The sequence below is a fragment of the Rhamphochromis sp. 'chilingali' genome (genome assembly GCF_963969265.1).
Source record: "Rhamphochromis sp. 'chilingali' genome assembly, chromosome: 3".
NCBI classification, from domain to species: domain Eukaryota; kingdom Metazoa; phylum Chordata; class Actinopteri; order Cichliformes; family Cichlidae; genus Rhamphochromis; species Rhamphochromis sp. 'chilingali'.
In genome coordinates, this window is record NC_137931.1 from 28,651,721 (window position 1) to 28,795,899 (window position 144,179).

At 40.6% G+C, this 144,179-nt stretch overlaps 5 protein-coding genes and 1 long non-coding RNA gene across 7 annotated transcripts; 3 read left to right on the top strand and 3 right to left on the bottom strand.

Annotated features, from left to right (window-relative positions):
- Window positions 1-10,741: 10,741 nt before the first annotated feature.
- LOC308393655 (adhesion G-protein coupled receptor G7-like) lies at window positions 10,742-33,777 on the bottom strand (the record flags this gene model as incomplete). The annotated part of the gene is made up of 15 exons (XM_080877611.1): window positions 10,742-14,639; window positions 18,833-18,989; window positions 19,345-19,503; window positions 25,201-25,282; window positions 25,597-25,955; window positions 26,257-26,369; window positions 28,847-28,999; window positions 29,496-29,686; window positions 29,882-29,995; window positions 30,454-30,602; window positions 31,214-31,302; window positions 31,393-31,533; window positions 31,707-31,816; window positions 31,897-32,001; window positions 32,571-33,777. Coding segments are annotated over 15 exons (3,339 nt in total), but the record flags the coding sequence as incomplete, so codon positions are not given.
- On the bottom strand, window positions 19,560-24,995 carry LOC308393656. Its single transcript, XR_013971019.1, has 2 exons — window positions 24,544-24,995; window positions 19,560-20,787 (listed from the first exon to the last, which is right to left on the bottom strand). It is a non-coding gene; the product is annotated as an uncharacterized lncRNA (long non-coding RNA).
- Window positions 33,778-38,832: 5,055 nt separating the features above from the next.
- ftcd (formimidoyltransferase cyclodeaminase) lies at window positions 38,833-52,870 on the top strand. The gene is made up of 14 exons (XM_080878027.1): window positions 38,833-38,963; window positions 40,497-40,680; window positions 40,755-40,883; window positions 42,659-42,747; window positions 42,954-43,133; window positions 43,435-43,572; window positions 45,471-45,602; window positions 45,686-45,747; window positions 51,279-51,405; window positions 51,484-51,645; window positions 51,800-51,843; window positions 52,085-52,223; window positions 52,460-52,555; window positions 52,639-52,870. Exons 1-14 carry the CDS (start codon window positions 38,910-38,912, stop codon window positions 52,720-52,722), a joined length of 1,620 nt encoding a protein of 539 aa, XP_080734153.1. The 5' UTR covers window positions 38,833-38,909; the 3' UTR covers window positions 52,723-52,870.
- Window positions 52,871-57,778: 4,908 nt separating this feature from the next.
- Window positions 57,779-73,422, top strand: cdk15 (cyclin-dependent kinase 15). 2 transcript variants are annotated; one of them, XM_080877620.1, is made up of 14 exons: window positions 57,779-58,055; window positions 61,325-61,694; window positions 64,072-64,209; window positions 64,296-64,390; window positions 65,422-65,501; window positions 65,639-65,733; window positions 66,237-66,299; window positions 66,408-66,531; window positions 69,962-70,082; window positions 70,154-70,247; window positions 70,361-70,424; window positions 72,192-72,240; window positions 72,418-72,560; window positions 72,758-73,422. In XM_080877620.1, exons 2-14 carry the CDS (start codon window positions 61,512-61,514, stop codon window positions 72,868-72,870), a joined length of 1,362 nt encoding a protein of 453 aa, XP_080733746.1. In that variant the 5' UTR covers window positions 57,779-58,055; window positions 61,325-61,511; the 3' UTR covers window positions 72,871-73,422. The 2 variants fall into 2 exon arrangements, with proteins under 2 accessions (XP_080733746.1, XP_080733747.1); XM_080877621.1 differs by having other exon boundaries at window positions 66,240-66,299.
- A 19,345-nt stretch (window positions 73,423-92,767) lies between these two features.
- On the top strand, window positions 92,768-97,887 carry LOC308394378 (frizzled-7-A-like). Its single transcript, XM_080878683.1, has 2 exons — window positions 92,768-94,868; window positions 95,011-97,887. The coding sequence occupies exon 1, from the start codon at window positions 93,155-93,157 to the stop codon at window positions 94,814-94,816; it is 1,662 nt and encodes a 553-aa protein (XP_080734809.1). The 5' UTR covers window positions 92,768-93,154; the 3' UTR covers window positions 94,817-94,868; window positions 95,011-97,887.
- A 27,282-nt stretch (window positions 97,888-125,169) lies between these two features.
- On the bottom strand, window positions 125,170-127,184 carry LOC308394101 (putative claudin-24). The gene has a single exon (XM_080878278.1). It carries the CDS (start codon window positions 126,981-126,983, stop codon window positions 126,318-126,320), a length of 666 nt encoding a protein of 221 aa, XP_080734404.1. The 5' UTR covers window positions 126,984-127,184; the 3' UTR covers window positions 125,170-126,317.
- Between the last annotated feature and the right edge of the window lie 16,995 nt (window positions 127,185-144,179).

Below are 144,179 nucleotides of genomic sequence, written 5' to 3' on the forward strand. Positions count from 1 at the left end.
TTCCCGTCTATAATCCTGCAGACGGTATATAACCATCAGGGTCGCTTTGTCAATACACATGTGGGCTGGCCGGGGTCAATGCATGACTCCAGGGTCCTCTGCAGCAGCCCACTGTACCGACAGGTCTGTAACCCTCCCCCAGGGCATTTCATCCTTGCAGATGGAGGGTACCCATGTTTCCAACATCCACTCCCCCTCATCACCCCCTACAAGAGGCCAGTCCACGGTGTGGGAGCCCAGCGCTTCAACGCACATCATTCCAGGGCATGCTCTGTCATAGAGCGTGCTTTTGGAATGATGAAGACGAGGTTCCGTGTCATCTTTCTGCAAGCGCTGGACCTTTGTGCCACATGTACGTCAGTCTAATACAATCATCATTGTTGTTTGTCGAATCATAATGGTAACTGTAGTGTGTAATCTGGCATGTACACTGTGCTTACAAGACAAAACATATGTTGCAGGTCATAACAGCATGTGCCATTTGCATAATATCTGCATTGGTGCTGGTGACATTGTGGCCCCAGATGAGGAGCCCGAGGATGATACCAAAGATGAGGGGGAGACTGGTTTGGAGGCAGTCAGTGGTGCACACTGGCGGGACCAATTCAATTCAATTCAATTCAATTCAATTCAATTCAATTCAATTTTATTTATATAGTGCCAAATCACAACAAAAGTCGCCTCAAGGCACTTTATATTGTACAGTAGATACAGAGAAAAGCCCAACAATCATATGAACCCCTATGAGCAAGCACTTTGGCAACAGTGGGAAGGAAAAACTCCCTTTTAACAGGAAGAAACCTCCGGCAGAACCAGGTTCAGGGAGGGGCGGCCATCTGCTGCGACCGGTTGGGGTGAGAGAAGGAAAACAGGGTAAAAGACATGCTGTGGAAGAGAGACAAAGATTAATAACAGGTATGATTCAGTGCAGAGAGGTCTATTAACACATAGTGAGTGAGAAAGGTGACTGGAAAGGAAAAACTCAATGCATAATGGGAATCCCCGGCAGCCTATGTCTATTGCAGCATAACTAAGGGAGGATTCAGGGTCACCTGGTCCAGCCCTAACTATATGCTTTAGCAAAAAGGAAAGTTTTAAGCCTAATCTTGAAAGTAGAGATAGTGTCTGTCTCCCGAATCCAAACTGGAAGCTGGTTCCACAGAAGAGGGGCCTGAAAACTGAAGGCTCTCCCTCCCATTCTACTTTTAAATACTCTAGGAACAACAAGTAGGCCTGCAGAGCGAGAGCGAAGTGCTCTAATAGGGTGATATGGTACTACAAGGTCATTAAGATAAGATGGGGCCTGATTATTTAAGACCTTGTATGTGAGGAGCAGGATTTTGAATTCAATTCTGGATTTAACAGGAAGCCAATGAAGGGAAGCCAAAACAGGAGAAATATGCTCTCTCTTTCTAGTCCCTGTCAGTACTCTTGCTGCAGCATTTTGGATTAGCTGAAGGCTTTTCAGCGAGTTGTTTGGACATCCTGATAATAATGAATTACAGTAGTCCAGCCTGGAAGTAATAAATGCATGAACTAGTTTTTCAGTGTCACTCTGAGACAGGATATTTCTAACTTTAGAGACGTTGTGCAAGTGGAAGAAAGCAGTCTTACATATTTGTTTAATATGTGCGTTGAAGGACATGTCCTGGTCAAAAATGACTCCAAGGTTCCTCACAGTGTTACTGGAGGCCAAGGTAATGCCATCCAGAGTAAGAATCTGGTTAGACACCATATTTCTAAGACTTTCAGGGCCGAGTACAATAACCTCAGTTTTATCTGAATTAAAAAGCAGAAAGTCTGCGGCCATCCAGGTCTTTATGTCTTTAAGACATTCCTGCAGTTTAACTAATTGGTGTGTGTTATCAGGCTTCATGGATAGAGCTGTGTGTCATATGCATAGCAGTGAACATGTATGCTATGTCTTCTAATGATACTGCCTAGGGAAGCATGTATAGTGTAAACAGAATTGGTCCTAGCACCGAACCCTGTGGAACTCCATAATTAACCTCAGTGTGTGAAGAGGACGCTCCATTTACATGCACAAATTGGAGTCTATTAGATAGATATGATACAAACCACTGCAGTGCAGTACCTGTAACACCTACAGCATGTTCTAATCGCTCTAATAGGATATTATGGTCAACAGTATCGAATACTGCACTAAGGTCTAGCAGGACAAGCACAGAGATGAGTCCACTGTCAGAGGCCATAAGAAGATCATTTGTAACCTTCACTAAAGCTGTTTCTGTGCTGTGATGAGCTCTGAAACCTGACTGAAACTCTTCAAATAAACCATTACTCTGCAGATGATCTGTTTGCTGTTTGACAACTACTCTTTCAAGGATTTTTGATATGAAAGGAAGGTTGGAGATTGGCCTATAACTAGCTAAGACTGCTGGGTGTAGAGATGGCTTTTTGAGTAAAGGTTTAAATACAGTCACCTTGAAGGCCTGTGGTACATAGCCGATTATTAGAGATATGGCAGGACTTCTTTGAGCAGTTTTGTAGGAATGGGGTCTAAAAGACACGTTGATGGTTTGGAGGAAGTAATTATTGAAGTTAACTCAGAAAGATCAATTGGAGAAAAAGAGTCTAACTTAACATCAATGGTACTAAGAGTAGCTGTAGATAATATTACATCTGTTGGATGATTATTGGTAATTTTTTCTCTAATGATTAACATTTTATTTGTGAAGAAGTTCATGAAGTCATTACTAGTTAACGTTAAAGGGATGGTTGGCTCGATAGAGCTCTGACTTTTTGTCAGCCCGGCTACAGTGCTGAAGAGAAACCTGGGGTTGTTCTTATTTTCTTCAACCAGTGACAAATAGTAAGATGTTCTGGCTTTGCAGAGGGCTTTCTTATAAAGCAGCAAACTATTTCTCCAGGCTAAATGATGATCCTCTAAATTTGTGACATGCCATTTCCTCTCCAGCTTAGGAGTCATCTGCTTTAGGCTACTTGTTTGAGAATTATACCACGGAGTCAGGTACTTCTGATTAGAGACCTTAGTTTTCACATGAACTACAGTATCCAGAGTCGTACGTAGTGAGGAGGTGAAATTATTAACAAGATAATTGACCTCTGATGCAGAGGAGGAGCCAGACATTTGAAACACCCGGGGCTTAGCCCTAAAGGGTAGTATGCATGTGGGATTTTTTTTTTTTTTGAGGGGGGGGGGGGGGGGGGGGGGGGGGGGTGTAGAAATGACTGAAAGATTAATAGGCTCTGTTTTGAGTTTTGTTCAAAAAAGAATGACTTCATATAGGGAAATATATATATCACACATGCAGGACACCTTAAACTAGTTTTTTAATTGAGCAGCAAGACAGAACGAAGTCGGGGCTGTATCAAGACACAGGGACTAAACCCCAATTCAACCAGACCCAGAACTGATCCAGAATTAAAACAGGACTACAACAGTTCAAAAGCAGGATTACTGAGGACTTAACCAAGACATAACCACAATCAGAACTAGATGATAGTAGCACTAAAAATCATCATAGACCTGCACTACACTTATTTATTTAATTCTACCAAAGTACAATATTTAGATTGAGAAAAGTTTATATAATTATTTAGCCTTGTTGTGCAAACAAGCCTGCAGAACTTAATAAATATAGAATTTGAAAAATAGCAAACCTAAAAAGAAACACTAGGTACGAGATACATGAGTACCTATGATACAGTGATACTTTTAGTAAGCAACCATTTGACTAACATGTGTGTCTCACCTGCTCTTGTTCATCTCTGTTCTGTCCTCATTCTCCATCTCAATCTCTGCTCCTCTCTCGCCCTCTCTGCTCCTCTCTCTCCCTCTTTGTGCTGACAATCATCAAATATACAGTTGAAACCAGATATTTACAAACTCTTCAGATCAAAACACAAACACTTTTTTAATTGTAACATCAAATCAGACTAAATGTTTATTTTTTTAGATTGATAAATATAAAAACATATTTGTTAACTTTAAGAGTAAAGAGAGAAACTGTCTGTGTTTTTTAATTGCAAATGGCACCAAATTGTATTCAAATTGAGCCACACTTATGGAACTCCACGATTCTTTTCCTGGTGTTTTGGTTGACATCTCTGGATTTTCCCATGTCAAAGAAACAGGCTCTGTGTTTTGCCTTATATGCATCCACAGCTGTGCCACCAATTTACTCACATGGACTCTACTAACCTATCAGAAGCTTCTTCAGCTCAGAATGGAATCGTCTGGAGTTTTCTTATTAATTAACAAACTTAGTGTACATGTACTCCTAAATTTAATGAAAGTGATAAAAAATAGACAGCTCTGTCTCTCTTTATTCTGACATTTAACTAATTCAAAATATATTTCAATATTTATCTAAAACAAAAGTTTACTCTAAATTGATGTTGTACAGTAAAAATGTTTTATGTTTTCTCCCTAAAGTGTATGTAAATATCTGGTTACAAATGTGAATATCCTGCTGTGTACTGAAATCCCTCTTGTTTTGCATAGAAATATACTGAACAACATAGTAAGCATAATATATAAAATAACATTTACCTGAGTTTTTTCTTTGAAAGAACCCTCTAATGTCCATTCTTATATTTCAGTACATAACTGAAACCGAATTAGTCGGGGAGGGTAAGAACTGAAAATATGAAATAAACACACGTAAGCTAAGACTCTCTAAAAAATAGCATTTGTTCGGCTTTTCATTTCGCCATTTGTTGATTCACTTGAAGAGCAAGTAAAATAATATTGGTCAAGTGATCAGTTTCATATCAATCTTTCGTGATGCACCGTCATATTTACATTATTTGTACGGTACGAATGATTTGCTTTGGTACCTGCTCAAACTTAAGCTCTCCTTAGTATGGCTGGCTCCGTCTCTCCAACAGCGCACTCACGGGCAGCAGCTCCCCCCGCCCCCTCGCTCAGTCGCTTAGTGCCTGAGCTTGGATCATACCAATATCAGGGGGGGATTCACGCACAGTCGTAAATTCCCACAGTGTGCACTATGTGCTTCGAATATTGTGTGTACTTTTTGTTTTATACAGTTGTCAGCCAGGCATCTAACTATGAAAAAATTACACTCCAAAATACCCCGGGCTTCTGACAAAACAACCCGGGCTTAAGCCCCGTAAGCCACCCCCACGCTCCGCCCCTGCATTTATGTTTGAATGGCTTTGAATGTTCTTTTTTTGTTGTTCTTTTTATTTGTGATGGGGACAGTATTTCTCATCATGGGGCTGGGCCATCAAGTATATGGGGTTAGAGCTGGGCGATAGAACGATAACGATATGTATCGCGATATAACTTTTACTCGATAGAGAAATTAAGCTATCGCGATAGACCTCGCCGCTCTTGTCCTCTTAAAAAAAAAGAAAAAAAGAAAAAAGGTCAGCCGATCCAAATTCAGTAGCGCAGAGCCGAACCAATCACAGCCGCAGCGTCACGTCGCGTGACTTGTTACGTACAGCACAAGTGCCAAGCCGCACGTGTGTTTGTTTGGGAAGCAGCCAGCGGGTAATGGAGCCAGCGCATAATGGAGGAAATGAGTGTGCCGACTAGAAAAATCAACCGAGCGTGACCGAAGAGAAAACAGATGATGGTTCCAATGCCGGAGAGATTGTCGAACGGAAGAGCCATAGAAGTTCCGTAGTGTGAAGGTATTTCGGCTATTTCAAGTCTGACAAAAAACAGAGTAGCGCGCACTGTAAATTGTACCGAAAGCAAGTCTGGAAATACAATAAACTGGTGCATGCGTCACACTGTGCGCCACGTTATTGTTTCGGTGAAATGAATTTCTACAATACTGTTACTGTTAATTCTACTCTCTGCAGTGTTTAAATGCTTACATATACACACAGTTACTGTCCCTCCACACCAGAGGAGGAGCCAGACATTTGAAACACCCGGGGCTTAGCCCTAAAGGGTAGTATGCATGTGGGATTTTTTTTTTTTTGAGGGGGGGGGGGGGGGGGGGGGGGGGTGTAGAAATGACTGAAAGATTAATAGGCTCTGTTTTGAGTTTTGTTCAAAAAAGAATGACTTCATATAGGGAAATATATATATCACACATGCAGGACACCTTAAACTAGTTTTTTAATTGAGCAGCAAGACAGAACGAAGTCGGGGCTGTATCAAGACACAGGGACTAAACCCCAATTCAACCAGACCCAGAACTGATCCAGAATTAAAACAGGACTACAACAGTTCAAAAGCAGGATTACTGAGGACTTAACCAAGACATAACCACAATCAGAACTAGATGATAGTAGCACTAAAAATCATCATAGACCTGCACTACACTTATTTATTTAATTCTACCAAAGTACAATATTTAGATTGAGAAAAGTTTATATAATTATTTAGCCTTGTTGTGCAAACAAGCCTGCAGAACTTAATAAATATAGAATTTGAAAAATAGCAAACCTAAAAAGAAACACTAGGTACGAGATACATGAGTACCTATGATACAGTGATACTTTTAGTAAGCAACCATTTGACTAACATGTGTGTCTCACCTGCTCTTGTTCATCTCTGTTCTGTCCTCATTCTCCATCTCAATCTCTGCTCCTCTCTCGCCCTCTCTGCTCCTCTCTCTCCCTCTTTGTGCTGACAATCATCAAATATACAGTTGAAACCAGATATTTACAAACTCTTCAGATCAAAACACAAACACTTTTTTAATTGTAACATCAAATCAGACTAAATGTTTATTTTTTTAGATTGATAAATATAAAAACATATGTGTTAACTTTAAGAGTAAAGAGAGAAACTGTCTGTGTTTTTTAATTGCAAATGGCACCAAATTGTATTCAAATTGAGCCACACTTATGGAACTCCACGATTCTTTTCCTGGTGTTTTGGTTGACATCTCTGGATTTTCCCATGTCAAAGAAACAGGCTCTGTGTTTTGCCTTATATGCATCCACAGCTGTGCCACCAATTTACTCACATGGACTCTACTAACCTATCAGAAGCTTCTTCAGCTCAGAATGGAATCGTCTGGAGTTTTCTTATTAATTAACAAACTTAGTGTACATGTACTCCTAAATTTAATGAAAGTGATAAAAAATAGACAGCTCTGTCTCTCTTTATTCTGACATTTAACTAATTCAAAATATATTTCAATATTTATCTAAAACAAAAGTTTACTCTAAATTGATGTTGTACAGTAAAAATGTTTTATGTTTTCTCCCTAAAGTGTATGTAAATATCTGGTTACAAATGTGAATATCCTGCTGTGTACTGAAATCCCTCTTGTTTTGCATAGAAATATACTGAACAACATAGTAAGCATAATATATAAAATAACATTTACCTGAGTTTTTTCTTTGAAAGAACCCTCTAATGTCCATTCTTATATTTCAGTACATAACTGAAACCGAATTAGTCGGGGAGGGTAAGAACTGAAAATATGAAATAAACACACGTAAGCTAAGACTCTCTAAAAAATAGCATTTGTTCGGCTTTTCATTTCGCCATTTGTTGATTCACTTGAAGAGCAAGTAAAATAATATTGGTCAAGTGATCAGTTTCATATCAATCTTTCGTGATGCACCGTCATATTTACATTATTTGTACGGTACGAATGATTTGCTTTGGTACCTGCTCAAACTTAAGCTCTCCTTAGTATGGCTGGCTCCATCTCTCCAACAGCGCACTCACGGGCAGCAGCTGCCCCGCCCCCTCGCTCAGTCGCTTAGTGCCTGAGCTTGGATCATACCAATATCAGGGGGGGATTCACGCACAGTCGTAAATTCCCACAGTGTGCACTATGTGCTTCGAATATTGTGTGTACTTTTTGTTTTATACAGTTGTCAGCCAGGCATCTAACTATGAAAAAATTACACTCCAAAATACCCCGGGCTTCTGACAAAACAACCCGGGCTTAAGCCCCGTAAGCCACCCCCACGCTCCGCCCCTGCTCTGATGGGGTAGTGTTCAGATAGCTGCTCTGCTCTATAAGTATTGAAGATGCTTATCCACCAGTATGTGAATGTGAGAGTGAATGAATAGTGGAATTGTACAGCGCTTTGAGGGCCCCGAAAAGCGCTATATAAATGCAATCCATTATTATTCATTATTATTAAGATGATTACAGTGGGTGGATTATATTCTTAAACTTAGTTACAGCGCTTTCAGAAAGACATCTACTGTGATAAAGTCTACTCTCCACTGCTGTGTAATCAATTATTGTAAATGTAATCAGGAAATGATCAGACAGGAGAGGGTTTTCAGGAAATACTGTTAAATGTTCAGTTTCTATGCCATATGTTAAAACAAGATCTAGAGTGTGATTAAAGTGGTGGGTGGGTTCTTTTACATTTTGAGAGAAACCAATTGAGTCTAATAACAGATTAAATTCCATGTTGAGGCTGTCATTTTTAGCATCTACATGGATGTTAAAATCACCCACAATAATTATTTTATCTGAGCTGAGAAGTAAATCAGAAAAAAAGTCTGAGAAATCAGACAGAAACTCTGTGTAATGCCCAGGTGGACGATATATGATAACAAGTAAGACTGGTTTCTGAGTTTTACAACTGGGGTGGACAAGACTAAGCATCGGGCTTTCAAATGAATTAAAAGTCTGTCTTGGTCTTTCGTTGATTAATAGGCTGGTGTGAAAAATTGCTGCCACACCGCCCCCTCGGCCTGTGCTTCGAGATTTCTGGTAGTTAGAATGACTCGGGGGTGTTGATTCATCTAAACTAACATAATCATCCTGCTGCAACCAGGTTTCTGTAAGGCAGAGTAAATCGATTTGTTGATCAATTATTAAGTCATGTACTAACAGAGACTTGGAGGAAAGAGACCTAATATTTAATAATCCACATTTCACTGTTTTACTCTTTGGTTCAGATGTGGATACTGTATTGTTCCTTCTTTGTGATTTTTTATGTTTAAGTTGTTTGTTGCTGGTTTTTAGTTTGTTTTTTGTCTTTTTGGGAGCTGACACAGTCTCTATGGAGATGGGTTTTCTGGGGGGGTAGCAGAAGGAGAGAAGCTGCAGAGAGGCGTGTAAGACTGCAACTCTGCTTCCTGGTCCCAACTCTGGATAGTCATATTTTGGGGGGTTTAATAAATTTGTCCATATTTCTAGAAATGAGAGCTGCTCCATCCAAAGTGGGATGGATGCCGTCTCTCTTAACAAGACCAGGTTTCCTCCAGAAGGTTTGCCAATTATCTATGAAGCCCACATCGTTTCTGGGACACCACTCAGACAGCCAGCAATTTAAGGAGAACATGCGGCTAAACATGTCACTCCTGGTCTGATTGGGGAGGAGACCAGAGAAAACTACAGAGTCCGACATTGTTTTGGAAAAGTTACACACCGATTCAGTATTGATTTTAGTGACCTCCTCCCGTGTAACCGGGTGTCATTACTGCCGACGTGAATTATGATTTTACTGAATTTACGTTTACCCTTAGCCAGCAGTTTTAAATTTCCTTCAATGTTGCCTGCTCTGGCCCCTGGAAGACAAATGACTATGGTTGCCGGTGTCTCTAGCTTCACATGTCTGAGAACAAAATCACCAATTACCAGAGTTTGACCCCCAGCGGGTGTGTCGCCGAGTGGGGGAAAACGGTTAGACACATGAACGGGATTGTGGTGTACCTGGGGCTTCTGTTTAAGACTATGCTTCCTCCTCACCGTCACCCAGCCGCCCTCTTTCCCCAGCTGCTTGGGGTCTGCCGGGGAACAGCTAGCGGGGCCTACGCTATCTTCGGCTGCAACAGCACTTCAGCAGCACTGCCCGAGACTCCCTGCTCAGCCAAATGTCAGGCCTGGTTAACAATGCCTGTGCATACTGGGACACTCAGGTTAATCCTGGACCACAATGGGCATTTCATTACCAATAATCCTGTTGTGTTTTTCGTTGTACTGTTGTTATTTTCGCAGTTTGGCAAATGCAATAGGTCAGGCCCTCAGAAATTGTTTTATGGAGTTCGTTACAAACATGCAAATACAGTTGGGATGTTACGAATGTCTTTATTTACATAACTTAAATCATCTTGTTTGTACACAACAAAGGTTGGGACGCCAACATAAATAAAGTATGCAAATATGTACATTAGATGTCTGTGAACACGACTCAATCCTTTTTCTGCTCGACATGCTTCTCAAGGACACCTAGCAGCCCGTCCATCCTCTCGGCTCTCTGTTCCTCCATTTGACGTTGCTGTGCCATGTCCTCTTTTATTAGAGCAATGAGTTCATCCTCCCCGTCCCTCTTTCTTTTCGCCACTCGTGCCTCCAGCGGCTCCTCATCCTCCTGCTCTTCCTGGTGAGGAAGTGGGTTGCCCACTACTGCACTGGGCCCTGGTGTGTCCTCCTGGATGGAGGAAATTAGGACTGGAGGCCTGGTAGAGGGCCTCTGTCCTAACACCTCATCCATGGGTCCAAACCAGGGCCATGTTGCAGCAGTGGGCTTCCCACTTGCACTATTGCCTGTCGCTGGATACTTGCACTCCTAAAGGCAGAGTACATCAAAAGTGGCAGTTGGCAAAAACAGCTACAGTACAGGTTTACATAGATGACTTCGCAGTATTCCGTGTGGAGATACATCTGTCAATACCACTGTACATTGTATTTCCTTTTTAGATTCTCCCATTTTCGTTTGGCCTGCACAGGGGAGATTTTCCCTACCAGGTCCATCTTCTCCACGATTGCTCTGACAGACGAAATATGATAGAACATGAAAATAAGGTTATTCCCTGAATGGCATCCACAGCAAAATGTACTAGATTAGGACCGCAGGGCAGACAGTTCACTCTCCCTTGTGCCTCACTGATTGGAAACCTCATACTGTTGCTGTACCTCCAACCCACTGCGGCTGAGTGTTTTGCACCGGTGAACAGGTGCTCATTTTCACGGCGGAGTCGAATGAGTTTGGCCGTCTGCTCCTTGCCGTTGGAATGCAGCAAGACATTGGATTACATTCCTGACCATCTTGCACTTCTGTTTTATCAGTTCCCTATTTTCCGTATGTTCAGCATATTCAGCTGTGTGGGACATACAAACTGAAATGTCAGGTAAAACGATTTATTGTGGGACAGGGGCAGCACTAACTGAGGCCAAACATTTACTTTTTAAGGTTCTAGGTTAAGGTCAGGGGGTTCTCTATCATATTTGACATGGATGGTGTGACAACCTTTGCAAATATGTGATGTCTTGGTGGCTCACGCAGATATTTGGTGTGTACACAGCTACATTCCTGCCTGGAATATGTTGACATTTCAGTTTGTGGCCAGGGAAGGGTAATATTGGTACAATTGATTACACTTGTAGTGGTGATACTTCTATTCATACTGCCTTCTGTCTGGAAAATGATTCACAGATTTGCGGGACTGTGCATTTACGATAATGTGGTTCCAACAGGTGTCACAAGATTCATCTTGGCATTTACTATTCACCAAAGCGTGCGGTCGCTGGATTGGGACACAGCCTCACTCTTCCACTAATGGTCAGTCTCCATCTGGAACTTAAACAAGCACAAAATCAAAATCAAATCAATTTATTTATATAGCACTTTTCACAGGATAAAAACCACAAAGTGCTTCACAGTAATATAAAACAGAAATACATAAAATACATAAATAATAAAACACACAGCACAAATCTAATTAAAAGCCAATCTAAATAAATGAGTCTTAAGCTGCTTTTTAAAAGAATAAATACAATCAAGGCAACGTAATGATGGAGGGAGAGCATTCCACAACCTGGGGGCCACCGCTCTAAAAGATCTATCACCTCTGGTTTTAAAATATGTTCGAGGGACTACCAACAGCCTTTGATTAGATGATCTCAGGCTGCGAGAGGGAGCGTGGGGTTCTAAAAGATCAGAAATGTAAGCAGGGGCATCACAATTCAAAGCTTTAAAAGTCAGTACCAAGATTTTAAAATGAATTCTGAAATGTACTGGAAGCCAGTGTAATGAACGTAACACTGGTGTAATGTGCTCTCTTTTTCGCGTCTTAGTTAAAAGCCTTGCAGCAGCATTCTGGACTAACTGGACACGGTCAAGATTCCTTTTGCTCAAACAAAGAAAAAGGTTGTTACAATAATCTAAGCGAGATGAAATAAAAGCATGAATAACCATTTCCAACTCAGATTTAGACAGCAAAGTTCGCAGTTTGGAGATGTTTCTTAGCAAACAAGACAGAGAACAAACAACGCCACCCTCAGGTGTGGCGAGCAAAAGCAACACACAAAATCATGACCTGGGTCATAACACTTTCTTTGAAATCAGAGCAAAGCTTCAACACCTTCTCTATTTAAGACATTGTGGTGGGTCTGTGGCGCAGCTGTGGGGAGGCAGAGCTCATCACACTTCCCCTGCATTTAAGTCTGTACTGGGTCCTGACTGAAGTTGGTGTATGTGTGGCTGGCAGCTGGAACGCTGCAGCCAAGAATAAAAGTGTTACAAAAGTGGTCATGTCTGACATGCATCGTCTACAGACATCTACTGGAAACTGTGGATAGAGGAAACCCTTGCCCCTGGTGACTGGGACTCTCACAACTAGTGATGGTATGATAAATGCCTGTGAATTTTTTTTCCCACCAAAAGGTAAATCATACAATGCACGATGTACTGACATCCGCTGATCATTTGATATACAGCAGTACTGCTGTGATATGTAAACGTATAAATGTAGCGATTGCAAAATACCCATATGAGGTTCTGTATATATCGTGTCACACTTAAATGTTTCAGATCATCAAAAAATTTAATATTAAACAAAAATAACACAAGTAAACAAAAATCCAGTTTTTAAATGAAGGCATTTATTATTAAGGGCCCTGTATGAAAAAGTGATTGCCCCCTAAACCTAATAACTAGTTGCACCTAATAACTGGTTTTAGAAGCAATAACTGCAATCAAGCATTTGCAATAACTGGCAATGTGTCTTACAGCACCGTGGAGGAATTATTTAAATAAAGTTTTTAGTAATAACTTTAGAAGATTTAGAAATAATTCAGACCTTTTAAAATAAGAATATATAATGCAAAAAAGAATATTTCTGCCATTTCCATTACAGAACACTGAAAAACCTGTTTATGCCAGTGAACTGTTAAATCATGAAGACCACATTAGAGTATAAGAAAGAAAATAAAAAAGACAGCAAACAAAATAACACAAAAAATTATTTAAAGTGGAAATCAGTTTTTAAAGACAACTATGTTCTCCAATTAAGTGTCATTTTTCTGTCACAAAGTTGTTCAATACAAAAATCATATCAAAAACTTCACATTTCATATTAAACCACAAGCTGTTGGATTAGTAGACAACATAACGAAATAACAATACGCCACTAAAGACAAATCTTTTAAAATTAAAATGACAAATTAAAGGCTCAAAACTTCGAGTAGAAATGCAGATTGGCTCCTTTCAAAGTGTTGATAATACTTTTTAGGCTGCAAATCTGAAATTAGTGGACAGCTAAATGTTTTCAGACACAAGCCAAAGCTTAAAATACAAATAACTGTAATTCATTAAAGAAAAAAGTGCAATTTTAAAATTAAAAGGTGTGACATTTCCAACATTTCAAAAGCTTCCAGTACAATTTAAATGATGATAAACATTGTTCTCTGGTAAAATAAAACGTTTATCATTCAGCTCTGCTGTGAACTTTGAAGTCAAAACAAACTAACTGTCACCACCTGGAGGCAGCAATGATCACTGCTTTGTCCAGCTGGGTCACCAGTTTTTAAAAAGACACATTCACCATCATTAATCACTTCAGATCAGTATGAAGAGCTGCTTGGACACCAGCGCAGCACCTTGAATTCATAATGAATACAGAAACAAGAGTTTCTGCTGGACATAAATAACAGCACAAAAACAAACACTAAAAATAACAGTGCATCAGTATTGTACAAAAAGCATGAACAAACCTCAGCACATTTTCAGAGCCTTCAATTTTTGTATTTCTAATTTATAGGTGGAAAGTAAAGAATTGGATAAAATATGAACTTTACCACCTGACAACAAATATTTATTTATGTTGCCTATTTATGTGATGAACAAAACATTGTCTTTTATACAAGATACAGTGAACTTATAGATAGCTGTGAAGGAAAAATGCCAACTTAGGATCATAATTTTGGATAGAAAGTGCGTAGAAGAGCAGTCTTTATAATCTATGTCATCTCTGTCGTCTTTCATGTAGAGAACGAGAGACTGTCAAAGCAGTCAGGAAATCCAACCGCTTCTTCCTCTGATGGCAGAACAGCATGTTGGAAATTCTGGGAAATGCAGTTCAGTCAGTCAAAAATACACTTAAAAAATCAGAAGCTCATCCAGGAGACTTCAGCAATATTCCCAGCTATTAGCTTACACTGAAAAATATGAATTTTCATTGTGATGTATGCATGTAATCCTTGTCAACATGACAAGTTTTTACTGCAAGAGGCTTTTTTGTAAGTCCTCCTCAGGTCCTACAGGGTTTTGCTGGTGGTCATTTCGATGTCACTCAGATCCCTGTAGGTCTCCGATTGGCTCATATTCCAGGTATTCCACTTCTTCCACAGATTGTACTTTGTGTTGTTCAGAGGGATGTTGATTGAGGAAATGTACTGCATGGACCGTGACATGGAGGCTCTGAAGGCCCGTGTTCGAGCTGTGAAGAGGAGGAAAATTTGTAAACCCTAAAAAACAGAAAGGGAAGATGATGGTTACTCTCTTTATTTTTGTAAGTAATGTCATGTTTGATGACATGTTTGACAAATTATTCTTTATAGTTATTAGTAAAGTACCTGAAATTATTTTGCAAGATTTTTCTTATTACTTTGTAAATTCTTGTGTGTTGTGTTTGAATCCTGCAGCTTATCACACATTTGAATTCCATGTGTGAAAACTGCAAATGTCCAGCATTGCACCCCTGATGATCCACCAGGACAAACTCAGCAGTGTGTGAGGAAGAGCCAGCAGCAGCTGACAGATGGAGAGAATAGACAGACTGTTCCCTGTTTGTGAAGGACTGCTAGGAAAGTTTAAAATAACTAATTGTCTGTCCTGAATCAGTCTTATTAGGTAATGATAAAATAATTTTATCATTCAAATGTTTTCAGTGTGGGGGAAAGTACTCAGGGTCTTCAAGTTACACACTATGAAAGGCAGCAACAAGTTTAATATTCAGAAACCTAAAGTATGTATCAGCAGCAGAATGGACCTAAAAAAAAATGTTTGTTTCAGTTCTATGAAGCTTTGAGTATTTTGGATTAGTAGCACTGCTGTGTTTGTTGTATCATATTGCTGTAATTGTTTATATGCTTTATATATTCTGAGGTAAGTTGATCTATAGTGTTACATCATATTCTATAAGGATGTTATGTGTTTGTATACTTTGTGCCCAGTTTGACCCATTTAGCAGAAGTCAGCCTGTTTAAGGCTCTGATATCTATTCTGTATGACTTAAAGCAGTTATGACATGGTCTGATTTTCTCACCCAATAAAGGAATATTTCATATATCAGTCTACTCTTCATTCTATCAGAAACAGTTATCACAGGTCGTACATTTTCTTTTTACACATATATGTAAGGATTCAGACATATTTACTAATGCCAATGTCAGGTTTATATTGTTGATTGTCATTTATGCTTAGAAATATTTAACCAGACCTTAGAGGTGTATAATCGATTGTGTAGTGATAAGATGTGTGATTCTTAGTAGTCTGCAAAGACTTTGTGTGCATTCCAGAGTGTTCTGGCATACACACTCACACCCTAGGGTCATGAGAGATCTTGTATCTTCTCTTACTGATATATGGTACAGCAAACACATCTATATCTGTTTTAGTATAAGTGCCTTTTGTTTAGATGAACTGCTGGACTTCCAGACCAGCAGGGTTAGGGAAGTTGTTTATGTGGTCACATTCTGACCCCCCCCCACACACACACACACACACAGACAGTACTCTTTGTTTACATGTGTACCTATGTAAATGAGCCTATGTATATTCATGTAACCGCAATAAAAGAGCAGCGTTACGAGGGAGCAGACAAGAGCAACTGGGGTCAAGCGAAGGAACGGTGTTTGTCCAGTTGGTCTTTCTTGTATACGAGAAACATAAAGAACTTTGCCTGCTTGTGTCTTGCTTTGCTGTGTAGTAGAATTGTCTTGAACGTTCCAGCGAATAGGTTTATGCTACAAACCTATCAGCCAACATATTAAAAGAACAATATATAATACATCTATATATACACTGTAAAAGATACTTGTCTTTGAGTGAAGATATAAGGTTTTAGGAAATATAAATAACTGCAACTTGAATCTTTACTGAAGCCCAGTATTTGATACAGAGTTCAGGTTCACTGCTGTAATACCTAATAATAATTAATATAATAGTTAATTTAATATTGGCCATATTGTATTTACATTACCAAAGTGAGATGACTTTAGTCTCATGAACAACATTAGCTAATTGTTATTTACTAGCTAATCTTTAAATGACTGTTCAGTACAGAAATGAAGCCCAACAATCATGTTTTACAGTCCTGTGGTCTCAGCCTCAGATACTTATCAAATCAAACAAAGCTCATGTAAAAACAAACAGATGAACAAAAGAAATGTCTCCTTCATTTCTGTCAAACAATGCTGTATGAAACGTTTCCAGCGGTTAGTATCATGGTTGCTAGGCAACCTGAGCAGCGTGACAGAGGCTAGACGGTCCCATTTCACAAGACTGGCACTTCGGGCCTTCTCGGTCTTTGGAGGACCCGGCCCACGAAGACTGCGAAAGGATGCAGATCCTGAATTGGGATACAGCCAAGGACTTGACACTGAGACATGACTGACTGTATATGCAACATGGAACACAGGGAAGACACAGTGACCAAAACTAGGACCTAGAACTACAAATATAACATGAACAGCAAACCACCAAGAAAACCAAAGTCATGAATAACAAATAATCAAGGAATATAACTTAAACAAACACAAAACACTGGGTCACAGACCCAGTACCATGATAGAAATTCCTCCACAAATAGTGACGTACTTGCTGCAGAACAGAAGTTTAAGTCAGGCCATGATTGTTTGAAGATAGGTTGCCTCCCACCAGGCTATCTTTTTAAAATGGTGATGCAATTGGATACCAGAGCTACTTGCAGTCAGTTGTCAACAGCGACTGAAACTCGGGTGTGGCATCCTCTTTAAATGCTGTGGTTACTGAGATGAACCTTTGTTTTTCTTGGCTTTGTCACTAATATAATACTAATAATACCGGTGTACCACAAGGCTGTGTGATGAGCCCTTTCCTCTACTCCCTCTTCACCCACGACTGCAGACCTGCTGATGGTTCCAACACCATCATTAAGTTTGCAGACGACACCACGGTGATTGGCCTCATCAGTGACAACGATGAGGCCGCCTACAGGGAGGAGGTGGATCGTCTGGCTGAGTGGTGCGACAGAAACAACCTGCTGCTTAACACCGAGAAGACCAAGGAGCTCATCGTGGACTACAGGAGGAATGCTGACCCACATCCACCCATCCACATTAAGGGGACGGCTGTGGAGCGTGTGAGCAGCTTCAAGTTCCTGGGAGTCCACATCTCCGAGGATCTCACCTGGACGACCAACTGCTCCAAGCTGATCAAGAAGGCTCACCAGCGCCTCTTCTTCTTGAGGACTCTGAGGAAGAACCACCTGTCCTCAGACATCCTGGTGAACTTCTATCGTTGCACCATCGAGAGCATCCTGACCAACTGTGTAACAGTCTGGTACGGGAACTGCTCTGCCTTGGACCGGAAGGCATTGCAGAGGGTCGTGAAAACTGCCCAGCGCATCGCCGGAGCACCACTTCCTGCCATAAAAGACATCTACAGGAAGCGGTGTCTGAAAAGGGCTGGGAAAATCATCAAAGACCCCAGTCACCCATCACATGGACTCTTCACCCTCCTGCCCTCTGGGAGGTGCCACAGGAGCCTCCGGACTAAGACCACCAGGTACCGGAACAGCTTCTTCCCCACAGCTGTCAGACTCCTGAACTCTGCCTCCTGACATCTGACCCACGTTAAACTCATGGACTGAACATACACACACCCACAATGGACAACTGTACCCTCAAACACACAATAATAACATGGACTGAACCACCACTCACAACCACTAGCACTTTATATAGCCTCTGTAGAAACTATCTACACCCTCACTTATCTTAACTGCACTACTGTATAGCTCTGTGTAAATAATCATTCTGTACATTCGATAATCTTTAATCCTACAACTGTTTACAACTTGCATAGTTCCCATTTCTGTATAGCTGTATATCTCAGATTCTGTAAAGTTATTTATTTCATATTCTGTAGTTTTTCATATTTATATCCTGTCCATATCCTGTACATAGCTTGTACTCACTACAGCCTGTACATACTTATAGTTATAGAATATTCACAACATACTTCAAACCGTGTACATTATAACATACCATAATAGACCCATTTCTGTAATATACTCACATATCTATATTATTGCTAATATATATTGTAATATATCTATATCACTAAAGCACTTCTGGATTGATGCAAACTGCATTTCGTTGCCCTGTACCTGTGCATGTGCAATGACAATAAAGTTGAATTCTAATTCTATTCTATTCTAATATCCTAATATTTGCAAGAGTTACCAGCATTTTCGTACTTTTATTACTACTACTGCTTCAGTTAAAATGTTTCAGTTTTCCTTGTTCCCTTCGATATACCATGAATTAAATATAAAACTTTCAACAATCACCTCCCATTTGTTTTTGTTTTTTTGCATTTTATGTGTTTACCTGAAGTCTGAGAAGCTCATGACACCTTTAATCTCAGTTCTAGAATGAAGTGGAAGGAGTCGTACCTGTGTGGTTGTACAGATGTAGAACAAAATGCTGAAGATCAGGTGTGTTTTTTCTGAACTGAGCAGCACGAAATATCCCAGAGTCCAGGACAGACCGAGTAACACCGCCAGAGATAAACTAATGAGGAACTTCCTGCTTAAAGATGACTTCTTGTTGCTACAGTAAAAACAGAGTTAAAATCCACATGGAAGCTAGTCAGAAAGGATTCTGCATAATCTTTTCATCACATCTGTGAAAATGGAGTGTATGCATTGATACACCTCTCCTGAAGACAAAGATGGAGCATTACTGTTATTGGTTATTAGTGTTATTATTAACAAAAAGAAATAAAGCCATTTTGTTTTGCTCACAGTTAAATTGTGTTCAAAGTTTTTCTTTTTCATTTCTCATTTTTAAATGTTGGTTTTCTTAATATATTTATATCTGAGAATTGCACCTTTTAACAGCCACTTAAATTTGGGTAATTTATTTTTGAAATATTTTTTGAAACAACAGCAGCTTTAGATGTTACCTGGTCAGTCTGGGTTCAACTTTGCATGTAGTCATGGAGGTAATAACCAACAAGACGATGTTGTAAATCAGGATCAGGCCGATTGGAAGAAGGAAAGCCCAAAACATCGGTTTTCCAAAGTTGAACTGTTTGTTCTTATCCAACGCTGCCAGCCAACAACTACAGCGAGAGGAAAAGAACATAAAAAAACACTTTTGTCTACGTGTTGACCAAAATTTTATAAATACTTTATTTACTGAAAATGACATTTTTTTTAGGCAGTGGATGTAATTTCTATGGAGGACCACAAGAGCCACCCTCATCAAAATAAAGAATTCTGTTCTTAATGAACTGTAGAATAAATTCTGCATTTGTAAATTCATTTTTGAACTCCACATTAAAAAACTGATTTTTAAAATGCTTTTTAGAAACTTCATTTCAAAATCCATTTTCGAATTCCAATTTAATACAATTAAGACAATTAATCAATTTCTCAAATAACGTCACTGCCATGAGGTCAAATATCTCTCCTTCATCTTCTCAGTATTAAACTTACAATTTGCTCTGATACTTGGTCCTCTTTTACACATTACAGGACATCAGAGTCCTATTTTGTCATATGAAACAGACTTCAAGCCTCTTGATGTCCTACCTGCCTCACTTTTCATTAGCGTGTTTAATTCCATTAGCCCCTGTATTGTGGATGTGATAAATATTTCTCTCTATACTGGCTCAGTTCCCAGATTCTTTAAACAAGCTGTTGTTGAACCAATATTAAAGAAACCCCACCTGGATCCATCTCTTCCTAACAGTTATAGGCCAATATCCAAATTGCCCTTTGTATCAAAGATTTTAGAAAAAATAGTAGTAGAACAACTTGACTATTTCCTGGATAAAAATGCTGGTTTTCGTAAATTACATTCTACTGAAACGGCTTTACTTAGAGTATCTAGTGATATCTTGATGGAGAGTACAGAGTTCTGGTTCTGTTGGATCTCAGCTCCGCTTTTGATACTGTAGATCACACACACACACACACACACACACACACACACACACACACATATATATATATTTATATGATATGTAGACATATTTTTTTCTAACTTCAGTATGACTGTGGTACATATTACAAAAGAATAAAAACTTTATGTGAATAACTTTACTCCTCTTAAATATAACTCATAAAACAAGTAAAAGTACAAATGTGTAAAAAGTTACAGACTTCCTCAGTAGGTTTACACTCTTTTGGAGTGATTTTAATTGTGTGTTAAAGAAGAAAGAGCCAGTCAGTCATCACTGAGGCAGTTTTTCCTTCATGAAGTCCAGGTGCTGGTTTCCCCGTGTGTGTGTCTGATGCCCCAAAGCTGACTCAGAGCCATAACACCATCCATGACTGCGGTATGGAACAGATGTGGGTGTATCCTCATCTCCCAGAGGAGTCCAAATTGTTATCAAACAGACCTACAGACACAAAAACATTGATACTATAAACAACCAGGCTATCAGCAGTGATTTAACTACTTTAAGACCTCTGTGAAAATAATTTTCACATCATTTACAGTGTATATCACAGAATTCAAGGCCTTTATAAGCACAGAGCATACAGAGAAAAGTACAGGGTGGGCCACCGTAATAAAATGGGAATGGTTGGTGATATTAAAGTCCTGTTTGTGGCACATTACTATATGTGAGGGGGCAAACTCCTCAAGATGGGTGGTGACCATGGTGGCCATTTAGAAGTCGGCCATCTTGGATACAACTTTTGTTTTTTCAATAGGAAGAGGGCCATGTCACACATCAAACTTATTGGTAATGTCACAAGAAAAACAATGGTGTGCTTGGTTTCAAGGTAACTTTATTCTTTCATGAGTTATTTACAAGTTTCTGACCACTTATAAAATGTGGTCAATGTGCTGCCCATTGTGTTTGATTGTCAATGCAACCCTCTTCTCCCACTCTTCACACACTGATAGCAACACCGCAGGAGAAATGCCAGCACAGGCATCCAGTATCCGTAGTTGACCCCAAAGATAAAAGTCTAAGGGGTCAGATTGGGAGACCTTGGGGGCCATTCAACTGGCCCACGATGACCAATCCACTTTCCAGGAAACTGTTCATCTAGGAATGCTCGGACCTGGCACCCATAATGTGGTGGTGCATCATCTTGCTGGAAAAACTCAGGGAACGTGCCAGCTTCAGTGCATAAAGAGGGAAACACATCATCATGCAGCAATTTCAAATATCCAGTGGCCTTGAGGTTTCCATTGATGAAGAATGTACCCCATATACCACACCAAACCATCACTTTTGTTGTTCCAACAGTCTTGGAGGGATCCATCCAATGTGGGTTAGTGTCAGACCAATAGCGGAGGTTTTGTTTGTTAACTTCAATTTTCAAATCAATTCAATTCAATAAAACTTTATTGATCCTGAAGGTTGACCCCGAAGGAAATTGGGTTAAGGCTGCCGACCTTACCCTTCTGACCATACATACATGACACAAACATCACATGGGGAAGACAGGTCAGAGAGGTATAACAATGGAAAATGCACAACATGAGGAAAGATCAGGAGAAAAGAAATAACTCCCCCCAGACTGAGCTCCAACAGGGAGATCAGTTTGAGAACAATAAAAAAACACCTCTGCACATAGCACATGAAAAAAACTCTTAATACACCAAAGAAACACATGAGAAGACACAGGGGTGGGTAAAGGGTGAGAGACAGCCAATGTAGACAGTGCATCCGGGCCTGCAGCATAAGCGCTGGTCTCCTTGATCCACTGTCAGCATCGGAGGGGAATAAGCGTCAAAGGCGTTTGGAGGGGGGAGGGGGGATGAGTGTACATCTGCATGTGTATATATGTCTGTGTGTGTGTGTATGTGTCTAGAGCTGAGACAGTGTCCTTCGCCCTGCCAGGCTAAGTAAACAGTCTTCCAGCCAACCCAGGTAGCCTTGCATAGAATGGGAAGAACAGTCTAAACACAGTCGTTATCAGGGTGTTTTTGTTCAGCTCCAGCCTTGAGACGGCAGCTGGCGCTGAAGGGATATCCACATGTAGTAATGCTGGTTTTTACTTTAGTGCGAACAACTCATGAGAATTTCAAAGCTGTTCTAACAGTCCGACACTGGTCTTTCAAGCTCCCGTTGGAGAGCCGTGAGCTTCTCCATGATGTTATCAAACTTACGCTCCGTGATGTTGTCATTCTTGTGCTCAAAGAGCCGATTCTGAGAACTCATGACCGCAGTGAGCTTCTCCAAGATGTGATCCAATTTGCGCTCAGAGGTCTTATTCTGAGTATTCACGGCAGCCGTAAGCTTCTCCAAGATCTTATCCGTGCTGCACTCAATGAGCCCATTTTGAGAAACTCACGCCTCGTTCCATCGTTTCAATCCCAGCGGAGAGCCTTGTGGGGGTTTAAACAGCCGGTTCCACTTTCTTGATTCTTCGATAAGTCAGGGCCAAGCCAGCTCCGATCAGCAAGAACCCTGTTATCATGCTTCCTAATAGGTAGATATCTTCAGCACTCAGGCTCACCCGAGCCCAAACTTCTCATTGAGAAAAGGGTGTCAATTGCATTCAAGGACCAGTTGATCAAATCCATAATTCCTCTTTTAGGTTTTAGAGAACAGACTGTGAGAGAGTGTTCCAGGGAAAAGTAATACAAAAAACACGAGCCTAGACAAGGACACAAGAGGCTAAGCAGGGAAGCTAAGGGAGAGGAGGAGGAGAGGAGAAAAGTGCGACAGCCTTCGTCAAGAGCAAGTATTACATAAAAGTTTGCCTCATCACTGAACAAAATCTTGTGCGTCAACTGAGGGTCCTGTTCCAATTTTTGTTTTGCCCATTCTGAAAATTCTGTGCACCGATCTGGGTCATCCTCGTTGAGATGCTGCAGTAGCTGTAGTTTGTAAGGGTGCCATTTGTGAGTAGCTAATATCCGACTAATGCCACTCTCCAGTGACATGCGGCAAGTGCTACGCTGTGGGCTCTTGCTGAATGAAGCTAGGACAGCCACTGATGTTTCTTCATTAGTGACAGTTTTGTTGCGTCCACATTTTGGCAAATCCAACACTGAACCAGTTTCACGAAACTTAGCAAGCAGTTTGCTAACTGTAGCATGGGAGATGGGCGGTCTCGTAGGATGTCTTGCATTTAAATCTGCTGCAATGACCCGGTTACTGCTTTCAACAGATATCAACACAATTTTGATCCACTCCTCACGTGTTAACCTCTTCGACATGTCAATGGCTTAGAACAAAGAGAAACTTGTAAATAACTCATGAAAGAATAAAGTTACGTTGAAACCAAGCACACCATTGTTTTTCTTGTGACATTACCAATAAGTTTGATGTGTGACATGGCCCTCTTCCTATTGAAAAAACAAAAGTTGTATCCAAGATGGCCGACTTCTAAATGACCACCATGGTGACCACCCATCTTGAGGAGTTTGCCCCTTCACATATACTAATGTGCCACAAACAGGACTTTAATATCACCAACCATTCCCATTTTATTACGGTGTAGCCATATAAATGGCCCACCCTGTACTCAATCAATTTCATCTTGTGTTTTTCATTATGCATATTTTATTAATAATTACATGTCGTGATCTGCATCTTTACCACACATTTGCCACAGAGGTGTAGATACTGTAGTTGCAGTGAATGCTTAAAGTGTGCTGATTAGAATATACTGGACATTAAATGCTAAGATTCAGCACACTGTGTTAGAGGCTGGGATTTGATGAATTCATCATATATACAACCTTTGATCATCATTTATGTCCAGTTGAGAATGAATCTGTGCACTCACATATTAAATGAACTGAAATCAGTAGTGTGATCTCCAGTTTTGATATAAGGAATGAGAGAACTGACAGCTGTTATTTTAATCAGCCTGTCTTAGTTGTTTTAATTCTAAGTATCATAAAGTAATCTGGTAACATCTGGACTGATGAGTTTACTGTCAGCATTTTAATCGCTAGTTTAAAGGCTGTAGGTCGCAGCTCTAATGCTCTAACACTGTATAAATGTAATAGGGCTCAGTGCTAATAGTCTGAGCTGCTTCAAGCTTTATTTGTGAAGACCACAGCAGCGTAAAAAAAACGTAGCTAGCTTGTACAGCTGCGACGTAAAAGATTCATAAGCTAAGATGACCTTAAAATAACAGGGATACGTGCGGTGATGCTAGCATTAGCCATGTTAGCACGTTACCTTCAACAGGTGGTCAGACTGAGTAAAGAGGCACACAGTCAGAGGTTCAGCTCTCCGTTTCGCTGCAGGGTCCCTTCATTCTTCACATATCCGTGTCGAGCCGAGTGTAAATCCCGAGGCTGAACGGCCTTTGTACAAGCACACACGCCTCTTAGCAGGGCAAAGCTATGAGCAAGAAAAATTCAGGCTGGCAGCCTGTGTCTGTCCAACCAATCAGAGAGCTCCTTACATCTCACGGTGTGGCTAATTTGTATTGCAGCAAGATTTTTAAAATGAAGTTACTAATCCAGTTGCTAATGCAAATGTAAATCCCTGAGCTAATCCGTGAGCGAACAGGAAAGGGAAATGGATTTTGAAATGAGAAGTGGAATTTAAAAAGCATTTTGAAAATAAGTTTTTTAAATTGGAATTCGGAAAAGGTTTTTGAAATGAATTTTTTAAAAAACATTTTAAAAATCAGTTTTCTAATGTGGAATTCAAAAATAAATTTGCAAATGCAGAATTTATTCTACAATTTATTATTCAAGCACAGAATTCTTCATTTTGATGCGCGCGGCTTTTGTGGTCTTCCATAAATTTCACAATATATAAACTATTCTATAATCCAAACTGGGAATTTAGGTCATTGTAGGGTGGAGAATTTCACAGATTACCCACAATTCCTCTTGTCTATATCCCAGCGGATTGTCCACCCTGTAGCTCACCCCCAGTGTGATGACCATGAAACACGCTGGCATTCCTAACAGGACACAACAAATCAAAACAACAGTTTAAGTAAAATGAAATTTAACCTGAGTAGCGTAAGACCGCGGTGATCTGAAAATGATGTGCCGGGGGTTTGCGGATGTAACTGTGTATCACTGCAAAATGTTCAGTTTTTATTTTAATTTTGTTTTAAACTAAAATAAATGATAAGAAGCTCAAGATTTTAGCACAGTGCTGTGTATCTGCATTCCTTAATGTTATGACTTTTTTCCTTCTAATTATACTACTTTAAAGTTCTTCTAAAATATTTCAAATTTGGCATTTTTGTTTTCTTTCTGAATGTCCTACCCCATCCCAGAGTCACACTCAGTGGAGTCCAGTGTGTTGGCAGGCTGCGGCGCATTGACCGGACCAGCAGCACCAGTTGAGTGCTGTATACACTGTTCCACATGAAGGTGGCCATCAGGAGGAAGTGCAGCAGAGCTGCTACAGCCGTACACGAGCCGCGGTCTGGTTCTATGTGTTCATCAGAGTTCAAGATGTTGTTGATCCGATCATCACTCTGCACCTTAGTGTCGTTCTGTCTGCTGGAGTTTTGGACTCCAGAGAGGAAGGTGATGATGAAGGCCAGCAGGCTGAGGTAGATGAACAGCAGAGCCAGCTTTGAATTCAAGTTACTTGGCTGCCCATGAGTATTCCTGAAGAAGCTACAGAGAGAAAAATAACAAAGAAGTTTTAATATCTTTTAAGTTTTGGTATTTCTTAAAGAAAAACACCACAAAAATATATATATAAAAACAGACAGACAGCAATTTTACTACTTTTAGACTTTATAGGTCAAATAAAATAATCAAAGCATTAATGTAAAATGAAAATAACTATTTGTTGCATCCAAGAAAGTTTCAGTTTGTTAAATAACAACTAGAAGTGTTTGGTAAATGTGATGAGAGAATTTTAATGCAGCATAATTAAACATCATTTCTTATCTGTGAAGTAACCCAAACTTACTTTTCTTTAATGTGATAAATGATCGTCACAACCAGACCCAGAATAGAAAGAGAAAGTCCCACAATGGAGATCACACCCAGAGCTTCTGCATACTCGTAGTTCTCTCTGTATGACTGAAAAATAGGATTCAGATTTAAACTCATAAAATATCTGCGATGAGTTAGATTTACATTTTGAGCTATGTCATGACCAAGGTTTAACAAGCTGTTGTTGAGGTTTTTTTGTATGATATATATGACATATATACCTGTATACACTTGACATATACTCACATATATACTATGTAATCATATATACTCATATACACTATATATATATATATATATATATATATATATATATATATATATATATATATATATATATATATATATATATATATATATTTATATATATTTATATATATATACAGTTTTGGGGAGTAACGGAATACATGTACCGCCGTTACGTATTTAAAATACAAAATATGAGTAACTGTATTCCGTTACAGTTACCGTTTAAAAAGGTGGTATTCAGAATACAGTTACTTTGTTGAAATAAATGGATTACACTGCGGTACTTTCCTGTTTCATTTTGTCGCGGGTCAGGACTGTTTGGGTTTTGTTTGACAGCTACGTTCTGTTGTTCCAGGCGGCAGTGTTACGGTTGCCATGGTTACCGGGCGACGCTCTCTCTCTCTCTCTCTGCGACTGTGTGTTTCCTGGGTGAGAGAGCGCCTTTTCGTTTTTGTTGTGCTAAGCTAACAGGCAGAATGCTACAAGCATAGCTCTAAAGAATGTAGCATCATGGGCAGTGTATTCCGTGTAGCAGGGAGAATGGACTGCCATACACGTTAGGGGTCTGTGAGCGCGAGGAGGGAGAAAAAGGGGAGTGGAAAGGTACGAGTTGTCACTGAGGAAAAACGGGAGCTGGAAGCATGTAAATATAATAATAACCACTGCAGCCAAGAAGAGTGCCTGACGAGCCCAGTTGTAAGTAAGCTATGAAGAGTCGACTGTACACCGTGTTCGTGTTTTCCTCCGAAAACAATAAGTTCCGTTGGAGCAGCCTTTCAACGCCTCTCTCTGTCTCTCGCAAGAAAAGTTGACCCACACAACAAAGTAAAGCTATTTTTCAGCTACGAGCCGACAGGGACCCCGCCGTATTAGTCAGAGGTCCCTTTACTACAGTTCGGAGTCGCGGACCTTCAGTAATAGTAATAAATCACACAGCAATAGTACATTCACGTTGTTGTAAAAAGCATGATAATATATTAAGTAATCCAAAGTATTCAGAATACGTTACTGTCATTGAGTAACGTAACGGAATACGTTACAGAATACATTTTGGGGCATGTATTCTGTAATGGAATACATTTTAAAAGTAACCTTCCCAACACTGTATATATATATATATATATATATAACAGCTAAGATACTGCGCAGGACCCTCAAGCTCCCAGGCCTCTGGTAGAGGACCCGAGCTTGAAGTGCTGGGTGTTTTTTTTTTATATATATATACCTATACTGGAGTATTTTATATAATGGAATCACATGTTCGAGATCACAAGACCCACATATTTAAGTCAAATATTATCTCTAATTATATTAATGAAGTTTGTGCCACTTGTTGTATGAACACATGTTGTTCAATACTGTTTGAAAATGTAGTAATTAGGATCAGTAAGTAACCTTTGATTGTGTTAAGGCCAATGGTGACTAGTCCAAACATAGGGTTAATTAAACTTGGCACTGCTAAAGCATGCACCTGGGACCCTTTTTCTCCGTGCTCATCTTTTTTGCTCCACGTTGTGTCCAGCCCTTTCATTACCTATACGGTAAACAAACCTGGCCCCGGTGGGCATGCACCTGGGATTCAGTTTCTCACATCAGCCGCCAGAAGATGAGAAAAACCCTTTCTTAGCATAGATACCAGTTTACTTCTGACAAGTGCACCTGACAAAATTGTCAAATTGATTAACTGTTAGCTGCCGTTTTGCAAACTTTTGGAATCACTTTGGCCATAAAACCGATGAAGGGACACATTTCAAAATGATGGATGTAAGACTGGTGCTTGAAAAGTTATGGGGTAGGGTCAGAAAGGTATGTAACATAAGTGTAAGATTAAAAGAAAGGAGCAAGGTGCAAGTATGATTAACAATGGATTGGAGAAAAGTATCAATAATTGAGATAATATTGACATTTGTAGATTTGATCGGAAATTCCTGCTCCTCCTCCTGCTGTTGGGTGGAAATTTACCAAACAACAGGAGGAGCGGTCACTGATCCTTTGTAAGAGGAGGGTCGATATGCCCCAGACTGCTGCTTTTTTCCTTTTTGTCATTTTGTGTGTTGTTGCTGTTTGTGCTTTAAGACCCTACACCCCAGGGTTTGCTTTGCTTGCTTTCCATGTGTTTTTTTGCTGTAAATGTACTGTTCTGCTCTTCATATGACACTGTTTAATAAACTCTGTTCCAAGAATTCTAGTCTTTTCCAGAGGATCTTTCTGAGTGTTTTGGTTTTAATTGGATCTGAAGGTTATCATATAGGCTTCAAAATTTGCAACCCAACACTGTAACGTCATCTATTGCCCTGAAAAGTTGTGACCCTCACCCAGAGAGCAGCAAAGTTGGTGGTGTGGTTACAGAAACACCTCATGAGTCCATCTGAAGTGTTTCCTTTAGAGCAGCCACTGGTGCTCCAATCCTTCTGACTGTAGTTCCAGAAAACACAAGAGAAGTCGTACAGAGACGTCCCACTTATGTTCTGAAACAGAAATACACAGCCTTACTCAGAAATCCAGAACTCTGATTTACATGTAAACATACAATTTGCTTTCAAAAGCAGATGGTATGTTTCACATTTTTAGAGTTTATAGCACATATGCAGTTCTTTGAAAATAACACAGAACCATTTTAACAATAAAAACACAACTGGTCATAAGTTAGGTATGAATATTTTACTTTGTGATGTGTATATTGGTATTGTTCTATTTTTACACCATTATCACAGCTGCTACAGCTACTGCAAGTTTATTAATTTATCTGTCTCATAAAAAACACCATAAACACTGCTCACTATCTGTGTGCCCTAAACCTGCAGATAAAGGTCAAACATGATACATTGTCAGGTGAGATCACAAGTTATTGAAGGAAAAGCTGTCCAGTGGTCACCATTATCTGAAATCTTGAAGATAAAACTGACTTAAAATAGGTCAACAAATATTAAAATTGACTTTAATTTGAAATGCTGGATTTCTTACTCTTGGCCTGAACATCATCTCCACATGTTGTGGCACCATGTTGGGTTCCTGCCCTCTGACGCTGGCTGACAGGACCCTGATGGTGGCCCGTCGCCTCATGTAGAGTTTTGAACGGAAGAAACGATCGTTCTGATAGAGAACGAAACCCAGAGAGACGTTTGAGTCTGTCTGACGACTTCTGACACCTTTGCCTGACATAAGAGAAAGAAATCCACTGCAGTTGGTAAACTTTTGTGTGGGTGTAACAAGAACTGACAATGTCTGAAATAGAAGTGCTCCATTTTTATTAATAACAAACTAAAACAGCTCTCTTAAATACCTCTTAGTGACACCTTAAGCATCTTAACAAGTTCTGTTGTAAGACTGTGTAAGTCTAGAAAACTCACCTTGAGGGAATCTTACATAAATGAGGGCATCAGCTATGAAACCGTTTTCCACCACAACCTGTGTTGCATTTGTGTTCAGCTGAATTCTCTCAGCTACAAAACTGCCAGATGTCCCTGTAGCAGCAAAAGAAGTGAGCTGTTTGTGATCACATAATAAAAAATGCAGAACCTTACCACTGGATCTTTAATCTTAAAGCTACAAATATTGAAATTGTTCCACTACATCATGATATTCTGAGAGGAGACCTGTGGGTGCCTGTCCATGCAAGAACCTGGACAACTGTGGGGGGAACACAAACAATTCTGTTAACTGTCCCCACTTCAACACAGTTTTACAGTTTAAAGATTCCCTAAAACCACAATATTTCTTGACTTGACGCACACCGGTGGATCTAATATCTATCTGAACAGATATGCCTTGAATGTTAAAAGTTTTATTAGCGTATTTTTATTAGTGTCAAATTTAGTCAAATTTGACCCAAACTGTATGTAAGGGATGAAAAGCAGTAAAATGGGGGAAAAAAATTAAAAAATTGGAGGATTACTTTTCTTTAACACCGTTTCTCACTGACCTCTAAGAGAAGTGAACTGGACTCCCTGAGTGTTTGCAGCAGGGATCTGTGCCGACTGGACCACCAGGTTTGGCTGAACCACCTGAGATTGAGATGCATTGAGACTGAGGCTGAGGTTCACTGAGAGCTGGTCCAGAGTCACCGTCAGCCTGGACATAACAAACAAAAGCAACCACAAAACAGGCTGTCTTACACTCACTGGTCTGTTAGATACATTTACAAAATTGCTCATTAATGAAAGTATCTAATTAGCAAATCACATGGCGGTGACTCAGTACATGCATGCATATAGACATAGTCAAGATGACCATCTTGGATTTCAAACTAATCATTAGAATGGGGACAGGTTGGGACTTTGAATGTAGTTTTTTGGTGTCAAATGCACTGGTCTGAGTATTTTGGAAACTGATGATCTGCTGGGATATTTGCTTAAAACGGGTGTTCTCTTTAAATGTCGAGTTTACAGAAAACAGCCTGAAAAAGGGTTTATGGGTGTGCAACCAAAAAATCTCTAGCAATTGTGCAATGCTATCATGACAATATGGACCAAAATTTGAGGAACATTTCCAGCAAATTGTTGAATCTATGCAGTTCTGAAGTTAAAAGAGCATCAGTCCAACCTGCAACAATCAATGTGTATTTAATGAAGTACCTAGTGAGTATAGTTGCTTTAAACCAGGAAAAGCGGCTAATTTAAGCTAAACACAATTGAAGACGTCATATGAGTTAATAGATTAATATTTTATTCTTAGTACTTCACCCCAGAGTTGTGTTGTTTTCCTCTGTGTCATCTGATACAGTGGTGTTCAGCAGCTGACTGACCGTTGCTACTGCTGCCACTCTGACACTCTGCAACACAAACATGAACCAGGATGCTACAGTCAGTAACTACTGATGCTACAGCAGGGTTTTTTCTTAAGTTTTGTTGACTTTTTGTACCTCTGTGGCGTTTGCAGACAGCAGCAGTGTGTTGGCGATCTCAGCCGCTGCTGTAACATTTTCGGCCGTCAGCTCTTCTGGGTTGGATGTCAGAATCTGAGTGCTGGTTGCCAGCATCTCTAAATCAGCTGGACTGGTCAGCTGAGTGGAAGAAATACGTTTTTTCTTTTTTTTTTTGTGGTCCTTAAATGAATGTGTAATCCTGTGCATGTCTTGCTGCCTTTTTACCGGATTACATAAAATACTCAGTTCAAGCTGCAACTGTATAAGACCATCAAGTAATAAGTCTTCAGAAGAATAAAAACAGTTCTTACATTTTGTTGTATATCACTGAGTGTCAGGTTACACTGGAAGATATGTAGAGTGTTGAAACCTGGTGATTCGCTCATGAACAAGCATCTGGTTGAAGCCTGAGGTTTTCCAGCTGAGTGGGGATAGAAAGACAAACATCACTACATTGGGGTGTACCTGACAAAGTGATGTTGGACTGAAGGGATGACTTACCGCCACTTGTTCCCACTTCACATATTTCATCAGAATATGCGAACCAACCAATGGGTGTACGGGGGAACCTGAATCCTTCAAATCGTTGGGCTGCGCAGAAATTTACTAAGAAGACAAAGGTATTAAAATATAGGCAGAAAAAACATATAATTAGTTATTTATATAAAAATACAAAAGTGGAAAAAAATCGATGATCCATGTTTAGAGAAAGAATTTGAGTTTCAGTGATTATTTACAATCTGAATGCTGTTGACTGTTGACCAATCACATTTGAGCGGACTCCAATGGCATGTTCTTTTAAAATTGCATTTGCATAACCCTCTCTTATTGTTTTGTTTTGTTTTATAACTGAGACAGGATTTTTGTAGTTTAAAAGCTGGATCACACAATAAAGTAAAGACCCGAAGATCCTAAGTTTGGACATGTAATGACTGCTCAAAGTGTTGGTTAGTTATTTATTTCAGTTAACGATCTGGTTGTGGTTTCCCACATCTTTATATCACAGAAAAAATGTAATTTATGTAAACTTTAATGTAACAACAAATATAAAAGTAAATTACTGACACAAAGCATCAGCTTGCGGCTAATAGCATCACATAGTTGCTGTTTTCTGCAAATCTAAAAAGTGAACAAAAAATTCAACCTTCTTTGTTTGTTTGTTTGTTTGTTCTTACCTTCTGAGCATGTCTCTCCAGTCCATTCATCAGGACAGAGGCAGACACCGTTTACGTTTTCCCCTCCATTATCACATTTCAGGGCAGTGGTGATAGGCGGGGTAACTGAAGTTGGAGATGTAGTACTAGTAGAAGTAGAAGGTGTAGTGTAAGTTTTAGATGTAGTAATAGGAATTGTTGGGGAAGTAGTAAAGTTTTGTGTAATAGTAGTAACATTTGGTGCAGTAGTAATGTTTTGTGTAGTTGCAGTAATTTTTTGTGTAGTAGTAGCAGTAGTGCTTGGAGTACTAGTAATGTTTTGTGTAGTACTAGTAATGTTTTGTGTAGCAGTAGTGATGCTTGGTGCAGTGGTAATGTTTTGTGTGGCAGTAGTAATGTTTTGTGTAGCAGTAGTAATGCTTGATGCAGTAGTAATGTTTTGTGTAGTAGTAAGGCTTGGTGCAGTAGTAATGTTTTGTGTAGCAGTAGTAATGCTTGATGCAGTAGTAATGTTTTGTGTAGTAGTAAGGCTTGGTGCAGTAGTAATGTTTTGTGTAGTACTTGTAATGTTTTGTGTAGCAGTAGTGATGCTTGGTGCAGTAGTAATGTTTTGTGTAGTACTAGTAATGTTTTGTGTAGCAGTAGTGATGATTGGTGCAGTAGTAATGTTTTGTGTAGCAGTAGTGATGCTCGGTGCAATAGTAATGTTTTGTGTAGTATTTGTAATGCTTGGTACAGTAGCAATGTTTTGTGTAATAGTAGCAGTAGTGCTTGGAGTAGTAGCAATGTGTTGTGTAGTAGTAGCAGTAGCACTTGGTGCAGTAGTAATGTTTTGTGTAGTACTAGTAATGTTTTGTGTAGCAGTAGTGATGCTTGGTGCAGTAGTAATGTTTTGTGTAGCAGTAGTAATGCTCGATGCAGTAATAATGTTTTGTGTAGTAGTAAGGCTTGGTGCAGTAGTAATGTTTTGTGTAGTACTAGTAATGTTTTGTGTAGCAGTAGTGATGCTTGGTGCAGTAGTAATGTTTTGTGTAGCAGTAGTAATGTTTTGTGTAGCAGTAGTGATGCTCGGTGCAGTAGTAATGTTTTGTGTAGTAGTAAGGTTTGGTGCAGTAGTAATGTTTTGTGTGGCAGTAGTAATGTTTTGTGTAGCAGTAGTGATGCTCGGTGCAGTAGTAATGTTTTGTGTAGCAGTAGTGATGCTTGGTGCAGTAGTAATGTTTTGTGTAGTACTAGTAATGTTTTGTGTAGCAGTAGTGATGCTTGGTGCAGTAGTAATGTTTTGTGTAGCAGTAGTGATGCTTGGTGCAGTAGTAATGTTTTGTGTAGTACTAGTAATGTTTTGTGTAGCAGTAGTGATGCTTGGTGCAGTAGTAATGTTTTGTGTAGTAGTAAGGTTTGGTGCAGTAGTAATGTTTTGTGTAGTACTAGTAATGTTTTGTGTAGCAGTAGTGATGCTTGGTGCAGTAGTAATGTTTTGTGTGGCAGTAGTAATGTTTTGTGTAGCAGTAGTGATGCTTGGTGCAGTAGTAATGTTTTGTGTGGCAGTAGTGATGCTTGGTGCAGTAGTAATGTTTTGTGTAGCAGTAGTAATGCTTGGTGCAGTAGTAATGTTTTGTGTGGCAGTAGTGATGCTTGATGCAGTAGTAATGTTTTGTGTGGCAGTAGTAATGCTTGATGCAGTAGTAATGTTTTGTGTAGCAGTAGTAATGCTTGGTGCAGTAGCAATGTTTTGTGTGGCAGTAGTAATGCTTGATGCAGTACTAATGTTTTGTGTAGTAGTAAGGCTTGGTGCAGTAATGCTTTGTGAAGCGGTGAAGCTTGGTGTAGTAGTAATATTTTGTGAGGTAGTAGAATGATCAGGAAGAGCAGTGGGCAGGAGTGCAGTAGTTGCAGTATCAGGGATGTCTGTTATTGCAGTCAACTCTGCTCCAGCTGTGGAGGAGGCTAAAGGAACAGATGTGGGAAACGCATCAGCATTACAATGATCAGTTTGACATTAGCAATGTTAACATGCTTTGTAATTAGTGATTGTCAGCAGAAGTGATATGTAAAAAACAAATACTATAAAAGTACTACAAATTAAATGTAGAGTATTTTCTGTGCTTACCATGACTTTAGTGTGTTGTTATTAAACACAATGCACAGCTTAGGCTGATACAGATAGTTTTACAGGTACTGCACATTAAAATGATGATCTGATGGTAGCAGTACAGGTAGAATCAGGACTACTCAGGTCATTCAATTTCAACCTGAGGGGACATGAACATCTGAACCCTGATATCCAGTAATGTTTTTTTCAGTCTGAAATAAAAGTCTGAATGACAAAAATGCACTCAGTACTAAAATCTATTAATATGGAGCTCCTGAAAGGTAATAGGGAACGATTTATTGTGTAACACTTCTGTTTTCTATAACTTTTTTAAGAAAAACACCAATGTGTCAATTAAGTACAAGTCTACAATCTAGTGTTGCAACTAATTAATAACTCTTTACTTGATAATGATGCCTAGGCTTGATCCACAGAGAAAATCTGGGCTGTTTTATGATGAACTGTTATGTTTTATAGCTGGGCACTGCTCATTATGATTATGGGACACACATAACAGTCATAGTTTTGCAAACAATTAATCTCGAGCAGTGACATAAAAAATAGAAAAAAAAAGTGTTTAACAGACACTGCATAGATCACTGTGAGCATCAACATCTATATGATGTAGAAAAATAATTAATACAAATTCTGCACTCGTGTGTGTATATACAGGTATATATATCACAGAGTTTGCTAGTTATAAAGATAATGACAAAGAAAAGTCTTGATACATGCTCAATCATGCAGGCAAGGAAATCCCAAAAACTTGAGTCTGTTCATTTGGATGTAGCATCTTTAGTGGAAGAAACAGCAGTCATCAAAGTGATTTCTTTAGTCTCACAATTTTTATATTAACAATCAAGGAACTGACCTCCCAGCCCATTTTTCATTCAGTGGGCTGGTATCAGTCATTGTGCAAATGTACTGTTTATAAGGTTGGGGAATCCACCAGTCACCTGAGACTAAATAAGTCACTTGGATGACTTAGGAGGAAATGTTTCGCCCACTGAAAACGCTACGTCCAGATGAACAGAATCAACTTTTGGGGAATGACAAATTAACCAAAACAATAAAATGACATGTTTTTCCATTCTGTTGCTGAGATGTTTTTAATTGTTGGGTTAAGTCTGAGAAAAGCAAAAAAAAAAAATAGACAAATTATATAAATAATTTTATATATTGCATGCATAACTTATCTGTTCATACTGTAAACATTAGTTTAACCTTATTTATCTAAAATTAAGAAAAATCAAGTTTGACTTAGATGAGATTTCAGTGATGACTAAAATAATAGTTATTGTTGTCAAGGAAAAAATACAGTAGAAATTGTGTTTTATGGTATCATATGATGTGACTTAGGTCACACTGTGTCTCACTAACAACTCCAGAAATGCCAGCAACAATCAGATAAACTCAGTTGTTCTTACCCAGAGTGAAAACGAGCCAAACCCAGCCATCCATGATGTTGAGCTGCTGCAAATCAGATTTCCTGTTTGTCCGGTTTGGTAAAAGTTTACATATTTAAAGACGCCACTCTGTGAGTCTGCATGAAACCATTCAGCTGCATTATTCTGCTTCACAATGAGCCACCAGATCATATAACACATGATTGTTTTACTGCACGTTTTTTTCAGGAAAAAGTTCCTGTATCGACTGTCTTTGCTCATAAGTTACCTATAAAGGACTTTGAACTGCAGTCCACCTTCGTAAAAAGTGCTAAATCAATAAATATGGTGTGATTTACCGTAGGGAAGGTGCACAGTGTGAAACCTGAAGTGTCACTGGTAAATCTCAGTATCTGCAAACTTTTAATGTCGTTTTTGTTTTTATTGTAAAACGATCAAGGACCTACAGTCAGCAGCAGTGAAGGTAAAGGTAACACGTGTTCATCAAAAACAGGTCAAAATAATAGAAACACCATAATACTGTATAGCAGTGATGTCCAACTCATTTTACATCATGGACCATGCACCACCCACTTTGCCTTTAAGTGGTCCTGACCAGTGAAACCCTTCTTTTTGTCACTGTACAGAAGTTTAACTGCAATCCATGAGATATCTTAATACGGGAAAAAGAAGTGTTGCTACAATCGTATGTCTTTTTTTTCTACATGATAGAGAAATGCTAATGTAGTTAATCAAAGAAATCTGTCAGCATGACTCTTTGGGTTTAAACTTTAAACAATCATTTTGTAAAATTACAGAGACGTCCTGGTAGCGCACTGTCCTCTACCTTTTTATTATTATTATTATTATTATTATTATTATTATTATTATGAGCCGATTGTAAAATAAATAAATAAATAACAGAGAGATTTCTATAGTACACAAAGAAAATGCAACTTTTCTGTCATTGAACTTTTTATCTATTACTTAATTACTTTAGTGTGGTATGAATGCACATGGGGGAGGTCTTTATCAGCAGGACAAGCAGTAAAACTCATGAAAATACAGTTAAAATCGAACATTTATGAGCCGACTGTGAGCCTCGAGCCTTACATTTGACACCCACTCTAATAATTTAGAGCCAGTTTACAGGGACTGGCTGTAAATTATTCAGTAGGGGGAGTTTTGTTTTAGGACAATTTAACCCAGAATTCAAATGTACAGAGAAAACAAGTAATGACCACTGATGCTGACCATGCTGGTGGCTGCCCACTGCTCCTTATGAGTTAAATGGAACAAAAAAGCTTCCATGTTTGGGTCAACCTCTCTACACCTGAAATGTAAATCATTATTAGGCAAAAGTGAGGAACATCAACTCCAAGTCCCAAAAAGTTGATTCTGTTCATCTGGACGTAGCGTTTTCAGTGGGAGAAACGTTTCGTCACTCATCTAAGTGACTTCTTCAGTCTCAGCTGACTGCAGGTTTCCCCAATCTTATAAACAGTACATTTGTATAATGAGAAACTAGCACCACTGAAGGAACAGTAGGCTGGGAGGTTAGTTTCTTCATCATAATTATGCAAATTCTCATGACCATTGATCAACAACTAGTGATCAAAGATCATTGATCAAAGACCACTGATCAAAGACGACTGATCAATGGCCATGAGTACCATTTACAGAGAGCTGGGGAATGGCTGCAATCACAGCATTGTAAGATAGTGAAAGATGTACCCATAGGCCCCCGCCTGGATTCCTCGCCTTTTCACGTAAATGGCCTCCTTGACTCCGCACTCAAACCAGCGTTCCTCCCTGTCCAGGATGTGTACATCCTCATCATTGAAAGAGTGTGCACTGGCCTGTACGTGTAAATAGACCGCAGAGTCTTGGTTTGATGAGGTAGCTCTTCTGTGTTGTGCCATCTGCTTTGGCAGAGGTTGTTTGGTTTCTCCAATAGATAAATCCTGGCAATCCTCTTGGCACTTAACAGCGTACACTATCTTACTCTGTTTGTGTCGGGAGACCCGATTCTTGGAGTGGGCTAATTTTTGGTGCAGCGTGTTTTGGGGTTTAAAAGCCACAGAGATGCAGTGTTTATAAAAAAATGTGTCTCAACTCTTCCAATACTACAGACACGTACGTGATCACTACGGGTTTTCGGCTAGGTGGCAAATTGGTCACATGCTGCCAAAGCCACCCTTGTCATTTTACAGCACTTGTACCTAGACTGACCTGGTTTAACCTAATGTTGATACCTACTTTCTTATGGCCTCTTTGTCTGACTGATGATGTTAGGGTAGGGTAAAGCCATAAATCCAGGTAACTGGAAGTTATTCTGAGTATGTTGAATTTGTTTCACAGCACAGAGCCCAGATGTTTATGGCTATCCTTATATGTCTCACACTGTACTGAAATTGGCAAAAATTCAGCTACAGGACGCTAGCGAGACAGATCTCAGTGAACATAGAGCTAAAGGATAAAATTATTAGAATGAAAAGTCTATGTTTTATTTTAGTTTTCACAAATTCAGCATCAGTAATGTCTTGAAGTATGCTGATTGGTTGGTCAAGGATTTAGGAATAGAAGGAAACATGCTTTTTCTGCCCTTCTGGACTGGACTATCTCAAGAGCGCAGCCTGTGATCAGAAACTGAGACAGAGTTCTCTTATGTAGAAAAAATCTGCTGGCATTTGAAAGAGTGTCTGTGTGCAGAGGTGGTAATCATTGTCAGGTGACCTACATACTGATCTGCTGCACACAGTTAATGATTGAACCGCTGCTCAGTGTCTGTCTGAGGGGTTCAGAGGTTTTTGGAGGGGGGTATGTGAGGTTGGACTTGGGTGAAACTGAACTCTTTGGGTTTTCATTCAGTTAGCAGGCACCATGGCTCGGCTGGTGGAGTGTGTCCCCAACTTCTCCGAGGGCCGAAACAAAGAGGTGAGAGGAGGACTTTTCTGCCTAATTAACATTTAAACAGTTTAAAGTAAATAAGTAAAGGTGTGTGAGTATTATCAGCAAAATGTGATTCAAGTATAAATGTGCTCATTGTGAATTGAAATGCTGTTTGACTTTAGTTTTAAAGTTACAACTGCAAGTGTTTGTATTTGCTGCTTTGATCTGTGTGTTTGATTTAATAGTTTATATATCTTTGACATTGAGATGATTTTAAAAAATCAGAAAAAACTTTAGGCTCTTTTGGCAGTTTGAGATCATGAGAGAGAGAGAATCGGATGATTCCCTGTGAACAGCACTTGGTGACAGTGGGGAGGAAGAACTTCATCTTACAGGAAGTAGCCTCCCTCAGAGGAACAGCCATCTGAGGAGAAAGGAAAAGAGAAAAGAAGAGCATAGCAAGATCCTAGACTTCATTCTTCATTTGCCTTTGAATTTAAAATAAAAATATTGACAGATTTCTGGATCTTTACTGAACAGGAAGTGCATAAAATGCTAGAATATAACTTAAACTGTCAAAAACTGCGGTTCAGTAAAAAGTGACCAAGATATGGTTTAGAGTAATGAGATATGTCATTAAACATTAAACAGCTAATCTTTTTTATCTTTAAACAAACAAAATATCTTTAAACTGCTCTGAAAACAGTTTAAATGTCTCAACATGAAATCTGCAGGAGACTGATGTGTTTAACGTTTGAGTGAGGTGCTCTTGAGTTCAGATTATCTGTTGAAACATTCGTTAAACAGACATTAAAGATTCACTCCAGAGTAAAGCTGTGTACTGACCTTTGCCCTCTGTTCCCACAAGAGGAAAACAGTTCCACGGAAGTGGGAACATTAAATAATCAGCTGATTTTCTGTTTAACCACAGAATATGCTTGTTTTTTGACAAACTACACTGTTCTCATATTCCAGCAGCACTGGTTTGTAAAAAATCAGCTGCCAATCAAACCAGAGTACAGTCCAAATTGGACACTCACTGAAAGCATCTGATGCTTTATGATACCAAAAATACAAAACAGGTGAAGCTGAAACCCAACTTTATGAAAGAGAAAGGACGTATGTCGTTTTCAAACTGCAGCAACTGGTGTCCTCATAACAATGTAAATAAATAAATAAATAATTAAATAGAGCCGATGCAGTACATTGAGAAACATGTTCCTAATTTAAGATTTTGATACTTGTTGCTAACACAAATTCTCAATTTTTTGATGTTATCTTTGTTCTATTTCCAGTTTAATGCGGGTTTTAAATCATTTCAAATTGTTTCCATTTTATTTCAATGACAGCTGAGTGTAAATTTCTACAGTTATAGAATCAATTCTGCATAAAATTCTGGTCATTCACTTCATTGTGATGCTCATTAGAGCCATTATTACAGTCTAAACTCTGGCCACCGCAGTATCCTTACTCGCAATCCAAAGTGTTCTTGCTCTTTATTAACACAATATTTCCTTTGAGCTTGACTAACTAAAGCAGGTGAGCCACATTATTACAACTTCTCTATGAACTGTTTAGGTGATCGATGCCATCTCAGCAGCCATCTCCAGCACACCCGGCTGCAGCCTGCTGGACGTCGACCCTGGAGCCTCCACTAACCGCACCGTCTACACCTTTGTGGGCTCTCCCGAGGCAGTGGTGGAGGGGGCGCTGAACGCCGCCCGCCAGGCCTTCAGCCTTATTGACATGAGAAAACATTCAGGTGTGTCTGAGCCCAGCAGCTCATCTCAGGGAGCTGCTTCCTAACATCAAGGCATTAACATGTTTCCTGTCCAGGTGAACATCCTCGGACCGGGGCCATGGACGTTTGTCCCTTCATCCCCGTCCAGAACGTCAGCATGGACAACTGCGTGCAGTGTGCCAACGTGTTCGGACAGAAACTGGCAGAGATGCTGCATGTGCCCGGTGAGGCTCATTAAAAAAAACAGCTTCAGCTTTATTGCAGTCAAACATGCAAGAAAACAAGAATGAGAAACAGAATAAAATTATAAAACTAAATGCCAATGTAAAATTAAAAAAAAATAGTCAATTTTTATTGTTTATTAGGAAAACTAAAAAAAAAACAAAAAACAGCAATACCTGGATAAGACAGACGAGACATAAAGCACAAAAAGCAAGTAACACAGACAGACTTATGACAACCTGCAATGTTTCACAGTTGTGAGGTTTTTGTTGTTAAGCCTTTTTCTCCACCCAGTGGTTTTCTAATGATGGCAACAATGTCTCCTTGTTTTGTGGAAGGTGCTGATCAGTGCCCAGAATTTTTGTGTGAGTTAGGTAAATGACAGAGGTGCTACTTAATTCAGAATTTCATATTGTAAGTAAATAAGTCTGGAATTTAATAAGTCTTTTGTAGCTAAGGAAATCAGACTGAAGTGGAAGGTTTTGGTTTGTTATTCAGGACTATAAGAGCTGTACGGAGACCGATTGCACAGATGCTAGTGTTGTATCAGTGGTGAGAGACCAAGTACATGAAAAAAAAAATCACCTGTCGCATTCAAATGAAGCCAAAGAGTCAGAAGTTGATTTATTTATTGTTTCTTAACTGAGTCAAAAGTCTTATCTTATCTTGACTTCTGAGATGAAAATAAAACACTTTATGTTAGAGCCCAATAATAACATAATCCTGGGCCAATAATGTGGCAATAAAAGAGTGGGAACTACGTATTACTATTTAATTTTAATGTACATACAAGATAATAAACAAAGTAATTTTTAGTTGACCACTATTGGCCGAAATGTATAGCATAGAATAATGATGCCTGTGAGGGTAAAGCTGTTAGTAACAGTACAGTAATATTTTTCTAAGAATAAGAGAAGCTGTGAGCAATAAAATAGTAATTTCTGTGCAGAATTATGGGAATACATTTATAATAACAGTGATGTGGTAGTAATGGCATGATAATAAGATAATAATGCACGTTGGTGTTTTCATATATTAGGATAATATTACAATATTTATATGTGAAATGAATTTTCCATATACCTTAAAAAGGGTCCTTTGTTTGAATGTAATAATATTCAAATATTTTATATTTGATGCTGTGGTGTACTTGTGTGGTAGTTTTTATATAATAACTATAAATCAGTGCAACTAAATATAAGACTACCATTTCTACTATGCTGCATGCAAAAGCTAAAAGCCAATGAAACAAGCTATTACTAGTTATTATACTGTAATTGCATAGTGGTATACGGTATTATGGAACTATTGTCCCTTTATGCCTCACTCCACACTATTACCATGTTCTTACTGAGTTGTCAATAAATTGCTGCCAAAGTCAGAGAGCAACTTTGTCACTACAAATGCAAACATTTGGACGTCAGCTCCAGTGCATGCTGAGCCCAGAACAAAACTCCAGAAGTGCAAATGAGTGGGTGGCACTGTATTCCTGGTCATTCTTTTAAGAGCTGTTAAAACAGACTGGTCAATTTTGAATGAGAACACTAAAGTAAGAGGGATGGGGGAGCACAGAACTGGAAGGTTAATGAGGTAAAATGATTTGGGGGGTTTTTCCTGACTGCTCTGATTTTTAAAAACCACAAAATGTTTTTACATTAGAACCAAAAGGGAGGCTTCACCCTCTCAGCAATAAACCCGAGATTCAAGTCTCAGCTTACTATACACTGTTTTTGGTTTAAATTCAAATTAAGAAGTAAATAAGGTTCTTTTTCCACAGTGTATCTTTATGGAGAAGCAGCTCGAACAGAGACCAGGAGAAGCCTCCCATCTGTGCGAACAGGAGAGTACGAAGCTTTGCCTGAAAAGGTGAGGACTCATCAAATCATTATCTCCTTTCTTCTTCGCTCATTTAGTGTTGTGTGGCTCTAACTTCTGAGAATGATTTCTAAAAAAAAAAAAAAGGTTTCTTTGTAACAGCAGGGTCAGTGATTGATTTTTATTTTTAACTTGAAATATGGTTAACCACAAGAAAATTGTCTCTATTTCCAATTACAATGTTTTTCTCCCTCCAGTTGAAACGTGATGAATGGGCCCCTGACTTTGGCCCCGCCGACTTTGTACCATCTTGGGGCGCAACAGTAACTGGTGCTCGTAAGTTCCTCATTGCCTATAATGTGAACCTGATCAGCACTAAAGAACAGGCTCATCGCATAGCACTGGACATCCGGGAGCAGGGTCGAGGGAAGGACCAGGTGCGTCCTGGGAATCTGGGTTATTTATTTAGCTTTTCATGCTGTGGGTGTTGCTCGCTGTCATGACATGATTAAAATGTCCTTTTAGAATTTCTTTCTTCCTGTTTTGTTGATGAATTTTTCAGATTTTTCTTTTTTAAATCAATTTTTTTCTAATATTTTCCACTTTTTGGAGAATTTGTTGAAATTTCCGATTATTTTTGAATTTCTTATGTTTGTTTGAAAGGTTTACTTAATTAAATAGGACTTGATATAAAACTAAGTATTAAAATCTTTTTTTCTTCTTCTCTGTGTTCATAAGCCTGGGCAGCTGAAGAAGGTGCAGGGGATTGGTTGGTACCTGGATGAGGCTAACCTTGCTCAGGTTTCCACCAACATTCTGGACTATGAGGTGACGCCCCTCCATGCTGTGTATGAGGAGATCTGCAGAGATGCGGAGGTTAGAGCTGTGTACTTTGTGTCGTTTCTGGGATGCTTAGAACTCAAATTACACTGCTGGAAATAGTTTATTTTGATGCACATGCTGGTTTTTTTGCAAATTAGCATTATAATACTCATTTTCATTTTTCCTGTAGTATATAAAAATTGATGTATCTCAAAAATAAAATTATGAAGACACTCAAAATAAATTTCCTGTTGTTGGAAACTTTTTTGTACAACTTTTTTTTATTTACAGTTTTGAGGGATAAACCTCTTAAAACCACTTAAGCCCCACGCCCCCGGTACCGGGGGCAAAAAGGAGGACATCTCGTTTAATCAGTTATAACACAGGATGAGAAATATAAGTCCAGACATGTGTGGTATCCACAGAAACCTCAGAATCTCAGCTAAAATGTCATATAAACCATTTCTACAACCACCAAACACATTGAAAACAAGCCATGATTAAACAAGCAGTTACGTAAATGCACAGAAGACCGCTAAACAAACAAAACTGAACCGGAAATTCTCCAGACTTCATGTAACCGGCTAAAGATAGGCTGGTTAGCTTCCAGAGCTATCACTGACTCCACACACCAAGTTTCACCACGATCAGACCAAAATTCACTGAATGAGCCGCAAAAGAAGACCACTAAAACACAGAGTGGTGCAAATGCGCTAAGACAGAGATTGGCTTACCATCCCGATTTCCTCCGTTATTTTCGCTGGTAGCCGGTAGCCACGTGATTACCAGTAGTTACCATGCCTACCTAGCCGCATCAGAGCCGTTTTCTGTCAACAACCTCCATTTTAGACCCACCTACAGACACGTGACTGGACAGACGCCACATGCAGCAAATTTGGGCCCACGTCTGATTGGTTGAAGTGACGTGAACGTGGCATCGTTACTTTGATTCTATTGTCTAAAACAATTAAAAAGAGGTGTCAATCATGCAAATTGACCAAAAGAAACCAAAGTTACAGCCCCTCGGAGTTTAAAGGGCCAGAGACCATTTAAGCGCTTCATGCGCACTGCAGAAAAGGGCCATTACCATGTAAATGTGTGGTTAATTCTTCAAAAATATATTTTAAAAAAGAGCATTTTTAGGCCTGATAATAAAATTTATTAATTTCTGCTCTTTAATACCTAAAAAAATTCAACTGGCATGGTGTCCAATTATGTGCCAAATTTGGTCATTTTTGTACTACGTCTGGATATTGATGTATTGACAGGGCAGTAATTTTTCACTGTTTCACTTTAGAAACATAAATCTTTGCACAGATGATGTTTATATGTTGGTTACTGAAATCCTGGAACCAAATGTGATCTGAGGCATATTTTTAAAAGGGTTATATGCTAAAAATTAAAAAAAAAAAAAATTAGGCGAGGATAAAATATACTTACTTTTCCTGTGTTCCAGTCTCAGGAACTTTGACACAGTAATATCTGCTTCAATATTTACACCTCTGGTGAGTGTTAGCTTTATTTTGATACCAAGATTGTAAGGACAGAGTTTGTAATTGGAGAGAAATAATCAATTAAATTTGGGCATTACATTTTCGAGCAGGAAGTTCAGAAACCCCCCTTGGTGCTTAAGAGGTTAAATTTCTCTAACTATAAATATATGTAAAAAAAAAACTAAAAACGATTTTAATTTCTTTTGTGGTTTATTGCACTTTTTTGCAATTTTTGTGGTTACTATGGACTTAATGCATACATATTATTAAAATTTGAGCTATAACTGTTGTATTAACGTATAGCAACTTGAAATGCTCCCAAAAAGGGAACTACAGCATGTAAAAATATAAATATAAGCTCTGGCAGACTATGGTAGGTCTTAAAGGGTTAAGTAAAGACCAACAAATCCTTAGACTGTTACTGACTTAATTTTTTCTTTTATTGAAATTGTCTTTTAGGACCTAAACTTGCCTGTGGTCGGCTCTCAGATTGTCGGCCTGATCCCTCTGAAGGCTCTGCTGGACTCTGCTGACTTTTACATCCAGAGAGAACGACTCTTCATTATCAAAGAGGAGCACAAAGTCCGACTGGTCAGCAGATGACTCTTTTTTTTTTTTTTTTTAAGATATTTTAATAAATTATAGGCTCTGATTGTTTGTTTGTTTGTTGTCAGGTGATCAGTAAACTTGGCCTCGACTCCCTCGGTCTGTTTAATCCAAAGGAGAGAATCATAGAGTGAGTATTTACAAACTGTGATGTAGTCAGCTGATTCATTATATACTTTATATCCCAAAAAATATATAAGAACATCGAAGAACATTCAGCCCTTATAATGACAGGATTACATTTTATCTGTGAGTAATAAATAAACAGAAAGCAGAAGGACATTATAAATCCTTTTAAAGTCTCTAGAACATTTGTGGAGTGGATTGAGAAAACTGCCAAACCCACCTAATAATCATTGAGGGTTAGTAGGTTGTCTCTGGTACCAGATTTTACATCATGTTTCTGAACTTCTGAACCCTAGCACACCAGTCGGATGCTTCTTTTCCACTGAGATGATGCCAGCATCTGTTGTATTTTGGTGTCTTTTAAGGACCATATTTCAACAAATGTGAGAACCATTTCTTATACAGTGTTAAGGTGGGACATGTCTTAAAAAGAATCATGGCAGACAGAATCTGTTGGTTGAATCAGTTATTTTTTTTTATAGTAGTCCCTCCAGTAGTTACTGATATCAGTGGTTCCATATCAATCATATTTGTATCAGTGATATCTGATATCTTGTATCAATGTCAGTTTGTTCTGCAATGACAATATCAAAAACCGTACGTCTCTCACTAGCAGTGCCGTCACTAGAAAAGAGGTCAAACATGTTATGATTTTCATGAAGGTCCTGTTGGGGGATTTAGAGTTTCTCTATTCAGGTGCTCAGAAATTCCACTTTGTAGATGGAGCAGTTCATCTGTCTTCATCTGAGGCAAAAAAAAAAAAAAAAATTTTGAAACATGCCAATGAGAGCCCGATCCGTATGGTCCATAGTCCCAGATCTGTGAGGCTGTGGTTCACCTAATTTGAGGCCAAGCGTCCAAAACAGTAGTTTGCTTGGCGCTTTTCAGCGCTGTTAATTCAATCTTGAAGGCCTGCTTACAAAAAATGAAAAAAAAGAGAGCTGATTATTAGCTCATCAAAACACAACACATAATCACCTGACAGGTTTTCTCTAAGTGCACTGTTACAATTTTAAAGGGCCCAATTCTAGACATGTCCATGTTTACTAAAACTCCCTCTAATAAAATAAGAAAACAACCCAAATCTAACTGACAGAATCCACCCATCACTCAAACAACAACCCCAAGGATCTTAAACACACAAAAATGTTGCTTATTAATCTATCAATATGTTATGGAGATTAAAACTTCAGGGCCACAAAAGTTTTGCCCTACTCTTGGTTTAATTAATACTTACATAGTCTGAAATCAGACTTAAAATCACTCCCTCTGTTCATTCTTCCCCACATCATATCTCAGTGGTTGGCCTCAGATTCCACAGCGTCCTGAGAGTCCGAGGTCAACTGACATAATTTCACCTGCTAAATACACACAAAAAATCTTGTTAAAAGCCACACAGTTATGTTCCCCTTTTAGCACTTTAACATACATAGATTTAGCATAAGATATAAACCCGTTATAACAATGTGTCATCACTAAATTATAAATTTCTTGTCCAAATCTGCCCTTCTGAACAGACCTGACCACCTTAATTTATTATCCTGTTACTTTGCTATTATATCTTTCACCAAGTAATCCTCCTCAGTCTCTGCTATGTTTCCTTCATTGAAAGCCTCAGACACACAGCCACACAGGAAGCTTCTTTCTCACCACTCATTTCAGCTAATTTGCATACTGAGTCATATCTCAAGAAGTTACCATGACAAGAGAAAGGCATATTTAAATCTTACCACATTATTAAATTTTTTTATTCCTTCCTAGAAAAATCACTTGTTTTGCTCAATCGACACAAGAGCATTTCCAATTCACTATTTTAAAACTACTTCAAGCTCTTAATCACTTTTTCATTTTCACCAACGTCACTCTCTTGTCATGGAGCTTTTCTGAGTTATTCCTCAACTTCAGAGTTTAAGTGTGTTAAATTCACACTATTTTAACACTAATAAACAGACTCACATGCTCAACATGCTGTCTAATCTTCATGAGCTCTCTCGTAGTTGTAAGGTTAATGCATTTTCTGTTTGTGTGTGTGATTTTGTATGTTTCTTTTTGCAGTGTTTTCCCACTTAAGCAGTCAGTTTTCTCTTCCCCAAGTTTACTAACCCAAATTTTGATGTCCCACCTTAAATAACAGCATTCCTTGTCTTCAGCCAATTCAACCAGAAACTCGGCCTGAACGTTTCCAGTGATGTTTACCTATAAGTTTCTTCCGACCGCTGCATGTGGAAAATTGATCCAGGTCTGCTTTACACCTAAAAATAACAAAACTGAGACATTTTCATTATTATCATGAGTGCTTAAATGACCCACTTCTCTCTCTCCGGCCAGAAATACCAATTTATTTCATGTATTCACCTTGATAAATGTAAGCGTGTTCTTCCTTGCGTTCATGTTATGTGGTCATGTTAATGGAGTGTAAGCTGCTTCTTCATTGCATATGTATTTTATAATCAGGTTTAACTCATGCCTCTTTGCACTGAGCTGTGGATTCAAACTATCTCAATTCTGCTTCTCCCCAAAAGTAATTTCACATGTAACCCTTTGTATATGTGTGTTTTGTATAACCTCATTGTTGTGATATGGTGAACGTCAGAGATGGGCAGTAACGCGTTACTTGTAACGCATTACTGTAATCTGATTACTTTTTCAAGTAACGAGTAAAGTAAGGGATTACTATTGCAAAAACGGTAATTAGATTACCGTTACTTTCCCGTAGGAACGCTGTGTTACTGCGTTACTAAAACCGTGATTTCGTGCGAGAATGTCTCACGACAGTGACGTAAGCGAGTGCGCCGTTAGTGACAACAGCTGTGTGCAGATCAACAATGGATCACATATCGATTGTGGGAGAGAGTATGAGCGTGCAGCGTTTAAAGCGTGGAAGTACTGACCTTACTTTGAGTTTGATTCCATAAAAAGTGACAAAAACATTAGTGTCCATCGTGCGTGGGAAGAAAACTTCTTTTTACAACGAAAAAACTTCCTAAACTTCCAAGCAAGCACCGAGTGCGCAACGATGTAATGGGAAACTCACAGAGAAACTCGCGGATTCTTCAACTGACCGCGGCACACCTGCACCAGGGTAAACCTCCGCCTACCGCAGTCCTGCTTTACAGGTGAAAATAGAGCAACAGGACCGCTGAGTCTTTGACTTTATTTATGTTCTGCTGTGTTTTACTTGCATCTATTTGAAAGAGTGAGTGTAAACACAAAAAATATTTTATTTTATGTGCTGGAATGTGTAGAAAATAGGTTTAAATGTTAAACTAATTTATTCAACTCAGAGAATGTTGCATATAATTAAATTTTTGCTTGATGCATAAAGTTAAAAGATTAAAACTGATAAAACAAGTTAAAAAAAAGAGACTTTTCCATTTGATTACATTTTGTATGACGGATTATGCAGAAAAAGTAGAATTGGACTGAAAGATCTATCGCTTTATTACCTCTTCAGGTTGTAAATCGTGTTTTTAAAAAGTAACTAAGTAACTAAGTAATTAATTACTTTTGAAAATAAGTAATCAGTAAAGTAACAGGATTACTTTTTGGGGGAAGTAATCAGTAATTAGTTACTGATTACTTTTTTCAAGTAACTTGACCAACACTGCTGCTAAGTCTTGATCTAAACACAATGTGCCCTTATTTCACGCACACACACACTTAAATATACTAAGCTCTTTCATTTGCCAGCATTCACACCAAATCTTCAGCGTGCCCAGCAAAGCTCTTTCAGACATCAGGACAATTAACAATTTTCCACACATATCACCATTCTTTCAGCTCAGTTTTGTAGCATCATTCACGCAATACTTTCATCAGCATTTTACACACTTCCCTGAACTTCGTCGTCTCACACACACTTTTTTCTCAAAACAATGTTCACCTTTAATCATTCATTCCAAATGACAATTTTACACTTCACTTATACATTCACACATTTATATATAACAAAAGACTCCCAGTAACTGCCAAGATAAATTATTTCCATTACCATATTCACATCTTCACTTCATCTTCCTCTAGTACTAGTCATCCTACCATTTCGACTAATTTAAAAGCATCTAAGCCCAGGTTCACCCACCTTGCTGGTCAATTGTAGCCGTTATCTGTCCGGGACAGCGGCCCGATTACTAAGTCCTATCTTAATCTATAAGAGCTTCACGCAGCTCGACAAGAAGCTCCACCTCATGAACGCCCAGCGTCGTGCTGGCGCCTGAAGCTTTATGTAAAGCTTACATGTGAGCCACGTTTAAAATGGTCACGCCCGGGGGCCCCGCCCCTGTCGGTCAAATGGTGCAAGAAAAGTGGTGCTTGACCACTAGCTATTAACGAGCGTCCCCAGTGCTCGCAGTTGCCAGCTGAATTAACCCTCTCGCCCAAGGACAATGTTCCGCATCCGGAACAGAGTGGAGGCATAACCCTCAGAACATTTTGCACCCCTAGGAAGTCCAAATTCCCTTCCTAAGTACTTTAAATAATTCTGGAAGCATCACTGTGGACTATAACCGCCAGTTTATTATCTGATGCCCGGGTCCCACCCTATAATCAATGTGGGAATAAAATTCCCTGACCAAATGTCCTAATCTAATCTCTTTTCTTGGCTGACTTAACACACACATAACACACCAACTTCAAACATACATCACAACAACTTTCAACTTCACCCTAAAATTAATCACAATAAATTTTATCAAATATCCCCAAACTTTACCTGTATTTATTTCTAATTACCCAAAGGTATCATGGACATGTCACCTGAGATCTACTTAATAGATTTTATAATTTAGTTTAATTTCCACTACTGAGCCACTTTAATGGTAATAATCATCAATTCAGTGGACAACTAATTTAGAATTCATCCAATGTGCACAATTTTCAACAGGCTTGCGCTTACCTATACTCTTTTGTATAGGTATGAGGTGGTCTGTTGTCCACCTCATATCAGATCGTACCTTAAGGTCCAAATTAGTCCCCTCAGCCGCAAAAGAATCCGGGTCACTGGCACCAAGTATTAAATTCCGGTTCTTTTGGATTCTTTAGGGCCAAGAAAGACATGGCTCAAAAGTGGTCCTTTTACTTTAAAAATTATCTTTATTTTACATATCCAGGATAATGAGACCTGAACACAAAACACACAACCCCAGGTCTGAAGCACAAACGGCAGCCTAGGTATTTATATACTTGCTCTCTACGTCACACCACACTTTAAGTTTCGATCAAACAGCCTAGTTGGTTTCACTTTCTACTGCAATTACAATGCTTCTGCAAAAGCATGCAGTTTCGTGTCAGCACTTTTGGCACAGAGTGTACTCAGAGTTAGGCCTTTCTTATATAAAGCAATATAATTAGCATATAAACACTTAAGATTATAAATTTAAACCTCAACAACATCCAGCATCAATCCTGTGACAAACCCAGAATATTTTAAAATAAAACAAAAGCTATATATAACATTATTTGTCAGTATTATATAGTAGATGATAAATGATGATGATATCTTGTTAAAAGTAGGTGTGGTGTGTATCACCTGTGCAGGTACATGGTGAAGTCACAGGAGGATGGACAGCTGGTGTCTTTGTCTCTGCGGCAGTTTGTTCAGAGCGTTGGTGCTCGGACAGCAGCTCCCGGAGGAGGATCAGTTTCTGCAGCAGTTGGTGCAATGGTACGAGCTTTTAGGTTCATAACAAAATGATACAATTTTACTTTTAGTTACTTATTTTATTTCGTATCCCTCTTGTAGGGGGCCGCACTGGGTGCCATGGTTGGTCAGATGACGTATGGGAAGAGGCAGTTTGAGAATCTGGACAGTGTGATGAGGAGGCTGATTCCTCCATTTTATCAGGCCATGAATGAATTGCTGGACATGGTGGATGCCGACTCCTCCGCCTTCAACAGCTACATGGTGAGGAGGAAGGTCCAACAGCTGCAGAGCCTCAGAAACATCTGCAGGCACCCGGAACCATTTCCACTCTTTACTTCTTTCACTGTAACCAGAGTGTGATTATGTTTTGTCTTCATGTCAGATTTGAGTTGATCATATTCGTCTCATGTTGTAGGCAGCACTGAAAATGCCAAAGAAAACTGCAGAGGAAATGAAAAGGTGAATACTCAAGACTTTAAGACCACCAATTACTGCTAATGACTGAATGCCGTCAGGTTACATTTTTTAAACGTCTTTAAAATGTCCTTGTAACTTTCAGAACCACGTTTCCACCTGTGATCATTTTTTTAAATAATCAAATATTCACTTTGTTCTTTTTACAGCTGAAAAGGTCAAAACTAATTTCATTTCTGTCAGCTGCAGAAACACTTCCTGTTTATTTGTTTGTTGTTCTCATCAGGAGAGAAGCTGCGATGCAGGAAGGACTGAAGCAAGCTGTTGCCGTCCCATTGGCTCTTGCTGAGAGGATCAGCATCCTTTGGCCATCTCTTAAAGAAATGGTTGTCTACGGAAATTTTAGCTGCAAGTCTGATGCTCAGGTGTGAAAAAACACTCATTTCTACTTGTTCTGCTCAGATTCTCTGAAGGTTATAAAGTGCACCTTCAGCATCATGGTGATATAAACTGAGAGGAACTTTGTCTTTTATTAGTGGTGTGTTAAAACATGAATGCATATTAAATATTTTAGTCTTTACTCCCACTTTTCTGTCAAACATCGCCTGCAACAGCAAAGCTGTAAATAAGCCCACCTGTCATGTTTTATTTCTGGTCTCAGGTAGCAGCTAAAGCTTTAGAAACAGCTGTTTTTGGAGCATACTACAATGTCACGATCAACCTCAAAGACATCACAGATGAAGCCTTCAGAGCAGCAGTAAGTGTGTCCATGAGGTTCTTCAATGTTGCTGTTGATATGCTCTGCTTGTGAATAACTCGTTTTTTTTGTTTCTGCTGCAGACCCAGAAGAGAGCGTCAGAACTGCTGCATGAAGCCAAAGACAGCAGTGCTGCCATCCTCCATGCTGCAGAGAAAAGAAACTGAATAGACTGAAGAAATAAATAAAGCTGCACAAGGAAGATAATCTGACATTAATGTGACTTTAAACACTGAAGAGCTGGATACAATGAATGTATTACAAGGGAAAATCTTCAGAATAAAGAGGTTACTTGAAATGGTAAAAGTTTTTAATTTTTGGTCATTTCTTTCCGTTCATATTCACAGAGCAGAATCACAATAACATTTTATTGTAAGATGATTTTCTGTCGGGACAGATTATGTTGCAGTGGACGAACATGGTACTAGAAATACTGGTAAAAATTTTATCGTATGCGATGGCAGACCGTGGAGATGTGGGGAAAGAGGACCCAAACGCCGGCAGGGCTCTAGACTAACTTTTTGCCATGGGCGTACCGGTACGCCTAACTTTTTAAAGTTAGGCGTACTGGCACAAAAGTTAGGCGCACACAAATTTTATAATAATTTATATAATATAATGTGTTTTTCTGGATACACTGTGCTTTTTCAGCATTCAAAGATTGATGACACCGTGTCAGAGCACTGGCTATGAATTTCAGAAGGATCAGGCCTTAACAGAAAAGTTAGCAATAGTTCTTTTCCTATTACAGCTACATCCACTTCTGTCGTGCCTAGGCTGCTCACTAGGGCTGGGTATCATCACTGATTTCTATAATCCATTCGATTCCGGTTTTCAAAGTCCCAATTCGATTCAACTTAGCCTCAGACAGTCAGAAATATTATAATTCTGATCATTTATCAGTACTGACTTCATCAGAATTGTGAACATCACAGCAGATGCCTTTGTGTGAAAGTAACTGAGAATAAAACACAGAAAAACATGAAGGAGATTTTCCTGGTCTGGCTTTTTATAGCAGATAACCTTAAAAATATTCTACAATGTTCTGCATATAAAGTTTAAATTTCTTCAGTATTGAACAACAGAAAAAATAGGCTTTCTTGTCCGAGGTCATTTAAGTGAAAAAAAGAAAAAGAAAAGAAAAAGCCAGCAGCCGACAGCGCTGTAAACAACGGTAGACTGGTGGGTAATAAGCGAATGAATAATACAGAAAACAGAGATTGGAGACTGTTCTTGAAGTACAGAGAGAGATAGAGAGAGAGCTAGCTGTGCATGGAGTAATAGTCATGGAAGCAAAACGGCAAAATTCATGACGACATTGATCAAATGTGAAGCGCAGTTTGCTGCTTCTTTTGCTGCTGGCTCGGTGAATTTTGGTTGGAGAGAGACAAAACCTGCAGCTCAGAATCAGCGCGGACCGGACGCATCAGAACCGCTAACCTCCGACAGCGTGTCCGTCTACGGGCCGTCGGGTTAGAAAGCCGAGAAAGACAAAGTTGATTCTGATGCGTCGGTCCGTTCTGTGTTTACGTCTTTGTGTGGAATCCGTGTACCTGCTCTCATTTACTGTTTGGTTGTTGTTGAAATGGTTTTGTGAGCTTTAATCTGAGAATCTGACGTTTCTGGCAAAACACAGTTATATTTAAAAGTCGATTCAGGATTTAATGAATTGATATCGCTTTATTCAAGCTACTCACCTCCCACTTCCACCTGCACTTTCAACTGGACCACGGCCAATCAGAGAGGTCCCGCCCCTTACTATCTCTGATTGGTTTAGTCCACGATAGGGGCATAATGTGTGTCTGTTGTTGACCACAGGGAAGGTTGCAGATTTTTTTTTTTTTTTTTTTTTTGCTACCCGAACAGTTGGTCGCACAGGTGCAACCAAATATTTTTTTTTAGTCGCACCACTGAAAAATTTGGTCGTATTTGCGACCAAATTGGTCGCACTCTAGAGCCCTGGCCGGACTCTTTAATGAAGACAGTGCATTTATTTACAGTGAAGTAAATAATCAAACAACAATAAATCCCTGTGCGCCCCCGACTCCCATGCCGTGTAAACACATGAAAAATGTGTAAAAAGCTTAACACACTTGATGTGTTAAAACAAATTCTGCCCAGTAACATGACATACCAGCGGCGGGAAGGGGGCGCTATCGTTTTGCGCCACTGAGACAAAGGAGACAAAGATGGAGGTTACGTTGCCTAGTATGTTGTCAGACCTTACAGTAAGTATGATTTACCAGTTTATCTTAATGTACTGAAAATATGTCGGGTTTCTGGAAGAATGTGAAACGCTGAATTTATATAAAATATATGAGTTAAATAGGAGCTTTGAGTTTAAGCACTGTTAATTACTGCTTAACTATACCTAGCTAACCTTAACGTAACAGTCTTGCTAACACATCCTACCCTTAATTTTAGTATTAGTTCTTGGCTTTAGTGCCATATTTCATTAGTGTTAATGTGTTTTTGGTAGTATTTTTATGTATTACTTTATTCATGTATTTATGCATTTACTTTATTTATGTATTACAGTATTCAGAAATTGCTCTTAGTACTAGTGTTGTAGTTGAGCTAGCAGCTCCGACAAGCATTCTGGTGTCTATGAGCAACACCAGACTCAGTACCTAACCGTAGCAGTGTTGTGTAAAATGACAATATTGTCGTTAACTCTGAATATAGCTAATGCAGTTATCACCGCGTTATCATCCATTTGTTTACTAGCACAGAATAGGAACAAAGACTGAGCAACTTTAGTTTGATGTCGCCCCTCTGTCTTCTGTTATCACACTTAATAGACTACATTTAGTAGTGCTGTGATAAATATTTGTTATAATTACTTATCACTGGTTAACATGAAATATACCTCATACAAAAATAATGATTTTTAAGCAGTTAAAGCAGTTTTTGCATCTAGCATGCTTAACTAAATTATGTGTGCATTCTTTTTTAAGGCTTGTTTCTGGAAACATGATCTGATATTGTTTCTTTTTTATGCAGAACTTCTGAGGAAGTAATAGTCAGTGTTATTTAAAAAACAACAGTAACTTGACCATGCAAATTATCTTACTTATTTAGCCATGTGTTTCTTTTTTTTTCAGCACACATATGACAACTTAGAATCTGTCAAAGTCCTTGTAACCACTTTTATAGATGAGAAAGAGATTTGTAAAAAAAATTCTTAATGTCAGCAGTGCCAAAGACATCATAGGTCAAAGCCAAGCTCAGCACATGGGCTGTGTGCTGAGCTAGATAGGCTGCTAAAGTATAACACTGATTTCATGGAATATATTGATATTGACAGTAAGGTAGACGTTAAGGACTTTGATAGATAGTCCTACCGATTAATTGCTCCCTCCATAATTCCTCTTCTACACCACTGCAATCTGGAAATATAAAATATTTAGGTATTAATGTTTCTCCCAAGCTTGCAGATCTAACTAAATTAAACCATATCCCACTTTTAAAGAAGGTAGAAGATGATCTGGCTAGGTGGAAATGTCTACCCATATCACTCATGGGAAGGGTTGCCGCTATAAAAATGATGGTCTTACCAAAAATAAATTATTTATTCTCAATGATCCCAACTAAACCGCCACAAGATTGGTTCAGATCTCTAGATTCATGTATGTCCAAATTCCTTTGGAAAAATAAACCTCCACGTATAAGCTTAAAAACACTACAAAAGACCAAGGATAAAGGAGGACTAGAACTGCCTAACTTTCAGCACTACTTCTTAGCCAACAGGCTTCAGTTTATCTCAGGATGGCTAAAACATACCCTCTTAGATGAACCTTGGCTAGATGTAGAACAAGCACTTTGCAATAATCTAGAGATCTCAGACCTGCCATTTATCAGCTCAAACATCCAACGACATGAATGCTTTAAAAGCATCAACATCAGCTCTTCTCTGACAGCATGGTGGGAGTTTCTAAAATTGATGGCGTCTTCATTAATCCCATGCAAACGTACACCTATCTGGAACAACCCTGACATATTACAAAACAATAATATGATAAACTTTTCAGATTGGAGTGGTAAAGGAATCAAATATTTAGAACATATACTAGAAGGAACAGAATTTATTTCATTTGACGGACTAGTTACACAATATGGGATCAACAAGAAAAGATTTTTAGAATATCAACAAATTAAATCCATAGTAAAAAAGAAATTTAAACCGGGTCAAGTTGAACTACAAACACCACCAAGTGTGGTTCAATTTCTTACTCTTAAAACCCCCAAATTACTATCCAAAATATACAGAATGCTTTCTAAAACAGATGAATCAATATCACTTCCTATTGCAAAATGGGAAGCGGATTTATCAGTTAACTTAGACCAAAACTTCTGGTCTCAGATTTGCTTAAAAACCTTTCATTTAATCAGAAATCCCAGTCTTCAATTAATTCAATACAAAATATTACATAGAGTGCACTATACAGGTCATCGGATGTTCAAGATGGGCTTTACGTCTACCAACAACTGCTCACACTGCCAAACCAAGTCACCGGACAATTATATCCACGCTCTTTGGTTCTGTCCACCAGTTCAGAAGTTTTGGTGCGAGATATGTGAAGACTTATCAAAGTGTCTGAAATGTAACATTCCAACTTCCCCCTTAGTGTGTTTGCTGGGCAGCTTAGATAATGTCACTTCAGAAAAGAATATAGCCCATATGGTTTTCACTGCCCTATGCATAGCCAAGAAAACAGTCCTCATGAACTGGAAAAATAAAAATAATCTTAATTCTAACCAATATAGAAATTATCTATTAGATTACATTAGTCTTGATACAGCCTCTGCCAGCCTCTGAATTTGTTCAAATCTAAACTACCATTTGCTTTAATTTTCCACCAAAATCTCCGGCGTCTGACGTCAGTTACAACATGAGTCGCTTACCTTGTCCGTCACTCCTTACCTTGTCCGTCACTCCTTACCTTGTCCGTCAAAGCATGGTGACTTTGATAGATTCCATATCTTCCTGTCAGCCAGAGGGCCACCAATGAAAACCTCTCTTGGGGAGATTAGACAAAATCAGGTATACTTTGCATTTCTCCAGTTTTCTAAGTCATAACATGTGTTTTAACAGTTATTAACTATTAGTCAGGATCAGATTTGTTCACCAAGTAGCAACTATAAGATAAAATCAATTTAATTATTATTCAGAATTTCTTTTAGTCATTGTGTTATAATCACGGTAATTAAGAAACCACCTTCTTCTGCTGCAGCTTTTTGAGTAAACTCACACTTCTATGCTCTGTGGAAATTTGCTGTCATGACTTTGAAGATTACTGCAGAGAGATACAATGTCTGGTGTTGCCTTTACACAGTCTACCATTACCACAGAAGAACAAAGTCAACCCCTAAAGTCACTACTCAAGAGGAAAGCCCCACAGATTCTTAAGGAGTATGAGACTACAGGTACCCTGTCAGTGCCATCAAGGAAGCTTCTTGTGAAGACTTGCATTGGGGATTTGGTGGAGAGGTGTGGAGAGTAAGTATAGCACCTTACTGCATTTTGTTAAATTTTTGCAGTGAATGTTTCCCTTTAAAAATGTTGAAGTGCACAGAAGTAAAAAAGGTTACTTCTGTTTACCAGTTACCAGGGTGGTATCGACGATACTGATCCGATATGGATACAAACACGTTTTTTTTTTTTACTGTATCTTTTATTGTATCTCAAATTATAGCTTCATAATGATTACAATACATCAGATTACTTGTTCTTATCACTTAATAATTCCCTATCCATTATGCTAGCAGTGTCCAAGCATTCTTTCTTTGGTTTTCTTTTCTTTTCATACATAAGCTAGGAGCTGTGTATTTTACCTTGAAGAATTTGCCACCAGAGTGGAAATCCTCACTTGCAAATATTCACCTGTGTCTTTTGTTCAACTCAATTGACAGGGAGGAATATAGATTTGACAAGATTTTGCAACCACTTCTTGATGACTTGAGATTTCTTGAAAATTCTGGTCTAAATGTGGATTTAAAAAGTCATAGCCATCAACTATATGGTACAGTTTGTGTGTTAACAGCAGAGATGGGCAGTAACGTGTTACTTGTATTCAGACAGGAGTCCTCTTTCACACCAGTTTTGCTTGGTTCATTTAAGTAACGCGTTACTTGTTACTTGTTATCAAGTATAACGCGTTATACTTGTTACTAAAGACAGTTATCAGGAATATAGGTTTCAAACTCTGGTCCGCAGGCCAAATTTGGCCTGCAGCCTAACTACATTTGGCCCGCGAAGCCATACCAAATTAATATCAGAGCTGGCCTACTGGTATTATACAGCTAATATATATACTGTACATCCTAAGGTTTTAAAAACTGAGCTTAAATAAATGATTAGCGGTAATAAAAGCCGAGGGAGGTCAACAGTGATCACTGACTGTTTTAGGAGCTTTTTGAGATTAAATAGAAGAAAATACAAAACATTAAACATGTTAACAACACAAAAGCCATATTAAACGCAGACTACTTTAGGCCCGGAAGTAGGATTCATCACGTCATCACTTAACGACTGGATAGTTAGTTTGTTGTGTAGTTATTGTTTTGTATTGTGTGTCAGTCATACTGCTGAATTTCATATTCTCTCCAAAAAAAGCCGTCAAAGGCAGATTCCAGTGTAAACGCTGTTCCCACATGGAAAACTGGACTGATGCACCTCCTGCTGTCAGACCTGCAGGGTTTAGGCCTTTGGTGTTCTCCTCTGTCTTATACTGAACACAAACTACATTTTTTGGACTGGCACAAATAATTTGTGTGCCTTCTTATTTGATGCAGCACACCTGATTGTTCTGTAAATAGATTTAAATGGTTGTGCTGAAAATAATGATACCAAACAAGGCAAGAAAAACATATTTTAAAGGTGAAATATAGAGGTAAAATCAAAAGTAGTCAAAAACGGCCAATTATACCCTGGACCCCAGAGAGTTAAATCTTCGTCTGAACCACATCTGTAGTAAATAATGACTTTTTACAGTCCGATATAACTGCAGGGAACACACAGGCTAACAGAAAATAGTGAGCACACTCTGGCTCGTTGGTCCAGCTGTGAATCCGTTACCGTGAACTATGGGCACATTTGTGCTGGAACTAAGCCGCACACAGCTGACGTTAAACATTACAGGCTGCCTCACTTACCTTCACACGGAGACGATCAGCATTAGTCACAAACAATAAGGTCAGAAAGAAAAACGTTAGGAATGAAGGCAACATCCAGAGAGGCGTTTGAGGACACATTCACAATCAGGAGAATAAGAACCGGATCAGTTTGCAGAATCATTAGAAAAAACAAAAGAAACAAATGTGATGTCATCACATGGTGATAGTAAACAGCAAATAATGTTTATAACCAGAAATGCACAGAATTACTGAAAAAGAACAAAGTGCATGTGTATATATGTACACGGCACATGAAGGATGTGTCATCCCAGCCAAATTGCAAAACTCTTAGCTGTGTCTCTAATAAATCCTCTGTAACTTTGCTGCACTTCAGCAGCATCAGGTAATGTTCATATGTTGATTAGTTCAGTTCAGTTTTTGATCTATTGCAGAATATTTTTAGGGTTGTCTGCTATAAAAAGTCAGGCCAGGAAAATCTCCTTCATGTTTTTCTGTGTTTTATCCTCAGTTACTTTGACACAAAGGCATCTGCTGTGTTTACACCTCTGATAAAGCCTCACAAGTGTGAGCTTTGTTTTTATATGTAGATATAAAAATATGGATATGTACTGATGAATGGTCATAGTTATAATATTTCTGACTGTCTGAGTTGACATTGAATTGAACTGAATTGAATCAGTTATAGAAATCAAGATCAATACCCAGCTCTACTCACCACACCAAACACCACACCAAACCTCAGAGACTAAAGTACCCACATTAAATAGACGATGAGCTGCATTTATGTGCATCTCGGAAATTCCCAGATCTCTTGTCAAACAGCTGGAAGGTTTTCAAAAGTTGTTTCATTCACGCTTTATTACCTATGATGTTATTTAAATGTTTCTGTGTTCTAAATATACCTGAATGAGATACTGTAAACCTAATAGAGCTTATATAAGTGTCTATGCAGTGCTGTGAGATGTAAAAAAATAGAAACTGAAAGTAAAATTAAAATATAAATAAATAGTCCGGCTCCACATGAACCTGACCTCCTGTAATTTACATTCTCACCCCCAGATGGCCACAAATTACCTTTAATGATGAGTTCTAGGAGAGACAGAGGTGTACTCATTAAACTTCAGTCACATTTCTTAAGGTATTATGGTGTATTACAGAGTGTTAAAATCATCACCTGAGACTGTCACTGAGTTAACTGGATAATCAGTTATAATTAATAACTAATTAATACCTATAATTAATTTGTTTGGCCGGATTCTGCTGTCAGAGGTTAAGTACATGACAGTCTAATTATGATAAAATTTATTGTACAGTTTTACTGACTGCCAGCCATGACACAGAATTTGACTTCAGTAGATTGATTGCAGTGGTCAAACAGATCCATCACTTCTATCAGGATATAACAGAAACGGATGTTTTTGTATTTTTCTCTGTTTTTATTGTATTTCTTATTAGCAGCTGGATGTACAGACCTGCTGTATGATACATTTAGAGCACACAGGAGGATCTCTGTTGATGGTTAAAAGCTTCAAATTTATTTTTCTTTGAGTTCTTTTATTCTTTATTTGTCTTTATTTGTTGACTTGTTGTTGATTGGGATATTTTTGTTTGTTTGTTTTTTAATATGAAAAGCTCCAGTGATGGTTTGTGTCCACCAGAGGGCAGCAAACACACATCAATGGACCTGTTGTTTTACCTTCTGGGCACAGTGAGGGGGAGGAAGAGGAGGAAGGATGAGTGAGGGTCATGGGACCTTGTTTACTCGTCCTGAACCATGTGAGTCATATGAGACGGAAAAGAGGAAGAAGACGGTGAAAAGATGGAGGAGCTGTCCCGGCGGGCGAGGGAGGCCGGGCAGTGGGTGAGAAGGTGCTGTTGCTGTGCTGAGGAAGAGGAGAATGGTGAGGAGAAAGGTTATGATGGAGATGAAGAAGAGGAGGAAGAGGTGAAGATGGAGGAGTTGAACTTCAGGAAAAGTTCAGCTTCACTTCCGTCTGCTGAGGTAAAACATCAGCCGCTGTAAAAAGTGCAATTATTTCATTTTATTTATCATTTTTATTTTTATTTTTTTTTAAAGAGTAATCCTTTTGTTGTGATCTATTTAACATGTAAAATCTGTTATAGCATGTTGTAACTTTTTACAGTGGGTATGCTGTCTCGATTTAAAATATGACGTTACGTCCATTCAACACATTAATTAAAAAAAATAAATTATATATATATATATATATATATATATATATATATATATATATTCTTTTTTTTCTTTTTTTCTTTTTAATTAATGTTTTGAATGGACGTAACTTCATAATAATGATAATAATGGATTGCATTTATATAGCGCTTTTCGAGACCCTCAAAGTGTCACGGCTGGCGGAGTGAGCCGTGTGGAGTGGAGGAAAAGGAGGACCCAAAATGCAGCAAACTGATGATACGAGTGAAGTTTATTTACACGGTGGCAGTGGCAAAAACAGGCAATGAAGCATGAGTAATGACAAACCTAAACTGGGAGAAACTAAAGAGCAAACCTGAAATCTTACAAAACGGAGAGCGGAGCAGAGAGCCGCAGACCAAGGACCAGGATACCAAGAAACACAGACGAGCCGACAACGAACACAGACCGACACCCACTATATATACACACACACAAGGTAATCGGGTAATCGCACACAGGAGGGAAGAACAGCTGATCTGAATATACATGATGACTGGAGGACACAAGCTGAACACAATGACAACAGACACAGACTTTCAGAACAAAACAGGAAATCTAGAACCCGAACCGGACACAAGGGGGGAGGACACAGAATAACTAGAACAGAGGGAAATAATCACAAAACACAAAACGCTGGGTCAACAACCCAGGACCATGACACAAAGTGCTTTACAATTCCACTATTCATTCACTCTCACATTCACACACTGGTGAAGGCAGCTACAGTTGTAGCCACAGCTGCCCTGGAGCAGACTGACAGAAGCGAGGCTGCCATATCGCGTCATCGGCCCCTCTGGCCATCACCAGTAGGCGGTAGGTGAAGTGTCTTGCCCAAGGACACAACGACCGAGACTGGTTTTATTGCATTTTTTATTTACCATTCTTTATTTTTTTTTCTTAACTGTATTGATCCCACAGGAGAACTTTTTGTTTTACAGCAAAATGATAAAGGGTAACAATATTACAGTCTACAGTACACAACAAATAACACAGCTAAATAAAAGGGTCACAGGTGACGATCTTATGTTGTGAGAGAGTGCAGGAATTTATAAACTTACAACAGTGATGAAAAATAAAGTAACGTAAAAATGAAGTTAGTTAAAACAGTAAAAGTTCGACTGACGTTGGTCAAGAGAGAAGAACAAATTGCATTAATAAATATATAAGAAAAACAGCTGCATGAAGGTTTAATACAAAGTATGTTTATGATCTAATGGTTGACAGGTTTGTTCACCTGTGACAGAATGAAGAATCAGTGTGCAGCTTTATAGAAAACAGCAAGAACGGTTTCCTGAAGCGAGATTGAATCAGTCTGAAGGAGAATGAGCTCAGAAGTGTGAAGTAGGTGTGATGGTTGTCCATGATTGAGAGCAGCTTGTTCAATGACCTCTAACCCTCATTGACTCAAATGTCTCCAAATTCTGACCAATGGTGCTTCCAGCCTTAAGGATCAGTTTGTTGATCCTGCAGGTTTCTCTGACACGGATGGCACTAACTCTCACAGACTAGTAGAAGATCGCCAACATCTTGCTGCTCACATTAAAGGACCTGAGCTTCTTTAGAAGGTAGAGCCTGTTCAGCCCCTTCTTGTAAACGGCATCACTGTTAGTCCTCCAGTCTAGTCTGTCATTCAGGTGAACATCCAACTACCTGCAGCTGTCTACTGTTTCCACCTCCTCACCCATGATATTGATTTTGGTTGCAGTTTTTCTCCTCTGGAAGTCAACCACTGTCTTGTTTGTCTTGCTGACATTTAGAAGGAGGTGATTTCTTCCCGACCGCTCCACAAAATTCCTCACTAGCTCTTTGTAGTCCGACTCCTGCCCACCCTTAAAACACCCAGCCGTCCCAGATAACTTCTGCTGGTTTCACTGTTGTATAGGAAATCTGAGGTGTAAACAGGAATAGAGCTCCAGTATTACCAACCACCACCTCAGACCACCTGAGGCCTCTCTGACAGACAGTCAGCAATCCAGGACACAGTAGAAGTGTTAAGTGGTATATATGAGTCACCACGGGTGGTGATAAGACAATTTTAGGTAGTATTGATTGGTTGAGGATTTTCTTAAGCTGGTATTGAGGTTTCAAATGATCTTTTGAGCTTTAAAGGTAGTATTAACAATCCCTTATGTGTACCTGATGTGGTCTCGTCTGTGTGTCTCAGCTGGATTCGGACTCATCCACCTCTGGCTCTCAGTCTCACTGGTTCCACACTCTGCAGGCCCGTCGGCTGAAAGTCCAGCGTGGGCGCAGCAACAGCGACCCACTGAGAGGGGAGGGCAGTCGGGAGCCTCTTACCTGGGTCAGGGCGCGTATGACATGATGTTTGAGGTAACATGTGAGGCGGTGTGATGCTTGTGTGACATTTAGTGTGTGTGCTGTGATCAGAAAGCAGGTCTGGAGTTTGGGGCAGCACACTCGTACCTGAGTCTGGAGAAACTGGGTGAAGGAACCTTTGCCTCGGTCTACAAAGGCATCAGCAGGTCAGAGCTCACCGCGATACAAGTCAAACACAAACAGCCAATGAGATTGTGGCTTAAGTTTTGATCACATTGAGTCTGAATGTTGATCACAATGTACAAAAGACAAGAAAACATCTCCCTGTGTTTAGTTTTAACAAGTTTTTTACAGAATCTTTTGGGACTTGGGCAAGATCCATTGCATTCATCGGAGTGTGAATGAGTGTGAATGTTGATTAGTATACAGCGCTTTGAGTACTCCGGGAGAGTAGAAAAGCACTATATACGAATCAATCCATTGCGGGGTGGCTGTAGCTCAGGAGGTAGAGCAGGTCAGCTGCTGATTGGGAGGTTGGTGGTTTGATCCCTGCCTCCCCCGGTTTGCATGCCAAATATCCTTGGGCAAGATACTAACCCCGAGTTGTTCTCCAATGCATCCATTGGAGCATGAATGATAGTTAGAAAGCACTCACCGTATAGATAATAGTGAATGGGTGTGTATGGGGTGAATGCGGCATGTTTTATAGAGCGCTTTGAGTGCTCCAGGACAGTAGAAAAGTTGTATATAAGAACCAGTCCATTTACTTTTTTATTGTTAGATATTAGACAGATGTTTTGCTAGGATTACTAAAATTATTGTTAATGTTTATTTTTTAACAGATACTTAACATTTTGGAAAAATTCGCAAATATTTTATTAATTACAATTTTTTTCAATCAAATGAGTTTATAAGTATATACATATTTGTTATTATATATATTATGCATTAATATATATTAATTGTCCATTTCTGTTATGTTGCACATTTTAAAAAGAACGTTTCATTTTTAACTTCAGTAGTTTATCTGACATGTTATTAGTTTAAAATTTGTAATATTTACATTAATTTTCATACATACTGGACATTATAATAGAAATGTATACTTTATTGATCCTTGCTCAGGGGCACCTCATTCAGTGGATGACCTGAACTATCCCTGCCCCGTAAAATCTTCCTTGTGTTGTGATCGATCAGTGATAAAGTGTTTACTGTAAACATTTCTTCTTCTGTGAAGGATAAACGGGCAGCTGGTTGCTCTGAAGGTGATTCGTATGAAGACGGAGGAAGGTGTCCCGTTCAATGCCATTAGAGAAGGTGACCAATTAGATCACTGGTTAAGTTTTTAATAGTTTCAGCAACATGTGCATAAACATGTGTGTGTGTGTGTGTGTGTGTGTGTGTGTGTGTGTGTGTGTGTGTGTGTGTGTGTGTGTGTGTGTGTGTGTGTACAGCCTCTTTGCTCAAACGTCTGAAACATGCCAACATTGTCCTCCTGCACGACATCATCCACACCAGAGAGACACTCACCTTCGTCTTTGAGTACCTGGTGAGAAATCTGCTGTTCAGTGCTGAGTGTGACCTGAAGGAGGTGCTACAGAGCACTCACCAACACACACATACACACACACACACACACACACACACACGCACACACACAAACTTCAACCACAGTCAGAACAAAATTTTAAGGCTACAATTTTTAGCATTCACACATTTTATATTTTTTTCTTTTAAATGTTTATAAATTTTTACAATTTTATTTTAATGTATATATTGTTTGTTTTTTTGTTTTCATTCTGATCTATTTATTTGTTAATATGGGGGTCATTCCCTCTCAGATCACCATCTCTGATTTGTGTAGAACATTTATGGTATAAGGTTTGAACATAAATTATGTTTTATGTAAAATTTCTTACAACAGTCTTACAACAAACCTTTTATGATATTAACATGATGAACATGAGTATCTGAATAAAAGAAAAGCTTCAAATTTTCTGTGGTCTTTCTCACCATCAAAATGAAGTTTAACACCAGAGATTGTCTCTGCAGCAGACAGATCTGGCCCAGTACATGATCCAGCACCCTGGAGGTCTACGCTATCACAACGTGCGGGTACGTCGCTGCGCTCAGCAGCAGACAGCCGGGGGCAGTACTGTGTCATTCCAGCTGTGAGCAGCACGCCATGAAATGTTTAACATGGCTCAACACCGTGTGTTTCAGATCTTCATGTTCCAGCTGCTGCGAGGTCTCTGCTACATCCACAGCCGCAGGATCCTCCACCGAGACCTTAAGCCCCAAAACCTGCTCATCAGCTACCTCGGAGAACTCAAACTGGCCGACTTCGGTGAGAACCGGCTCAACGCTGCAGGGCAGAAGTGGAAATAGGCAAAGATTTAGTCAGCAAGGACCTGTAGGAACAACAGATTTGTAAAATAACCTAGTTGGAAACAACACACATATATATATATATATATATATATATATATATATATATATATATATATATATATATATATATATATATATATATATATACACATCCATCCATCCATCTTCATCCGCTTTATCCGAGGCCGGGTCGCAGGGGCAGCAGCCTAAGCAAAGAGGCCCAGACCTCCCTCTCCCCAGCCACCTCCTCCAGCTTATCCGGGGGAATACCAAGGCGTTCCCAGGCCAGCTGAGAAATATAATCTCTCCAGCGTGTCCTGGGTCTGCCCCGGGGCCTCCTCCCGGTGGGACATGCCTGGAACACCTCACCCAGGAGGCGCCCAGGGGGCATCCTTGTCAGATGCCCGAACCACCTCAGCTGGCTCCTTTCGATGTGGAGCAGCAGCTGCTCTACTCTGAGCCCCTCCCGGATGGCCGAACTTTTCACCCTATCTCTAAGGGAGAGGCCAGCCACCCTTCGGAGGAAGGTCTTTTCTGCCGCTTGTATCCGCGATCTCGTTCTTTCGGTCACTACCCACAGCTCGTGGCCATAGGTGAGGGTAGGGACATAGATCGACCGGTAAATTGAGAGCTTCGCTTTTACACTCAGCTCCCTCTTCACCACGACGGACCGGTGCAGCGTCTGCATTACTGCAGCTGCAGCCCCAATCCGTCTGTCGATCTCCGGCTCCCTTCTCCCATCACTCGCGAACAAGACCCCGAGATACTTGAACTCCTCCACTTGGGGCAGGAACTCATCCCCGACCCGGAGTGGGCACTCCACCCTTTTCCGGCTGAGAACCATGGCCTCAGATTTGGAGGTGCTGAACCTCATTCCCGCTGCTTCACACTCGGCTGCGAACCGTTCCAGTGCGAGCTGGACGCCCTCACCTGATGAAGCCAACAGAACCACATCATCCGCAAAAATCAGAGATGAGATTCTGAGGCCACCAAAGCGAAAGCCCTCCGCCACTTGGCTGCGCCTAGAAATCCTGTCCATAAAAATTATGAACAGAACCGGAGACAAAGGGCAGCCCTGGCGGAGCCCATCACCCACCGGGAACGAGTCCGACTTATTGCCGGCGATGCAAACCAAGCTCTTGCAACGGTTGTATAGGGATCGAATGGCCCGTAGCAATGGGCCAGACACCCCATACTCCCACAACACCTCCCACAGGACACTCCGAGGGACACGGTCGAATGCCTTCTCCAAGTCCACAAAACACATGTAGACTGGTTGGGCAAACTCCCATGCACCCTCAAGTATCCTCGAGAGGATAAAGAGCTGGTCCAGTGTTCCGCGACCAGGACGAAAACCGCATTGTTCCTCCTGTATCCGAGGTTCGACTAGCGGACGAACTCTCCTTTCCAGCACCCTGGCATAGACTTTCCCAGGGAGGCTGAGGAGTGTGATCCCCCTGTAGTTGGAACACACCCTCCGGTCCCCCTTCTTAAAGATGGGGACCACCACCCCGGTCTGCCAGTCCACAGGTACTGCCCCTGATCTCCACGCAACATTGCAGAGGCGTGTCAACCAGGACAGCCCTACAATGTCCAGAGCCTTCAGGAACTCGGGGCGGACCTCATCAACACCAGGGGCTCTGCCACCAAGGAGTTGTTTAACTGCCTCAGTGACCTCGCCCCCGGAAATTGGCGGGTCATTCCCCTCATCCCCAGACACTGCTTCTTCCTCGGAAGACGTGTCAGTGGGATTAAGGAGGTCCTCGAAGTATTCCTTCCACCGCCTGACAATTTTCTCAGTCGACGTCAGCAGCGCTCCGCCAGCACTATACACAGTGCAGGTAGAGCACCGCTTTCCCCTCCTGAGACGCCTGACGGTTTGCCAGAATCTCTTCGAGGCAGTCCGAAAGTCTTTTTCCATGGCCTTTCCGAACTCCTCCCACACCCGAGTTTTTGCTTCAGCCACTGCCCGAGCCGCATTCCGCTTGGCCTGTCGATACCTGTCGGCTGCCTCCGGAGTCCCACAGGCTAACCAAGCCCGACAGGACTCCTTCTTCAGCCTGGTGGCTCCCTTCACCTCTGGTGTCCACCATTTGGTTCGGGGATTACCACCACGCATGGCAGGCACCAACCACCTTGCGGCTGCAGCTCAATGCAGCAGCTTCGGCAATGGAGACGCTGAACATGGTCCATTCGGACTCAATGTCCCCAGTCTCCCTCGGAATGCTGTTGAAGCTCTGCCAGAGGTGTGCGTTGAAGATCTCACGGACTGGGGCCTCTGCTAGACGTTCCCAGCACACCCTCACTACGCGTTTAGGTGCACCAGGTCTGTCCAGTGTCCTCCCCCGCCACCTGATCCAACTCACCACCAGGTGGTGATCAGTTGACAGCTCAGCCCCTCTCTTTACCCGAGTGTCCAGAACATATGGTCGCAGGTCTGGTGATACGATTACAAAATCGATGATCGACCTACGGCCTAGAGCGTCCTGGTGCCACGTGCACTTATGGACACTCTTATGTTCGAACAGGGTGTTCGTTATGGCCAAACTGTGATTAGCACAGAAGTCCAATAACAAAGCACCGCTCGGGTTCAGATCAGGGAGGCCGTTCCTCCCAATCACGCCCCTCCAGGTCTCGCTGTCGTTACCCACGTGAGCATTGAAGTCTCCCAGCAAGCAGGACAACAGAGTCTCCAGGTGGAGCACCTTCCAGCTCCACCCAGGTCCCTCACCCAGGACCAATTTGCCATGGGAGACCCTACCAGGGGGCAAAAGCCCCCAGACAACATAGCCCCTGGGATCCCTGGGACACACAAACCCCTCCACCACGATAAGGTAGCGATTCAAGGAGGATATATATATATATATATATATATATATATATATATTGGGGGTGCAACGATACACAAAATTCACAGTTCGGTTCGATACTTTGGTGTCACGGTTCGATATTCTTTCGATACAAAAAATGTTCATGCCTTTTTAATTTGTCATTTATTAAAATTATAAATATATATCTTAACTCAAAAGTACAGTTTTTAAATTTAATGTTGCTGAAACAACAAAGTAATAAAAAAATAAATCTATCTGATCAAGAAATCACTCATCTTTGGAAAAGAGAGTTTATTACAGAGAAATGGCTCTTTCCAAAATAAAAGCTATACTATACGCTTCTTCTGGGCTATATTCTCAGCAGCATATTAAACATATCAGGTCCCCAAAAGCCCCCAGACAACATAGCCCCTGGGATCCCTGGGACACACAAACCCCTCCACCACGATAAGGTAGCGATTCAAGGAGGATTAAAGCAGACAATTTAACTAGTTTAAAGTAAAAAAAATGCAAAGTTAAAATGTTTTTTTCAAATGTTTTCTGGTTCTGTTGCAGGTCTGGCTCGGTCCAAATCCATTCCCAGTCAGACCTTCTCTTCGGAGGTGGTGACGCTGTGGTACCGCCCCCCTGATGTCCTGCTGGGATCCACAGACTACTCCACAGCTCTAGACATATGGTCAGTACCGATTATTCAAATTCAGCTGCCGGCTGTGACTGTGTGAATAAAGTTTGCTTTTTCTGAATTAGGGGGGCTGGGTGCATTTTCATAGAGATGCTGCAGGGGGCGCCAGCATTCCCAGGAGTCTCTGATGAGTTTGAGCAGCTGCAGAAGATCTGGGAGGTCAGTAACACTGTTTATATCACTGATCCACGAAATAGTACTACTGTGTGATATTACACTGTAATAATACTCACATTAAGTACTAATACTATTAAGATGATGTAACCCTGCAGGTCCTGGGCCTCTCCTCTGAGGACAGCTGGCCTGGTGTCAGCCTTCTACCCAATTACAGACCAGGTACGTTTAGATAACACCTCTGACACATGCAACTCTCTATTTAGTGTTTTTGTTTTTGCTGTTATTTCACAGTTTTAACCCTTTAAGACCTACCATAGAACCAATTCCGCCAGAGCTTATATTATATTTTTACATGCTGTGGAGCCATTTTTGGGAGCATTTCAAGTTGCTATACATCAATACAACCATTACAGCCTAAATTTTAATAATATGCATGCATTAAGTGCATAGTAATTACATAAATTGCAAAAAGGTGCAATAAACTACAAAAAAATTGAAAATCGTTTTTGTTTTGTTAACATATATTTCTAGTTAGAGAAATTTAAGAGGCTTATCCCTCAAAACTGTAAATACAAAAAAGTTGCACAAAATAGTTTCCCACCACAGGAAATTTATTTTGAATGTCTTCATAGTTTTATTTTTGAAATACACCAATTTTTATATACTGCAGGAAAAACGAAAATAAATATTATAGTGCAAATTTGCAAAAAAAACCAGCATATGCATCAAAATAAACTATTTCCAGCAGTGCAATATGAGTCCTAAGCATCCCAGAAACGACACAGAAATTCATAAAGTCAAACATAACTTTTAAAAACACCAGTATAGGCTCATGAGGCCTTGATGGTAAAAAACTACATTTCCGCGAAAATGACATCACTTCCGGTTTCGGGCAGGTCATGGCGGACATGCGATAGTTCGCGCTGATGGACATAGGAAGTGTTACGAACAGCTGATCGGATCGGCTAAGTGTGTTTCTGGAATATTATGTTTTTGTTGCTGCAAGTGCTTTTTATGCAGTTTTTGTAAAGCTTTATGTGGAAGGAAACCGTGACCGAGGACAAGATGTAAGTACAACTCCTCCGGTTTCATATGCAAAAAAGATTATTGCGCTAGCTCACGTGGTTGCAGTGCTACCGGGATTTTAAAATAGTTACACAAAACGGAGCGTGTCTGCTCTGACCGGTTTTAAAATTTAAATACAATTTTTTTAGTCTTATATAAACAGGCTAATTAAATCAATGATGTTTTTGTGGAGGTGGCATGAATTTGTCTTGTAAACATTCACAGTTGTTCTGTGATGCCTGGGGTTCATTAAGGGTCATTACTTGTGTGCAGTGACTCAAAATTTCCATCGGGAGGCAACATGTCTCCACGTTTCCTGTTTTAATAGTTTTACTCGGATTAAAATGAGATGATTTCTCAGACTTTGAGGCGAACTCTGCTCTGCAAGTCTGACAGGGTCTCTGATACATCATGTGGGTGTGAGAAGAGAGAACAAAGACGAGAAGAAATTAACCACAGAGTGAGATCAGTGGTTGAGCTGCTCATGAATCACTGGATAAAGTCATCTTTTACAGTAAACTGTAACTTCAGGCCAACCCACACAGAGCTGTAACATTAAAGATCAGGTTCCCCCAAGAATTCACACACCACCTTTAGAGTGATGAGACCTGAGCTGTTCACAGTGATAACACACACTTTTAGATTCAGTCTGACACCATTTAGTTCTCATGTCATCCCAGAACAAACTTCCACAAATCCTTCAGAAACCTGAAAAGAAGACAGTTTAAAAAGCTGCCTGAGAGGTTTCAGTGATCTGCTGACACATATTAGGGCATCAATGACAGACTGAAGCTGTTTCATTCCCCCAAAAATAATAAATGTAGGCTAAAAACCAGCTGAAGTGCAAAGCATGGGAACATTTTTAGATCCATGTTAACATTTGCTAATTGCTAATTGAGTGGGGTTTTTTTTCTTCCATAGAGCGGTTTCTTTACTCAGAACCAAAGCAGCTTAGGACCGTTTGGAAAAGGTAACTTTTATATGGGCACACACATGCTAACCTGCTAACACACTTTGAAATGCAAACATTAGTCACATGACAGTCCTTCATCTGTGCTAACTGTAGACAGTCCAACAGTCCACATGTAGACCAGGTTAGATCACTTGACTCTGTAGTCCTCCATCTGCCTGTGTTGATCTGGATCAGGTTGGAGCAGCTGCCATATAAGACCGAGGACCTGGCCCAGGAGATGCTAAAGGTGGTCCCTACAGACAGGATCTCGGCTCCGGACGCCATGCAGCACCTGTACTTCAACACACTGCCTCCTCCCATCATGCACCTCAGAGACAGTAAGAACTCACTTAAATGTTACCATATTGCAGCTAAACTTTAAAGAACATATTTTCTGTTAATTCAGCACTCACCTAGCAGCACTTACTTGAATTTCCAACATAGATACATTATAGATGTATGATCATAAATCCTTTTTTAACAAAAAGCTGTTTAAGGCTTAAATTCATTTTTTTTCTCTTTCTTTCTTTGTCAGCTGTGTCCATCTTTAAGGTTCCTGGCATTCGTCTGGAAACGGAGGTTAGAGACATCTATAACCCTGGGCGCAAGGTCAAACCTTCCCTGCTGCCCTCTGCTAAATTCTGGTGACTGAAATCTCATAAGCAGCGCGTCAAGATCTGTGGAGTGGAGAACAAACCCAGATGTCTCTCTGAAGACACAAACTGGACTTTAAAGTGATATTAATACAGTGCCATTAAATGTTTGCAGTTCAGTTTGGAGAGTCTTTCTGGTTTAAATAAAGATGTGTATGTCAAACTTTCACTCAGATCGGCTGTTAAGATCTTATGTAAATCTGATTTCTTGCCAATGTAAATATAAACCGTCCCTGCAGTCTTCTGTTAGCATTAATTAGCATCTGTTAGCAGCAGACTAACGAGTCCCATGAAACTCCTCATGAATTTTGAATGAAGCTTTATTAATAAAGCTCCAGGCCAACCCGCACTGAGAGACACAGCGTGTTTCTGTATTCTGACTCTAACTGGATAAAACTCGACCTCTGAAACTTTGTTAGTCCTCTGATACACAAACAAGCCAACAGCTGAGAGAGGGGGGCTACTGGATGGACCTGATTTAACTGTATTTACCTCTGACTGATGATCTTCCCCTCATCCCCTACCTCACTGACACCTCACAACTTGTCACAGCACTGTAACAATATGAAAAATTAAAAGTATAATTAATTAAAAAAAAAAATACTAGAACATGTGGGTTTTTATGTTTTTATTGTGGGCAGATTTTGGTTGTTTTTGTTTTTTATTTTCTTAGAAAATAATTTTAAATTAATTTTTGTTTTAGCACTCCAACAGATTTGAGGCCTGTCCAGGGTGTACCCTGGCTCTCACGCTATTGCTGCTTTTCCGTTGCCACCTACTCGACTCAACTCGACTCAGTTTCAGTAGTTTTCAATTTCGTTTGAGTGCCACATCAATGTGGGTTGGATCATTGAAGCAACGCAGGCCAAAAGTCCTGTGACATCATTTTTATGCGACGCAACTGAAGAACAAGAGGACATCTCAGTGATGGTATACCTGCTGCTAAACTGATGGTAATCATCTGCACCTCATAGATGGACCATGGAGTCATTACTCGCTGGCCAATTATTTGCATGCAGTCTGTTGACACCACACCGACCCCGACTGAGCAGGTACCACCAAACCAAAAATTCAAAAAATTGAGTGGAGTCAAGCTGAGTCAAGTGGGTATCATCCGTGACCCACCCTGAATTGTATAAGAGCAAGAGAATGGATTTGAACTTCTGGTGATTTTTGTGGTGCATATCCTACAGTTTCAAGACAAAAATTGTGCTTTTTCTGAGGTGTTACAATCCAGTTTAATTTTCACTTTTTTTGAAACATTGTTCTGATATAAAATATTTCAAGTTATTTTTACAGCGTAGTTTTTGTAATTTGTTGAAAGAAGCTGAATTGTGGAGGCAGGGGTTGTTTGTTTTTTCCTGTTTTTTTGAGTCCAAAGAAATTTCCCTTCTCCTTTTAAGGTTGCATGATCATTAATCTCCCACATTTACCAATCCATCACCTCTTCCTTCCTCATGAGCACCTGATTTTTATTTCCTACCACTGACTTGATGTTTGATAATTGCATCTATGTGGGCTTGAACATATACTTTGTTACTCAGATTTATGCAGATGTTTGAAAAAGCTGAACATGTAACAGATTAAAAAACAAAAGTTAAAGATCATGGAAAACAAACAAGAAAGAACAAAAACAAACTCAAGTGTATAAAAATGGGCTCAAATTAATAATACATTTTTGAAAGATACTTTGATTTTTTAAAATATTTAAAATGACTAACATTAAGAAATAAAAATGAACGAGGATTTCAGTGTCATAATTCAGAACATTCAAATGCACAAGTAGCTGAATTACAGATGATTTCCTGCGAAGCAACTTTCAGATTAAACACTGTGAAACACACACTGACTACATGTTAATTAAAATACATTTTGGATTTATTTTGTGAATAAAACAAATTATCAGTTCATCACTGAATGTCCTGATATCCCCTTTATCATTTAACAGTTAAAAAAAAAAGTAGAAAAGAATTAATGCTAACAACTTGTATCCATCATTAATAATTCATCTTTCTTGTTACTCTTCGCCCCAGCTTTCCTGTGCTTTAATTCGACTAAATGCATTTACATCCAGAGAGATTTAAAAAATATATTTACTGATGCATTCATTCATTTCCTTCCATTATTAAACACTGAGCTCACAGGAGGAGGTAAGCAACAACTTACATCTGCAAACAAACCCTATTCAGAAGCTGCTGGCATGATGGATAAAATGTAAATAACAACAATGAATTCCAAATTTCTTAAACCAATATTTTATCCACACAACACAGAAAACATATAAAATGTTTAAAATAAGACATTTTACAATTTCATGAAAATATTTAGCTGATGGCATCAGCATGTCTCAAAAAAACTTGTGTTGCTGTTTGGAAAACTAAGTGGTTGAAAAAACATTTCGCAGCTAATTAGGTGATAAGTCTGTAAAGTTGGACAAAGATTCACCAATCTGCAAAAATCCAGAAACACCACTGTCCTCTGTTAAATCATTTTATGGACTGTTCAAACATACGTAATAATAATTATATATATAAAAAGATTATAATAAAAAAAGGACGACTTGATTTTTCACTAAGTACGATGATAAATAAAGAAATGGTCTGATGACTCTTCAGGCTCAACAAATCCAATAAACACTAACAGTAGCATCCTTAGTGGGACTATTTTCATACAACATAATGAAGTTAGCCAGTAATAAGTTAACACACGCTCTTGGAAGAAACACAAGCTTATCCTTCAGTTATTTGCAGCTTATATTAAAGTGTTTCACCCCAGACCATGCGAAAAGTCTTTGAGAAGAAAAGTTAAAACAGTGAATAATGTTAAAGAGGATATATGTTGTTCTCATTATTTCTATTAGTGGATTGGTGGAATGCAAAGAAATGCATTTATAATGACATTTATGAAAAAGCCCTGATACAAATGAGTCTTTACCGATCATTTAAAGGAAGGCACTAATGAGGTGAGCTTGCAGTTTAATTTCACATTCCAGGAGCTCTGATAGTAAACACTAATCACCTGTTATCTTTGAGCCTGAACACGGGACAGTTAACAGGTGGCTGACGATCTGCCCGAGAGTCTGAGGCTTGGTATGGGAACCGCAGTTTGAGTATATACATGTAATCTGGGGCTAGGCTGCAAGGGCTGGTGTCCTGCAGGTTTTAGATGTGTCCTTGATCTAACACAGCTGATTTAAATGGCTAAATTACCTCCTCAACATGTCTTGAAGTTCTCCAGAGGCCTGGTAATGACCTAATCATTTGATTTAGCTGTGTTGACCCAGGGTGATATCTAAAACCTAAAACAGTACACCAGCACTTAAGGCCTGGAGTTGCCCACCCCTGCTGTAAATGAATGAATGAAAACATGTACCCTCACCTGTGTGTTGATTGTGCCCTCAAGATTTTACAAGCATATTTTGAATGAGCAAACAGGTTCAACAGAGGCTTGATGCATTTCTGAACTACTGCACAGAACTTGTGTTTTATATGAGTTTAATTTTAAAGAAATAACACACATCCATTCATTAATATCAGTAGACAGTTTGCAAGGTTGGAGAGGTTTGTTGAATGTGTGGATTGTGAAATAGAGCCATGTGTCATCAGCATAGCAATGGCATGAAATGTTATTTTTCTATAAAATGCGGCCACATATATATAAAAAAAAAGACATCACTAATAGAAGCAAAACATTCTAACTGGTAAGCCATCCCAGATATAGAAAACCAGTACTGTAACATCTTCATCGAGATTTTATGGTCTATTGTACCAAAGGCTGTACTTCAGTCAAGTAGCACAATAACAGAACACCAGTAGTATCAATTCAGTATCATTGGTTACCCTAAAAAGCACAGTCTCAATGTTAGCGAATTCTATACACATTTATTCTTGTGTTGCTATCATCGTTTGTTTATTTGTTTCTAAGGTTCGATAGGAAATATTCAAATGTAGAGAAAAATCTTTAAAAACAAGATTTACAGTTTAGCTTTGTTAGTCAATGGTGCCTTTTTTTCTCAAAAAGAAAAACTTTGTTTTCAACTTTTTGGGTATTTGACAGATTTTGCAGAATTTGTGTTTTCCTTTTTTCTTTTTTCGTTTGCCATCTTTCTTTAACATTTATAGATGTCAGGGCTCGTGTGCGGAGGCGAGGAAGGGATGACCCACATGCAGGACTCGTGGTGCAGAACGAGGTTTATTGAATATGTAGACAACAGATGATAGGATGGATGGCTGGCTGGCTGGACTTAGCGGACTGGTAGACTGGCTGGCTAACTGACTGACTGGACGGAACACACGACAGAAACAACATCATCAATGACCCGACACTGAATGGGTAGAACAGAGGGCTTAAATACACAGACTGGTGATAATGATGATAATGAGGGACCGGTGAGTACATAGCTGAACATAATGAACTAATGATAATGGGAAGAGGATTGAACATAATACACACAGACCAAGGCTAACACAATAAAACAGGAAGTGGAACAGGCAGTAGATAAACAGTGAGTGTGAACTGAAAACACTGGGTCACCGACCCAGGAACCCTGACAGGACCCCCCCCTTCAAAGGCCGGCACCCGACGGCCAAACGAAAAAGAACCAGAACAGGGCGGGCAGAGGGGGCCCAGGACGGAGGGACGGAGGCCACACAGAGACAGTTCGGGTGGGCGGCCACGTGGCCCGAGGCGAGACTGTTCCGGTGGACCGACCGTGCGGAAGGCAACGGCGGTGACGTGGACACAGTTCGGGAGGCCGGCAGTGCGGAAGGCAACGGCGGCCACCCAGGCGAAGGCGGTCCGGAGGCTGGCCGTGCGGAAGGCAACGGCGGCCACTCAGGCGAAGGCGGTCCGGAGGCCGGCTGTGCGGAAGGCAACGGCGGCCACTCAGGCGAAGGCGGTCCGGGGGCCGGCCGCGCGGAAGGCAGCGGCGGCGGCGAAGGAGACGGAGCAGTTCAGGGGGCCGGCCGCGCGGACGGCAGCGGCGGCTCTCCAGTTTTAGGCGTGCTGGCCATGGCCCGGTGGGCACAGGACCAGACGAGGCAGGATCAGGCGAAGCACAGGCCGGAGCTGCAGCAGGCGAAATAAAAGCCAAAGTCGAGGCCGGGCCAGACGAGGACGAAGGCTCCGAGGCCGGGCCAGACGAGGACGAAGGCTCCGAGGCCGGGCCAGACGAGGACGAAGGCTCGGTCTGAGGCCGGGCCAGGCGAGGCAGAGGCAGGGTCTGAGGCCGGACCAGGCGAGGCAGAGGCAGGGTCTGAGGCCGGACCAGGCGAGGCAGAAGCAGAGCTAGGTGACAGCGAGGCATGAGGCTGGTGCGGTTCCCCTGAACCCCCAGTTGACGAAGAAGGTTGCCGGACGGGCTCCTCGGGCCCTCCAGCCGACGAGGCATGAGGCTGGTGCGGTTCTCCTGAACCCCCAGCTGACGAGGAAGGTTGCCGGACGGGCTCCTCGGACCCTCCAGCCGACGAGGCATGAGGCTGGTGCGGTTCTCCTGAACCCCCAGCTGACGAGGAAGGTTGCCGGACGGGCTCCTCGGGCCCTCCAGCTGACGAGGCATGAGGCTGGTGCGGTTCTCCTGAACCCCCAGCTGACGAGGAAGGTTGCCGGACGGGCTCCTCGGGCCCTCCAGCGAAAACGGTCTCAGAACCAGTGGGCACTGGAGCCCCTGGCACACACAGAACAGGGCCAGCGGGTGCGGAAACCCCTGGCTGAGGAGCGGCCGGGCCAGCGGGTGCGGAAACCCCTGGCTGAGGAGCGGCCGGGCCAGGCGAGGCAGAGGCAGGGTCTGAGGCCGGGCCAGGCGAGGCAGAGGCAGGGTCTGAGGCCGGACCAGGCGAGGCAGAAGCAGAGCTAGGTGACAGCGAGGCATGAGGCTGGTGCGGTTCCCCTGAACCCCCAGTTGACGAAGAATGTTGCCGGACGGGCTCCTCGGGCCCTCCAGCCGACGAGGCATGAGGCTGGTGCGGTTCTCCTGAACCCCCAGCTGACGAGGAAGGTTGCCGGACGGGCTCCTCGGGCCCTCCAGCTGACGAGGCATGAGGCTGGTGCGGTTCTCCTGAACCCCCAGCTGACGAGGAAGGTTGCCGGACGGGCTCCTCGGGCCCTCCAGCGAAAACGGTCTCAGAACCAGTGGGCACTGGAGCCCCTGGCACACACAGGACAGGGCCAGCGGGTGCGGAAACCCCTGGCTGAGGAGCGGCCGGGCCAGCGGGTGCGGAAACCCCTGGCTGGGCAGCAGGGTAGCTCACAGCAGGCTCTGGGTACTGAACAGGTTGGTGGACGGGCGACTGGGCTACTGGTGACTGGACAGGAGGCGACTGGGCTACTGGTGACTGGACAGGAGGCGACTAAGCTACGGGTGACTGGACAGGAGGCGACTGAGCTACTGGTGACTGGACAGGAGGCGACTGAGCTACGGGTGACTGGACAGGAGGCGACTGAGCTACTGGTGACTGGACAGGAGGCGACTGAGCTACGGGTGACTGGACAGGAGCGGACTGGAGAGCAGGTGAGTGAACTGACGGGGCTGGAAGCTGAACAGCAGGTGAGGCTGACGACGGAGCTGAGGTTGGTGTGGCTAATGGCTGGGCTACAGACTGAGCTAATGAGGGAGATAAAGCTACAGCCTGAGCTAGTAAGGCCGGTGCCTGAGCAGGGGACACTTCAGCCAGCCTAACCAGGGATAAAGCTAGTGCGTGAAAGGCTGGGTCAGGAGGTGGATGAAGTGGTGGACTGATTAGCTCTTCCGTGCCTCCAGAGCGTGAGGGCACTGGCTGGAGAGCCTCAGCTGAGTCTCTAGGGGGGTCAGGCTGGATCCTGGCCGTCCTCAGCCTAGGTGCTGGGACAGGCACGGGAGGTGGCTGGACACCAGTCACCCCCACTCGAGAAACCGAAGCGGGTGTGGCGGTAGACTGGGTCGCAGCTGCCCTCCTCCTGGGAGCTGGCACTGGTGTGGGGGTAGACTGACTGACGGGAGTGGAGATAATGACTGGGTGTGTGATGCAGGTTTATTGGGGTTTATTGGGGATTGTTCTGGTTTTCCTGCCACCACTATTTACAGTCTTTGGGAGAGCAGAGCAGAACAAATCTTCCCAGTCCACAGAATCTTCCAGGAGGGAAACAACCCACGAATCAGAGATGGGGTTATTGTGCGTTTTGAGTGAATAATCAGATGGTGAGTGCGAAAAACAGTCACTGGAGCTCACCATCGGGAGTGGCTGAAAGTGGTCCGTTTTATGGCGGCGTGTGCGCCGATTTCTCCGGGAGGAGGAAGCGGGCGGGGTACACGTCCGAGCCTCTGGCACGGGAGCCTCTGTTGAGCCGAGGTGGAAGACGGAGCCGCTGTGCCGTGGCGAGGTTGAAGGTCTGGTGAATGAGGCAGGTGATGTGTGAGCGTGGAGCGGAGTGGCGAGAGAGGGAGCGGCCGAAGCGCGGCGTGAAACGTCCACTCTCCGCGGCAGATGCTCCGGTGCAGGTGAGGCAGCAGGTGGGGGAACGCGGCATCTCCGAGGCCCGCCCAGAGCCAAGCGAGTGCCCTCGAAGACGTGCTCTCGCTCCGCGAAGAGCCGCTGTCTCTCCTTGAGTTTTTCAGCCCACAAGGAGAGCGCTACCTCCTGCCGCTCGTAGAGGTCCGAGTCCGCTGGGTCAAAAGCGTGTCTTCTTGGCACGGGTCGGGTCATTCTGTCAGGGCTCGTGTGCGGAGGCGAGGAAGGGATGACCCACATGCAGGACACGTGGTGCAGAACGAGGTTTATTGAATATGTAGACAACAGATGATAGGATGGATGGCTGGCTGGACTTAGCGGACTGGTAGACTGGCTGGCTAACTGACTGACTGGACGGAACACACGACAGAAACAACATCATCAATGACCCGACACTGAATGGGTAGAACAGAGGGCTTAAATACACAGACTGGTGATAATGATGATAATGAGGGACCGGTGAGTACACAGCTGAACATAATGAACTAATGATAATGGGAAGAGGATTGAACATAATACACACAGACCAAGGCTAACACAATAAAACAGGAAGTGGAACAGGCAGTAGATAAACAGTGAGTGTGAACTGAAAACACTGGGTCACCGACCCAGGAACCCTGACAATAGATCAAAGAATTTAAATTAACATTTTTGTTCACAGCAACAAAGAAAAAGTTTTATGAAACTTTTTCTGTTGACCTGTTTTGATCGAGTTCATATGTAAATGTGGGATTAGTAGTCAACAGAAAAACACTTTAACTGTTCTGACTGACAGGATGTCAGATGTACATTTCCTACTGACGTCTGATTGATTGGCAAGATAAAAGAGAAAGAAGAAGGTGTTTGTGCATATTTAACTCTGTTTGTGTTTTTGGACATTTGATGAGAGAAATCTGACTAATCCCATCATTAATAAATCAAAATGCTAAGCAGCCTTTGATATCAAGCCTCTGAAGACAAGTACCCTGGCAAGTTTCACTTGTGTTGTTTTTCTTTGTTTTCTCCTGATAAACTTTCTGTTTAAGTTTGTGGTGTTCTCCAATTTTCGCTCGCTGCTAATATGAAGTACTGGATTTTTGTGCCATACATGAAAGATCATAAAGGCAGATTTGTTTTTTTGTTTTTTTGGTTTGGTTTGTTTTTTTTTAATATGGTGAGCTGCTTTGTTGAACAAACATGGACTTATAAAAAATATTTAAACTAAACAATAATGTTATGTTTAATTGATATTTAAAAGCAAAAAGCATTGAGCTTGCCCTTGCTATAGTGACACTATGTGTTTCTTTTCTCTTTTTTTGTACTTTTTTTATCATTAGATAATACCAAAATTTAGAATTGTTAACATTTGCATCACCACATAAACAGAATATTAATGTCCATGGTAAATTAATAGAAACTAAGAAGCTAAAAGTAAAAGAAATACTAGCTAATAGCTTTGCTGCATTACTGCTTGTTTTTAGAAGCAAATATACTCTTCAATAAAACAATATTGCTAGTTAGCTGATTTTATTAAATGAAACAGCTGCTTGGCAGAGTAGTTATCTTAAAAAAAATCTGAGGTAGCTGCATTTAAATCACATAATCAGCTCTGCTTGTTTTTTTCAATTATGAATCATTTTTATATTCTGATGTGACTACTATTCTTTGAAATACGCTGTATTAATTTCTTTAGATTTTGTGCACATTGAAGTTGTTATTATTTTGCATTGATGACAATGATACCCAGATTTCAAGCAGATGTAGATTAATTCTTTGATTGTATCTTCACTGTTTCACTCAAACATGATGAAAATCACCTGAACACTGCAGTTTACCAGCTATTTAATAATAATAATAATAATGGATTGGATTTATATAGCACTTTTCAAGGCACCCAAAGCGCTTTACAATACCACTATTCATTCACTCTCACATTCATACACTGGTGGAGGCAAGCTACAGTTGTAGCCACAGCTGCCCTGGGGCAGACTGACAGAAGCGAGGCTGCCATATCGCGCCATTTGTGTTTTATTGACTCTTAATTACTGTCATGTGTCTTTTTTGTGTTACACATGCAACTCATTTTACATTTTCTTGGACGGTATATTTATTTTAGTTTTGTTACCTTTCCTTTTCTTTGTCATTCTCTGACAATTTATAATTAAAGTTTAGTAACAATCTGGACTCTAAGCTTGTTGTGATGGCAGCAAACATCATGTGTGTCTCATCAGACTTTATTTAATCATTTTTAGATTAGATTAGATCAGACTGGGTCTTATTCACAGGGGCAGCAGCCATGTGTTGTCACTGTAAGCAGTTAGCTGAAGTGTCTGTTTAAATCAGATCACATGAAGGTTTTTAGAAACATGACCAACAAGATGAGGACAGGTTTACAGTCAACACGTTTTACACATGCTTTGTATGAATAATATCAAAGTTTGCTGCATTTATTTTGAAGGAATCACAGATTAAAATAATTACAGAGAGCTCATATCTTTATGAAATTTAATGTTGTTCTTTTTATTTCATATTTTAAGGACTTACTGTTGAAATTTTTCTTTGCTGTATTTCATTATTTTCCATTGTTGTTCTAATTTTTTATATCTTTTTTAAAATTTATTTATTTGCAAGGGTACCTAGACCCGGTTCGTAGAGTACGCTTGGGGAGTGTGATCGTGTGTACAGCATCTCTTTATGTCTGTCTCCACGTTGGTTGAGTGTGGAGTAAGTGCATATGAGAGCATGAGGGTGGGAATGGATGTTTGTATATGTGTGTGCCTGTATGTCTGTGTCTATATGTCAGGTTGGGTGTCAGGCGCCACCTCTCTGGGGACATCTCAGGCCCTCCAAGGTTTGGAGGCCTATCTCCCCCCACCACCACTTCCCCTGCCAGTGGCGGACTCCCTCAGACATCGGTGCGTTGGTGATTCTTTGTGTCTGGGGATGGGCGTCCAGGTACACACCGGCTCACTCCTTGGCGGCCGCTTATCGGAGCCTGGAGCCTGGGGCTCGCTCGGGCCACTTCGGAGGTGGGGTGCCCCCGGCCTCTCGGCCTGGGGCTCGGTCACTCAGGCACGGCTGGCTGCTGGCGGAGCTCACGGGCGCGTCACTGCAACTCCCCCTGGCTTCTGCTCCGCGGCTGCTCAGTGAGCCCTCATCTGGGACTCTCCTCAGCTCTTTCTGGGACAGTGGCGCGGCTGCCCCTCGGTTGGTCTTCCTTGGTCTCTTGTGTTCTGGGGGCCTCTGGATGTCTGGAGTTTTGATCTCCTCCATACCTGCTTCATGCCCTGGAGGACGGGGCTGTGACCCCCCCACACCCTCTAGCAGATCATTACATGAAGGAACCTTTTAAAAAAAAAAAAACAAGCGCGTCCATGCTCACAGGTGTACACACGGGTGATCACACCCACAAACTACACCCTTTTTGGCTCCTACCTCAAAGCACACTGTGTTCTGTTGATCTTATGTGCTGCACAATAATGTTTAATATTTAGTATTTACTGTCATATTCCCATATATCATTGTGATGTTGTTTATTCTATTACTCTTGTTCTCTTCTGCTTGTTTTCTTTTTTCTTTCTCAGCAGGTGATCCAGGTGATTGATATATGCATTTTTTTTTTCTCTGCTCATTCTGTTGGTTTTTGTTTTTTGCCCTTCTCCCCCGTCCCTCTTCTCAGCTGTTTCTCTTTCCCTCTTTCTTTCTCCCCTTCTTTCCCCCAGTCAAGTCTGTCCCGTATTCAGTAAGTGAAAATAAAATAAACAATAAAAGGTGAATCAAATGGACCATTATGGCAAGGCTGGGATGGTCAATTTGGTAAAGTAAATCCGTTGGGCATCTTTCTTTGCCTTTAGACAACAATTCTGATGGCAAAAGAGCCAAACGGGACAGGCAAAAAAAAATATATATATTTATTTGAGTTTTTCTCATTAAAAGTTTTCACTAATTTCTATTTTAAAAAAGTGGACACACATTAGTGACCTTGTAACAAGTCAGTCCAAATAGTTTCTGACAACCATGTTTGTTGACTGAATAATTAAAGAAAAGATTTTCATTTTTCAGTCCTGTCTGTTTTTTGTGACATTTACCATGTACAGGTTGTGGTTAATGAACTTACTGATATAGGTCTAAGGACTGAAGGTCCAGTAAATATTCCAAACTTGATTGGTGATTTTCATGTTTTAAAAATAACTCTTGTCCACGAGGAACATTAAAACTAATCAGTTTCAGTGTGACTGTGTGTCTGCAGTTTGATTTATAGTATACAGACACACACGCCGTGACCTTTAACCTGCACTGACCTCCAGGGCTCAGCTGCTTGGTCTCTTAATGGACTGAGGCGTCAACAATAGTCCATTTATAGACAAGTCAAAGAAAAAGAAGAAAATGCTGTTGGATTAGCAGCAACTATGGACTCATTAATATTTATGAAGATTCAAATCTTAAGGATTTATTTAAGATCACTGGGTGATTTAGGATTTAAATATTTAAAAGCAAATAAAAGTAGCAAATAAAAATTAAAACTGGGGTGTGTTAGCGCAAACAGTGCACTGAACATGAAGGTAGGTTTTTATCCTGTGTGATTCTTGCTCTAGTACCCTCAATGAAACAAAGGAAATAAGGTTTCCACTTTTCTTCACGGTTTCTATCCTTTTGTCTTTCTCTCTCCATGGTTCCTGCAGTTTATCAAGCTCAAAGTAAACTTAGTTTGTTTCAATAAACCTTTGAACTCACGTTCTGGGTTTGAATTCTATGTAAAAACACTAAATCAAGCTACACTCTGAAGCTGTTAGAAAAAGTAGGTGCTTTTTAAGACTACTAGTTTATTGTCAAACATTTTAACATATGTCAGGTTACCATCTGCCCATCAGTGAAAAACATTGTAAGTTAAGAAGTCAAGCCTGTCAGAGGTCCCTTGTGATCTGGTGGTTAGGATTTGGTGCTCTCACTGCCATGTCCCGGGTTTGATTCCCAGATTTTACATACTTTCCTTAGGGATTAATAAAGTATCCTGATTAAATTCACAGAGAGAACAGTCATAGACTGTATAGAAGCATCAAACAGACACAGATACCTGCAAATTACCGTAGTGTTAACCTACAAATAAGATTCCAGAGTTTCACTCACCAAAACTGGAGCTCAGACATTGAGGACAGCAGTTAATCTCATAGCAACAACATTATTGGTCAGATTATTGCATTAAAAAGGCTTCAACAACACAAACACAGTCCTGAGTTCAGCTCAGGGACTCCAATAAGCTCAGGCGAAGCCTAGAAGACAGCTAGCAGCTCCAGCCGCCTGTGTCACCATCCACCTGTCAGTCATAAAGCAAACTTTTAAAAAGAGGGGTCAAGTTCCCCATGTACAGTTGTTATGTAGCAGACCATAAACAGGATTATTTTGTGAGTCTCTGGGGACGGACTCACTGCTCGAGCCTGCGGTGGATTTTAGAGGAACAGCAGCTTCTGGAGGTTCAGTGTTGGCTATTTTGTACTTCTGCTGCCACAGAGTGTTAGCTGTATTTAAGTGGCTGTATCTGAATTTTTATATCCCACACTGTGATGCACTATAGTATTATTCTGAGCCCGTTGATGACCAGATTCTGTTTTGTCTTTATTTTAAGAAAAAACCTGAACCCTCAGCCTGTGTCTCTGCCTTTGAGATCTGAACCTTGTTTCTCATTCAGAGTCTAAACTGAGTTTCAAGGGTTAAATCCTCTGAATCAAACTTTCCCCTTTGTCCTCTTCCCATTCTGTCCTTCTTCATCTTCGCCACTCTGACCTGTGGGCGGAGCTCTTTTGTCCCCACCATCCCAGAGTGCTTCTGGGCCCCCCTCTAGGCAGCTTGTCATGTTAATGTGTATGAATGGGATGGTAATAGGATGTTAATATCTTCTGCTCTTTAACATAGCTTCCACTGTGAAGAAATCCCCCCCCCCCCCCCTGGACCCTGGGGACCCCCTTCACATGGTGGCTTTTCATCAGTAAAGGCTCCCTGGTCTCACTAAAGGAGGGGGGCAGAAATAAAGAAGGCGAGCTTGAGAGTGGATCAGGTGAATTTGAGAGCGTAGTGCAACGCTGTGAACGTCGGACAGTTTTCACTTTGTTGCATCAGTAAAAACAGAGCAGGAGGAGGGGGGGGGGAGGGGGTGAACACACTGCAGTCCTTCAGCTTAGACTCAGACACACAAACAAAAAAAAGACATATAGATGATAAAGTCTGAAAATTTCTCAGGAACCAAACAAATCTGACAGTTTGAAAATAAAGACTCCAGCTTCCTCACAGGAGAGCTGAGCTGTGTCACTGCTCTGTGTTAATAAAGCTTTATAAATGTGTATTGAGTTAAACTCACACAGGGATCCGGGAAATGCTTAGTTAAATAGCCTTAATTATTCAGCTGTAGCAGTAAGCTCAGTCAGATACTTTCACAGTGTTATTAATTACAGTGTTTTGGCTCTGTTTTAAGATGACATCTGTATTCCTACATAAACAGAAGCAGATGAACGATGGATTTCTCTGGGCCGCGATGTACAAAAAACAAAAAACAAAAGGTGGGGAATACAGCTGCTTTAAGAATCTGGATCTTGTTGATTTTTATCAGTTAAACACAAAGGTTTCATCCGAAGTCATTCATTCTCACAGCTCCCTGTACAGACTGATCAGGACTACAGAACTACTTTATAATATACTGTCAAATAAAATTTGAATTTTGTAATAATATTCACTTTGCTGCTGCTTGTGTTGTTGTGCACTGCTCTCCGTCCTCTCTTCAGTGCAAAGCATGATGGGATCCAGAGTCTGGGTGGTGGTCACAAGTTGCACGTTACTTTTTAATGAGGCAATTTAAAATACTGTGAGTGCACTGTACCAGTGACAACAGAGATTATAATAATACTGTCCTTATAGTCAAACAACATAACAGCACTGAGCAGTGAGTGATTTTTAACTGTGTTAAACCCGTGATGTGGGTACATGGTCACTGTAGACCCATCTTAAGCCCACTCTGTACCTCATGCATGTAGAAATCTCACTGCACAGCCCACAGTAACTCTGATTGGCTGGCTCAATACATTAGCTTCCTGCTACTTTTTACGCTGCCATATTTTAACCAAGGGGAGCACAAAAGATTTACTGATTATGTGAACTTGTGATTCATATTTTGGGTGTAAAAAAAGACCTGGCACACACCGAGGAATTCATTTCTGACTGTTTTTCTGACTATTTGTAGTTGCTCTGCCAGAGGACTGAGAAATTCCTGCTCTTGGTCCTTGAGACTGCTCTTTCCCCACCAGAGGTTAACAAACTAATCTCTCCTGTCCTCAAACAGGCTAAACTTTATTAATATAGTAAATCATTTCCAGCCTTACTGTGCTCACACACATTCATACATGCTTTTAAACTACTATACAGAGCTTTCCTCTCACACACACATTCACATGTGTTACTTTAAGTCTGTATTGCTTATTACAAGGACTTATTACAGCTTCTTTGCATGATTTGAAGCACAGAACAACACACGCCCACAGAAAACACCACCACCTCCACACGACCAGCCTCTGTGCCTGTCTGCTGCCAGCGTGAAGAGGACACTCATCACCATCAACGCCCGGAAAGCAGCGGGTCCAGATAACATCCCTGGTAGTGTGCTGAAAGACTGCGCAGAGGAGCTGAAGAATGTCTTCACAGACATCTTTAACACCTCCCTGAGGCAAGCCACTGTCCCATCATGCTTCAAGACTGCCACCATCATACCTGTGCCAAAGAAACCATCCCCAGCCTGTTTCAATGACTACCGCCCCGTGGCACTGACACCCATTATTATGAAGTGCTTTGAACGACTAGTCATGTCACACATCAAATCCACCCTACCTCCCACCCTGGACCCACACCAGTTCGCATACAGAGCGAAACAATCCACAGAGGATGCAATCTGCTCTGCCCTCCACCCAGCCCTAACTCATCTGGACAAGAAAGACTCATATGTGAGAATGCTGTTCATAGACTTTAGCTCAGCATTCAACACCATAATACCACAACAACTTATCTGTAAACTGGACAGACTGGGCCTCAGCACCTCCCTCTGCAACTGGCTGCTGGATTTCCTCAGCCAGAGGCCTCAAGCGGTGCGTGTGGGCAACAAGGTCTCAAACAGCATCACCCTGAGCACGGGGGCTCCACAAGGCTGTGTGCTCAGTCCTCTGCTCTTCACCCTGTTGACACATGACTGCACACCAACCTACAGCTCCAACCACCTTGTGAAGTTTGCGGACGACACAACGCTGGTGGGGCTCATCACCAAGGGCGATGAGACCCACTACAGGAAAGAGGTTGAGCTCCTGACCACGTGGTGCAGAGACAACAACCTCCTGCTAAATGTCAGTAAGACCAAGGAGATTATTGTCAACTTCCAGAGAGGCCACACCTGTCACCCCCCATTGACCATCGACGGCGCTGCGGTGGAGAGGGTGAGCAGCACCAAGTTCCTGGGGGTGCACATCAGTGAGGACCTCTCTTGGACCACCAACACAGCATCACTGGCCAAGAAAGCACAACAGTGCCTCTACTTCCTGCGCAAACTCAAGCGGGCAAGTGCTCCACCACCCATCCTGACTACATTCTACAGAGGAACTATTGAAAGTATCCTCTCCAGCTGCATCACTGTGTGGGGCGGTAGCTGCACTGACTATAACAGAAAAGCTCTACAACGCATTGTGAGAACAGCTGAGAGGATAGTTGGTGTACCACTCCCCTCCCTGCAAGACATTTACACCACTCGCCTCACCCGCAAAGCCATCACAATTGTCAACGATGCAACCCACCCCGCGCACTGTCTGTTCAGCCTCCTGCCCTCTGGAAAGAGATACAGAAGTCTCCGCTCCCGCACTACCAGGCTCACCAACAGCTTCATCCACCAGGCTGTGAGACTGCTGAACTCTCTTCCCTCCCGGCTCCCAGCCAGCAGAATCACCAGATTGGCAGAAGTATAGTAGACAGATTGGACTCTACCCCCCCACCCACGCACACTCTCCAACAAGGAAACACTCTCTGAACCAAGAACTGAAAACATTCCTGACTTGCATTGCAATTGCACACACCTGCTGCTATATATATATTTTTAGTATTCTTTTAGCACTATTTATATTATTATATTACTATTTATTACCTTATTGTTAGGGCTGTTTTTGTTTTTGTTGTGCATCTGCACCTTATTGTTGTCAATGCCTACGCATGGGACAGTGTGAAACGTAATTTCAATTCCTTTGTATGGCAAGTACATTTGAAGAAATTGACAAATAAAAGTATTCTATTCTATTCTATTCTATTCTATTCTATTCTATTCTATTCTATTCTATTCTATTCTATTGTGTGTTTAACCTCTTCATTTTTCTCTGCTATTCCAGATTTATCTTCATTTGTAAAAAGACTTATCCACACAGTTTATACTGATTTGTCCGATGACACCACGTGAACATACAGGGAAAACCTCGGGTTAACCTACAGCCTGGTTTTTAGGATTTTTTATTAGGTGTTCGTACCTGGTACCAGGTACCAGGTCCTTTTTAATACCTGCTTGCCTCAAAGTCGTCTATTGTTGTGTTGTGTTTGACATCATACAGATGGCGTCACAGGACTTTGGATGTTGCTATAATCACCCCACACATATTAGGCGGTACTCAATTGTAAGGCAAAATGACCAAAACTGAGTAGAGTTGAGTCAAGTTGGAACTGGTCAAAAGAAGCATTAATGAGTAACAAGCTTCGTGTGACCGCTTATCATGATTTGCAATGTTAGTGTCAGTGAATCCAGCAACAGAAAGATACTCTGTGTAGCTGAACTCGCTTCATTGTGCAGGGCTCAGCTGTCTTTCAATGAACAAGGGTGAAAGCGATGTGAGCTGGACAGACTGTCAGCAAAGGAGGAAAAACAAAGACAGGAAGTAAAGCTGACAGCGGTGTCAGAGAGCCCAAAGATTACAAAATTTAAAAAAAAAATGAGAACAGAAATGATTTAAAATCTAAATAAGAAAAATCCCAAACCGCAATAAGACTTGAAAAATACATTTTTAAATTTCAGTTAGGGCTTTAATCACCACACCAACTATGCTATTTTTGAGATCAAAGTCCACAACACTATGACTAGTGCACCATTGCTTTTTAAAGTGAGTCTCTGGTGCTCACTTTAAAACACTTTTGGTTTTCTAGCGTTTAAATCCAATGATCCTATGTAAGAATCAAAACAGCAACTTCCCACAGCTGGAGAAACTCTGTGAAGTCAACTATGGATGAAGCCCAGCAGCAGCAGTACCCCCCCCCCCCCCCTAACACCACCACCACCTTGTGTGATGTTTGATGGGAGGAGGAGTCAAGTGTGATGCCCTGAGCTCTTAATGCGTCCATCGTTCCTCCCGCTGAGCCGCTGCATCTGCATTTGTGTCTGATGCAACTGTTGCACGAGCTGGTTTACACGATCAACATGTTGACAGAGAGACGAGAAGCAGACGAGTAAAGTTCAGTGTGATGAAGGTCAAACAGATGCGGAGGAGATAAAAACACCATTTTACAGCTTTTCTATCGTCTTCATGTTTTTGTGTTTCCTATAACAGGTGTGGTTTAATTTGAAGGATCACAATGACACGAAGAAAACGATCAAAATAAGAGTAAAGGACAATTAAATAAGCAGTAATGTCAAGAAAAATATGGAAGTACTAATAAATCTTTCACTGAATAATCACAATATTTACAGTTTTTGACAGAAAGTTGCTTTTCACTAATTCTTTATTCTAAGAGGAAATTAAATTGTAGTGTTTCATTTTAAATAAAAATTTAAAAAGACATAGTACATTGTCTTGTGTTGTAATTGCCTGCCATATTCTTATGTCACACGTCTGCTTTTTAGCTCCACATCACATTTTGTCAGTTCCTGCCTTTTTCTTTTTTCCTGTCTTTAACGGTCTTCATGATGGATTTCAGGGAACCTGACAGGAAACACTTATCACTCCAATAAAAAACAAAATACAACAAAACATTAGTGATAAACAAATGTTTCAGTGATGGTATTTCTTGAGTTCCAAAAGGTTCACGAGTCCATAAACACACTAAATATCTGATGGTAGGACAAACATTCTCTTGACATAAGCATGCAATACACAAAAGAATTTCAGTCATGCAGAGCCAAAGAAGGAGGAAGTCTGATATCAAGATGTTTGTTTTTCTCAACATGTTGGAAACTTAAATCATTTTATTAGTGTGGTAAGGGTTTGAGCTACTTTTAAGGTCGTGTCCTTTGTGTTTCCACCCAGATGCAGCAGAAATGTGTGAGATGTTTGAACATGCAGGAAGTTTTGGTGAAATCTTATGCAGACATCTGCTGAGATTTCTGATCTGTCCAGGTGGTTATAAAGGAAAACACATGAGATTATGACCAGTTGACACAAGCGCATTTAAAAAAGTTTTTTTTCTCGAGAAGCAGAAAATAAGACAGAATTGAGTCACCTATTTACAAACCAGACAAATGGAACAGAAGATGAAAAGTTTGTTGTTGAAGGATGTCTGAGAGTTCATGCATCTGTTAAACTGAAAAGAAAAAATGAATGTAGGGAATAAAGAGTCTAACTTTAGTGTAATTGTGTTTGTTTCACAGCTGTGGTTCAATCAGGTTCAAAGGAAACTTTATTCGTCTCTGAGGAGAAGCAGCTGATAGACACATGATAGATAAGATTCAATAAGAACATAATGAATGTGCAGAATGATCACTTCCAAAGATATTTTTGTGATTTCTTTTAATGACCGAAGCCAGACTTCCACTCTTGTTTTATTTGTAGATATTCACTCATTGATGTTATATTTTAAAGTTTTTGTTGCAATTTTTTGCTTCACTCCTTTAATTTTAAGGCTATAAAATAAACAAATAAATAAATAAAATATATAAAAATAAAAATAAATAAATATTTATTTTGTAAATACTTTGTATTTGTTACATTTTCTCTATCAGGATTATGTTATACTTCTGTTTTCAGTTTGCTTTGACTGAAAACCACTCTAGTTTTTATATGTGCTAAATGAATGAGTATAATAGAAAGGTTTTATTTGGTTAGGAAACAATTTGCCATCAGTAATCTGCACATAAAATGAAGCAAGAAGTACTGAGCACTTACACTATTTCCACCTGACTTTGAATGCACAGGAGGATTTCTTCTTTATTTCATTGAAATAAACAGAAACAGTTAAACTCTGCAGGATTCCTACACTCGCTTTCCTTTAGCAACGCCCCGCCCCCTTTCAGCAGCAGTGACCAATCAGTCAGGAGACTCCTGAAAAAACAAAGTGTGTGATTGGAGCAGAGGAGGCTGGTTTCAAGGAACCCCCTCTCACTCTGCTCTTTTGCTGGGGAAGCGGGGAGAGGGAGGGGTGCCTGAAAACCATCAGAAACAGACAGAGTGTGAAGGGTCCTGCAGACTGAGGAGAAAGAATAGAGGTCTGGCAACTTCACAGACAGACGGACAAGCTGTGGATTTACTGATAAACTTAACTGCAGTCCAGACTACTTGATCCACATTGGACTGTGGGTGACTCTCAGGGAGAGTTTTACTGCTTCATTGTGTGAGAGAAAGGACTTTTCTTTGAGATATGTCTCTGAAAGGATTCATAAGCAGACCATCACCTTTTCCTAAGAGAGGACTATACTTTGAAATACTTTGAATAAATATTTTTTTCTAACATTAGTTGAATAATAAAGGGGTCTTTGCACTGTGTTTGCAACCTTTATTAAAACCTTTTAAAAGTTGATCAAACTTTTTTGGAGTTGGATCTGCTGTCATGGCTTTGGGGGGACACTGCTCCTTTTGCTGGTGGGTTTGGGGATTCACTCTGGTATATCTCTTCCAGCCTTGCAACAGTCAGCATGATCGAGGAATTTCCATCCCTGAGCATGGCTTCTGCCAGCCCATCTCCATCCCCCTGTGCACTGACATTGCCTACAACCAGACCATCATGCCCAACCTGCTGGGGCACACCACCCAGGAGGACGCCGGGCTCGAGGTGCACCAATTTTATCCTCTGGTCAAAGTCCAATGCTCCTTGGACCTTAAGTTCTTCCTGTGCTCCATGTACGCACCGGTCTGCACCGTTCTAGACCAGGCAATCCCTCCCTGCAGATCTCTGTGTGAGCGGGCTCGGCAGGGCTGCGAGGCACTCATGAACAAATTTGGATTCCAGTGGCCTGAGAGACTGCGCTGTGAGAACTTTCCCATCCATGGGGCAGGAGAGATCTGCGTCGGTCAAAACACCACCGAAACCGAGGGCCCCACCTCGGACCCCACCCCAAGTCTTTCTGAGCTTGCGACCTTTCCTCCATACATTTGGGGCAACCAGCCTTTCTTCTGCCCCCTGCAGCTCCAGGTGCCCTCCTACCTGAATTATCACTTCCTCGGAGTGAAGGACTGTGGCTCCCCCTGTGAGCCCTCCAAACCCAATGGGTTGATGTATTTCCAAGAGGATGAGCTAAAGTTTGGGCGGCTCTGGGTTGGAACCTGGTCTATTCTATGTTGTGTCAGCACCCTTTTCACTGTCCTCACCTATCTGGTGGACATGAAGCGGTTCCGATACCCAGAGAGACCAATCATCTTCCTGTCAGGCTGCTATTTCATGGTGGCGGTGGCGTACAGCGCTGGCTTCCTGCTGGAGGACCAAGTAGTGTGTGTGGATAGGTTTAAAGAGGATGGCTACAAGCTGGTGGCTCAAGGCACCAAGAAGGAGGGTTGCACCATCCTGTTCATGATCCTCTACTTCTTTGGCATGGCGAGCTCCGTGTGGTGGGTGGTCCTTTCTCTCACTTGGTTCCTGTCTGCTGGGATGAAATGGGGTCACGAGGCTATTGAAGCAAACTCGCAGTACTTCCACCTGGCAGCCTGGGCGGTGCCAGCGGTGAAGACCATCACCATCCTGGCTACGGGACAGGTGGACGGTGACCTGCTCACTGGTGTCTGCTACGTGGGGATCTACAGCGTGGATGCACTGCGTGGTTTCGTGCTGGCGCCTCTGTTTGTCTACCTCTTCATCGGAACTTCTTTCCTGCTGGCTGGCTTTGTATCACTCTTCCGTATCCGCACCATCATGAAGCACGACGGCACAAAGACCGAGAAGCTCGAAAAGTTGATGGTGCGAATTGGTGTGTTTAGCGTGCTGTACACAGTGCCTGCCACCATTGTCATCGCCTGCCATTTCTATGAGCAGGCCTTCAGATCGCAGTGGGAGGTAACCTGGCACATGCAGACCTGCAAGCACTTTGCTGTGCCATGCCCAGCATCAAACTTTGCATCAAACACGCCAGACTTCACCGTCTTTATGATCAAGTACTTGATGACCCTTATTGTGGGCATAACATCAGGGTTCTGGATCTGGTCAGGGAAAACTCTACAGTCGTGGCGTCGTTTTTATCAAAGACTGATCAATAGCAGCCAGGGAGAAACCACCGTGTAGTACCGAAGAAATTAAAAACCTCTAACAGCCTGAGGTTGATGGACTACTTGAGGTAAAGGAGACATTAGTTTAGTGCTCAGTGGATCTTTGAGTGTTTTGGATCTCAGTGTACATACATGTAAGAAACTGTGTCATAAAATAGAAAAAAAACTTCCTGAAAATCTGACGTCCACTTCATCTTTTTAACTTTTCAGACTCAAACTGGATTATCAGCCTCTGAAAAACTCAGTGACCTTTTTATTTCATGGGTCTGCCATGGATCTGGAAGTTTCCTGTTCTCTCTCTCTCATTTTTTTAGAAGAAGGAAACAAACGAAGCAAAAAACAAAACAAAGCAAAACACCACTTTGATCTATGGATAAACCTGATTCATTTGTCCAAATCTTAAGATGTGTTTTGTCCTCCCAAAAGATCCAAAAGCCTTAAATTCATATTAAATATTTCATTTTTGTTCAAAGATACTGGCAACAATTTCCTCCAAATTTCCCTGTAACTGATTTCATGATTAATAGATTCATTAATTAGTTATGGATGGTTTAGTCTATAAACAATTGCTTTGTCTTGTTTGGTTTGCCGGTGGTTGATCTGGACCTTCATTTCATTGCATATATCGTTACAAGTAAAAGTGTTGCATTCAAAAGCCTCCTTAGATAAAAGCCAAGGATGGACTCCAACTGTTCTACATCAATGATGATGTGGTTAGTTTTTTTTTTTGTTATTGTTGTTTTTTTTAATATGCTATTTATTTCCCTATTTTGTTCAAAGAAAGCTTTACTATATTAACATTGTAGAAACATGAAATAGGTTGTCGGAATAACAACAAAATTACAAATGAGAGTGGTAAAATTCATAGAAATTTAAATTCAGTCCAATTATAAACTCAGCAGTTATAAGAACAGCAGAATAAACATAAAAAAGTTTTTTTTGTCATTTTGATTTTTCTTTCTGTAACAGTGTTGTCATGTGATGTCGCCTTCTCTAAAACACAAACTCTCCCCGTCAGGCTGTGGCAGGGTTAGTTCAGCGAGATGACAGGAAGACCAAGTTTTAACAACAAAATCAGTAAAACTGAATCTTTGGAAACAGCCTTGCACCAAAACTTTTTTAATTGAAAATTATAGATGCTTGATGTTGGGATATGGGGGTTGATAATTAAATAAATGTTTTATACTTATTATGTTTATAACACAATAAAACTGCATGGAGGGGCAGACTAAAGCAAAAACAGAATAATAATATAAAAATTCAGGGAATGTGGCTGAATTCTAGACCACTGTTCATGGAAACTAATAGAAGGCTAACCGGTATGTGTTGATTGTGGCTGTCACAATATCAGAATATCACTACATCATTTATTCCATGTTTTTGGCAACTAAATAAAACTTAAAGAGCAATTATTTGGATTCAATGTAAGTTCCTGGCATGATATTAGTGTTGTATTTTCTGCCATCATATTCAGTATATAGCAACAGCCAAGAGTGTGAAGTTCAACTGTGATCCTTATTATTAATGCAGACATTTTGGACTCATCAGTCTGTCTCAATACTGCATTTTGAAAGTCTGTTATAATATATAATATAATATACAGGCATAATTTTTAATGACACTATTTAAAGACTTATACTATTTTCGTTATCTATAGCAGGCATTTTAAAATATTTTTGTGTAATTAATCATCCATCCATTCGCTTCCGCGTATCCTTTTCAGGGTCGCGGGGGGCGCTGGAGCCTATCCCAGCTGTCATAGGGCGAGAGGCGGGGTACACCCTGGACAGGTCGCCAGTCTGTCGCAGGGCTAACACATAGGGACAGACAACCATTCACACTCACATTCACACCTAGTGGCAATTTGGATTATCCAATTAACCTATCCCCACAAGCTGCATGTCTTTGGACAGTGGGAGGAAGCCGGAGTACCCGGAGAGAACCCACGCAAACACGGGGAGAACATGCAAACTCCACACAGAAAGACCCCGGCCTGATGGTGGAATTGAACTCAGGACCTTCTTGCTGTGCGGCAACAGTGCTAACCACCGTGCCACCATGCTGCCGTGCTGCTGCTGTAATTAATCATGATTTTAATAATTTTATGCTAAAACGAATCTCTCTTAATTTGGACATTAGGTTAGGACATCATGGCTTCAGTAAATCATGATTAGTGACCCATGGTGCCCTGTGAAACGTCACATTATAGTAATTAGATGTGTAGAAGTTACAGTCATAGGAAAGCCTTTAATAAAGTGTTAATAAAACAGACCTATAATTCATAGAGCTCTCCAGTCACCTCACCAAATTCACAGCAGAAAACATTTTTACCATTAAAAATGTCTCCACAGCACTTAGTTCACATGAAATTTAAAAACAGGAGTTCCAGAGCACAATAATTATCACCTGCAACTATGTTTTTGCAGTTTGCTGTAACTCTCATAGAAACTCTGTCCTGTCTGATTTGTAATTCATTCATCAAATCGCTGCTATTTTATTTGACCTTCAGCCCATCAGAAAACATATCAGAACCAATGGCTTAAAAGTATTTATTTTTACAGGTTGACTGTTTCACAGTTTTGAGACATCAGCAGCAAAAAGCTACATCCACAATTTTTCTCTCTGAGGAATTTTGATGTCCAGGACGAGAAGTGAGAGAATATCATAAATGTAACTGAGTTCAGCATTATTTAAGGCTTAAGATAAAAGTCAAAGTATTTTAAAATCAGCATTATAAGAGGCTGGATGTGGTGGTTCAGGAAAGTGTTTATAACAGTGTCATGTTTATAAATGTATTTATGTTTAACAAGCATCATGTTTGTATTTCTGTGAGGTTACCTGTCTTCAGCTCGTAGAGTTTTTCAGAATAAATTGCTCAAGTTTGTAACTTCTGAAAAGAACTCATTGATACATGAAATTCCATCCATCCAGCTATGAATCCATCCATTTTCTTCTGCTCTTCCCCGGGTTGCGGGGGCAGCAGTCTAAGCAGAGAAGCTCAGACTTCCCTCTCTCCGACCACCTCCTCCAGCATGTCCGGGCGTTCCCAGACCAGCCAAGATAATCTCTTCAGTGCATCCTGAGTCTACCCCAGGGCCTCCTCCCGGTGTTAGATGCCCGATCCATCTTAACTGGCTCCTTTCATGAAATGATTCTGAATAATCATAGAAAGTCTAAGTTTCATGGTCGATTTGCTTTTGTTAAAATTTAAACATTTCTCTGAAACCAGAAAGCAGAGTTCAGTCTTTTTCTTACATGACAGAAAGAAGAGCCGAAGATTATGCCGAACACAGCAATGAACCATTAAGTTACACTATCAGACATCAAAGTACTCATCACTTCATACATAAAAGTAAGTAAAAGCACAGAAGGAACTAAACTCTTTCACTGGGAAGGAATCTGACTCTCCCTTGAAGGTAACTTGTCTCCATCTAGTGCTAAAAACATTAAATTAATTTTCACCCAAAGGTTGAAAATACAACTCTTGAAATTCAGCAGCATTCACACTGACATAACAAGGTTAAACAAAGGAAGATGACAGAGAAATGATGAGAGAGCATTAACATTGGGTTTTTTTTTAACCTTATGTTGAAGCAAAGTCGGCAAACCAAAGATCTTTTTTTTATGCTTATCTATTTATTTGTAGATTTGACTGTCATGACATAAAAACACATTCAGAAAATCATTAATATAATAAATAAATCACTTAATAGTACTACTTCTACTTGTAACAACAACAACAACAACAACAACAACAACAATAATAATAATAATAATACGACTGCTCCGACCACTTTTTCTTTGTCTTTGTTTTTTAAGTTAGTTTTCAGCGTTTCTAAATCGGCAAAATCATCACCATTGGGTACATTAGGTATGACAGTGACACTCTAGTTTCTATTGGTATACAATGTACTCACAATTCGAAGTTTTTAACTCCGGATCCGAGCTGGCCGAGTGAGATCTTGAGGGAGAACAAAGGGAAGCGGCGGCGGCCTAGAGGGAAGCGAGCCGACGTCAGGAACAGGCTGAGAGCTCGTGCACACCGCACACCTCTGCCTAGCATCCTGCTCGCCAACGTCCAGTCACTGGAGAACAAGCTTGACGACCTCAGGGCCAGGGTAAAGTTCCAGAGAGACATTCGGGACTGCAATCTCCTCTGCTTCACCGAGACATGGCTGAGCCCAGCGGTGCCGGACCACGCCATCCAGCCGGCCGAGTTCTTCTCAGTTCACCGCATGGACAGGACACGGGACTCGGGGAAGTCAAGGGGAGGTGGCGTGTGTTTAATGGTGAACAACAATTGGTGCAACAGTGCGAACGTTGTTCCTCTCACACGCTCCTGCACACCAAATCTGGACCACTGCTACACTACGGTCAAGGACGGCTACAAGGCACAATCCTGCCCTCCGTTTGGCAAATCTGATCACGCCGCCATCTTCCTCATGCCAAAATACAAACAAAGGCTGAAACAGGAAGTTCCGGTTCAGAGGAAGATCGCGCGCTGGACGGATCAATCGGTGGCCGCGTTACAGGACGCACTCGATGACACAGACTGGGGCATGTTCAGAAACAGCTCCGATGATGATGTCAAGGTGTTTACGGAAGCGGTTGTGGGATTCATCGGGAAACTAGCGGATGATACCGTGGAGACAAAGACTATCACAACGTTTCCCAACCAGAAGCCGTGGGTGGATAAAACCATCCGCGACGCTCTGAGATCCCGCACCGCTGCCTACAACACGGGACTCACGACGGGGGACATGGACCCGTACAAAGCCGCGTCATATAACGTGCGGAGGGCGGTGAAAGAGGCGAAGCAGCGCTACGGGAGGAAACTAGAGTCACAACTCCAACAGAGTGACTCTAGGAGCCTGTGGCGGGGACTAAGGACAATAACAGACTATAAAGCACCAACAACCGGTATGACGAACGCGGCCGTGACTCTGGCAGACGAGCTGAACACTTTCTATGCTCGCTTCGAGGCTGCAGCTAAGGACTCCAACAATGCTAGTGCTAGCGGCGCTAATGGCTGCAGACAGGAAGATACTGCCAGCACCGGAAACGTGCTCGTCATCTCCGAGCATGAAGTAAGGAGAGCCTTCAAGAGAGTGAACACCAGGAAAGCAGCAGGACCAGACGGCATCCCAGGTCGTATCCTCAGAGACTGCGCATACCAGCTAGCTCCTGTGTTCACTGAGATGTTCAACATCTCTTTTTCTCAGTCGGTGATCCCCACATGCTTCAAAGAGTCCATCATTGTTCCTGTCCCGTAGAAACCCCACCCTGCTTCTCTCAATGACTATCGCCCTGTAGCCCTCACCTCAGTAGTGATGAAGTGTTTTGAACGCCTGGTCAGAGACTTCATCATTTCTTCACTACCAGACACACTGGACCCACTACAGTTCGCTTACCGTCCAAATCGTTCCACATACGATGCCATCTCTCATCTCCTCCACACATCACTCACTCACTTGGACACTAGAAGGGGGAATTATGTTAAAATGCTCTTCATAGACTACAGCTCTGCATTTAATACCATAATTCCCTCCACACTCACCACCAAGCTGGAGCATCTGGGACTCAGCTCATCTATGTGTCAGTGGATCTCCAACTTCCTAACTGGCAGACCACAGGCAGTAAGGATGGGCGGACATGTCTCAGCCTCCACCACTCTCAGCACTGGAGCCCCCCAGGGGTGTGTTCTGAGCCCCCTGCTGTATTCTTTGTACACATATGACTGTGTGGCCACTACCAGCTCTACCACCATCATCAAGTTTGCTGACGACACCGTCGTGGTGGGCCTGATCTCTGATAACAACGAGACGGCCTACCTGAAGGAGATTAGGAATCTGGAGAACTGGTGCCAGAGGAACAACCTCCTTCTAAACGTCAGTAAGACAAAGGAGCTGATAGTGGACTTCAGCACTAAGCAGGAGAGGAACTACCAGACCCCCGTCATCAACGAGTGCCCAGTGGAGAGAGTGGACAGCTTCAAATACCTCGGAGTTCACATCACGCAGGACCTGTCATGGTCCTGTCACATCAACACCGTGGTGAAAAAGGCCCGTCAGCGTCTCTACCACCTCAGATGCTTGAGAGACTTCCAACTGCCCTCCAAGGTGCTCAGGAACTTTTACTCGTGCACCATAGAGAGCATCCTGACGGGAAACATCTTAACCTTTTTTTTTTTTTTTTCCTTTTTTTGTGTCCCGTTTGGATCTATAGCCATCAGAATTGTTGTCTTAAGGCCAAGAAAGATGCCAAGCGGATTTATTTTACCAAGTGGATCATCATGGCCTTGCCATATTGGTCCATTTGATTGACCTTTATTATAATTATGAATTTATTTTATTTTCAGTTGCTACAAACGGGACAGACATGACTGGGGGATAGGACAGGGAGAAAGAATGAAAGAAAGAGAGGGAGAGAAAGAAAACCAAAGGGGAGAAGAGACAGTGAGAAGGGGGGGAAGAAAGAAAAAAAACAAACAAAAAAAAAACAAACAAAAAAAACAAAACACCTGGGTCACCTGTATGGAGAAACATTACAAAACATTCCAAAGGTTTCTCCATGTAACGATCTGCTAGGGAGTGTGGGGAGCCACAGCCCCGTCCACCAGGGTATGAAGCAGGTATGGAGGAGATCAAAACTCCAGACATCCAGAGGCCCCCAGAACACAAGAGACCAAGGAAGACCAACAGAGGGGCAGCCGCGCCACTGTCCCAGTAAGAGCTGAGGAGAGTCCCAGATGAGGGCTCACTCAACAGCCGCGGAGCAGAAGCCAGGGGGAGTTGCAGTGACGCGCCCATGAGCTCCGCCGGCAGCCAGCTGTGCCTGAGTGACCGAGCCCCAGGCTGAGAGGCCGGGGGCACCCCACCTCCGAAGTGGCCCGAGCGAGCCCCAGGCTCCAGGCCCCGATAAGCGGCCGCCAAGGAGTGAGCCGGTGTGTACCCGGACGCCCACCCCCCGGACACAAAGAACCACCAACGCACCGACACCTGAGGGAGTCCGCCACTGGCAGGGGAAGTGGTGGTGGGTGGAGATAGGCCTCCAAACCTTGGAGGGCCTGAGATGTCCCCAGAGAGGTGGCGTCTGATACCCAACCTGACATATAGACACAGACATACAGGCACACACAGACACAAACATCCATTCCCACCCTCATGCTCTCATATGCACTTACTCCACACTCAACCAACGTGGAGACAGACATAAAGAGACACTGTACACACGATCACACTCCCCAAGCGAAACATCTTAACCTGGTTCGGGAACAGCACCATGCAGGACAGACGAGCTCTACAGAGGGTTGTGCGGTCAGCTGAGCGCACCATCCGCTCCGAGCTCCCTGACCTGCACTCAATCTACAGCAGGCGGTGCTGGACCAAGGCCAGGAAGATCATGAAGGACCAATATGGATTCATAGAATTTTTGCAAATCTCCTCAGACCAACACAATGTCGGAAAACTCTCCATACAAAGTCAATGGAGAGTTTGTTCAAAATCACCGCTGGATTTCTGTAATGAGAGGCATATTCGAATCGTCATATCTCCTTAACGAAGCAAAGTTAAGACATGAGGCTTGTCCCGATATATCTTCAGACACTCCTGACGCTCACAATTCAAGAATTGTTTTCTCACCTATTACCATTTGGCCATGAATTACGTTTGTTTGAGGGTAGGAAATTTGTCCCTCGCTCAGATTTCTTCAGCTGTCAAACTCTGGAAATGAAGCACTTTTTTCTCTCGTCATAACTTTTTGTTGGATTTCCACAGAGACCTGAAAATTTCCATGATTGTTCACCAAAGCCTGCTGTCTCTTACGGTGAAAGAATGATATCGATACTCCAAATAGATTTAGAGTTAGAAAGCGTTGTTTGAGGGCCAGTCAAGGCAGTTTTTGCTTCGCTCTACTCAGTTATGGTGCATTACAAGTCAAATATCTTTAATAATTCATATTTTAATGATAAATTGTTAACACTGGAAGATTCCCCCATCTCTTCTGAACAAAACGGTGTAAGAATGACCGCTCTAGCCCCTACGGTTAGGAAATTATGGTCATTTGTTTGAGGGGAGTCGTCACTATGAGAAATAGGCTGCAATAATCCTGTGCCTCTCTGTGCTGCGTGTGTAAAAAGATGCACCTGTTTTGGCGGGAAAACGTAAACAGCCACTCTGATTGTTGGATTTAAATTCGGCAGCTCTCTCCCTCTGTGTGTGTGTGTGTGTGTGTGTGTGTGTGTGTGTGTGTGTGTGTGTGTGTGTGTGTGTGTGTGTTTAGTGGGAGAGAGAGGACCCTGCCCTTATTTGGCAGCATGTCATTGTAGGATTTAAATTGAATATAGTTAGACTGGTTGACTGGATTAGAGCCTGTGTTTGTGTGTCCCTCTGTGCATTTGTGTTTCAATATGCCTCCATATTTGTAATTTTGTAAGTTATTACTATTCTGCTAAATCATAGTATTTCTGGTACTTTTCGGTACTTGTGCTAAATACAGTATTTCTGCTAAATCATACTATTTCTGCTTTTCATAAGATTTGTGCCTAATATAGTATTTCTGCTAAATTATAGTATTTATTCTTTTTATAGGATTTGTGCCTAACATAGTATTTCTGCTAAATTATAGTATTTCTGCTTTTCATACTATTTGTGCCTAATATAGTATTTCTGCTTTTTATAGGATTTGTACCTAATATAGTATTTCTGCTTTTTATAGGATTTGTGCTTAATATAGTATTTCTGCTAAATTATAGTATTTCTGCTTTTTATAGTATTTGTGCTAAAACATAGTATTTCTACTAAATGTAGTATTTATGCTTAATCATAGTATTTCTATATATATATCTGCCAGGTCCCCAGGCAGCCAATCCTCTGTGAGGACTGAGACATTCAAATTTTCAAATCAGGGCCTGCACGGCTTCCCAGCCAATCATATATGTGTCCTGAGGCATTCAAATTTGCATATTGGGGCCTTCATGGCTTCTAAGCCAGCCAATCATATCAGGGCTGAGGAATTCAAATCCACAAATCAGGGCCTGCACAGCTTCCCAGCCAGCCAATCATATATGTGGCCTCAGCCATTCAAATTTGCATATTGGGGAATTCGTGGCTTCTAAGTTAATAAGTCATCCATGTCATATATCTCTAAAAATTCATATTTTAATGATAAATTGTCAACACTTGAAGATTCCCCAATCACTTCTGAACAAAACGGTGTAAGAATGACCGCTCTAGCCCCTACAGTTAGGAAATTATGGTCATTTGTTTGAGGGGAGTCCTCACTATGAGAAATAGACTGCAATAATCCTGTGTCTCTCTGTGCTGCGTGTGTAAACAGAAGCACCTGTTTTGGCGGGAAAAAGTACACAGCCACTCTGATTGGTGGATTCAAATTCAGCAGCTCTCTCCCTCTGTGTGTGTGTGTGTGTGTGTGTGTGTGTGTGTGTGTGTGTGTGTGTGTGTGTGTGTGTGTGTGTGTGTGTGTGTGACAGAGAGAGAGAGAGAGAGAGAGAGAAAGGCTTTTAATGGGATGACCTCATTCTAAGCTTCAAATTCAATATATTTAGACTGGTTGACTAAATTGGATCTTGTGTGTGTGTCTCTCTGTGCATGTGTGTTTCCTTATGTGTACATATTTCTGATTGTGTGGCTGTTATATATTTTTTTTGCTGATTTTTTTCATTTAACAAGTATATTTGAGGGACCCTCAGCATGTTCAGCATTTTTTCAGCTGTCCATTTTGCTTTTCCGATTTTTCTGTTTAACTTATTACTATTGTGCTAAATCATACTATTTCTGCTTTTAATAGGATTTGTGCTTAATATAGTATTTCTGCTTTTTATAGGATTTGTGCTTAATATACTAGTTCTGCTTTTTATAGGATTTGTGCTTAATATAGTATTTCTGCTAAATGTAGTATTTATGCTTAATCATACTATTTCTATATATTTCTGCCAGGCAGCCAATCCTCTGTGAGGACTCAGACACATATCACATATCAGGGTCTGCAAGCCAAAGATCGTGGGTTCGATTCCACCTTGGTCAACATGTTTTTTTTCCCTACAAATTAATACACTGTCACAGACCAGTAATTCATATTCATCATTTATTACAATTCTGCAAACTTTTATGATTTTACCAGCTTTTCTAATATGGACCTCAGATTCTTGTTAACACTCCATGGCACAAATACTCTTCCCTTTAGGCTATTTCTCCCATTTTAAAGTATTACTCCTCCATAATTGTAATTCTGTTAAATCAAAGTACTTTTACTACATCTTAGTACTTCTGCTCAATCATAGTATTTCTGCTAAATCATAGTATTTCTGCTACTTTTTGGTACTTGTGCTAAATACAGTATTTCTGCTAAATCATACTATTTCTACTATATTATATTTTTCTTTCTAAATATAGCATTTCTGCTATATAATTATATTTCTGCTATGTTATAATATTTGTGCTAAACCAGAGTATTTGTGCTGAAAACGTATTTCTGCCAAATGATAGTATTTCTGTCAAATTATAGTATTTGTGCTAAAACATAGTATTAATTTAAAATTACAATATTCATAGTTCATCACAGTGTCTCTGGTAAATCACAATATTTCTGCTCTGTTGTACTATTTTTCTAAATCATAGTGTTTCTGTAATGTTTAAGTATTTTTGGCTAAATATATTCTTTCTGTTATCTTATACTATTTCTCCTAAATTCTTGTATTTTTGAGAAGTTATCATGTTTCTGGTAAGTTACAATATTTCTGCTAAATTCTGCTATGCTATTGTATTTCTGCCAAGTATTATGTTTCCTCTAAGATATTGCAGTTCTGCTAAGTTATTCCATTTTAGCAAACTTCTTTTGCTTCTGCAAAGTTTTTACAATTTCTGCAACTTTTCAGCTTTTTCAGCTACTTTTTGCATACAGCTTCAGCTTTAAGCATCCACACTGCATTTTCGCAGGAAATGCAAATTTTTCTAGTTTATATTTTATTCCTTCCTAGTTAAATTTTACCCTTTTTAATTTTTCATATTTATTTCCTATCTTATTCATAGCCTTTTCCTTTTTTGTTTTCTTTAGGTCACGAGCAGTTGTCCAAGCATTTCACTACATATCGTACTGTGTATGACTGTGTACGTGACAAACAAAATTTGAATTAGAATTTTGATTTGAATTTAATAATAATAAAATGAGGCCTGTTAAGATTGCTGTGACTGGTGGCACAGAAGGACTTTGATTTCTTGTAGAAGGACTTTGATACAACATAAACTGTAGAAAATGACCACAGAAGTACAAACAGCAGATAAAAACAAACATCAGTGTTTAATGTCTGAATTTATAAATGTCCATGTTGTAATGGCAGTGGCAGCTTACGGATGTTTAACCCTCAGCATGCCTGATCACATCTGCTGAAAGCTTCTTTGTAACATAAAGGTCATTGGAAAAATGAAGCACTGGTCAAAACATAGAGTACATATTCAGTGCAGCATGTTTAATGATATATTAATAACTCATATAAGACAGCTTAGGGTTAGGGTGAAGGTCAGAGCAGAGAAACCTGTGACCAGTAGGTTGGTATTAGAGTTCCTTCTTAGTGTTAGGCTTTTGGATGAGAGCAGACAAAGCCGAGTGTAAAATATCTGAGCCTTTTTTCAAATAAAATGTAGGTTTTTTTAAGGCCATGACTGAATAATTCATATAATTATGAAAAATGTCTCCTAAATCAGGCAAATTTCTGATCACATTGAATCTGATGTTGAGTTGGAGATTCTGATCTTAAAGTCATCCGGAGTTTTCAGTGCAAGAGCAAAATGAGTCTGACAGACGTGGATGGATACTGAAAGATTTTTCTTACCTCCCTCCCTTTCCTCCACAGTTACCCTGAAATTATAAACTCTTTTTCTATCATTTTAATCAGCCTGTAAGATCCAGCAGGACTGAGGACAGGTGGAGATAAAATAGGTGGGTTAACAAAAGGACATGCATCAGGTGTAGAAGAACTCTTAACTAAGTTCAAACACTGAGCCTGATTCAACACAGGCCCCAAAATGTAAACAACAAAAGGTAGAATCTGGTGTAGGTGTAGGTAAATGAAGCCAACACCAGTATACAGAAGCCAAAACACCTTGCTACTACCCTGAATGACCTTTTGCTGCGCACAGTTGCTGCAGATTTGTCTGCTGCACATCCATGATGAGACTCTTGGTGAGCACTTGCTTACTCTCCTCTGTTTGAAATACTTTATATCACCTCTGTTCCTGCGAAAAGTCACCAGTACAGTTCATCTTTCCACCACCAGTGGGCAACAGATCACAGGGAAACATTCCTCAGTGTTACAGCCCAGTACTGCTAGTCAGCAGTCCCCAACCTTTTTTGCGCCACGGACTGGTTTATGCCCAACAATATTTTCATGGACCGGCCTTTAAGGTGTCGCGGATAAATACAACAAAATAAAACTAGTACCGGTACCAAAAAAAAAGAAGGTTTATTCATAACACACGTGAAAAGACCCAGAAAAACCGAGTAAACGATAAAAACGATAACAAAATAACGCTTAACCCTTGTATGGTGTTCGGGTCTGTGAGACCCGTGTTCAGTTTTTTTCAAAAGAAAAATTAAACAATTAATTATTTTTTCACGTGTAAATGTGTTGTGTCTTTCCACTCACTCCACTTGATTATAACTGATTTATTTATAACATTTTATATAAAAGAAAAACGAGAAGCACATTAATTCATAAATGTGATCTAACAAAGGTAAAGGGAAAAAATTAACCATGTTTGCTGTTCATATGTCTTGTAATTGGGATGAAGTAAACATCTGTTGAGTAATTTAACATAAAATTGTTTGATAGTGTTAATTTGGAAAGCCAAAACTCTAGCGGGTCCACCAGACCCATGAACACTGGCTGAGTAACAAAAATACGAACACCACACAAGGGTTAAAACCGATAAAAACCCTGAAAACTATACATTTCACACCTGAGCCTCAACTCTCGCGGCCCGGTACCAAACGACTCACGGACCGGTACCGGTCCGAGGCCCGGGGGTTGGGGACCGCTGCTCTAAGTAATGTCTTGAAAGATCTTTAACGATGTTCCACTTTCTAAAAATAATCTAAAACGATGATTTTTAGGGTTTTAAAATTAGATGACTAAGGCCTGCTACATCATGCAGTTTACATTTTTTCTGAAATCACCAACACCCATATGTATCTGTTTAATAAAAGAAGATAAATAAGAGTAATTTTTCCCTTTAGCTGGAGTGGTTAGGACTGCAGAAAACAAGATGATGGAGGCTTTAGAAGCAGATGAAAATCACACTTACAACATGTCATAGTCCCCAGACCTAGCTTTGTTGAGGTGGCTGTAAGGTGGCTTTGGTAGCTGTGGGTGTGGATGAAAACTACTGTAGGTCTTCGAGTGGTGGGAGTGGTTTCAGAAACTCCTTGGCAGACACCCATTGCTCATCATCTGCAATCAATACAGCATTTGAAACTAGCTTTTGTCACCGCTTGTAACCTGATTGTTGATTTCGTCATGTTATAGAGAAGCTCTGTCCTCTTTCTTCTCAGATAAAAACTTCTGTTTGTTTGTTTTTACCTTTTTGTTTACTCATGTCTCCTTCTAGGAATCATCCTGCCTCCTACTTAACTACATACCTGCCTGACCCCACTTACCCTGCCTGCTAAAATGTATCTTTTGATTCCCACTTGCTCAATTACCTTTTAAAGCAAACTTACCTGTGTAGCTTTTCCACATGAAAACTACACTAAACCTCATTAAACCTGTTACATTTCTTGACTGTGTCCCTCATTTAAACTGTTCAGGTGAAACCTCGACAGCTTGTCCGTGCATCTGTTTCAAAGAACAGTTCAGCTCTGGGACAAAGATCTAGGATCTTGGTGAACTTGCATTGCCACAGGTGGAGATTCGAGATGGATAAAAGCATGTTAAATAAGTTGGAGTCATTTTCAAAGTGCATGGATAACCTGTTCGTTATGTATTGTCCTACTATTTAAAGTATTTTGGGGCTGCTTTTGTAGGTACAAAGGGTTCTGATTGGTCTATATAAGGTGATGGCAAAGGTATAATGGGTAGGGGAGACCGGGGATAGTTGTAACATGGGTCAGTTGTAACACTTCCAGTTTCTCCAATCAGGGCTAAGTTTCAAATGATGTGACTCATCCTGTGCATGCCCAATTCAGTTCTGCTATCACATGTGAAAAATCAGCACATTTTGTCAAACACAGACAATTTAACATGAAAAAAAGTAATTTGTATGCCAAAAAGTAAGTTTTTCTACTTTATTTCAATTTCTAATAGCATTATCTGCTTTGCAGTTAAACTCATCAAACTTAAATTATGTTATTTGTATGTCTATGGGGATATATTCTGTGTAGGTCTTTAGTGCTAATGTTTTAGCCGTTGGTTGTAATCTTAGCTAGTTCATGGCTATAGGAGTCTGGGTCAGTTGTAACAGCAACAGTCTGGGTTAGTTGTAACAATAACGCAGATGTTACAACTTACCACACTATTACTTTAACTTATATTAAACAAGTTGGGGCAACGACATCAGCAGAGAGAGGTTCACTGGTCGCATTTGTATATGCGGTTAATGCCATTGGCAACACAATTCCTCCACTGTTTGTGTTCCAACACATACATTATGCAGACCACTGTGTCAGAGATGGACCAGTAGGAAGTACTGGTAGTGGAAATAAATCAGGATGGGTGCAAGAAACAGATTTCCTCATCTTTCTGAAGCACTTTGCAAACCACACCAAGGTAAGCCATGATAAAAAGTAATGGAATTGCGATGCTGGTGAACAACTACATTTTTTTCAGCTTCATTGTTATGTTCAAAATTGGTGCAAGAGTTGTAGGTTATAATGCCCACTGAGCCAATGAGGCCAAACTCAAGGAAGACCAACCAAAATTAATGAAATATTCAGTTGCAGAAAATTCCATAATTTGTCTTTTTTGGGGGGTTGGAATATGTTCAAAAGCTAGATTTCTGCATTCTGTCACACACACACATAGCTACATAAATGGATGTAAGTGCATTCATGTGTTGAATAAACAAAGATTACATGTTAATGTTTTGTTAGTACCCTTATTTCATTGTGTTACATTTTACCCCAGGATATGTTACAACTAACCCAGACTATGGGGTTAATTGTAACATTTCACTCTTTGTGTTTGAGACCATATCATGCAATGGGTAATTGTGCTGCAGAGAAAATAGCTGCACTATTTAATAGCAGAGACATGTAAATACTTTGCATTACATTTTGAATCCACTACCTTAAAAGAGCTCCAATTTACAGACAGAAATGTCAAAAATGTTACAACTATCCCCGGTCTCCCCTACAGGTATCACATATCTGTTTATAAATGGAAAGAATGAACATGATGCCAAGAAAATAATGAGGACAATTAGCGTTCATGAAGTAAATGGCCTGTATTTATATAGCGCTTTACTAGTCCCTAAGGACCCCAAAGCGCTTTACATATCCAGTCATCTACCCATTCACACACTGGCTACATTGTAACCACAGCCACCCTGGGGCGCACTGACAGAGGCGAGGCTGCCGGACACTGGCGCCACCGGGCCCTCTGACCACCACCAGTAGGCAACAGGTGAAGTGTCTTGCCTAAGGACACAACGACCGAGATTGTCCAAGCCAGGGCTCGAACCGGCAACCTTCCGATTACAAGGCGAACTCCTAACTCTTGAGCCACGACCGCCCCTAAATATTAGTCCTGTGGTGTATTTGACTAAACTGGGAACTTTATATAATATCTATTATATAATATCTGTGTGGCAGGCAGGATGTGGACATAAATGCAGGACAGGAGGCAGAACATCAACTCAAAAAGCAGCCTTAATGTTGAACTCTTCACTAACTGAGCAGGAGCAAAGAATTAAAAAGTAGGACTCTCTAGGGCAACATAAAGAGGAGGAAACACACAACTGTGAGCTGACGCTCAGACAATATACACACATGCCAGTTAATGAGAGCAGAGGAAACAGATGACACTAAATAGGAAAACAAGACAAAGAAAAAGCTGCCGTTGGTCACTCTGTACAGCTCCCAAGCTGATCTATTTATTTATTGAATTCATATCTTGCATTACTTCACTATTGGATATAGGTTTGACTTTTATACATTGTCCTTTATCTTTCTTAATTCTTAGTTCTTCTTTACAGTAAGATGAGAGAGAAACAGTATTTCAGTTCTCCTGTATGTCCTGTACATGCAGAAAATTTACAATAAAAATCTTTGACTCTTGGCCCAAACTTAACACAAAACTACAGAAAACTCAATTTTTGCTTGTTTCTGCTTGCATATAATTACTAAGCCTTATATTTAGTGCTTAATCTGAATTATTAACTCTAAAAATTGTTCAGATTATCTCAGTTACTAACAACAGCACTGAGTAGTTATCATATCTGTTGATACGTGTGTGAAGTCTAAATCAAATCTCTTACTGTCCTAATCCTATCACATGTAGCACTCATACAGCAATTATTAACATCTACACATAAATAATTGAGCTGCGGCTCGTTTTTACTGTTATGTCACAGCTGTTAATATGGTTCACGTGCATTCATCATCCATGAAATGTTGAATTGCACAAAAAGCTCAGAAAGTCATCTGCTGCTCCGTGTCTCCTTCAGCTGCTGTATAGAGTGCAGGTGGAGGAGAGGTTTGTTCAACAACAGCATTTCAGGTAAAATGTTTTATTGCATGAGTTAACATCATGAATTAACCATAAATGTGAGCATGGCACATGTTCAGTTTATCTTAATCATTACATTTACACTAACAGAATCTTTAAAGCTTACACCTAACTGTATTTTACAAACTGTAAATATCCTGTTTCCACATGAGGAAGGAAAGACGTGTCAGAGCTTCGTTCCAGTGAGCTCCCATGGAACTACATTTTGTCTTTCTTTTTGTTTTTTATGTCAGGAGCTCTTTTATTAGCTGAGATGCTTTGTGAATACCTTTCATCCTTGCCAGGATTTGGTGCTAATCAACGTCATCATTCTAAGAACCTTCTTCAATTTACGTCACCAGGAGCTTCGTTTAGAACTGTGAAGCTCTGGGGATACAGGAAAATGTCTGCAGGAGAAAAAAGGTCCAGCAATTTGATGGTTAAAATCAAAATTCATTTCCAATTATCCTTTAACCTCAACCAGAGTCCACCCTCAAACCTAAAGTGAGGTTCAAACCCTCAAGCAAATCCTTAAAACGTCTTCCAAACAAAGCTGAAGTTCATATTGGGCCTCATAAAGATAGAAAAACAAACACATGCATGCTCTGAGCCATCTGATCGGCACAGTGACTTCCTGTCCTCTGCTGCCGCTGGACTCGGATGAAAACAGGCTCTTTTGTTTCCGACTGTTACAATAGTGGGAGCTCTGGTCATCACACTGGCTCCCAGCAAACAAAAGCACACAAACACACCACACACTCAGGGTTGTTTGCTTTCCGACTAATGGCTAAACAAAACTGCTTGTCCATGAACACATAAGAAAGACCTTAAATTTGCTTAACAAGCCAAAAACAAATGTAGCTTTGAAGGATCAAAATCTGTAGTTTGGATTGGTCTTAAAATGACCACAAAAAACTGTGAAATTCACACTGAAGTTTGTTCTTCTAACAAATGAAGAGAAAAGAAATATTCCATGAAAATTTGGAAAATCTGGACATTTTTAGTAAAAAGTGTCTATACAATGAAGAGATAACTCCAGTATGCAGGACAAAACCCATATCTGAGAATATATACAGTGGACAGAGTTTGATTAGAGAACAGTGTTATGAACAGACACAACTTAGCTTGAGGTGTTTGAGTCAAAAGAAGAATTTTTTGTAAGAATAAATGAGCATCTAACCATCAGCTCACCATCTTTACTTCATCTCCTATCTTGAAAAACTGAATCAATCTGCCAGATGTCATTCAACTTTCAAAAAGGGGAAGTAAAGTGCAAGAACTGTTTTATATCATACGTTTATTAATATGAACAAAATAAAACAAAACAATTTAAAATACATATATTTCTTTATCGAAACAATCTGAAGAATATTTATTTGTTTGTGTGAAACTGTTGGACTGGGCCATTTTTAACTGCAGCTATAGCTTTGATGTTATGAACTCCCTCCATATAATGATAATTAACTCATAAGAGGCAGAGAAAGCTATTTCCTGCAAAGGCCTGATAATACTTAATAGTGCTGATTCAATGGGCTGATAATACCCGGTCGAGACAGTTTGGAGCCAGTTTCCTGCCAAAACACAGCTTCACTCTTTGAAGAGGAGCCAACCTGCACTCTGTCTGTAATGGTGTATCCATTGTATAACGTTGTAGATAACGTTGCTAAATGAAGCCATATTATATCTTGCACTGAAGTGGAGATTGTTATACATGCATTCATTTTATCACGTTTAGACTACTGTAATTCACTGTTTACATGTCTTAGCAAAAACTCCCAGGTGCGTCTGCAGGTTGTTCAAAATGCTACCGCGAGGCTTCTGATCAAACTCCATTGGCTCCCCATTGAATTCGGATTCCATTTTAAGATTTCAGGTTCTATCTTTTAGAGTTCGTCATGGACAAGCACCAGCTTACATCATTGAACTACTACAGCTCGATGTCCCTAGCAGGTCCCTGAGGTCATGTGATCAGGGCCTTCTAGTTATACAAGGCTGAGAACTAAGGGAGACTGAGCTTTTGCCACTGTGGCCCCCAGACTGTGGAACTCTTTCCCTCTGAGCTTAAGATCTGTGGACTCAGTAGTCTCTTTTAAAACCTACCTTGGTATCTCTGTGTGAAGCACTTTGTGATCTTTTATTTAGAAAGGTGCTATATAAATACAATTTTACTTACTTACTAGTACTACTTACTACTTACTTACTACTACTTACTTCTCCAGCAACAACCACCAGTGATCCCTGCCCCACCCCACAGTAGCTCTAGACTGACTCTATGGTAGTTAAGACAGGACTGAATCATTGCTTCTAACCTTGTCAGTATCATGGCTGTATTTCTATTCACCTCTAAACTCATTTAAAGGAAACACTTTTAAGTTTTCATGAAAAGCACCTCAGTCTTTTTGGCATAATAAACCTTTTCCTTCCTGGTAGGACATCTGTAATGGGACATTCAAACATACTAAAGGGTTGGGTGGGTACACAGGTCATAAGCTTTTTTTCATGGTGAACAGTTCATGCTGGTCCTTTCTGGTTTGTTTGTGGACTTCAGAGCTTTTTGAGATTTACAACTTTATTTTGGCTTTTAGCTCCTGTTTTTGTTAGCTGGCGAGGTTCAGCTGCACCAAGGGTTTGATTTTTGGGCCTTGTTCTTTGCTTCCTTCATTTCTGCTGCAGAATAAAGCAACATCAAACTCTGTGATCACAATCCGCAGAGCTAAACTTCCGACTCAGGCTGGTGGTCTTTATTGAACAGAAACTGGAGTGTGTTTTTTAAAAACAAACAAACAAACAAACAAACAAAAAAAACTGGTGAATTGAAGGGAGATTACAAATAACCAGTAAAAATATATTTGATTCAGGTGCTTTCTGTTTTTGTCCATTTTTAATGTGTGTCAAAATCAGCAGTATTCAATGATTACTGACTGTGTTTATAGTTAGGAGAAACTGACCTGATGGTTGAATCTGTTTGTTTGTACCAAATAGAATCATCGGCCTCTCTGTGTAGACTTAGTGAGTTAACAGTTTCTCACCACTCAAAACTTGAGTGAGGAGTTACTGTTGGGTTTATTCCTTAAAATGGCTTTTAGATTCACTGACTGAGATCAGTCCAAACCCATCACTGTTCACGGAGTGCCCTGATTTTTAACTGATATCTAACGTGTGCCAGGTAAAGACACGTGTTGGATTTCCAAGAAGAGGAGGGTGAACCAGGCTGGTGTTCCTGCTCTCAGCTCAACTGCAGGTTTATCAGAGTTGGCAGAACGTTGCAGCATTTCCTTGTTTCTCTTTGGGAGTAGACAATGTGAGAGTGAGGACTCGTCTTCCTGCCTCTGACCACATTTTCTCAAATCACAGCACTATTGTCCTGAAAAGGAAGATGGTAATTAAAGCGAAGGTGGAGGGCAGCGAGGTTCCTGCAGCTCACCCTCTTTCATGTCTCTGTGTGGCTCTGTGTGCGTGTTTATAAATCTCTATAAGGACCCAGAGTGTGGCTTTAAAACCTGAATTCCCAAACCTTCCCAGTACTAAGAGTCGTGATGAAGTCTGAAGAACATTCTAACACTTTTCAAGGCTGTGATTATACTCTATCGTAGACATGATCATGGACCATTAGAGAAAAGTTTCCAGAACAATAAATCCTGTTATACTGATTAAAAAGTCGAAAAGAGCAGGCATACAAACATCCACATATGCTGAAAATGAAATGAAATGTCAATCAAATGCTACTGAACTTTTGGTCACAGTATATTCAAGGCCTGTGAGGTTCTCCTTGAGTTTATAACTTCTGGTAAAGATGCTGTCATCATCCTGGAGTTTGACCTAGTGTTTTGAGTCTTTGAGAACAGTTCATGATTTACTTTGGGTTCATGATTTCATTTATATTGTTTCATCTTTTGTATTCACTCTGGTTTTAGTTTGTTATCTATCTGTGTCCCCCGTCTTTTTGTATCTAGTTTCCTGTGTTTCCTGTGACACCACATTCATTTCTCTGTTTCCCCATCATATCTGTTCATGAATGTTACATTAGAGTCTCTCTCCTAGTCCTATCATGCCTGCCTCACACAGATCTTCCTTAGAGGAAGTTCTCAATTTGTCATATGTGTGCTCTTCATTGCTTAAATCCAATCAGGCAGTTTGTGTTGCCTTTGTTTGAGTGTGAGTGGGAAACGATTCACTCCACTACCAGTGCCTCTGGACCTCCAACTGTGGACTTCTTCCCTTTTTCAAAAGGTTTCATGGGACTCATTAAACAGGAAATAGTTTCATGTTTGATCCTGAAGCCTCGTTTTTTTTTTCTATTCTCATGAGTATTTATTTAAGACCTGACTGCTGTCTCACTGTGGCTCTCTCACTTACATAAGAGAGCGTTTTGTTGAACAAACAGCAGCTTCTTTATCTTCATAGGAGCTGGAGCTGACCAATCGCACAGCTGGCTGCAGTGCCTGATGACATCACTGAGTCACATGTGTCATGTGTGTTTCCTGTAGGACATGTAACAAATATTAAAAACAAAACCTTTGACTTGGACAAGCTAATTTTTTTCATTTTTTCTTAGAATTTATCTGTAGAATTTTGAAATTAATTTAATTAGAACAAATTTGGCTACTCAGTGCTGGCCTTTCTCATTAAACAAAAATATTACAATAATTATTATTTTTTAAATTACAATAATTATGTTTATTATTGTTTATTTTATATTTGTCATTGTCAGTTTTTTCATCTATTATCGTGTTTTTTATTTCTATATTTATTTCATTTTTGGCTGTAACCTTATGTCAGGGCAAGAAATTGTTATGGAAATTTTAACAATAACCTGCAACACACCCAGTGAGCTTGATTTGAAGTGGGTTTAATCAACACATTGCAATGTGGAGAGAATCCCAGTGAAACACCAGCACCATCTCTAAATTGTGGCCACCGCCCTTACAACTTATATAGAGACACAGACAAGGAACATTCCACAAAATCTTACATGTTGGCCCCTCTCACGGGGGGGGGGGGGGGGGGGGCTATGCCTTCTCCCTCACAGAGATTATGACAGAAATTATGACCTTGTTTTCTGCTTGGCCGTCACCTAAGGATTTACATCCCTGATAAGCTGGAGGAGTCTCACTATCTGTTGATGTCTCCCATTACAATGGCCTCACTGTGTTAACTTTCCACATGCATGTAAACTAGTGACAGGAGTGCTCTTATTATTACATAAAGTGATAAAGTGATATTACTATAACTAATGTGATATAATTAAATATGTGATTAATATATGAGAAAAGAAACCTGCCACCACATTCCCACCCTTTGTGATACCACAATTAAGAATTAAAAATAATTTATTAAGAATTACATAAAAACATGGGGATTTCTTTTCTAACTACTGAACATAACATCAGCACAATTACATACTCAAAGAAATTCCATAATGTGCATCTTCCCTATAGTCAGAAGGAAAAAAAACAAATTCACACTTTATGGTCATCTTCGCTCCATCTGAGCCTCCACCCTTTCTTCAAAGGATGGCAGTTATATCATAAAAGAAAACACAATATGAGACCATATACAGAAATGAAACAGCCTTCGTTGTTCATCTGCAAAAAAACAACAACCCTTCAACCTTAGTTACATCAAGCTGCTCTTTCATAAGAACCCGTTGTTTAGATAAGGAAGTCTTTCAGTGTGTGATATATTTTCCACTTTATCATTAAATCCATCAACCCATGTTTCCTAATTTATTAACTGTTTCTGTAAAAGACCCTCATCCCCAGTGTTATTGGGGATTGAGGCACACATGCCTCACCAAACATCACACACACTCCTTTGTGCCATTTGTTTTGCCCTGTCCAGATGTTTGCCATAAAGGACAGTGACTATATTTGTACCTATAGGTAAGTGAATACCACAAACATAAACTAACGTCAATCTTAGTGCTTCCCAAAGTCTGGGGTAAAACCCATAAGTAGCCATGAATTTCCACACAGCCAACATATATTAAACACTTCTGAGCTAAATTTACAACAGAGAGATCGATCTTTCCTCTCTATCTATGCAGTGTACTGTACTCTTTACTATTGTAGGGCAATCGACCCATTTAAACAGTGTAAACCCTCTCAAAGGCATTTACAATTATCTTTACTGTCCCCACATCAGTGATTCGGGAAACCAAAACAACCACATTTAACTCCAGAAGAACAACCTCCTTCTTTAGGTGCTTCCAGCATGTTTGAGGCCTATCATGCCTCAATGAAATGTGATGAACCCAAAATCCTACTTTAGGGTGTCAAACAATGTGTCAAAGTTAAGTACACATGTCAAAGAACTCACAACTGTTGTTATTATGTTTACTCAGACAATGAGGACCTAATTCACTTACGCATCAGGAACTGACATGCTAGAAAATCAGTCTAGCTACCCTACAAAATATACACAAATAATTATTAGTTAGGTTGCAGTAAAACTTGCATGCTATAACTACTCCAGTCACTTCTACTCAGGCTCAGGACTCTAACAGAGTTTGTGATGTTCAGAGAGTCATGGTAAAATAAATGGCCTGCATTTGTATAGCGCTTTTCTAGTCCATAGGACCCCAAAGCGCTTAAGTCATGTAAATGAGTCATGTAAATGAGTCATGTAAATGCATATCATTTATAAGATGATTAGAAACGTCACACCAATGACCACCTTAACTCAAAAACACACGGAACTAATTCAGGCACAACTGCCTGATTTTGTTTTTAATAAGGTGTCATCTGCATTCATTCGCTGATCCCTCTTGGGTGACACAGAGTCTCACTCACTGAGTTGGAGCTTGGCACGCCGTTGTTGGAGGAGGGCGCTCTTTTCACCCCTCACCCTCCTGTTCCAATGCATCTTTATGGTTATTGCTGTGGTTCTGGAATCTTCTCATGATGACTAGTAGGGCCCCAAACCGCACGACCTTTGATGTCAACCACTGCCTGGGCTGTCAGCTACGCCATGAGTGTTTCCTATGCTCTTGCTCTTGACGAAGGCGGTCGCACTTTTCTCCTCTCCTCCTCTCCCTTAGCCTCTTGTGTCCTTGTCTAGTCTCATGTTTTTTTATATTACTTTTCCCTGGAACATTCTCTCACAGTCTGCTCTCTAAAACCTAAAAGAGGAATTATGGATGTGATCAACTGGTCCCTAAATGTAACTGACACCCCTTTCTCAACGAGAAGTTTGGGCTTGGGTGAGCCTGAGTGCTGAAGATATCTACCTATTCAGAACCATGATAACAGGGTTCTGGCTGATCGGAGTTGGCTTGGCCCTGACTTATTGAAGAATTAAGAAAACGGAACCAGCTGTTCAAACCCCCACAAGGCTGCCAGCTAGGATTGGAACGATGGGAGAGGCGTGAGTTTCTCAAAATGGGCTCATTGAGTCAGCACGGATAAGATCTTGGAAAGGCTTACGGCTGCCGTGAATACTCAGAATAAGATCTCTGAGTGCAGACTGGATTACATCTCGGAAGGGCTCACTCGGAATAACACCTCTGAGCGCAAATTGGATGACATCTTGGGGAGGCACACTGTCGTGAGTTCTCAGAATCGGCTCTTTGAGCACAAGAATGACAACATCACAGAGCGCAAGTATGGCGAAGCTTGCGGCTCTCCAACGGGAGATTGAGAGACCAGTGTTGGACTTTAGAACTGCTTTGAAATTCATATGAGCTGTTCGCACTAAAGTAAAAAGCACCATCACTTCATGCGGATACCCTTTCGGTGCCAGCTGCGGTCTCAAGGCTGGAGCCAAACAAAAACTCCCTGATAACGACTGGTTTTAGTCTGTTCCTTCCCATTCCATGCAATGCCACCTGGGTTGGCTGGAAGACTGTTTACTTAGCCTAGCAGGGCGAAGAACACTGTCTCAGCTGAACTCTGGACACGTACACACATACATATACACTGATATGCACACACTCATCCCCCCTCCCTTTCGAAACGCCTTCGATGCTTGTTCCCTCCTGGGAACACGGCGGGTCTGAGCCCGCGCTGAAATGGTAGCGCTGGGCAGGATGGCTGCTGTGTTTGCTTCGAATTACTCCTCACCCCCCAGCCGACCCCGTGGCTTGTCACGTGTCCTCCCAGGAGCCCAGCATGAGTAGAGGTCTCTTTTTTTTCTCTTGTACTTTCCCATTGTAGTGTATATTTCAGTGTTTTTTTTTTTTCTGTAACGCTACCGATGTCCGACCTGTATCCCCATGTGATGTCTGTGTTGTGTGTGTGTAAGGTCTCTCACTGGGTCTCTGAAGACTTCTGATCAGCACCCAGTCTCAATCTCAGTCGGGAGATTCCACCGTTGGGATGATTTCATCCAGCAATACTCTGGCTGCTGCACCTGTATCTCCCTACTAGAAGGAAAAACTAACCATTTGGAAGACATTTCAACCATCATCAAACCACATTTTTCTTTTCAGTTTAGTGAACTTCACTTATAGGTTTTCAAACCCTCATCTGAACATAAGTGCACCACCTGTCCATAACATGTTAATCCCACAAGTCACAGTAAAAAGCCATGGAGAAAATCATCATGAAAAACTCATGGAAAACACAGAAAGAATTGTTTCATGTTACATTGTTTCATGTTAAACCTGGAATCCCTCCTCTTGACGTATGGACACTCCCATGAGTCAACTCATCAGAACTAGGCTCCTTTCTTAAAGATAAAGGGTAGTTAGATCATTTCCAATGCAACATCAGGGCGTCTCCTCTGGAGTAGCTCTGTAACCCTGCAATAAAAGATATCAGTGTGTTTTGCATATTAAGTTTGCTCCGCCAGGGGCCTGCATCCCCACTATCATTGCCTGGTAAACAAGATCTGGAAGATAAATCAAACTTCACACTTGCAAACAATTGCAGCTCATAAGAGTAATAAAGTATTCAGCATCAAAGACAAGTATCATGTGCAGGTTTTTTCAAATCATTAAACCACAATTATTGCCATAATTCGCCCCAGACATGAATCATCCCATGTGTTTCTTCAACATTACTGTAACTGGTGACTTTCCTTAAGCAATGTCACTCACACTTTTCATCACTATGAGCTCAACAGTAATCAGATAATGAGCCCAACACTAAAAACGTTACACAATCACTGCACTTCTACTCACTTGTCTGTCTGTGCTGAATCCTTCACAAGTACTCTTAGAGAGAAACAAACATTAGCAAAACATATGAAGCATCCCGGAGGTCAGTCCGGGATCTACAGATTCCAGATGTGCTGCGAAAAGGTCATAAAGTTAACACTCTGCTGTAAAAGAGGTAATACTGGTTTCAAACACAGTATGTTTCACACTGTATTCACATTTTCTCAACAACATAGTGTAATTGCATAACCAACATATAACCTGTAATCACAGTTGCCTTCACACATAAACCCAGTAATCCTGTGAAAATAATAATAATAATAATTAACAGAACACATGATTAATCTTCTACAGTAGAAAAGAGAATGTAAATGTTAGCGATGCGCAGGTGTATACACACTTTCTCACAGTGATCTCTGCATTTGGCAATACTAGGTAATAAATAGCACTCCGCTGGTAAACAGAAAGTGGCATTTAAAAGGGATAAAACAGCACGCAACCTAGGATGTTGCTGTCATCTTTCCAGTCCTTTAAAAGCAGAGAAACATACATAGATACATCCACCCTGCCGTCATGTGGAGGTGCAACCTCTCTACTTTTAGCATTTATCCACCTCAGTTAAATCTATGGTCTGGAGCACATCAGGATCATTTAGGATCATCAGGGGGTCCTTTGTCCCTCTGTGGGGGGTTACTCCCACTGGATTTAAATCTGGGACTCTCCACCATTTGACCTTAGAACTGAAGAAGCTTCTTGGATGAGAGGTGAAACGTCTTCAAGCAACTTAAAGAAGTCCAGACGCTTTTCTTTCCAATCTCGCTTAGACTACAATGACCTGGATGACTGAGAACCTTCACAGACAGCACAGGCTGTTGTTGATTCTGGCAGTCTAAAGAGTCATCTGTACCTGGGTGTGTGTTGGCAGTGTCGACAGGTGCTTGTCATTCATTATGTGATTGATTTTGTGAGTGTGGTCATCTACACTCCTCAGGTTTGTTTTTGGGGCACTCTCTGGCGAAGTGACCCCTCTCCCCGCATTGGTAACATTTCCCATCTCTTCTGCGGTTCCCCTGGGGTCGCCATGGGCCCTCTACCTCTCCTTGTCCTGCCTCTATTTTTGCCCTCTTCCAGCCCATCCCTGAAAAAAGCATTCATCTGCTATGAAGGCAGTGGCTGCAGAGCTTTGTGACTTCTTTTTTTTTAAATTTTGAATAACTTCCTGCGCATGGCGGGCCCAATTCATGCATTCAACTGATCCATCTGTGTTTTGATTAAACTTTTGTTTCCTAATGAAGTCAGCAGTAGCTGGGTGAAAGCCGTTCATCAGAGCATAACTGCTGCTGATGTGGGCTGGCCTTCTCTGCACACTCTTCAAGGACGCGATGTTTTCTGCCAACTTCTAACATTTGACATTTTCCAACAATACAGTGTGTTACTATAACCAACAAGCAGCTAGTAAAAACAGTTTCTTTCACACAAAATCAGTAAAACAGAAAAGTAGCAGCTAAAGGGTTAAGTCTGCAAGGCCCGCCCACACTCATGTAAACCTACAGTCTCCCCTCCTCTGGTCTCCATCACCCTTCTGCTCCTGCAAAAACAAGCAAACAAACAAACAAAAAAAAACCCTCACATACATCCACCCTTTTTTCACTGTTTGGGGTGGATTAGGCATTAGAAAGGACTAATACTAAAATAGTTACCGTCCTCTCAATTTCAAGTCAGTCACACTTAGTCCACATCAAGGTTATTATCGTTAACGAAAACTAACAAAATAACGAAAACTAGAAGTGAAAAAACATTTTCGTTAATAAAAATAAAAACAAAAAAAGGAAAACTAACTAAAACTGTAATGAGTGTTCACAAAACTAACTAAAATTAACTGAATTTATAGCAAAAATGTGTTTAGTTTTCGTTGATGTGTGCGTGTCATACAATAGTCAAAGGTGAAAAAGAAGTTTCTTTTCCAGATTTTTTTTCTTGCTGTGTCTCATTATGCCAGTAAGTAGTAAGTTAGTCGAGTCGTCTGTGTTGCTGCTCCGTCCATGCTCAGAATCATGTCAGGAGAAAGCGCCAGAGTCCAATTTGGGATTACTTTGAATATGACTGTGTTTTGGATAAAGCAAGTGTCTTGTAGTGGAAAGAGACAAATTATGAGGGACATTTCTAAAGGGAAAAAAAATCCCACAAACCTTAAAGTGCGCTTGAAAAGCTCACACAAGAAGGCTAACCTAGCTTACCTTGAGAAGGTAAGGGAGCACACTCAACCCTCATCCCCAGAAACAGAAGCTAACACCAGGCAAGGCAGCGTGATGCATCCCGAGACAACAGGACTGGGATATCTACATAACTGTGTGAGTCAATTGCCTTAACACCCGGTGCTGCAAGAGTTAATAGTCTCATTGGGGCCAAGATATACATTTTATAGTTGCCTGGTATCAATGGTTGTTCATCTGCCTTTATTTATTTATTTAAAGAACCCATAGGTGGGAATGTGAGTTGTCTGTCTCTGCGTGTTAGCCCTGCGACAGACAGGCGACCTGTGCAGGGTGCAGGGTATGGTAGCTGGAATAGCAACATACCCAAGGATAAGCAGAAGAGAATGACTGATATGATGAAACTGGGATTTTGTTACACTTAATTATTGCAAACACAACTAAAACTATAACTGAAACTAATGATTTTCAAAAAAATAAAAACTAAACTAAACTAACAAACAATTGGTAAAATCTAATTAAAACTAATATAAAATTGAAAATCTGAAGTCAAAACGAAATAAAAATAAAAACTAATGAAAATTGCAAAACTATTAAAACCCTGGTCCACATCATCAGTCCAGCCACCGTCCAGTCACATGCATTCATACCAGTCATTGCTGATAGTGGAAAACTGCGCACGAATGTAAATATCCACTGGCAGCAATGTTACAAAAATAAGAACAATTCTTATTGCTTTTGAAAGGGATTGAATCACTACAATCCTTTTAAACACAGGACTTACCATATAATATGGTCAGCATCCTAGGTAGGTGAATTTCCTCAGAAGCCATTGTAATCTAGAGAAGCTCACCTTATATTTGCTCAGAATTAAAGTATTTTATAGCCTTTTACTCCCAATCTTGCAGGCCTGCTTTTAAATCACCAACACACAAAATATCACCCCCAGAGGGATGATACCTGGCATGTTTTTTCCTAAGTGCACTGTTACAAAAAAACATATTAGGCCCGGTTCTAAGTGTTCTAAGTGTAAACCCCCCCCCCCCAAAAAAAAAAAAAAACAACAACAAAAAAAAAAACAGTCTTTCTCTTAGAAAAAGAAAACAACCCAAACCTAACTGGCAAAATCGGCCTGGTACTAAAACAAAACCCAAAAATCTGCCAGAAAAATCGCAAGAAAAATGTCTTGCTTTCAGGTGAAATAACATGCTGTAGGGGTTAGAACCTGCTATGCAATGCTGCTGCAGTCACTGATTCTGGCTTTAATTAATAACTGATGCTTCCATATTTGTACATGCTGCTCAACCCTTTAAGGTTTAAGGTTTAGGGCAGTGTTGCTGTGTGTTCACATTGTCGACTCTTGAAGTCGACGTCGTTGCTCTCGAACTGCATTTTGTCTTCAGGGAGAGATTGATTGTCCTCGAAGCTTGTTCTTCAGGTTAAGATGTACATGGAGTGATGCTGTGTAATATTCAGCCAAAACACAACTGGATGCGGTTCCAATTAAGTTAAGCTATCATTTTGCTCCGGCCACTGTGCTTGTGGAGGACGTTGATCCAGTTCCGTAGCCACCTGTACTAACACACTAAAACATTTATTTAATATCATTTTCATCACTACTCACTAACACTTTCATTCTCTGATTCAGTAAAAACACCACTTTTCCACATTTAACACCCCTCTTCTCATTATTCATCCCACACAAATCAGCCTCTTTTCTTTGTTGACATCTTTCTTTCTCTTAAACAACACATACTCCATCCATTTGGAGTTTTCAACCAGACCACCTCCAGGGACACAACCTCCTCACAGCTCCTGAGCTCAGCCCCCATTGCAGGCGGGCGTCCCCTCTGCAGCCTTTGCTTCGGTACAAAGTGCTAAAACCCATAAACCCAAGGACAGAAGAGTCCTTCCCACGACAGTCCTTAATTTAGGCATCGTATTTTGAGGTTTTCCCTTTCCGTGGTCCGCTTGAAAACTCCCCCCAAATCAAAAACAGCTCACCGTTGCAGATTCTTTTGCCCACTTCTTTCCTCATAGTTTACTAATTTCCTGCATGTGTGAGTCGCTGAAGGTCTCTCGCGGTTCCCCCTTTTTTGAAAACAAAAACTGTTCTATTGTCATTCATTTTATAAATCATATTTTTTAATTATTTTTTTTGTCTTTAAATATAAAACTCAGTTGTGTTGATTTATGACTGTATTTATATGATAACCTGCCTGAGGTTGTCCTACTTTGTCTGTATATCTGTAATAAGGTTTTAGTGAGTCTGTTTACTCTCTCACATTTTAAATGTCCACAAAAACTTCTTTTACACACATTAAATGAAACTTTGAGTATTTATTTATTATTTGCAGTCATTTGCTGCGCACATTCATACATTCAATCCTTTTTACAAATCGTTCATCTGATTGAACAAAACTGATTACAAACAAGTTGAGCAGTTTCATAACTCACACAGACCTTCGTGTTTAAAGATAAAAGATATATATCTTTATATTCTATTATCAATAAATCTATTCTCTGCTTCAGTCTGCTTTAACCACAAAAACAACAGTTTGTCTTCCCTTGTCTCCAAATAAAAACAATAAAAGAGATGAAATCCAGCCTTAAGACTAACAATAAAAACTACATAAAGTGTTTAAATGAAATGAATAAAGCAGGAAACCGCAGCAGCTTTCATCTCTTTGGCTCCAGGAAAACTAAAGCAAACATCTCAATGATTGAAACAAAGATAAGTCACCGCAGGGAATAAAACGCTCGACAGATCGTGAAGGTCTGGGTGTGTTGCTCAAATATTGTTCACTGGTTTTTTTTCTGCTGTTCATAAACATCCGAAATCAGAACTATAAACTGGCATCTCTCATCATTTTAAGGTGATTACATGCAGTCAAATTAACAACAGGAAAAAATGATCTGATTTATTTTCTCTCTGATTCTTTAGTTTAAACTACCAAAGCAGTTAAAAAGCAAGAACATCTTTGTCCTAGATGTTATTTTTAGATGTTAAAATAAAAACAAACTCTGATTTAGTCTGAAGCTTTATTTGAGAGAAATTCCATCCCTCCTAACAGATTAAGAAGGAAATTTACATCTGTTTGTGATCAAGAACATTTTAAACTTATATCTTTCAAACCTCTGAAACCATCGAAATTCTATAGAGAAATCATCTGTTTTACTGCAGGTTTGGACTGAACCTCCTGATCTGGTCTCACTTTGTCAAATTAGAGGAGCAACCTCAGACCTCCCTGTTGTTCTATTCAGATCTAGTTGTGACAGTTGTTTGGGTAAAGTTTAGTTTTAAGAAAATTTTTAACCTCTTCTTTGGATACAACCTCAAAATCAGGAATGTAACATCCCTTCTGGAAATTCGCTGAAATACTCCAATCTGATCTCAAGAGCCACAAATTGAAGTGTGGTAGTCCAACATTTAGTTTTAGATGCAGAAAAGGTTGAAGAAGACTTGTAGCAGCCTTTTTATGAGGTGGTCTCAGACATACTCAGATCTGGTTCTCATGGAGTCAGGTTCTAGCTTTGTCAGGACCGGAGGGACATCAACGGGTCTGTTACTGTTTAACTTCTGCACATAAAAACAGGAAATTAGCAGCAGCATTCCTGCAGCTAGATGAAGGACGCCGGCCGTCCAACCACAGAACAGAGCATCCCCAAATTCCCATCGTGGGACCATGTCAGGCACTGACTCATCGAAGAACTGTTCGACCGTCACATGGGCGATGTAGGAAACTGGGATGAGGCCCAGGATCCCCGCCACCAGCCACAATGCCCCACTGGTTGCCTTCAGGGCCCTCTTACAGCTCACGTCCTCCAACTGTTGCCGGCAGCCGTTGACAAGGTGGAGGCTGGGTATGGCAAGCAAAAGCCCCAGCATTCCTACCCCTAGCGCTGTGCACATGAGGATCCGGGCTAGCTTGATCTCTGGTCGCAGCCCCAGCAGACTGTCATAGGGCCTACACTCCAGTGTTCCCTGCTGATTGAGCACGCAGGTCTCCCAGAGGCCCACCCCAAGAGTCTCTGTGACCAGCAAGTTGGACAGTGTGAGCCATGAGGACATCAGGGTGGTGGCCAGAGAGCAGAGCCAGGCCCCCGCTGAGATCAGAACCCCCACCAGCTCCAGAACACTGATGATAGGGTCCATGATGGTGATGTTGTGGCTTTCAGAGAGTGCTGGTCTTTACCTTGCTGCTGTCAGGAGGTGGGCCAGCTCGCACATCACTGTTCCCAGAGAGACACACTGCAGTCAGGCCCAGTCAGGAGGGTTATCACCCTCCTCTCAAGGCAGAGGCAGAATGTGATTGGTTGACTGGAAACAACAGCATCGCTGTGAGGTCGCCTGTAGACAGGATGTTATCGATGCCCACATCTCAGAATGAAAGGCGTTTGAAGTCAGCGATGTCACTTGTTCTGCCTCCCTGCTGCCTTCCTCCTTCCCCCCTCCTCTCTATTTTACACAGCGTCTGTTTGGTCTTCGTTCAGCTGATTGAGATATATCAAAAGGAAACATGCACACACTCCTCCCCACCATTACAGAAACCTGAGTGAGTGAGTGAGTGTGTAATGCAGCATGAATGCAGATGTTCATTGAGAATTTTAACATTTCTAGGCAGGTTACTTCCCCTAGATTCACAACAGCAGTTTGAGAGCTTAATGTTTGATTGGTTAATGATTTTTTTTTTTAAAATTTCTGACTTAACATTTAAACCTTTAAATAATCTGAGTCTCTGTAATTCAGAAAAATTCAGAAAACACTCAGTTTTACTATAACTTTTTATTCTTAAAGTGTGTCGTTAACCAAACTCCATGAAGGTCAAATAGAAGATCTGCAACTGTCATTCAGAACCCTACAGTCAGAAGTTTTATTCAGATTTGCTGCACTGCTCAGTTTATTTATTTATTTAAGACCTCACATGTAGTCATGCTGCAGTACAGCTATAGAAACATTTCTCCATATTTCCTCCTGAAATACTTTCAACCTATAGATAATGTGCAGGCTTTTGGAGTTTCTGTTCACCAACACAAAACAAGAAATTTTGAAGTATTTTGTGTTGAAAAAACAATTTATTCACATTCACTGTAGGAAACAAAACTTGCAAGAACTGTGTTTTTAATAATGGAGTTCTATGAGGTTTTCATGTGACTTAGAAAGTTAAAAATACTCAGCAGAGTCTGATTGATCATTCAGTCTCATATTTAGATTCTTTGTGGAGACATTTCAGTGTTTAAGAGTCTGTTGATCAGGTGAGCAGCAGGGTGCTCACAGTGAGAGCATCAATACCTAAAACTCTTTAATCATCACTCTCTGTGTTCCTTTCTGGTAATGTGTAACAGGACTATATTTTTGAATGGAGCTTGACTGGATAATGGTCAGCTCATATTTTCCGTAGGCTGTTTAATCAGTAACCTGACTTCATACCAGACTCCATTTGAAAATCACATAATTTGAAGATAACCTGCAGCACAGTTACATCTCAGTGCAGAACTTAAATTAGAAAAAGAAAGAATGTTTTCTGAGCTTCAGTGTTGCTGTTTGCTGGCCCGATGATGCCTCCAGTTGGACATTAGCAGAAACTGCACATCAAATTTTTGTTAGATTTTACAGGCTGTGTTCTGCTGTGAAAAATAGTAAATCACATAATAAATTGCACATCATCATGTTTATATGGCCTGTATTTGTATTTGTATAGTGCTTTTACTAGTCCCCCCTAGGGACCCCAAAGCACTTTACACACCCAGTCATCCACCCATTCACACACACATTCACACACTGGTGGAGGCAAGCTACAGTTGTAGCCACAGCTGCCCTGGGGCAGACTGACAGAAGCGAGGCTGCCATATCGCGCCATCAGCCCTTCTGGCCAACACCAGTAGGCGGTAGGTGAAGTGTCTTGCCCAAGGACACAACGACCGAGACCAAACTATATATCATAGTTAAGCCAAATGTATCTAAATGCTGGCCTGATCAAATTCTTAAAGTTCTATACCAAGGTTATTAAAGTTAAATAAAACAAAAAAACAGAACTAGCTGTATTATAACTAGTGTTGGTCAAGTTACTTGAAAAAATTAATCAGTAACTAATTACTGATTACTTCCCCAAAAAAGTAATCCCGTTACTTTACTGATTACTTTTGAAACAAAGTAATGTTTTTGTCACTTTTTATGAAATCAAACTCAAAGTAAGGTCAGTACTTCCACGCTTTAAACGCTGCACGCTCATAGTCTGTCCCGCACTCGATATATGATCCATTGTTGATCTGCACACAGCTGTTGTCACAAACGTCGCACTCGCTTACGTCACTGTCATGAGACATTCTCGCAAAAAAATCACGGTTTTAGTAACTCAGTAACGCAGCGTTCCTACGGAAAACGGTAATCTAATTACTGTTTTTACAATAGTAATCCCTTACTCGTTACTTGAAAAAAGTAATCAGATTACAGTAACGCGTGTAACGCATTACTGCCCATCTCTGATTATAACTAAGTAATATAAAACTAACTAACTAATAACATAAAATAAAATTATGACAAATAAAACTGACTGATACACTTTTGTTACCTCGCTCACTGTTCAGAAACATTTCTACTCTGTAGAAATCCAATGTTTTGCAACTCTTCCAAGTTCAGTCTCGTGTCCCATGTTAGTGTTTTCAGTTTCTTTCCCAGCTGTGTTCTCCATGTGTTTCTACTTCCCTCGTTACTCCCTTGTGCTTTTAAGCCCTGTGTTTTTCTCTGCCCATTGTTGTGTCTTCCCTCATAGCTGTGAGGTTTCAGTCTGCTCCTTTTTCCCTTGTAACTTAGTTTTAGTTGATTCGGTGCTATCTTGTTTTTTTAATATAGGGCTGTTTTAATTTTTTTGTATTCTCTGGGGTTTTTTTGTTTGGTTTTGGGATTTTTTTTTGTTGTTGTTGTTGTTTTTTGCTGTTCTATTTGATTGATTGATCACTGTACAGCACTTTAGTCCAGTGCTGGCTCTGTGCTCCTTGTTTCCCTAGTTAAAATGGTAAAATGGCCTGCATTTGTATAGCGCTTTTCTAGTCCCTAAGGACCCCAAAGCGCTTCACACTACATTCAGTCATTCACCCATTCACACACACATTCACACACTGGCGATGGCAAGCTACATTGTAGCCACAGCTGCCCTGGGGCGCACTGACAGAGGCGAGGCTGCCGGACACTGGCGCCACCAGGCCCTCTGACCACCACCAGTAGGCAAACATGGGGTTAGTATCTTGCCCAAGGATATTTGGCATGCAGCCAGGAGGCAGCCTGGGATCGAACCACCGACTTTCTGATTAGTGGCTGACCTGCTTTGCCACCTGAGCTACAGCCACCCCTACTCCTAGTTCCTAGTTTTGGTTTAGTTTTCTTGTATTTAGTTTTCAAGAGTTATTTTTTTGTACATTGAATAAAGCTGCCTCTTTTAGTTCATTATGTCATGTTTGGGTCCTAGCTCTGCCTGCCACAAATGAAGTTCAGCTTAAGTAACATGTTGGTGGAGGCATTAGATTATTGTTTAAAACAAAGAAAGACATCCATCAGAATATCACCAGAAGACCCCTGAGTGAATAAGAAATCAGACTCTATGATCAAACTCAGTCCAGGACTTGGAGTTTGTGCAGCTGTGGGATCATTATGTGTAGAATACTGCCCATCAGACCGAGTGACTGCACAGAAGGGTCAGGGTTAGATACACCCCTAACCCTTGTTGATGATCTCTTACAAAGCGGTTGAATTGGACACCGCACTGGGTGGAAAAGAATATCAAGAAGTATGAATTTTTGTCTGAAAAGAATCATGGCAGCAGCAGAAATACTGAATGGATAAAAGGAGCACAAAGAATTTGGAAAATAAAGATTAAGATTAATCAATTAGTATTATAAATATTAATTAGTATTATATATATTCAGACACTCTCCTCATCTCTTTAGATCCATAAAAATGTGTCTTTAGTAATGATATAAAATGTTCGAGCATTTGTGCAAATCTAATATTAAGAAGAAGACTATTCTAGAGTCTGGGACCTGACACAGAGGAGGCTCTGACACCATGATATTTAAGAAAAGACAGATAAACAACTGTGGCATTGTGGGAATATTGGATATTTGTAAAAAACCAATTCATTAGGTCAAACATGTTGGAATTAATAAAGTGGTAAGTGTTGGGTCTAAAGTCAGACCCCGCTGATCCCAGAACTTATTCCCGTGAAAGAAAAACAAGGCAACAGCGATCGATCGTTTTACTTGCAAGGGAGGCCTTGTCGGTATCTCAGCTCATCACAAATGACCTCCACGACGGCCCCCTCTCGCTCCCTTTTATTGACAACGTTCACACAATAAACAATAGTTTACAACACATACCTTCCCCCGTAACCCCCCTTGGTTACAAAGACAAGGCACTGGGTGTGTGTGTGTGTGTGTGCGTGCGTGCGTGCGTGCGTGTGTGTGTGTGTGTGTGTGTGTGTGTGTGTGTGTGTGTGTGTGTGTGTGTGTGTGATCCTGCTGCATATAACATAAAAGCACAGTAGGAACATCCTTGGTCATAAAGAGGGTAGTCTCCCCCACACCCTAGATGGTTCACCCTAGATAACACAGTGAAGCCATACAAAGGGGAGGAAGTTTGCCAACATCAAACAAGGGTGTTCCTGTGATAAAAACACTACCACCCCCCCTCCCAGAATCTTAAGGATCTGGGGAGGGGACGACAGAAAGAATTCTTTAATACTATGTACAAATGGTAAACATAAAAATGACAAACATTTAACATTTCAACTTAACAGTAAGATTTAAAACTGGTCAAACCACGTACAGAGCAAGAAATAACCTGTTACCAGAAAATATGTAGCTATAGCCAGAGGGGTGTCTGTAGCTCAGGTTAAGATAAGATAAGATAACCTTTATTAGTCCCACACGTGGGAAATTTGTTTTGTCACAGCAGGAAGTGGACAGTGCAAAAGTTATGAAGCAAAAATTAGAATACAATAAGATTAAATACAGTACACAACTGTACAGAATAGAATAAAATAAAATACTATATACAGTAGAATAAAATAGAATAAAATATACAATAAGATGTATATAGCATTTGTATTCTATTTTTAACTGAGTAAAAATACAACGATGCCAGAAAAGATTATTGCACATTAGTGTTATTGCACATTTGTGGATGTGTGTGTTTGATCAGTTAAAGTCTTTATTGTGGAGTCTGACAGCAGTGGGGAGGAAAGACCTGCGAAATCTCTCCGTCCCACACCGTGGGTGCCGCAGCCTCCCACTGAAGGAGCTGCTCAGTGCTGTCAGAGTCTCCTGCATGGGGTGGGAGATGTTGTCCATCAGTGATAACAGCTTAGCTGCCATTCTCCTGTCACTCACCACCTCCACTAGGTCCAGAGGGCATCCTAGAACAGAGCTGGCCCTTCGGATCACCCTGTTCAGTCTCTTCCTGTCCCCAGCAGAGATGCTGCCGCCCCAGCAGACCACACCATAAAAGATAGCAGAGGCCACCACAGAGTCATAGAAGGTCTTCAGGAGTGGGCCCTTCAATCCAAACGACCTGAGTCTCCGCAGCAGGTACAACCTGCTCTGCCCTTTCCTGTAGAGGGCGTCTGAGTTATGAGTCCAGTCCAGTTCGTTGTTCAGATGAACACCAAGGTACCTGTAGCTGTCCACAGCCTCAATGTCCATACCTTGGATGTTCAGTGGTTGCAGTGGAGAATGCTTGTGCCTGCGGAAGTCTACCACCAGTTCCTTGGTTTTACTGGCGTTGATCTGGAGGTAGTTCAGCTGGCACCAGTCCAAAAAGTCTTGAGTCAGTCCTCTGTACTCCTTGTCGTCCCCATCAGTGATGAGGCCGACTATTGCAGAGTCATCAGAGAACTTCTGCAGGAAGCACTGGGTGGAATTGTGGGAGAAGTCTGCAGTGTAGATGGTGAAGAGGAACGGAGCCAGAACCGTTCCCTGTGGGGCCCCCGTACTGCAGACGACCCTGTCCGACACACAGCCCTGAGTTCTCACATACTGTGGTCGGTCGGTGAGGTAGTCCAAAATCCAGGTAGTGAGGTGATGGTCCACTCCAGAGTTCTCCAGCTTGTCCTTCAGGACCGTGGGAAGAATAGTGTTGAAGGCACTGGAGAAGTCAAAGAACATGATTCTCACAGTGCTTCCAGCGGTCTCCAGGTGAGCGAGGGAACGATGTAGGAGGTGAATGACGGCATCATCCGCTCCAATGCCAGGCTGGTAGGCAAACTGAAGTGGGTCCAGTGATGAGCTTACCAGGCGCTGAAGCTGAGCCAGGACCAACCGCTCCAGGGTCTCCATCAGGTGGGATGTCAGAGCCACCGGCCTGTAGGGTTAGAGCCCTTATAAAGCTCTATATGCATGAAACAGGATGTTAAATATTTAAACTCTAAATTTCAACACTATCAGTATCATGTATGCTCTGTGTGGCAAAGGGGGGGGGGGAGGGACCAAATGCAGGACAGAGAATGATGTGAAAACAGCTTTATTGCTGAACTTGACAGACTAGGAGCAGGATGCAAAATAAACACATGGCTACAGCTGAAGCTAAGAACAAGGGAAACAGATCACACAGCATGAAGGAAGAAATGATGTGATAAAGAATTAAGGACAACCAAGGGCTTAAATACACATAAGCTAACAAGGCAAATAGAACACAATACAACATAAATAACATAACAAATGTTTAAACTGAAACATTTTACAAGTTTAAGCACAAACTGAGCTCATTTCAAATTTGATGTTTGCTACAGGTCTCAAAATAGACAGGCACGTGTATCATGATGTAGCATCTTCTCCTCTTTAGAGAACAGTCAGTCTGGGCATCAAGGGTATGCGTTTCTGGAGTTTTGGTTTTGGAATTTGATCCCATTCTTGTCTGACAGATTTCCAGTTGCTGAAGTAGTTGTTGGTGTCTTTGATATATTTTATGTTTAATGAGGTGCCAAATGTTCAGTCAGACAGTCAGGCCAATTCAGCACTTGGACTCTTTTCAGGTTAAACCATGCTGTCATAATAGCTGCAGTATGTGGTTTTGGATTGTCCTGCTGAGATACACAAGGCCATCCCTGAAACAGACGTCACCCAGAGGATATGTTGGTCTAAATCCTTTATATACCTTTCAGCATTCATAGCTCTTTTCAAAATATGCAGCCCATATTGTGTACAGTTTCCCAGTCTGAACATTTGTCATGTTATCTATTTTGTGAATAAAATATTTTTGTTGTAATTTGAAAGTCCTTTAGTTTTCATTTTGTTCAAATTTAAAGAATATCACACCTTTCTCCCGTGAGTAAGTTACAAATGTAGTGCACTTACTCAGAATCAGAATCAGAATCAGAATACTTTATTGATCCCTAGGGGAAATTATTTTTCGTTACAGTGCTCCATTACAAACAAACAGTAAAAAGACAGACAATACACAAATAAGAATAGCACCATATATACATGCATATATATACATAAAGTCACTTATTAATAAATATCTGAAAAGGGAAGAACATGTCCAAAAAGGGTATAGCTATTGCAGTATACAGTGTGTTATGTGGATAAGTTTTACAGAGAGATTGCCACAGGCAGGAATGATTTCCTGTGTCGTTCAGTGGTGCTTTTCGGTAATCTCAGTCTCTCACTGAACTTCTCTTGTGACTGACCAGCATGTCATGGAGTGGGTGGGAGGTGTTAGCCAACATTGTCTTTATCTTGGACAACATCCGCCTCTCCGACACCACCTTGAGGGAGTCCAGCTCCATCCCCACAACATTACTGGCCTTACGGATCAGTTTATCGAGTCTGTTGGCATCTGCGACCCTCAGCCTGCTCCCCCAGCATGCAACAGCGTAGAGGATTGCACTGGCCACAACAGACTCATAGAAAATCCTCCGCATTTTCTGGCAGATGTTGAAGGACCTCAGTCGCCTCAAAAAATAGAGACGACTCTGGACCTTCCTGTAAAGTGCTGTGGTGTTTTTAGCCCAGTCCAGTTTATTGTCAATGTACAGTATACTCCAAGGTATATATAGTAATCCACAATGTCAACACTGACCCCCGGATTAAAACAGGGGTCAAGTGTTTCCTGGTCTTCCTGAAGTCCATTGATGTTTAAGAAAACTGTTACATATAAAATGTGTAAGAACCTGTGTGCATGCATGTTTTAGTTGTTCATGTTTTGTTTGTTTTTTTCTCCATACTTTAAACTTCTTTCTCTAATAGTTTTCTGTCAAACATGTGGGTTGAGAGAGTTCGGATACATACGTGTTGCTAGTCTTAGATTTTATGTTGGGCCTCTCTTTGGGGCTGGATGAGGGGGTCAGGCTCTTTTGTTATAATCTTTACTCTTTCAGTCTTAAAATCTGAAGTCACTGTCAAGTAGCAAAAATACACACTCTTATCTGATCAATATACTGTTGACCACCCTTATTGTTTACAGAGAAGGGAAATTACAGCCTTATTTTCTTCTTTTATGTCAACATTTCTTTGTCTGCAGGCTCATATCTCAGAAACAAATAGAAACATGAATGCCAGCGTAAAAAAAGGGTTATTTGTGAGGAACCTTGTTTTTGTTCTTGGTGAGGGCTTAACAGCTGTGTGAAGAGAAAGTGAAATGGTGTCAGGATATGTGTTGCGAGTCTATGGTGGGCCTCTCTTCAGGGCTGAATGAGGGGGAAAGACAGGCAAGACAGGAAAGACAGGGTCTTGTGTCACGCTCGTTTGTTATAATATTTACCCTGCCAGTGTTACATTAGGAAGGGGCCCTCGTGTAGCAAAAGAGTACACACTCTTATCTGAACCACAAACCTTTGTCAACACTTATTGTTCACGGACTTGGGAAATCACATCAACATTCAAAAATAGACAAAGCATTTTAGGACTACAGGACATAACATTCAAAAAACATATTACCACACAAATTCTGTTCCCTGGGCAAACAAAGGCAGATCCATTATCAGATATTTCACAATCACAGACTGTTACAATGTTTGTTTCATAACTTTGATTCCCACAGTTTGGTCACTGTTTTTTTTTTTTTTGTTTGTTTGTTTTTTACGAATGAGAGTAGTCGAATGAAACAAGTCAGATTCTCTGCCATCTCTGGTGGATATTCCAGCCTACCTGAATAAGTGTTTTGAAGGGGTAGTAATTTTAATATTGCTCATGCTGCTGACAGCTCACAGAATTAAAATACAACATGCCATTCCATGGGTGAGAACTGGATGTTTATTTATGTGTTCCCATATGTTTTCTGTTCACAAGGTAATTAGCAGTAAATAATTTTTCTGCACCTTTAGCGGTTACTCGGTGGCTTTTACTCACTACACAAGTAAACAACAACAACAAAAGTTGCATTAACTGAAGTAGCAAAATTGCATGTAATCAGTTTGGTTTGACAAGTTGCTTAACGTTACAAATACAGTCACAATTGATCAAGCACCCAAAGGTGGAGAAAGTAAAATTTTCAAAATTAAAGGTCAGTGTTAAACTGGAACAACAAACCTCACAGGTTTAATATCAGGAAATAGGAAAAATGAAAAATGAAGATGATTGTGTAAAAGAATACTCTCTGAAAGTTGAAAAAAAATGAACAGACTTAACTGTCTTAGGAGGCCTTAACTGAACTTCAGGGATATTTTGAGGTGACAGACTAGGAGACACTCTTTCTGGACTGTTGCCCCAGCTCATACTGTCATACTGTCCATTATCATCCAAGTCGTGTATGATAAAGCATATCAAAGCACTCCTTAACAACAATAAGAAGGCCATCAGAGCGGACAACTTAGAGGAGGTGAGAATGGTTCAGGGCAAGATCAGTTAGGCTGACGACAATTACAGAAGAAAGCTCGAAGGGAAACTACAGCAGAGCCGCATGAGAGAGGTGTGGAGTGGGCTTGTTTTGTAAAAGCCATACTGTTTTTATTTTGCTGACTTCTTTCTCTGAGAAAACTTCTTTAGCCCCTTTTCTATTAGTACCTATTCGGATTGACTTGGCAGGGTTTCCCATGGTTTTCACGGTTTTCCATTGGGTCATAGTACCTGGTACATAGTACCATGTACTTCTTTAGTACCTCCTCAGCAGTTGTTCTAAGCAATACGAGCAGGTACTAAAATGTGACATCATCAAACTGCGTGCTACCGATTGGCTGTCCATAGACTGAACAGCGGGAATAACGTCACTTCGGCGCCCACCTTCGGGGGTGTCCAAATTCATAGGCTGCATCCTCCTGACGCGCATTTGTAGGCCGATTACGTCACAGCGTAACGACAAAGGCTGTCCAAATTCATAGACTCTGACAAATGCACCCTCCTTTTCCCCAGATTTATAGGATGGGTCTGGTGTATCCTTTGTGGCCCACCATATCCCAGATGCTCGGTTTATCAAGACATCACATCACCAGCTCGATGGCTAGCCGGAGTGAGAACAGCGAACTCCCGGCACATCGTTTTCAGACCCCACGTGGTCTTTCGCTTCTCAGGTTAAACATGATACATAAGTCACTTAGATAACTTAAAAATGTTTTGGTTTGGCTTTTTTCAGTGTTTTATTTGTTTGTGAGTAAATGGGTTTGGCAGAGATTACAGCTGAATAAACGTCAAACAGAAAACTGATTAAAGAGAAATGTGAGATGAACGAGAATTTACGCCAGTGTCCTGTTATACTTTAGATAGCAATGAGCATTGGGCTGAGATTATTAAACTACAATGAGATATGCAACACAATCTGTGTGTATCGGGCAATTTGTGTCCTTGTACTTAAGGTTTCATATTTGAGGTTGAGGAATGTTACGTGTAGTTTTAGTCATTTATTTGCACAGAAAACTTTTTCAAAGACAAAATTTTCTCATTCCTGAAGGTGAATTAAATAAATTGTACAGAAATAAATTTGTATTGAATTATTTGTACAATAGTTTTTCAGTTGCCTTTTATGTATGTGTGAATTAAAACAGAGGCTTGTGTAGCCTGTGTTTTACACATCAATCAATGATTTGTGTGTTTTTCACACAAATCATTTTACACATTTATAGATCTTAGTTTCCACTTGTGGATTGCACATGTAAGGCTGTTCAGATTCTCGTCTCACAACTCTTCTCCTATCCTGAGTCCTTATCAACTCTCCCACCCACTTTTCCCTTTTTGGACCACATAGGGTCTCAGACCTGGAGCCGCTCTTTGTCTCATCCACATAAAGATGCCCACTGAAAACACAATAGATTAGATTCCTTCTGCTGTATTATTCTAGTTTGTAGATCACTCGCTATATAACCACTTTAAGAAGCCTGGGAGAAATGAGGCAGGCTCAGGAAGAAAGAAACTGACCTGAACATCCCTGTAAATGTAATAAAGTCTAAAGAATTTCAGCCAAAGAGGAGGGAGGAACATGAATAACTGAACAATGGTCACTGAAGTTTGAGTGTTACCGATCATCACTGGTGGTAAACCGCACCCACACACAACCATTTGGTTGTGTGTGGGTGCGGTTTTCAGGAGCCCCTACTGACAAATCAGGAAATGGATACTTCTGTGGAAGAAAATGCAAATATGACTTCATCAATGTCTCTTCACGAGAGCAAAGAAACTCTGTTTCATTCATTCTTTTTAACATTCTTGTTTTTTCACATATTTTTATGTATCTGATTTCATTTTAATGGTTGTCAGCTCTACAGCTAAAGTGTGCAATTTACATCAATAAAACAAGGATTTTAAATAGAGAAATGTCAGACCTTTGAAAAGTAGAAACATGCATATGTACTCAGTACTTGGGATGGCCCCCTTTTGCATGAATTACTGTCTCAATGTGGCATAGCATGGATGCTATGTAAAAAAAAAAATTATAAATAATATATATTTTCAATTTTTGCTGCAGTTTATAAAAATTTGTGCACCTCAAAAAAAGAAATTATGAAGACACTCAAAATAAATTTCCTGTGGTTGGAAACTATTTTGTGCAACTGTTTTGCATTTACAGTTTTGAGTGATACACCTCCTGACATTTCTGTAGCTAGAAAAATGAGCAAAAATAAAAATTAATTTCTTTGTCATTTATTGCATGTTTTAGCAATTCATTTAGTTGCTGTGGATGTGCATAGTAACATACAATGCATAAATATTTGTTAACTTGGGGATATATACAACCTGGCCGGCTATGCACTGGGGCAAGAGGGGACAATGCCCCCTTAAACAAACGTCCTGCCCCCTTAAGTCAAACTTTTAGAAGTTTAGAAAGAAAATAATAAATTACCCACAAACTAATTATGGACAAGATTTACTACAGTAGCTGAAAAATTTACGGTGGCCCTGAGAGGCCAAACAGACTGCAACTTCAGAAAACACCAGCAATAAGAAAAACACTCCAAAAGCACACAAAACACAACGGAAATAAGAAAAATGACAACGGAAATAGGAAAAAAGAAGAACAAATAGGAAAAACGAAAACACAAAATAGGAAAAACCACAACGGAAGTGTTTCTGGGGAGACAATAACCCGACGGACCAGTTGCAGGAACCCAGAATCAGAATCAGAATACTTTATTAATCCCGAAGGAAATTATAGAAACAAAACATGGTAGGTGTGTTTTATTATGATTCATATAATACTGATGACGGATTTTAGGCTAATAGTTAGGCTAACACACTTATCTCTCATCTTTCCTCACAAAACCGATAGATCCTCCACTTCTTTTACAGTTTTTTCTGATGGCTTTAACCCTAACTGTGATTCTTATAGCACAATTCCTAAAACTATTAATACTTATAGCAAAACCACTCACTGAGTTTGCAAAACTAAAAGCAGAAACACTGCTTTGCACTCAGTTTGCAATTTTGTAACACACACTTTGCAAAACTGTAGGCACAATTCACTGCACAACACTCTTTTTGCAGAACTTTAAACACAACTCACTGCTTACACTCAATTACCAAATTTCCAACACACTCCTAGCAAAATTATACACATGTATGGCTATCATTAACACAATTTTGCCAACTGTCGGGCACTCTTTCACATGTGAAAACTGTTTTAGATAATTAGTCCACTTTGCAATCAGCCTAAGCACTATAAACAGGCCACAGGTAAGCTGTCTATGTGGAGTACAATGGAAGGAGCAGTAAGAGTGAGAAGAGTGAGAATCAGAGGAGGCCAAGGGAGAGGACGTGGAGGTGAAGAAGTTGGAGGAAGAGGACGTGGAGGTGAAGAAGCAAGAGGGTTAGAGGAAGTTAGAGGAAGAGGACAAGGAGGAGCAAGAAGAGGACGAGGAAGGGAAAGAGGAAGGGTAAGAAGAGTAAGAAACAGAATAACTGATGACATCAGAGCTACAATAGTGGACCATGTCATCAACCATGGGATGACCCTGAGGGAAACTGGCCAACGGGTTCAGCCTAAACTGAGCCGCTACACTGTGGCAAGCATCATTACAGTTTTTTTTACAGTTTTTCTCGATTGCTTAAACACTATAACCAGGCTTTTAAACTAAAATTTCAAAACCGTAACGCTATTTTTCAAAAAGCTCACCCATTTCCCTGAACTATAAACACTATTCCCTGCTTTGACACATGAGTCAAATTTGGTGAACTGTTACTGCAAAACTCTACAAACAAATCCCTACATTTTTCAGTGCTTACACCATGTAGTCATTTAGAAAGCACTAGCATTCAATAATGTTAACTTAAGTCAGCATAGCTTGAGCTCAATTAGCACACAATTAACCAGGTGGAAACACTAGGAGTCAAAATTTATCACACACCAATCAGAACCTTCGAATGTGTGACAGTTACAGTAATGAGTGCTTCTATTTTTGTAGGACACAGAGACGACCACCTGGTGGAGGCAGGTTAAGGCTTTTGTCGGAGGGGCAAGAGAGGGAACTTGTAAACATGGTAATTGCAAATAATGTAATCCGCCTGCAAGAGATTCAAAGGAGAGTGATTGAGGATGATCATCTTTTTCGAGGCATAAATGTCATCAGCCTCTCCACAATTGACCGCATCCTCCGAAAGAATCAATTCCGGATGAAACAGGCATACCGAGTCCCTTTCGAACGAAACTCTGACAGAGTGAAAAACCAACGTGTGGAATATGTTCAGGTATGAGTTTGGATATTGTATAAAGTATTGTGTACCATCACAGCATGGCAGTTTATGCTGCCATTTCAGCACTCTTGAACTGTGGTTCAGGGTACCGATTGACTCTACTGTGTTATGTGTTTTGCAGAGAATCTTTGAGATTGAAGGACGGCCTGTTCCCCATGAAATAATCTTTGTGGATGAGGCAGGTTTTAACCTGACCAAAAGAAGGAAAAGGGGGAGGAACATAATTGGCCATCGGGCTATTGTAAATGTCCCTGGTCAGCGTGGGGGGAATGTCACTATGTGCACAGCCATCAGCCAACGAGGGGTACTCCACCGCCATGCCGTACTAGGACCCTATAACACTATGCTTCTCCTTGCTTTTCTTGATGGTTTAAGACAACATATGTTCCAGCTGGACTACAGGGAACCAGCACAGCCAGAGCAGCCTCACTACGTTGTTGTGTGGGATAACGTCAGCTTCCATCGCGCTGCTCTGGTTCGTGACTGGTTTACCAATAACCCAAGGTTTTCTAATATATTTCTGCCTGCATACTCTCCCTTTCTAAACCCGATAGAGGAGTTATTTTCGGCATGGCGGTGGAAAGTGTATGACCGAGAACCTTATGTCCGTGTTCACCTCCTTCAGGCCATGGAAGAAGCCTGCCTAGACATATCAGTAGATGCATGCCAGGGGTGGATCAGGCATGCAAGAGGATTTTACCCCCGCTGCCTGGCTAGGGCCAATATAGCCTGTGATGTGGATGAGATTCTCTGGCCTGACCCAGACCAAAGACAAGATGCTGAGGTGGAATAATGTTTTTTGGTGTGTGTTGTACTGTATAGTACATGAATAAAAATGTGCCACTGTACATACATTGGTTGCGTCTTTTGTGTTTATCATGTGAAAAGGTTTTTGAAGGGGAGAACCATAAGCAACCTAATTGTTTTGGAACTATTGTTTTGAATTAATTGTACCAGTGTGCAAAACTCTGTTGTAGTGTGTGTGTTTTTGAGGGCTTGTGTTTGATGTCTGAGGGCAAAGTTTGGTTTTTCAGCAAGAGTGAATAGTTTTGAGTGTAGAGCTTCATTTTGACCTGGAAATAGGATGTTTGGGAAATTGAGTGAGATGTTATGGATTTGTGTTTACTGTTGTGAGAATATGAGGCATAGTTTCAAGAAATGTGTTTTAGCAATCGAGAAAAACTGTAATTGGTTTGGTACTATTTTCACAACTAAAGTGTGCATTTTCAAATCTCTCAGTACAAAACTCACATTTGATCACATTTGTAACACCACTAGTCATTCTTTCAAATCTGATGTCATGAGTTCATTGTATTTGCACATATTTTCATTCCAGTTAATCATTGTTGCAGAACATATGATCATTGTGATATATTCTGAGAACATTTGCTTTACTCACCCAAACAAAACAGTAAGATCTTTTTTCAACGTAGTACTTTTACCAATCATTTCATACAGGAGCAAATAATACAAGGTAAGCGTTTCAAATTGTCCTTGGTGATGAATGAGTGTAACTGAACTGTAAAACTTTACACAGCAAATATTACACACCAAAATTATATATATATATATATATATATATATATATATATATATATATATATATATATATATATATATATATATATATATATATACACAGACACACACACACACGAAAAAGGGAGAAAAAGCAACAAGTCATTTACATAAGCACAATATATTTTGTATTTTATTTTCATCACTTTTACACAATTAATCAAGCCGGTCATTAACATTGGGCCATAAATTTTCATCAACATCACAGTGGATGTCTTTGTTGTTCAGGCACCGTGGGAAAAATCTCCTGGCATGACGAATCCAGGCTTGACATTGCTCAGCAGTTATATCACCACAAGCTTCACACATGGCTTGAAGAAGGGAGACATGCTCATGGGGATGGCGATCATACACCTTCCACCTCCATGTAGAGAAGAATTCCTCAATTGGGTTGAGGAAAGGGGAATATGGTGGAAGATAGAGTGTCATGAAGCGAGGATGTGTTTGAAACCATTCCTGAACCAGCTGTGCATGGTGGAAGCTGACATTGTCCCACACAACAACATAGACAATGTCTTCTCCCTGACAGGCCTGCTCCAGTTCATTTAAAAAAACTATCAGGTGTTCAGTGTTGTATGACCCTAGAACTGGTCTACAGCCTACCACACCATCTTCAGATATAGCTGCACCCATTGAGATGTTTCCTCCACGTTGTCCAGGGACTTGGATGGTAGCCCTTTGTCCAATAAGGTTACGTCCTCTGCGTCTAGTTTTTGCCAGCTTGAAACCGGCCTCATCAACAAAAATATACTTGTGATGATTCACAGCAGCGTCCAGCTCCATCACCCTCTAAAATGATAATTTAGTTAGTTTTTTTTTACAACTAATAGTTGTCAGTACTGTTACAGTAATTGCATGCCAGTTTAGTGTTGTACCTGAATATATTCTGAACACAGTTGTTTCACCCAGACATTGTTCCTCTCAAAAGGAACCAAGTAAATTTGTTTCATGGAAACCTGGTGCTTCTTCAAAAGCCGGGCAATCGTTGGAAGGCTAATTGATGGCACATTGGCAAAGGTGTCATTGTTGTTCTCAATAGCCTGTTTGATTTCAGACAGCCGTATGTCATTCCTTGCCCTGACCATTTCCACCACAGCCAACTCCTGCTGGTCAGTCAAAACACGTGGGCGACCACCACCAGGTTGTCTCCTGTTAATTCTGAGGACAATCATATACTGTCAATATTGAAGTATTACAAATTACATTACTGTAAACTGACAATTACATGTTGTTCATCTATACAATAGAGTACTATATTTTAGAAGTGAAGTTGCTATAGCAGACATACCGGTTTTCTTGGCGAAAAGTTCTGATGATAGAGCTGAAAGTTGACCTTTGTAAATTAGGCTGTACCAACCTGGCAGCCTCAGCCATGGTAAAGCCTCTGTTAACCACATGGTCAACAATGATGGCCCGGACTTCATTAGAGATGATGGTGCGTTGTCTTTGCCTACATTTCTCTGAAGACCACCTCTCTGTCGAGGAGCACCACCACCTCTTGCTCTTGCAGCAATGTGTAACTTACAAATGACCAGACAACAATCAGTCAAGTTGAAAATCCATGGACATAATGAAGGATTCATTGATTAAACATTAAGATCAGTTGAATTAAATGATAGACAAATGTATTAAACTGAATAATAAGAGGTGCAAATCAAAAATTTGA

What these genes read in the sequence shown, in the direction of transcription:
- LOC308394378 (XM_080878683.1), top strand. Translation starts at nt 93,155, where the DNA reads ATGGCTTTGGGGGGACACTGCTCCTTTTGCTGGTGGGTTTGGGGATTC.
- cdk15 (XM_080877620.1), top strand. Translation starts at nt 61,512, where the DNA reads ATGGAGGAGCTGTCCCGGCGGGCGAGGGAGGCCGGGCAGTGGGTGAGA. An exon ending in GTTCAATGCCATTAGAGAAG is followed by an intron (nt 65,502 to 65,638) that starts GTGACCAATTAG and finishes GTGTGTGTACAG; the next exon opens with CCTCTTTGCTCAAACGTCTG. An exon ending in CATCATGCACCTCAGAGACA is followed by an intron (nt 72,561 to 72,757) that starts GTAAGAACTCAC and finishes TTTCTTTGTCAG; the next exon opens with CTGTGTCCATCTTTAAGGTT.
- ftcd (XM_080878027.1), top strand. Translation starts at nt 38,910, where the DNA reads ATGGCTCGGCTGGTGGAGTGTGTCCCCAACTTCTCCGAGGGCCGAAAC. An exon ending in AGATCTGCAGAGATGCGGAG is followed by an intron (nt 43,573 to 45,470) that starts GTTAGAGCTGTG and finishes ATTGTCTTTTAG; the next exon opens with GACCTAAACTTGCCTGTGGT. An exon ending in ATGAAGCCTTCAGAGCAGCA is followed by an intron (nt 52,556 to 52,638) that starts GTAAGTGTGTCC and finishes TTTCTGCTGCAG; the next exon opens with ACCCAGAAGAGAGCGTCAGA.
- LOC308394101 (XM_080878278.1), bottom strand. Translation starts at nt 126,983, where the DNA reads ATGGACCCTATCATCAGTGTTCTGGAGCTGGTGGGGGTTCTGATCTCA.